This window comes from Cyprinus carpio, chromosome B7 (genome assembly GCF_018340385.1).
Source record: "Cyprinus carpio isolate SPL01 chromosome B7, ASM1834038v1, whole genome shotgun sequence".
Lineage (NCBI taxonomy): Eukaryota > Metazoa > Chordata > Actinopteri > Cypriniformes > Cyprinidae > Cyprinus > Cyprinus carpio.
In genome coordinates this window covers 35,242,241-35,359,605 of record NC_056603.1, presented here as the reverse complement: position 1 = coordinate 35,359,605, position 117,365 = coordinate 35,242,241, and the positions used below count along the sequence as shown (strand labels likewise).

Sequence of the window (117,365 nt, the reverse complement as noted above, 5' to 3'; positions counted from 1 at the left end):
AATTCATGGTCTTTTTTCAGCTTTTTGTTCAAAATGTTATTTCTTTATTTTTTTATGAAACTTACCCACATTAAAGTGTTTAAAAAAAACAATGCATGAAGCTAGAATAAAATGTTTTTGTTTACAAGCAGATACCCTGTTCTTTCTTTGGGTGTTTTGTATGTTCAGATATTCATATAACAAAATATATACAAATTAAAACCTAAAGAGGGACATAGTAGTATACTTAAAATATTATGTAAAGTTCACTTAAAGAAAACTTATGAGTATACTTGCAGTATAAAACTAGTAGTTTACTGAGACTATACTTCAAAGTGTACAAAGTATTTAATTAGTAAACTATCAGTATACCTATAAGTTCACTTTTAGTATAATTGCAGTACAAACTACAAACATAGAGGTAAACTAGTTGTGTACTCAAAGTTTGCTACTGTTATACTTAAAGTATACTTAAAAGTATACTTTTATATACTAGAAAGTGGGCCAATTTAGTCCCAAGGAGTATTGAAACAGTGCACTTACAAGTATACTACTAGAACACTCATATTTGTATAATTGCTACATAAAGTATACTTAAAAATATACTTGAACTTTATTTAAAAAAAATAATATAAACTATTTATAAAATAAACTTGAAGTATACTACTTTTTGGTAAGGGTTGCCCAGGCAAGGCCCACAGGACTTACCACAGGCTCTCTGCGAGCAGGCCACAATAGCGGACTGTCCACATTAATCCCATGATGGCCCAGTGTGAGCCAGTCCGTTGGGGCCCAGAGCAACTTTTGTATCCTTTGGGCCTATGCAGGTTTTGTGTAGGCAGCCCTGTAGTGAAACTAGAAGAATACAGACAACATTGACTGGCAATTCTTTAGCCACTCAATTGAACTGGAATGGCTCAAACCAAAATAGACCTTTTCAGAACCTGTTGTTTCATATAGGCCAGGGATCCTCAAATCTGGCTCATGAGGTCCATTTCACGAGTCTGCATTTAAATGTGACTATTGTTTTAGCACATCTGATCTCTTCTGGAAGTTGATTCTAACTGTGGGCAGCATAATAACTAAAAGTGGACTCCCCTTGTTTTGTGTGAACCCTTGGTATTTCTAACTGACCCGATCCTAATGATCTGAGTGGTCTGTTAGGTTTATATTCAGTGAACATATCTGCTATGTATTTAATTCATAGGCCATTAAGTGATTTATAAATGAGTAAAGGTACTTTAAAATCAATCCTAAATATAACTGGAGGCCAGTGTAAGGACCTGAGGACTGGTGTGATATGCTCAGATTTTCTGGTTCTAGTCAGAATCCTGGCAGCAGCGTTCTGGATGAGCTGCAGCTGTCTAATGGTCTTTTTGGGAAGGCCAATGAGAAGACCATTACAATAGTCCACTGCTGGTGATAAAGGCATGAACAAGTTTCTCCAAGTCTTGACTGGAAACAAAACATCTAATTCTTGCAATGTTTTTTAGATGATAGTATGCCGATTTAGTTACTGCTTTGACATGACTACTGAAACTGAGGTCTGTCTCCAGAATCACACCAAGATTCCTGACTTGATTTTTAGTTGCTAGACCCATAGATTCAAGGTATGCATTCAACTTGAAAACTTCATCTTTGTTTCCAAATGCAATGACTGTTAATTTCATCAGTGCATTGGCAGAGGGAGTCTATGGTGGTGTAGTCATCTGGCGATAAGGCTAGGTAAATCTGGGTATCATCAGCATAGCTGTTATAGGCAATTTGGTTCTTTCCCATTATTTGACTTAGTGGGAGCATATACAGGCTAAACAAGAGCGGTGCAAGAATTAAGCTTTGTGGGACTCCGCATGTCATGGATGTCCACTTAGACTTATGCTCTCCTATACTCACATAATAACTTCTCCCTTCTAAGTACAGTATGACCTGAACCATTTGATTACCATCCCAGAAAGCACGACCCAGTTTTCAAGTCTCTCTAGTAGTATGTTATGATCGACAGTGTCAAATGCAGCACTGAGATCTAGTAGGACCAGCACTAATAATTTGCCAGAATCAGAATTTAAGCAAATATCATTTATTATCTTAATGAGCACTGTCTCTGTGCTGTAATGTGGTCGGAAACCAGATTGATTGTCCAGGTATTCATTTGAGTTTAAAGGGATAGTTCACCCAAAAATGAAAATTATGTCATTAATGACTCACCCTCATGTCGTTCCAAACCCATGAGACCTCCGTTCATCTTCGGAACACAGTATAAGATATTTTAGATTTAGTCCGAGAGCTTTCTGTTCCTCCATTGAGAATGTATGTACGGTATACTGTCCACGTCCAGAAAGGTAATAAAAACATCTTCAAAGTAGTCCATGTGATATCAGAGGGTCCGTTATAATTTTTTGAAGCATCGAAAATACATTTTGGTCCAAAAATATCAAAAACTACGACTTTATTCAGCATTGACTTCTCTCCCGGGTCTGTTATGAGCGCGTTCACAACACTGCAGTTTAGTGATATCCGGTTCGCGAACGAATCACTCGATGTAACCGGATCTTCTTGAACCAGTTCACCAAATCGAACTGAATCGTTTGAAAACGGTTCGCGTCAACAATAAGCATTAATCCACAAATGACTTAAGCTGTTAACTTTTTTAACATGGCTGACACTCCCTCTGAGTTCAAATAAACCAATATCCCAGAGTAATTCATTTACTCAAACAGTACACTGAACTGCTGACTGAGCCAGATAACGAACGAAACATTGACTCGTTCTCGAGTCAAGAACCGGTTGCATCGGTTTTCGGATCACCGGTAGTGATGGGAAGTTCTGTTCTTTTCCGCGAACCGGTTCTTTCGGACAGTTTGATTCAATAAACCGGTTGCCGAAAATGGTTCACCAGTTCTTTTGCGCTCGACGTAATGACTTCATTGGCGATGATTGCCCTTGATTCAAGCCTTCGGTTTACCCACGCTCATAACATTAGCACAGAATCAGTTAAGAATCAATCACCAAAAGAACCAGCTCGGTTAAGACGTGCTGTGTGTCAGTCTGCTTCAAGCTGAATCACGCATGCGCAGTATCATCAGCTCCTCGGTTCTCGAACCGGACGCGTCCGACAGAAACGGTTCTTGACTCGAGAACGAGTCAATGTTTCATTCGTTATCTGGCTCGGCTCGGTGTTCATCTTCAGTTCTCTCTTCACAGCAGTTCAGTCAGTGTACTGTTTGAGTAAATGAATTACTTCGGGATATTGAAACGCGAACCGTTTCAAACGATTCAGTTCGATTTGGTGAACTGGCTCAAGAAGATCCGGTTACATCGAGTGATTCGTTCGCGAACCGGATATCACTAAACTGCAGTGTTGTGAACGCGCTCATAACAGACCTGGGAGAGAAGTCAATGCTGAATAAAGTCATAGTTTTTGCTATTTTTGGACCAAAATGTATTTTCGATGCTTCAAAAAATTCTAACGGACCCTCTGATATCACATGGACTACTTTGAAGATGTTTTTATTACCTTTCTGGACGTGGACAGTATACCGTACATACATTCTCAATGGAGGAATAGAAAGCTCTCGGACTAAATCTAAAATATCTTATACTGTGTTCCGAAGATGAACGGAGGTCTCACGGGTTTGGAACGACATGAGGGTGAGTCATTAATGACATAATTTTCATTTTTGGGTGAACTATCCCTGTAAGTATTTGTTCAGCTGATTCAATAATCTTGCCTATAAAAGGAAGATTTAATATTGGTCTAAAGTTGCTCAATATGGTGTTATCAAGATTGCTCTTTTTCAGAAGGGGTTTAACAACTGCAGTTTACAGGGAGTTTGGAAAAGTCCCCAAATAGAAGTGAGGCATTCACTACTTCTAAGAGATCTGCTTCTAAACAGTTAAGCACCCTTTTGAAAAAATATGTGGGAAGTATGTCAAGATAGCAGGTTGACGATTTTAGGTGCTGTACTATTTCTTCCAAACTTTTGCTATCAATTTCTTTAAAACCAGACATAGTATCTTCTTTCTGATATTGCAGTCAAATCTGTCTGACCTCTGCATAACTTGGGAATGTGCTAATCGCCTTCCTGATATTATTGATCTTCTCAGAAAAGAAGGAAGCAAACTCATTGCATTTGCTGTCGGAGAGCATTTCACTGGCAATCTGACTTGGGGGACTTTTTTAGTCTCTCAACAGTAGCAAAAAGAGTGCAAGTGTTGTTTAAGTTACTGTTTATAATGTTTGAGAAGAAATTCTGTCTAGCTGTGGCTAGTTTCACATTAAAAGCATGAAGGTTGTCTTTATAGATGCTATAGTGAATTTCAAGTTTCATCTTCCGCCACATCCGCTCAGCTTTTCTGTGTTGTCTTTTCATACTCTGTACTGCTGTGGATTTTCTCCAAGCTGATTTCTGTCTGCCTGTCTCCTTGCTGACTTTCACTGGATCTATGTCATCAATAACATTTTTTTACTTTTGAATTAAAGGAATCAAGAAGAAGATCAACAGAGTCTGCAGAAATGCTTGGTGTTAGAGATATAGCCTTCATAAATAGCACACTAGTGTTTTCGTTAATGCATCTCTTTCTGACAGAGACAGATCTAGATTCAGTGGTAGCAGAGATCAATATATCAAAGAAAATACAGAAGTGATCAGCTACATCCTTAATAACAATGGATGAAATGTTTAGACCTCTACTGATGATTAAATCTAGAGCATGTCCACGTTTGTGTGTGGGTCCATGCACATGCTGAATCAGGTCAAAAGTGTTTAAAACAGTTATAATTTATTTTGTAGGGTTTTTTTTTTTTGCCAATATCTATGTGAATTTTAAAATCCCCTGCAATAGCAAAACAGTCAAACTCTGAGGAAATCATTGATAGCATTTCTGTGAAATCTTCAACAAAGGCTGGAGAGTTTTTTGGAGGCCTGTAAATAGTGATAAACTGAATACGTGGAGCACCTTTCAACACAATCCCTAAATATTCAAAGGACAAGTACTGACCAAATGACACTTGCTTGCATTGATAGGCATCTTTAAATAGAGTAGCTACACCTCCACCTCTCCTAACAGTCCTGCAAAACACTCATGAAAGTAAAGGGGCTTATTCATTGAGGACCGTTGCACTGCAGCTGTCTCCTAGCCATGTTTCGTTTAGAAACATAAAATCCAGATTGTTTGTTGTTATTAAGTCACTGATTAGAAATGATTTATTTTTTAGTGGAAAATGTTTAAAAATGCTTGATGGCATTGCATTTTGTCTCAACAGCAATATTAGTTTGATGCATAACAGGTTACAGATTAGACGAGTCAGCTGTATGGCTTGAGAAGGCCTTTGACTTTCTATCACATGATAAAACAGAAAGAGAGAAAACTACAGACACACTGGGTTTCTGCTTATGTAAAAAATTGTGAATGTTGCTGCTATTATGGTGGGAACCCGACACATATCAGTGAGAGCTGCTATCAGTTGTTTTTGGTTCACCTACAGCAGATGGAGGGTTTTGGGCCTGGCGTTGTGGCAGCGGCCGGAGAGGTCTCACAGAAGGAGGAGGACGAGCTGGGCCCACAGGCTTTGGTAGTTGTGGGGCCTGCCGTTTTTTAGTTGATATCTGGGTGCTTGCAGCAAAATAGTGGGAGAATTTGATGCCAGCATAAACCAGTTCCTCCATTTTCTATCAGAAGCTTAGAAGTGGAGATGCTGGAGAGAGGGATAATGTGTCTGGTGAGCGGGACTGTGGCTCTGGTGTTTCCAGTGGCTGAAATATGTTGTCCTGGCTTCCCTGGCTGTTTTCCAGAAAGTCGTCCTTGGGTGCTGAGTCTTGGAGCTGTTCTGATACGTCACATTCTGTTTGTGATGAGCTCTGTGGGCAGGGCTCAGCCATGATGTTGTCCATGAGCAGTGCTTGTTTTGGCTGCATGGTGTTATCATTGTCCTTGTGGGATGTGTCAACCATATGATGACTCAGAAGCTGATATGAAGTCCTGTCTTCACTCATACTTTGTCCAGATGTGTATGTGCCATTCAGGTTGAGTACTAGTTTGGCACACACTACTGAAGGGTGATGGAGGGAGAAGTAGATATTGTCCTTTAGCATTCTTGCACCAAGTTTGTTTGGGTGGAGGCCATCCAGTTTAAACAGTTGTCTATGGCCCCAGAAAAGACTGAAGTTGTCAATGAAATTGACTCCTTTTAAACTGCAGATTCTTTGTAGCCATGTGTTCAGCCCAAGCAAATGTGAAAACATATTTGTTCCCCTTGCTGGGAGTGGTTCACTGATGAACGATTGAACTTTAAGTCTACGAAGTGTTTCAAAGAGTTCACTGAAGTCCTTCTTAAGGAGTTCTGACAGCTCTTTCTGAATATCATTCTTCCCCACATGGATGATGGTTCAATTTGCAGTCTTGTGCTTCATTAGATTTTTCCAAAGTTCCTTGTTCAAATCAGAAATGGTTGCTTGAGGAAGGCAATATGTTGTTGTATTTCTGCTACTGATGTTTCTTATAATAGTGTCACCAACTTTCAGAGTCCTGGGCTCGGCTGTGCTCTGAGCTGAATGCCACTGTCTGCTCGAACTCGAACGCCTGATAGTAGCGATGTTAGCTGCTGGCTGATCCGATCCATGTTTAATCACATTTGGGGATTCCTCACCCACATTCATTAATGCTTCAAATCTGTTCTGTAGATGTATAGGGGGTGGTAGATTACCAGTATTCAGAAGCCTAGTCATAGCCGAATCTGGGGTAGAGGATGCTACGGCAGCAATACGAGAAACTTGTCATGTCTCGTGTGCCTTTGGGTCTCACTCCCTGTTTATGCCATCGATTAGTGTGACAATCAGTTTCGACTTGTTCCTCTACACTTGGTATAAACTGTTGAAATTCACAGGACTCACCGGCTGTATGATGAGGAGGTCTGTGACAACGGTCTGCTGAGTGTTCTGCCTGTTTTGGAAGTCCAGCAAGTAACTTTGTTTCAAGAACCACAATCCTTTGTAGAAGTTTGCAGCAGTTCATGCAGCAAGTAGACTCAACAGGAGACATTTTCTTTCTCTTCTGTTTGAATGTAGACAGCTGTGTTTTCCCTTCTCTGTGATGTAAGCTGCTGGCAGTGGGAGGCTAAGTCTTTTTTTTCATGGTATTATTCCAGTCCCAAAGAGTTTTTAGTTTTATTGTTTGTGCCAAAAAATGTGTTGTTTGAGCATGGTGCTGATCTGCTGAAGTAAAATTCGTAGAAAAATCTGAGAAAAGTACAGAAATAGGTAGCAAAGTGCAAAGCAGTAAGCAAGAACGTCCAAACGTTCTGCACTTGTAGAGCTTGGAAGAGAATTTTCTGGGCAGTTTTCTTCTTTAACACTAGGGGTGCTAGGGTATTTTAGGATTCCTTAAGTAAAGCCTTGTGGTAGGGTGGATAGTTTAGCCAAACAGGCCATAAAATTTACAGAAGTTGATATTAATATTGCATTGAGTAAGACTGAGATAAAAAGTATAATAGCAAAGGAAATTAGGAAGAAATGGCAGAAGGAGTGGGACAGTGGAAATAAGGGTCAACATTTATACAACATTCAAGGAACAGTTGGTTTAGAAAGAAGAAACATTGGAAATAGGAGGAAAGATGTTTTAATTTCAAGAATGCGCATCGACCATTGTCTATTAAATCAAAGTATGGTCAAGATTTGGAAACACCAGACTGGGTATTGTGACAAATGTAGTTTAGAAAATATGGAAACAGTAGAACATGTATTATTAAAATGTGAGGCTTATGCAAGAGAAAGATTTAAATTATTTCAAGCATTAAGAGAAATGGAAATGGAAGTTTTTTCCATCCAAGCATTATTAGGTAATGGCCCAAAGCAATTTAAAATATACGAAGAATTATTTAATTTCTTAAAAAACACTCATTTAATTAACAGAATTTAGGTCACTACTACCATTACGTTATCCACACTCCAATCCAGTAGGTGGCGGGAATGCACCATTTAAGTTTGGTTTGCCAACCGCCATTAAACTTGAAAAGAAGAAGAAGAAACTCTGCCTATGCCACTCCATGACCTTAAAGTGCTTCTTCTTGAGCCACTCCTTTGTTGCCTTGGTGGTATATTTTCATGTATCATTGTAATGCTGGAAGACCCATCCATGACCCATCTTCAGTGTTCTGGCTGAGGGAAGGAGGTTCTTGTCCAAGATTTTACAGTAGATGGCCCCATCCATTTACCCCTCAATGCGGTAAAGTCGTCCTGTACCCTTAGCAGCATAATGTTTCCACCTCCGTGCTTGACTGTAGAGATGGTGTTCTTGGGGTCATAGTCAGCATTTCTCTCCCTCCAAACACAGTGAGTCGAGTTAATGCCAAAGAGCTGAATTTTGGTCTCATCTGACCACAGCACTTTCTCTCAAGCCTTCTCTGAATCATTTAGATGTTCTTTGGCAAATCTTAAATGGGCCTGTACGTGTGCCTTCTTGAGCAGAGGGACCTTGCGGGCGCTGCAAGATTTCAGTCCATTGCGGCGTAGTGTGTTACCAATGTTTTGCTTGGTGACTGTGGTCCCAACTGCCTTAAGATCATTAACAAGCGGCTCCCGTGTAGTTCAGGGCTGATCCATCACGTTTTTCATGATCATCCTTACCCCATGAGGTGAGATCTTGCACGGAGCTCCAGATCAAGGCTGATTGATGGTTGTTTTGTATTTCTTCCATTTCCAAATAATAGCACCAACAGTTGTCTTCTTTTCACCAAGCTTGTTGCTGATGGTCTTGTAGCCCATTCAAGCCTCGTGCAGATCTACAATGTTGTCTCTGACATCCTTTGACAGCTCTTTGATCTTGCCCATGGTGGTGGGAGAAGTTAGAATGGAAGATACAGATTCTGTGGACAGGTGTCTTATCCACCTGGAACACAGATTAGTCCTGCCACTTGAAGAAGTTACACCTAATGTCAGCTCATTATGGGCATATAACCAACCTGTGGGAGCCAGAATTCCTACTGGTTGGTATGGGATCAAATAAGTATTTTATTCACTGAAATGCAAATCAATTTCTAACCTTTATATAATGTTTTTTTTTGTTGTTGTTGTTGTTGTTTGTTTGTTTTTTTTCTGGATTTTTTGGTTGATATTCTGTCTCTATCTGTTAAAATAAGCCTACGATAAAAATCACAGACCCTTCAATTCTTTGTACTTGGGTGTTACAGATGGCACTCACGATCGGAGGCATAACAAGACCACGGCAACAGGAAACTCCAGTGGAGGTGAATTTATTGTGCGGATAGTGTAAATCCCACAGCAAAACAAAACAAAACATAACATATAAAAGAGTACACTATCTGGAAGTCTCTTTGTTGGATCAACAACAGTTAGGTACTTTTACACAAGCGTCTATTGCTTGTTCCCTCAAAACCAAACAACCTGAACCTAACCCATGGCAAGTGATGAGCCACATGAACATCTCTGGCAGCCATTTTATAGTCTAGACCACACCCCAGGATGTACCAATCTACAGGTAAGTTTACTTTCTTTACATATGCACTTCTGATCACATTATACATATAAAACAGCATCTATTCAAATATAAATTCCACCAAATCACAATATAGAAATACAACATATGAATGAACAAATATAATCCTTGTTTTACAGGTACATTGAACCCCCCCCCCCCCCCCCCCCCGAACCCCCCCAAGTGATGTCATACCCAACAGGGTTTCTCCCAATCAGACGGTGTGTCCACCATGCTTAAATACTTCAGGTTTAAAACAATTCAGGTTTGACCACTAGTATATTACACGGAGGTAAGTTATATGTATTATAATTGTGCGACCTAATCTTAAATAAAGACTTTAACGCAGACATATGTGTATTGTGGTTATTTATAATGAAAATGAATGAAAAATGTCACGGCTAATGTTACCCAACACTTTGTGCATACATCAACTATACGTAATGAACAAAATACACATCGTACCCTGACTTATCTTATACACATAATACACAATACATTCGAATACCCACAGGCATTATACAGGTCTGTGTATACATGATGTCAGTGCCGGCAAACAGACCATGTTAATGATGTATGTGTGTGTGCTAGATATTGTGTACGTGCATACAGTCCATTTATGATCACGGGGTTGCTCCGTGACAGTGGGCAAACTTACAAAATCAGCAGGGGATCAAATGAATATTTTCCCCACTGTATAAAAGCAAATGAGCTTGTGCTCCTGGCCCCCTTTTCAGAAAAGGGCGGAGCATCAAGGGCCAGCAAATGCAAAACAGGACAATCCCATGCACTGAAAATGTCAGAAACTGTCTGTAGCAGTGTTCAGTCTAATATGTTCGAACCAGAATCGATTTGAAAGTCAGTGATCTGATTGTACTGTGCATAATAAATGTGCGTTTATGAATTACACAGACAGGGAGCCTGGCACGATAAAAAAAAAATAATGACATAGCTGGTCTTTGTGATATCAAACTTTGTAAGTCCCTCTTGTGATTATGAGCAGAGACCGTCACAATTGGGTGGGACTTTTTCCCTACGATGACGTGTACATAGGGAGAAATCTGGAATTGCTTGTTCTGAGAGACTATTAATGATTTATTGGGCTTATTTATTGGGATTAAAAAACATATCAATGGGTGGATTTTTACCATTACAGGCTGGTTGTTTTTACACACTGTGGCCAACACAACTGTGCTCAAACTCCTTTTTTTAGTGATTGTGCACCTGTTGCCCCCTAATCATTGATGGATTAATACAGTACCCATGAGCATAATTGCATATTGTACTTTTTATACTCCATAGTTACATGAAATAGTTTGTAGTTATTACTTTCAGTCAGACAAAAACTGATTTCTGATTTTTCTTTTTAAATGGACAGCGTGTGAATGTCAGTGAGCGTGCACGTCTGCGTGTCACTAATATTACTGAAGAGCTTTCGTGATCTTTAAGAGCAGCACCAGTCACTCACTGTTCATCTGTCTGCTGATCATCATGCATAAATAAATGCAAAAACATGAATAATGCAGCTTTTTAAAAGAGCACCACTTCATATGACAGACCAACAATGAACAAACAAATAACACTGTCACAGAGAAACAATGAAAAATGAGTCAGAATTGGGGGGATGGGGACAGTAATAGAGTATCTGTGTGTATAGTATGCATGCTGGAAAATCCAGCTGAAACCAGCTTTTTACAGTTGTTTTCATAATAATTACATCTGGTCCAAGCTGATTGGTGATTAGCTGATTCAAGCTAGACTAGATGGTTGGACTGCTGGTGGGGCTGAGACTGATGCGTTAGAACCTCTTGGTCAAACTAGTTAGCGATGGAAGATCATTACAAGAATATTACAAAAATCCTTTGTGTATGGTAAATTCACACCATTCTCTCTAATCCACATTAAAGGTTGTGAAGTCTCTATTCTGTTAGTCACTTTAGCAGTTCTAATGTAGCCAACTGTACTAGGAGAAGGATTAGGGGGGAGTCTGCACTTTCAGAGTCAGGATGTGGTAGTTGTAACATTGCATCACTACGCATTTGTATAAAGTTGAACTTTGTCTAACTTTATTGCATCATCAACACTCTGCTGCTCATGTGACCATCTATCATACAAAAGAAAGAAGTAATGAAAGAAGTGACATTAAAAAGAATAAACTTGCAGAGTCTTTAATCAATGTAATCACTTACAAATCTATCAAGGAGGTCATCCATTTTCTTTTTCTTTGTCCTATACACCATCTTCCAAACACATACTGCAACATGCTACTCGATAACTTTTTTTATTTCTTTATTTTTCCCCATCACTCAAATGTCCACATACTTGCACATACTCCACTCACCTTCTTCTCAGCTGCAAACCTGAAGTCTATATTCCCTATCTTTAGGGGGGGAAAACAGACTGCAGTTACATCAGATATGATCATTTAAAAGTTTTGAATTTCAGTCTGAGATGATTCCAAGAATATTACAACTTTGTGTATGGTGAGTTTCCACAATGTTAGGGTGTTGTGGGTTGTTGCAGGAGCTTTGCCAGGCTGTTTTGAGTGGATTCTAGGGCATTTGCTTGTTTTGGGGTGGGAATGTAACATTTTTGGAAGAGTTTTCTCAGTGGCTGCTGGTTGACTGCTTACTGACTCAAATCCATTCAATTTCTGTATTCTGGTTAATAGATATAGCTTTGGGTCCTCCTTTAATGTAATACTGATGTTTGCCTTACATTATCACTCTAATAATAAATATTCACAAATGTTTTATAAACAGCTGAACATGGCTGTAATTTAGTGTGTTAGCTTCTGGTAAAAAATTTATGATTTTGAAATGTATGTGTATTTACATTTTTCTTTTTGTGCTGGTGTCAATAGAATGTTGTTGGCTGTAGTAATGTCAGTAAAATCGATAGTCCTGCTAATAATTACCACTGAAAAGACACATAAAAGCAGTGCAAATCCAGATGAAAAGAATGAATAACCAGCATAATAATAGGTTCTCTCTCTCTCTCTCTCTCTCTCTCTCTCTCTCTATCTCTCTCTGTGTGTGTGTGTTTGTGTGTGTGTGTATGATGCAGGGCCGTTGTAACAGGGGGAACGTCAGGATGATTCTAAGGGCCCTGATCAGAAAAGGGGCCCATCATGATAAATGAGGGGCCTGACCAAATCTGGTTCATTTCTTTTTAGTAAAAACTGAACCAAAACAGTATCTTGTATAGTTATTATATGAGTTCTGTAAAGGGCCGATGGGCCTTAAATGGCCCACATGTGGCTGTTAGGGCAAGGTATTATTTACCCATGTAGACCAATCTGGAGTAGACGTCACAGTTACATCACTTGCAGCTGCATGCACATTATGGTGTCAGAAAAACACTGGTAAAAAGTGGAGGAAAATGGGTAAAATCTATGGAATAAGGGAGGAAATTTAAAGAAAATTGATGTGCCTTTGGATTGCAGAAGTGGAATACAAATCCGAAGAACAATTTTTTCTAGAATACTGTCATCGAAGATGCTATTTGAAGTTAAACACAGGTGTTTAAAAGGCCAGACTATGGATGAAACCTGCAATGATGACTCTACTTTTAAAGCATAAATTTGATTTAAACAATAGATCTACATAACATTCACATATGCAGTTCATAGGGGACATAATTTATTAGTCCTACAGTTACAGCGTGAAATACTATTTAAACCTATAGCATTTCACATAACATTTACCTATTTTATCTCACAATTCTGACTTTTTTTTTTTTTTTTTTTTTTTTTTTACAAATTGTGAATTTATAACTTGATTTAACTCAACAATAGGGAGTTTGTTAATTCTGAGGAAAAAGCCAGAAGTGTGGAATATAAACTCATCATTCTGAGCCAAGGAAAAAAGAGAGAATGACGAGTTGTTATTCTTATCAGAATTGTGAGATATAATCTCATAATTGCAAGAAGAAATTCAGAATTTTAGAATATGAAGTCAAATTTACCTTTTTTTAATTATTTTGCTCCATGGTTTCTGTATACTGCTACTTGAAAACTGTCACTTTCTGCCACCAGATAGGCTCTGCCCAAAAAAGCATCATCACTGTTTGCAAACACCAATATTGGTCTATTTACACCACACCTATGCTGAGGTGCCAATTGCTGGTGCCAATATGCAAAACTCCATCAAGATAAGTTGCCATTTAGGGTATGCTCAAAGAATGTGTCTTTTTATCAGCAGGTACTTCAAGAACTGATTGGTGGTATTAGCAAAGTTTTTGTTCACTAAGAAAAGTTTGACTCTCTCCTTTTTTGACGGACTCCTCTTAAAGACTGAAAAACAAAGGCAATTCATTATACAGATTATCAGAGAGCAACACAATCTGTTTTCAGTTTCTGTGGCTGAAGCACATGTTGGATTGTCATCATACAGAGCCCCGCACATGGCATGCAGAAAAAAAAAATAGTAGGGTAAATCGTGTGCATGATTTACTATTTCATTCTCTCAATTTGAGAGAACGAAATAGTAAATCATGCACACGATTTAGCCTACTATTTTTTTTTTCTGCATGCCATGTTCGGGGCTCCGTAATTGAGAGAACATGGACACGATTTTTAAATCGAGAGAATGAATTAGTAAATTTAGCAAATCGAGGGAATGATTTAGTAAATCGAGGGAACGAAAAAGTAAATCGTGTGCATGATTTATTTATTTTTCCTTGCATGTCATGTGCACACTTTGCATATCATCATGATTTAGATCAGATCACAATTTTTCAAGGATTGGTCCTCATCAGCAGCATTGTAATGTAACTTTTTTTTACATAGATTTTATTTTTGCCGTTTTATGCCTTTATTTTGATAGGACAGTAAGTGGACAGAAAACGAAGTGGGGGGGGGGGGGGGGTCAGAAAGGGTCCGTGAGCTAGGACTCAAACTTGGGACACCTGAAGCCCGACGGCGCTATACATGTCAGTGAGCTGCCCATAAGGCTATCAGCACAGTTAAACATTATTTAACATTTTAAGACTAACAACACTGTTTTGTGTTCTCGATTTTAACCTAATTCGCATTTTACTAATGGTTTTGTATAATTATTAATCACATGCTGTTATGGTCATTAAAACTCCAATTTCAGCTTTGTCAAGCATACCCCAAACATAGTCGTCATAATCTCAGTGAAATTTGGTTTGTTTCAATTTCTCATTAAGGAGAGTTGACTGGGAGGGTGAGAGCAGAAGATTTAAAAAGTCCAAAAATAAGGGCCACCCTATCCTGGGCCCATTACAGTTTGTATACTGGTCTAGCAGGTTTACAAATGATGCCATCAGCCGTACCCTACACTGCCCTCTCCCACCTGGATCAGAGGAAAGGGAAGTGTGTGTGGTTTCTGTTTGTGGATTAAAGGTATCTTTACCTTTAACACCATCGTCCCTTCACATCAAAAATTTCCAAAACAAAGGGCTGAATCCCTCTATCTGCCACCCTCAGATTTACTCCCACTATGGCGACTACACGGCCAAAAACATCTGCAACAAACTGATCAAGTTTGCTGACAACACAGTGGTGGAAGGCCTTGTAAGTACTTAGAGAAACTGGACATCCTCTGTGGTGTCACATTAACAGTCACTCTCTGAATTTTACCATCTCACAGAAAATCTCTCCTAAAAAACATCTACACTCAGCCATGCAGTATCAGGCATTCAACACCCAGGACAAAAATTCTTCTGAGTGCTCCCACCCGGTAAGTTCTGCTGGATCCTAAAGACAAATACAGACTAAGAAGGAGTTCATAACCTCAGTCAATCTGGCTACTGAACAAGGACAATTGGAGAGTCTGCATACTCAGACACATCCATAAATTGCCCTAAATAAACACACACACACACACACACACACACACACACACACACACACACACACACACACACACACACACACATATATATTATATATATATATATATATATATATATATATATATATATATACATACATACATACATAATATACTTTTTTATACATTGTACAGTTTTTATATATTTTGAAAAAAAAAAAACACTTTATTCTTATTTCTATCAAATTCATTTTTCTACCTGACAAACAGACGCATGCAGAAATGCACTATATTCTATAGTTTTGTATATTTTGGGAGAAGAAAAAAAATCTCTATCTTCCATATATTTTGTTTTCTTTTTATTGTTTTCTTTTTTTTCTTTTTCTTTTACATTTATTATTTTTATTATCATCATCATTTTCATGCATGTGTATGTACTTAATTCGTTGTTTCTGTTTGTTGTTGCACTGTCAGATAAGGAATTAAGGACCACCACATAACAACACATGTATGTAATATTTATATGACCATTAAAGAACTCTTGATATCTCCCCTACTGAAACATTTGGTGCAGGATTTGCTGCTAAAAGGAGGGTATACAAGTCACTAAATTCAATGGTTCAGTTACTCCACACTGTGAATGGTTAACCTCTGGTGTGAAACGTGAAAATTATAAAATAATAATATAAAACTGTTTTATTATTAGTTAAGTCTAATTAAGTTTGTTTATTTGTGAGCTTAATTGGAACCAACAAATTTTATTGGTAATCAATGCTGAAATATTGTGGATATTTTCACAACCTTATACCTTGCTACTTCGTTCAAGAACAATCTGATTTGCAGACATAAATGTGCTTTGATGAAAAGAAATAAACCGCTGTCACACACTGCACATTGTGCATTCACCATTACCATTAGGATTTAGTTCAGCATTTACACATCAACTAACAATAAATGTAAGATGATTGTATACTATAACAGTCGAAAACACATAAAACATCACTGCGTACCTCCCTCAGTCAATTATTTTTCACGCATAATATTGTTATGTTTTGTCAGGAACTATGGTGAACGTGATTTCAACAAGTGCAACATGTTCCTGGAACAACATTCCAATCAGCCAATCAGAATTGAGGGATAAGTTTACAGGAATTGTTCATTTTAGTTTTACAACCAGAGTTAGGTGCTTCTACACCCTTGTTATTCAACCATCATTTCCTTCTGATTTTAGGAATAAATTATGGGTAGGTTTAAGTTTAGGGGTAGGGATTGGGTTAAGTCTATATTTTTGGACAGTAATGTTGATCCAAGGATCAACAAAAGATGTTGATCCAGGAACATGTCTTACTTGGCAAAATCACGGCGACCAGGAACTATATCTTCTAGTGTAAGAATTTCACTGGATAAATTAGCTTATTTTTGTGTAGTGCTTATATTGGTTTTGTAAGATGATAAAATATCCCCATATGCCGCTATACTCCCCCCCCCCCACCCCCTTATTTGAGAGCTTAATTGAAACCAACAAATTTTATTGGTAATCAATGCAGAAATATTGCGCATATTTTCACATCCTTATTCTTGCTATACTGTAGGTCCAAGAACAATCTGGCTTGCTGACATAAATGTGCTTTGATGAGAAATAAACCGCTGTCAAACACTGCACATTGTGCATCTCTCTCTCTCTCTCTCTCTCTCTCTTTTGCTCTCTCTCCTCTCTCTCTCTCTCTCTCTCTCTCTCTCTCTCTCTCTCTCTCTCTCCCCCCTAAACACTCAATCCACTCTAGGGACTAACGCACACTTGTACGTTTAGTATTGACGAAACAGACTGGAGTAACTGGCACCGTCATGAAGGTTAGTAAACCTGCTGAAATACAAAATGTTTTTATGGTATTTCCAGTGATGTGAATTGCGAAATATTGTTAATTTTTGTTTTGTTTTCATGGCACAAATTTTGAATAAATTTGTAGGAAGCATTAAACTGAGTGTAATCTGTAATTTCTTTACCCCCACAGACCCTGACAGTTCCCGTAAGATCCAGGTGGACACTGTTGCTGAGCGCGTATCTGACGCTGACTGCAAGCGCGGACTGTGGCGAAGACTGTGCGTACTGCTCTCAGCAAATGCCTCTCCAACTCATAAAAATACACTCAATAGTAAGTCTACTGTTTTAATACAAGTACATATATAAATAAAACCGCGCATATGTGAAGAAAACGGAATGAAAGAAGGCTACTTTTGAATTTAATCCCGTAAAAATACAAAATAGTCAAAGTACCCTATCGATGTCTCCTGATCTGAAGCGCCCTTTTGCTGAAGGTTTACCATTCATTTTTATTTAAGCTATTTGCATACGTTTGCCTAAGTCTTTTTATATTTAATTAAAACAAAACAAAAAAAAAACATAATTTCGTTAATTATTGCAACACTCTTGAGAAACGAATTTATCAGATAGTCATTGCAAACCATTATTAAATTAATTTATTAAGGAATTCATCTCTAGTGACATTCGAAAAAAGCTGGAAGATGATATGCATCAGCTCTTGCTTAGAAAAGTCGAATAGACAGTCGAACTTTTTCTAAGAACAGTTCATTAGGCCTATTCATATGTTTATAGGTAGCCTACTATATAGGGTCTATGATTAGCCTATTTATTTCAGCAGTGGGAACAAATATTGTGAATATAAAATTACATTTTACAGCGATTTACATGGTCAGGATAGAAATTTCACAGACATATGCATAGGCTATTAATGTGATCAAGAACTGATCTGAGAAAAAAAAGAGAGAGAGAGAGAAAGAGTCTGAAATCGTGAACCGCACCAGACTGTTTGTGAGACAGATCACCACTAGGGTGCACTAATTTGCCCTAAATCCTACCTTAAAGAACAGCGAGTTGAGTCAAAATTGCGTAGTCGGAACAGAAAGATGTTCTCCGCTGTTAATATTAATCACCTATGGCTGAAAAGAATAATGGCGTGATCAAGTAGCCTAATTGAAATTTTATAGCAGAATCTTATTCATCTTAAAAAAAGCTATAGGCCTACTTTATTTAAAGCAGCAATTCATAAGATCTTACACTCTCTGTTAATAATTTTCATCTAAATAAGTCTGGAACTCTTGATCTCCTTGAAGAAAAAAAAACCTGAAAATAAGTAGGCTAAAAAAAACCACTTCTACTTATTTAGTATTGCTGACCTTTGTCTAATTTCAGTAATGACTTAAATTGTGTGATATGTAAATGAAACTATTTGTGCCTACAGGTCATGAAGAGTAATTCAGTTTACCTGAAGATTACTGTGAATAAACTTTGTAAACTTTACCTGCACAACGAAACCATGCAACGCACTTAAGTACTCTGTTTTTCACTTTGCACACTCCTTTCTGTCCTCTCCCTTCCACCTATATCATGTGTCTTCAATACATTCCGGTTGTCTCGCAACAACGCTCTAACATCACTCGCAGACGGCAAAGCAATCTTGGTAACCTGCGTTCTATCTGTACATCTTCTACTGCACCTCTTTCTTTTTCTGTTGGACTCTGGAATTGTCAGTCAGCTGTCAACGAAGCTGACTTCATTTCTGCTTATTCTTTGCAATCGACACTCAGCATCTTGGGCTTGACTGCAGACCTGGATTCATCCAGACGACTCAGCAACCCCAGCTGCTCTGTCTAACAACTTCTCTTTCGCTCACACCCCTCCGTCAGGTTAGGAAAGGTGGGGGCACTGGTCTGCTCATTTCTGACAATTGCAAATACTCAACCCACTCTCCCCTATGCAATTATAACTCATTTGAATCTCATGCGATTACTGTAACAGCTCCTATAAAACCAGGCAACCAACTTGACTTAATTTACACACGCAATTGTACTGCAGACAACATTTTGGTAAAACCCCTACACATCTTTGACCATTTCTTCATTACATTTAACCTACATCTTCCTACCTGTGTGCCACCAACCACTCTACCTGTTACTTTTAGACGAAACCTGCAGTCCCTTTCACCCTCCTATTATTTTCTGGTTCTAGTTATTTCCCATAAACTTTAGTCATCATATTCTTGTCATGAGTCCCTTTTAGTCAGAAAACACTTCTGCAGTCCATTATATTCTTTATTCCACGTCCTATTAGTCCTATTTTTTCAATGTCATTTATCATATCCAAGCTCTGTAATTCATATTTTGAACAATTAATAAGCAGATGTTCTACAGTCTCAGGTATTTGGCACTGGTCACAAAACTCAGTTGGATGTTTTCCCATGAAGAGTGCCATTTAATTTATTATGCCGTATTCTTAATCTGGTCATAATAGTCTCTTCTTTCCTGTTTCCTCCCTTATTTTCCACAGTGCCAACTCTTTTTTTGATCAAGTATAAATGTCTTCCTTTTAGTTCTTGATCCCACCTTTGTTGCCATTCTTTAATAATTTTTCCCCACACTATACTCTTTCCTTCTGATCTTGAAAGGCTGATGACTGCTTCTATGCTCGCTTTTTGCAGTGCTTTCTTAGCTATTTTGTCTACCTTTTTATTTCCTGTAATACCCATATGTGCTGGGACCCACATAAATATAACCTCATCACCTTTATTCTTTACTCTTGAATAGATTGACATAACATCATAAAAAAGCTCCTGATGATTCTTAATTATACCGGTCTTGAGACTCTGCAGTACAGAGACAGAGTTGCTGCAAATTAAAGTTCTGTTTAACTTCAATGCCATCAAAATGGCAAACAGCTCAACATTATATACACTTAAGTGATCTGAAGTTCTCCTACTCATTTCACTCTTCTGGCTGGGATCTACAATTGCAGCACTTGTAACTCCTGTTATTGTGTCTTTTGATCCATCTGTAAAAACTGTAATACCTCCAAATCCACTATTGGAGTGTCAAACTTCCACATAGGGATACTAAGCCATACCACAGTTTTACAAAACTCCTTTTCATATACTCCCAGGTCATGTGCAGCATCATCTCCTGTCCAACCAGAACTAAATTTTTCCCCCTTTCCCTTTTCCCAATTGTCTTGTAACACTCTTTTGTTTGGGTGACTATCTATATGTCCCTTCAAACTAATCCAGTAACTTACAAGCAGCTGCTTCCATCTTAGGCTCACCTGCCTCTACCTGCAATGCTGGTGATGTTCTCATGGCTCCAAGACATAATCTCAATGCCTGTGCCTGAAGTTTGTCCAGCCTCACTAATACTGACTTTGCTGCTGATCCAAATGCCTGACTCCCATAATCCAACCTAGATCTTATTAGGGAAATATTATGAATTAAAATCTGCTCCCCACTCCACTCCAGTAAGACATAATTATTCCTATACAGTTTCAGTTTACTATCTTTATTTTTCGTTCCAGAAAAAAAATATCACTTTTGATTCTTCAGCAGAAAACTTAAAACCCCATTCCATTCCCCACTTTTCAACCTGATGTATTCCTTCCTGTATTTTCTTAACTACATATTCCAAATTTTCCCCACGTTTCCAAAGCGCCCCATCATCTGCAAACAATGATCTATTAATGACATTCTGTACATTATTAAATATATAATTTATCATAACGGAAAAAAATGTAGGACTTATAACACTCCCTTGTGGTGTTCCATTTTCTACCTTATGCTTATTTAAAATATCTGCTCCTATTTTAACTTGAATTGATCTACCTTTTAAGAAATCTAAAATCCAAAAAAAAAAAAAAAATTACCTCTTACTCCCATTTTGTGTAGTTTAATCATTACTTCTTCTTGTTTGACGGCAGATCACAGACTTATAAGTGCATTACTGCCACCTATCTCTCAAATGGACCATTGACACTCTATCTACAATCTTACTTAGGAGTGTCAATGGTCCATTTGAGAGAAAGGTGGCGGTAATGCACTAATAAGTCTGTGATCTTCCGTAAAACAAGAAGAAGACGACACTTCAGCGCTAGCTGAAGAAGAAGTCACAAATTTTGCCAAAGTAAATTAATTTAAAACTCTGACATCACCTTTAGGCTGTTTTTATTTAGTGATGCACACACACACACACACACACACACACACACAAAGATAAAAAAAAAAAAAAAGATTTTAATTTGTTTAGACAAAAAAAAAAAAAACTTGGAGTGAAAATAACATATTTTTCAGTTTTGGTTGAACATCATGGATGTGTACTTGTCAATGTGTGAAAATTTAATGTAAACTGAATTATACATTTGTTGTGCTGTTATTTGTGCTTGTTATGGACTTTTAGTGTTTAGTTGTCAACTTGATTTTGTTTCCTCTTGTTATTTCCTGATTTTGTTTTTATGTCTTGATAGTTAATTTACTGTTACTGTTAATTATTAGTTAATTTGTGTCAGATCTTGTCGTTTCAGTGGTTTGTTTTGTTTTGTTCCATTTATATTCATTTTGTCTTGCTTTACTTTGCTCTGCTCTGTTCTGTTTCTGTGATTCTTTGTTCCAGTGTTTTGTTGTACTTTTGTTATTTTTAATGTTATTTTAACATTAAATCTGAAATTGGATTCTGCACTCTTCACGTTTCTGAGTTAACCAAACTTTACAGAAGGCCTGACCAATAATGAATGCAGCAGAGGAACTCATGGGCTTTCAGCAAGGTATGAACACCATCGTGGCCTACACCAAATCATTCTTTGGTCTGGCTGGCTATGTGGACTTGGAGGGATTGTGTGCTCAAAAAAAAAAAAAAAAAAATCACGATATGTCCCAGCCCTGCCGATTCCACTGTGGTGGTCTGTTCCTCTGCTGTGGTGCTCTGATCTGCCAACAACACTGTGGTCTCTTTCTCTGCTGTGGTGATCTTTTTCTCCGCCATGGTGGTCTCTGTCTTTGCTGTGGTGGTCTGTTCCGGCGGCACCTCCATGGTCTCTTGTTCTGCAGTGGTGATCTCTGCTCCATTGTGGTGGTCTCCTGCTCCCCTGTGGTCTCCAGTTCCTTCATTGCCCCAGAGTCCAGGCGCACACTCACCTCAAAACCCTGGCCTATCGTCAAGTCATCCATCTGCTGAAATTTGGTTCTTGTTTTGTTGTCATTTGTCATGACAGGAGCTATCCCTGGTATACAAATGCCATATATAAACCCTTGTGTTCACCTTGTTACTGAGCGTGTTTACATGTACTTTCTTAAATCGGGATTTATACTTTCCGCGAGCCTCCGCTGACTGCGCGCGCACCTTCCCAAACGGATGAGGCTTTTATACTTGACGCATTCTATTTTTTGAAATGACAGGGGGCGACGAGTAATTGTCCTCTAAAACCCGTCGGGAAATCACTGGTGAGAAGAAGTCATTTGCCAGTACAAGTCTTGTGATGAACGAGTTGATGAATTAAGATTTTCTTTATGTACAAACTTAAAACAATCTTAAACTATTGGCTTTATTTGCATCAAACACAAGACAACTTTAAGCAAATAGTGTATAATTAGTATCTAATTAATTCTAATTATATTTTTATACGATAAAAGTACTTCAAATAAAAAGCCTTGAACAAACTATGCAAAAAACAAACAAATAAACAAACAAAAACAACCCAGACAGCAAGCAGTGTCAGCCCAGATCTGGCCCACATGTGGCCCGCATGGATTTCATGCGGGCCAGATGTGGGCCGGATCTGGGCCAACACTATGTTGCTGTCTGGGAAACAAACAAACAAAAAAAAAAAACTATGCATTGTTTTCTGTCAAAAAGCACCTGATGGAGTTTGAACTTCACATTAAACTGCTTCTGTTTCACACAAATGCCAGCACAGACGTGCATGTTCGGCTAGAATCACCCTGAACTCGTGCATCTTCGGATGCGGAACTGCGCGAAAAGTTATGGATGACTTACACCTGTTTCACACATACTCCGTCTGCAGTGCGTATGCAGTCTGTGTGCATTACATATGCGGCGCAGAAGCAGCATGGACTCATTGTGCTTTCACACAGGACACGTTTGCAATCCGCTACTGATCCGTGGCTGTTTAGGCCACAAACACAACATTTGTCCATTATTTTGATTTCAAACCATGTAAAACTAAAAAAGATTTTTCAGTATTGTGATACTCTTGAATCACAGTACAGTAACAATCTTTCATAGACATTAGTTCAAATTCAATAAATATAAACAACGTATTATTCATGCATTTGACTTCTAGGTTTGTATAATAAGTTGATCAAGCAAGCAGCAACACATTTAAACACAACATTTAGCCTACTTTTCTTGTTAGGCTATCACAAACATTTAAAATTAAAACTCACCGCTGACAGAAACAGTCGACTCTCACGCCTTTTGCATTTAAATCTTTATTACAAGCAATCCCACGGGTCTTAAAGAACTTTGTTTTTCTGCCTCCATAAAAGTGCATATATTATGTTGCCTTGTTTATCTAAATGTCCACTTTTTCTTTTTTTTAAACCTAGCCAAAAAGTTTTTCAGATTGAGTGCAGCTTGTTACAGAACCGAGTTCTGATTTGCCAATCACCGTTATTCGTGAATTATCTTAAGTAGATAATTGTAACATTTAATTTGCATGATAAGGTTTACATAATGCACATTATTAATCCAAAGGGGATGGTAAGTGGGGATGGTGGTTTGACTGAGGGGATGCTTTTTGTAATTTTTTTCAACCAGGGGGATGCCACCCCCCTCAATTTGAGCCCTGGTTATACACATATAAAAACATGGACATAGTGTCCGTGACGTCATCCGTAGATTTCCGAAGTGCGTTTTTGAAGCCTAAAGTAGGAGGATGCCCCCCCACCCCCCCCAAAAAAAATATTTTTTTGAACTAGGCTGTAAACATGTTTTTTTTCTGCTGTAAAGTTGGGCATTTTAACATGGGGTGTCTATGGAATTGACTTCCTTTTGCAGCCAGCCTCTAGCGGCCAGTTGACGAATTACAGTTTAAGTCACTTCCTTGTTGGCTTCACAACAAAGAGCATCTCGGTAACGTATGTAACCATGGTTCCCTAAATAGGGAACATGATGCTGCAGTGATGCCACTGTATGGGAACACCCTTTGGTGTGACGAATGTCTGAAGCATACGTAAGCATAGTATACCTGCGTGCCGTGCGCTATTTCGCTCAGATTTCATGGACTAAGGAAACGCTATCAAAGGTACAGAGCGGCCCGAACCACAGCATCTCGTTCCCTATTCAGGGAACCGTGGTTACATATTAGATTAGATTAGATTAGATTCAACTTTATTGTCATTATGCAGAGTACAAGTACAGAGCTAATGAAATGCAGTTAGCATCTAACCAGAAGTGCAAGAATATAGTGTTTTATATACATAAAAAGTGCAGAATAAGTGAAGCTATGATTTACAGAATGTACAGTGGGGTTGCTATATACAGTATTGAGCAGAGTATATACAGAATATAAATGGGAATGCAGTGGGGATTGTATGTACATTATGAACAGAGCAATGTAGGATTATATATCCACATTATGAACAGCAGCAACGTGAGAACAGTGGTAATAAATACAGTTGGATGAGTGTGCAAAAGTATTGTTAAAATTAATTCTATGCAAAAACAGTAGTGCAATTATATTTTTATAGAATAGTTTTACTGTGCTTTGTACAGTAACAACTTAGTTTACAGTGCGATAACTAGAACAGTGTGCAGTATGTGCAAAATATGAGTAGTGCAAATACTTGTATGTAAAGTACTTTGACCAGTGCAGTAATAAAGTAGGTGCCGGTTAGATTGGTGGTGTGGTGTTCAGAAGGGTCACGGCCTCGGGGAAGAAGCTCTTCCTGAGCCTGCTAGTCCGAGAGCGTAGGCTCCTGTAACGTCTGCCGGATGGAAGGAGAGTGAAAAGTCCATGGTTAGGGTGAGAGGCATCCTTGATGATATTTCTTGCCCTGCCCAGACAGCGCTTGTGATAGATGTTCTCAATGGAAGTTCACTGGGTGCCGGTGATCCGTTGAGCAGTTTTCACCACTCGCTGGAGTGCTTTGCGGTCAGATGCGGAGCAATTGCTGTACCATACTGAGATGCAGTTTGTGAGTATGCTCTCAATGGTACAGCGGCAGAATTCCACAAGGATCCTGGGATTCAGGTGAACTTTCTTAAGGCTCTGTAAGAAGTAAAGGCGCTGCTGTGCCTTTTTGACCAGGGTGGAGGTGTTATGGGACCAGGTGAGGTCATCAGAGATGTGGATGCCAAGGAACTTGAAACTCGACACACGCTCCACTACAGCTCCATTGATGTAGATGGGTGTGTGTGCATGACTCCTAGTCTGCCTGAAGTCCACAATGATCTCCTTTGTCTTCTGGGTGTTTAATTCCAGATTGTTGGTGGCACACCACACAGCTAGGTGCTGCACCTCATCCCTGTAGGCTGACTCATCGTCGTCCTTGATCAGACCTACCACCTTGGTGTCATCTGCAAATTTGATTATGGTGTTGGAGCCATAAACAGGAACGCAGTCATGGGTGAATAGGGAGTACAGGAGAGGGCTCAGTACGCAGCCTCTGTGGCACGCCGGTGTTCAGGGTGATGATGGAGGAGGAGAGGTTATCTAATTTAACAGACTGAGGTCTGTTAGTCAAAAAGTCAAGAATCCAGTTGCAGATGGATGTGCTGATTCCAAGCTGGCTGAGCTTGGTGATCAGCTTGGGAGGGATTACAGTGTTAAATGCAGAACTGAAATCAATGAACAGCATTCTCACATGTGTGTTTTGACTGTCCAGGTGGGTGAGGGCAGAGTGAAGTGCCATTGAGATGGCATCCTCTGTTGATCTATTGCAGCGATAGGCAAATTGAAATGGGTCTAGTGTAGCAGGGAGACAGGATTTTAAGTGGGATGCAATCAGCCTTTCAAAGCACTTGGCAATGATGGGGGTGAGTGCAACGGGACGGAAGTCGTTAGGGACCGAGGCAGTGGAGTGTTTCGGTACTGGTACGATGGTGGAGGTTTTGAAGATAGTGGGGACAGTTGTTTGGGCCAGGGACAGATTGAAAATGTCCGTGAAGACCTCAGCCAGTTGCTCCGCACAGGCTTTAAGCACACGACCAGGTATTCCGTCAGGGCCAGCTGCCTTCGTGCATTCACCTTACGCAGAGTGGAGTAAACAGCTGAGGTGGAGAGTGTGAGGGGCAGTTCACTGGATTGATGCTCAGCTTTGAGTGAGATCTCCTTATTATTTTTATCAAAACGAGCATAAAAGTAATTGAGCTCGTCAGGAAGGGAGGCAGAGCTGGAGGGGGGCACAGTGTTAGGTGGTTTGTAATCCGTGATAGATTGTATGCCTTGCCACATACGCCGGGGGTCTGAAGAATTGAAGTGTTCTTCAATCCTCTGTTTATGTGCGAGTTTGGCCTGGCAGATACCCTTCCTCAGGTTGGCTCTGGCTGAGCTGTAAGCCTCCCGGTCTCCAGACCTGAAGGCTGCATCTCTTGCTTTGAGCAGGAGGCGAACCTCTCTGTTCATCCAGGGCTTCTGATTGGGGAAAATTTTTATTTTTTTGTGTGTGGTCACTCTGCCCACACATCTGTTGATGTGCTCCAAGACAGAGTTGGTGTAAATGTCAATGTTAATCTGAGAGTCACCAGTTACATCTACATATGTAACTGGTGATGCCTTCCCCCTCGTCGAGCTCTTTCAATAGCTCCGCCTGGTAGGCCTGAAGCACCGCCATTGAGTGGAGCATGGCCGCTGCCTGACCTGAAGCCAGAACGACTTACCGAAAAGGTTCGACGTGACTCGACGCACCTTCTATGGAAGGAGGGGGCGAGACTTCCAGGCCGCGGCTGAATTCGGCATGAGATGTTCAGCTAAAGTCTCTTCCACCAGTGGCATCGTTGCATAACCACGGCCCGCCATGTCAGCGATGGTGGCGAAATCCGCGGGCCGAGGCGTTTGTGATACGTGCTGAATATGGCTGCCTCCTGGACCTCAGAACCTCCTGGTGGCTGAGCAGGTGCACGGCTAGTTGGAAAACGGTTGTCCAGCTTAGACTGAGATTGGGTCTGAGCCACGTCCACTTCCCAATCCAGCCCCATCTTGTCCACCGCGTGGGTGACCACATTCAACAGCACGAAAAGCTTGCAGCGTCCGCACGAATGGGAAATGCATGTGTCAATGTCACTGCGTTTCATTGTATAGGATCCTGAAGCATGTTTACAGCAGGATTTATTCCAACAGGATGCACATCGGGCCCCGCTGCTAGCAACAAAGCAGTAGTTTTGTGGGCCTTCATAAATGGGCCGTCTTTGCCAGACCCTTGGGCCGTCTCTCGAATCCTTTAAGGCTGAAATGCGCAGAGTGTCTGAGGGGGCGCTCGGAGTTGTGGCTCGCTCCAATGCCGTTTGAGGCACATTCTGTGGCAAGACAGTCAATGTTTGAGCCTGGGGAGTGCAGTGAGAAGGTTGGATGCACACTAGCAGTCCAACAGCGCTCTCTAGTTGAGGGCACAGTCCCCGATGAACAGCAGAAGGATCAGGTACCGCTGTTAGGAGCCTGAGGACGAGAGGTTTTTGCAGTTGAGCTCAGGTCCAATCTTTTCCGCTGGTGCTGGTGAGCCAGTGGATAAGCCCTAGGACCCCAATCCTTACGAGGGGGTGCCATAGGTAATGGCTATTCCCGTGGGATGCCCCGTTGGTGGTGTGAAGACGATGAACACGAGTGCGCCGCCGGCGTCTGACATCACTCCGTTTCCCTGGGCCTGCGCGAAATCACCTGGTGGAAAGCGGCTGATTGCTGCTTCGCTGCCCTGAATTTCTTCACCACCGCAGTGACTGCCTCTCCAAACAGTCCGTCCTTGGAGATCGGGGGATCCATAAGAAAAGACTTATCTTTTTCCTTTATATCGGTGAGGTTGAGCCAAAGGTAGTGCTCAGCCGTCACCAATCCTGTCTTCGAATGGCCGACTGCTCAAGCTGTGTGCTTAGTGGAACATAGCGCCAAGTCCGTTGCCCGCAGAAGTTCCTTTACAGTCTCCAGGGTGATGCCTTCCCCCTCATCGAGCAATTTCAATAGCTCCGCCTGGTAGGGCTGAAACACCGCCATCGAGTGGAGCATGGCTGCTGACTGACCTGAAGCTGAGTATGACTTCCCGACGTGGTTTGACATGACTCAACACGCCTTCAATGGAAGGAGGGGCCGAGACTTCCAGGCCGCGGCCGAATTCGGTAGGAGATGCTTGGCTAAAGTCTCTTCCACCGGCTGCATCGTTGCATAACCACGTCCCGTCATGTCAGCGATTGTGGCAAAATCCGCAGCCGTGGCATTTGTGATGTGTGCTGAATACGGCTGCTTACAGGACCTCAAAACCTCCTGGTGGCTGAGCAGGTGCACGACTAGTTAGAAAACAGTTGTCCAGCTTAGACTGAGATTGGGACTGGGCCGTGTCCACTTCCCAATCCAGCCCCAGCTTATCCACCATGTGGAGGACCACATCCAACAGCTCGCTGTAGAAAGGGGAGATGGGTCTCTCCTATCCGTCAGGAGGGAGAGATCCGCATGTGACGGCCAGTAAATCCTCAGAGTCCGAAGCCACGGTGGACGAAATGTCGTCGTTATACAGCCCGCAGCCGAAGGAAATTGCATTGCAATTGCATTACGATGACGTCACCGCAAAATTGAAGTGACCTATGAAAGGGAATGGGAGGTTGACGCTTGGTTATACTTGACGCGTCCGCAAGTTCGCTTGGGTGTATGCGGAAAATATTATGTCATCGCGGTGTTGCCGGAAGTTTGCTATGAGTGCATGTGAACTCATTTCACATAGCGGTGTGCACGGCATTTTTTGTAACTTTTCGCGCAGCTCCGCATCTGAAGATGCACGAATTCAGGGCGATTCTAGCTGAACATGCACGTCCGTTCCGGTGTTTGTATGAAACAGAAGTTTAAACTCCATCAGGTGCTTTTTGAAGGAAAACAATGCATAGTTTGTTTGTTTTTTACATAGTTTGTCCAAGGTTTTTTATTTGAAGTACGTTTTATTTTTATTGTATTTAAACCGATTATGCTTAATAAGCCAAAAACGCACTTGTGGTAACCCGTTTTCTTTTATCGGAGTAAGGTCATAAACGGCGTAAGCATAAACCGGTCACAACAGGTAGTTATTTGCCTCCTACTAAAACACGATAATCCCCTTTCTGTTGGCTTATTGAAGTGAGCATGTGATACGTGACAGGAACACATCGTTAGTGCAGATTTAAGCGCATCTACACCGAGCAAAAGTCTTGCAGTAAAGAAAGAAGGAAATCACAAAAGCAGACTTTTTCATGACTCAGAAAATAATAAAAGTGTGTTCTCATCACGTGCAGCAGAAGTAGAAGTGGTTCAGTCACAATGCTGCATTTATAACTGCATGAGAGGATAATATACAAGCTTTAATTTTCCCGAAATGTTGCAAATTGATATGTCGCAAGCTTAATTTAACATCACAACTGACAAATGTATGGAATACTCTGAGTCAGATACGCAAATTATTATATTTTGATTATTTATAACATTAAAGAATGAGTAGGCCTAACTGGTCCTGCTCTCTCCATGTTTCTGAGTTCACCAAATATTATATCATTTAAAAATTGATGTTTGTGTATTGGAGAGACTAGGGTATTGGTGTATTTTGTTCAAATTCAGTATGTCACTCTGTATTAGTGTTTCCATGGTTTCCCACAAGCTTAGCACACACTCTACACCTACTCATCCCCATATCACCCAAAACACACTCACTCATTTGCATATTGCCCAGTTATTAATTGGGAGATGAAGGCTGAGGGAGAAAAAAAGCAAGTGTTTCATATCCTCTTTTAATGTTAGTGTCTGGGCAAAAGAGACATCCATTAAGAATTTTCTGTATGTCTCATTGATTATTTTTCATGTTTTTCATAGGAATGTGTGGTGGAGTGTGAGGAGCATCTGAATGCAGGCAGTTCTTGGAGTTTGTGCAAACGTTTTATGCTGAATGCTGATAACACTCCTGAGGGTAACCGAGCATCCACAGAAATGGAACACTTGGACACCCAACAGCACCCAGTAGACAAAAAATACGGTGGCTTCATGAAGCGGTATGGGGGTTTTATGAAGCGTTATGGAGGCTTCATGAAGCGTTATGGAGGATTCATGAAGAAGACTGCAGAGCTCTATGGGCTGGAGCCAGAAGACGTTGACCATGGCAGAGCAATCCTGACTAATCATGATGTTGAAATGCTGGGCAATCAAGTTGAGTCTGATGGTGAGAGGGAGGAGGCGGCTCTGACAGACGTTCTTAATTCAAAGGGAGAAGCACAGAGTTTAAAGGTTATGGGAAAACGTTATGGGGGCTTTATGAAGAGGGGACAGCTTTATGACTTGGAGAGTGGGGTTAAGGCACAACAAAAACGATATGGGGGCTTCATGAGGCGTGTAGGTCGACCACAGTGGTGGCAGGAGTCTAAACGCTATGGAGGCTTCTTAAAACGCTCCCAAGAGGAAGATGAAAATTCATCAGAGATAGAAAAGAGGTATGGTGGATTCATGGGATATTAAGATGATATTTTCTGCTGTGTCCTAGTCCCCTTCCTCTCTAGCCCCTTAGATACCACCTGAGAAGCGAAAGAGGAAACACGCTTTAAATGCGCTCATAATGTTTTAATGAAGTGTTTATGTCTTTATTGTGGTGACATGATTTAATATGAATTAGACCTATTAAAGACCTCAAACCATGGATATATTGTCTTAACATTACATATTGAATCTGAATTCAAATTTACATTTACAAGTTGTGTATCAGATTTTATTAATCAGGATTACCTACTTCTGGAAAATGCTGTATCACAACTATTTTTCTTTTTTAACACTACAATTCTGGTTTGCATGAGACATTCATTCAGTCTAAAGAGAGGAAAACTTTTGAGAAAATAAGACATACATTTACTTCTCCATTACATTTCGATTATTTCTTCACAACAATTGTCTTTTACACAGATGTATATTTTACTGGTTACCAGTCTGAATATTGTCATTTGCTGTATAGCTTGAATAAACTGCTCGAAACTGCACTAGAATGTGAGTCTTTGATAGAAATGTCTTTTCTTTTTTTTTTCTTTTTTTTTTGTGCACAAGACATCAGCATTTTCTGTCTGAGGTTTGTGCCTCAGCAGCCTTTTGTTAGTGAGTAAAAGCAAGTTGCATTACCTCTTCTGAATTGTGCTGAGATTATGTTGTCGTCTCTGGACCAAACAGGTTTATTTGAAGTGGAAGTGTATTTGCATGTTTTATGATATGAGTTAGAAGTGAAAAGCACTTCTACTAATGACATGACTATCATGAAACTCATACAATACCTCAAGGCAAGAGGTAGTACACTTTCAGGGGGACTTGAATTTGTGAAGCAGTTGAAAAAAAATATTATCCTGCATAAAAAAATCACCATGCAAGGTCTTTATTATACAGATTACAGATAAAGCACCACTAGTGTGAGGAAGCAATAAATACAGCATGTTATCACTGTCTCTATTTGAATGTATTTTACACGTGGCATATCTAGGCCAGATGTCTCTTACCTTTGATCCTAACCATGACCATAACCATGTGATTGCTAAACAAGAGCTCTGTCATGCATTAATTAAGTCTAATGTAATTTGGGTATCATACAGGGCATATAAAATCAAAGGGTTATCAAGAAAGCTGTAGGTTCTCCGTAGTCCACTCAGTAATATCAGTAATGGGAATTCATAGAAGTGTATCTTCTACCCAAATCCCACTTCACTAAATGTCACTTTAGGGCTATGAAAGTCAATGGTATAAAGACAAAATATAGGGTAACCTTTGTTCTGTGAATGTGAAAAGTCTCATGATATTCACAAGTATCTTTCATACACTGTTTATTTGGAGTGCAACCTAATAACTAAATGCTTGTTCAAACCAAGGATGATAAATGTAACGAAATAACTAGCCTATATTAACATCCACAGAACAGACGAAAACATTCAGTTTATTTATTTATGCGCTGCAGTTCTGTTTTTAGCCTATCATTCATCAGCTGAACAAAATTCACTGTAAGTGATCTCCATTAGCCTATAGGCTACTCTGATGTTAGTGATATGGACTCTGCTATTCTGTTCTCTCTCTCTCTCTCTCTCTCTCTCTCTCTCTCTCTCTCTCTCTCTCTCTCTCTCTCTTTCTCTTTCTCTCTCTAAATTGTAGTCCTATAGTTATTGTTATAATTACGGTTATCAATGCTTGCTTGAGCAGACCATAATCGTGTATAGGCTAATATTGTTACAGAAGTTATAGGCTACACTGCTAGCTTAGAAAAGATTTGTAGCTAAATGTCACATATTAATTCCACCACCATAATAAAATGAGCTGCCTGCAGCTGTTATTCACTTTATGAATTTATTTAAGGCAACTGATAAAGGTTTAATTCAAGTCTAGATTCTCTTATGTGCGCGTTGTTAAGGAAACTGGCGGGCGTCAAATGGTTAAACTTATGCGACGCCCATCACATTCTGTCCCGTTAGTAGGCTACTCTCGCTACACAAATACTGCACTTTGTCTTTCTGTAAACACGAATCGGACAGAGCGAAGGTCGATAATCCATCCATACGGTTAAACGCTGGAGCAAACCTGTTCTTGTATTAGTCAGCTCTAATCCAAACGAGTGGGGTAAGATACCAGTTGTTGCGCATTAATAGACAACGAGTAAATACGACTACATGATAACTTTCGCCTAAATTATTAATTTGTGATGGCATCGTACATTTTCTATTGTTGACAAATTGAATAAACTTGCTAAACGTATAACCATTGTCTCTAGGATCTATTCATCATCATCATGAACTTTCTCCTGGAGACTCTTCAGGTGCTCTTGATGTCACTGGTTTACAGCTTAGAAGCATTCGTTAGGTTATTTATACCGCCTCGAAAGAAGAATGTGTCCGGGGAGATCGTGTTGCTGACCGGGGCGGGCAGTGGCATAGGTCGCCTCATGGCCCTGGAGTTCGCGCGCCTGGGCGCGCATCTTGTGCTGTGGGATATTAATGAGGACGGTAATAAAGAGACTGCTCGTATGATTAAAGAAACGCACGGAGCACGAGCTTACACATATACCTGCGACTGCAGCGACCGGGAGGAAGTGTACAGAATCGCAAACCAGGTAAAATACACGGTTGCACTTCAGTACAAAGACATATAGTAGCCTACACTACATGTAATCTTCCGTCTGCATATTAAGTAACTGCAGTGTACATAGCTGACAACTGCCTAGACATAGGCCTAGACACAGTATATTTTATTTATTTTTACATTTTACATTCATGTTTTAGGTGTATTAGGATTTACTTTAATGGGATCTGCCTTTTCATTTATTTGAGGTCAGGAAAAGTATGTCATCATGTGCCACGAGACCTACCCAAGTGCCAAATTTGTAATGACCATAAACATTATGACTATAAACATTCACTCTCTTTTGCTTAAATGTTTATTTATTTTCAGTACATTGTAAAACGTTTTATCATTATAACAGTGTCTGTTAATAATTTTAATGGTTTCAGCTTGATTGTTTTAATTAGTAAGTATAGCCTACTCAAAATGGTTGAAAAACCACAATGAACTCCTGTGACTAAGTTCTAACTATGGCACTGCTTTGATACTTTCAACTTCAGAACAACAGTGATCCCTTAAGTGTTAAATTTTAGCAAGTTTACATTTTGACAGTCTAATAAGATCTTGTGTAATTCATGACTCAGTCCCTTTGTTTTATTAAGTAAAGCGTGAGGTTGGTGATATCACAATTTTGATAAATAATGCAGGAATTGTTACTGGGAAGAAGTTCCTGGAATCTCCTGATTCACTCATAGAGAAGTCTATGGAGGTCAATAGTCTGTCACATTTCTGGGTATGTATACCATCTATCTATCTGTCTGTCTGTCTGTCTGTCTGTCTGTCTGTGTGTCTGTCTGTCTGTCTGTCTGTCTATCTGTCTGTCTGTCTGTATTTTTGCCTCTAAATGATGCTAAAACAAAGCATGATAGTCTATATCTCCTCTTAGATGTACAAGGCATTTCTGCCAGCAATGATTGCTGCTAATCATGGCCATTTGGTCAGTATTGCAAGCTCCGCTGGACTTATTGGAGTAAATGGACTGGCAGGTAGATAACAATGTAAATCTCTCACTTAGAAATAAGTAAACATTTCAAATGACAATTGTGCTTTTGAATATTTTTGTACAGATTATTGTGCAAGTAAATTTGCTGCAGTTGGCTTTGCTGAGTCTATGGCACTAGAGCTGCTGGCCATGGGCTGTGATGGAGTGAAGACCACCATAGTCTGCCCATTTTTCATTAACACTGGCATGTTTGATGGTGCCAACACAAAGTAAGAAACATACTGTTTCTAAAAAAATAAACATAACCTACTTTTCCTGCCTACTTAACCAAACATTTTCTGTATTGCTCAACACACTGTATTTTTAATTTATTTTTTATTATGATAAAACTGTGGACGTGGCTGCACAGTTTATGAATGCTGTCTGTGACAATGTAGCATGTACAATCTGCACCAGTACAATGGAGAAGCATGTACATTTGCATTTATTAATTTCTGCCATGACAACTCTCAGAGAGTTTAACATGTTAATATACAGTATATTCCAATGTTTATGTGTTTGGTCTTGGCTAAATAGATCTACTACACTGCTACAGCAGATCAAGTACTACTGCCAGTATGTCCACAGACTGCTGCTGTGAGCATGTAGAAAATAATGCTGCTGCACATATAACATATATGAAATAACCCCCATATGTTACATGCATAAAATTAACCTGTAGCAGATCTATACAGGTGGAGCTGGGGAAGGTGGATGGTTTCTGAGCGTGCTGCACATGCTACAGCAAGCACTAGCCAAATATTTGAATGTTGAGCAGTAAGCTCACTGGCTGCTTATGTGAAGAGAAACCAATCAACTGCGCCATTTGAATGATGATGTAATAACATCTATATAATTTTGTTAGAACATATCGGCCTGTGCCATCTAGAGTTTCATTACAGAACTTTATATTTAACAGCTACTTTTACAAAGCAGCTTACAGCTGAGAAATAAAAAAGTGTTTCATCCTATAGAAAGAATAAAAATCTATAAGATTACATGCTAGAACAATAAAAAATTGTGAGCACAGAGCACAGAGATTTATTTTTAATACAGTTAACATCAACAGGATTATGTCATGTTCTTATGGCAGTTTTTTAAACATTTATATTATATTATATTATATTATATTATATTATATTATATTATATTATATTATATTATATTATATTATATTATATTATATTATATTATAAGGGAATCATCTGTCTGTAGGGTTAGTAAGAGCATTCTACCAGTGAGGAACAATGTACATGAAATGCATGAATACATGGGAAAGCGATAATGTGTCTTTATGTGGTGGTACCATGAGTCATGGCTCACTTTATAACTGTAGGCTTTTGGAGGGGATGCAAATTTGTATGAGTGGCGGTAAGAGAGTGCAGAGCCAGTGGCTGTTCTGCACACAAACATCAAACATACAGTGCACTTAAACATGCATTATATTGTTATATAATATGTTGAAAAACATAGAACCAGTTTTATCCAGAGTTTCTGCAAATCTGTATGCATTATGAAATTTTAATAAACTAGATTATGATTAAATGAGAGTAACGGTGAGTTTGCTTAAGAAAGAGACACTCATGTAGGACAGACAGAATATGACAGAGGTCATGTAATTCACCAGGTGCTCTCTAAGATCTGTGAGTGTGTGTGTGTGTGTGTGTGTGTGTGTGTGTGTGTGTGTGTGTGTGTGCGTGCGTGTGTTTCTCTTATGCTCAACATGGAAGAGTGTTTGTATGTTTGGAATTTATTACTGGTCGAACTGTCTAAGTGGGTCACAACCCAAAGATGGGTTACAGGTCAACAATATGTTTAGCAAAGAGTGCTACAGTATTATTAGTAACTAAAAGTATTTTCAAATTAGTTAACATATCTCATAGATAGACAGAAGGAGCCAGAGAATGTGTAGAATGTTTTTGAATGATGTATATGCGAATATTTTGGAACTGAATGTGGGAAGTGAATTGCAACTTGTGAGTAATATTTGTTGGGACGCCTTATTATTCCTGTAGTTCCTCTTAATCTGCTTTGTAAATGTCTTCAAAGACAAAGTGCTTATACTGGTGTGTATGTGTGTTTTTTTTGCAGATGGCCCAGAATCATGCCTATTCTTGAGCCGGAGTATGCATGTAGGAAAATTGTGGATGCTGTTAGAAGGGAACAGGTTTATGTTTATATGCCTCGAAGCATCTACATTGCCATCGTTTTGAAGAAGTAAGTCATGCTGGACATCAGTTAAAGATCTATTATAATTTCATGTTTATCTTTTATAATAACAGCATTTTAAGCCGTTATAAAATAGCTGCTATGCTAAAGCTATACAACTTAAAGGGTGGGTTTTAATAAAAATTAGCTATATATACAGTAAAAAATGTGTTTTTTTCTTATTGTGCTCTGACAATAAACAGGGATAATCTCAGTGCAGGTAACACTGAGAAAGAGTATGCATTGTTTATTTACAACAATGTGAGAATACAAAGCAAACTTATCTTTTACACCTCTCTGATCTAGGGTTGTCTTTCACCTGTCTCTTTGTGCTTTAGAAATAATTGAGAAATTGAAATAGTTTCATTTGTGTGTGTGTGTGTGTGTGTGTGTGTGTGTGTGTGTGTGTGTGTGTGTGTGTGTGTGTGTGTGTGTGTGTGTGTGTGTGTGTGTCTTTCAGTTTGCATGTATAACATTTTCCATCTCTGTCTTGCTTTTACTCTGTCACAGTCTTTTACCCACTAAAATGGGTGTGCTGCTTGGTGAATATCTAGGAGCGTTCAACTTTATGGCTAAGTTCAAAGGCCATGGAAAAAAAGAGTAAATAATTTCCACCACCAGAGGAATTCAAAACCAACCAGTGGACCAGATGGACAAATCACAGAGAGATTTTTGAGGAAACACAACCGTGTTATGCCACAAAGTGCTAAGAGAGTGAATGGAATAGTTACACATAAAAGAAGCATAAAAGCACTTCTTACATTCAGCACTGTTTTAACCATTACAATTAACCAGTTTTTATTATTATTATTATTATTATTATTATTTTAATAACAGTGATAAACTCATCTTGAGCCATTTGCACTTAATTTGCACCCAATAAAACATTTTGATGAAGAAAAAAAAGTCTCTTTGGCTTTAGAGGTTACATATTGTAGAACGTTAATTCTGTAGATTAGTTTTTTGTTTTTTTGTATGTTTGAACAGAATCAAACTACTTTCTAATGACGTATTTAATGACTGACTGACTGTATTATTGAAGCAGTTGACTTGGCTTATTATTATGGCTCCTTAATAAATGTATAATAATAATAATATTGGTGTCACAAATAATCTGTTCTACGACTCTATATTTTGTGCATTCTTCATATTTTGTTTTGTTCTTATGTTCATTAATTTCCATTGTCCTTATGTTGTCAGTTCCTGTGCTTAGTTTCTGTGTCCTTGGTTGCTAGTGTTCCTTTGTTGGCTTCCATAGTTAATCATTTGCTTGAAAACATTGTTTGAAATTGTTGACATTGTTTGAAATTGCCCCCTATACCCTCATTCACTATTCCCTACATTAGTCCACTAATATAGTCCACTTGAAGGAGTGAATGAAAACAAGTGAGTGAATTCAGACACTGAGTGCACTGGAAGACCTGCCAACTTTGCATAGTTTGTGGTTCCAGTTTATAAACATAACTTATCAAACTGGCAGCTCCAGTAAAAAGAAAATAAAAAATTCTATCATGGAAACTAGCATCTGTAAACTTTAATTAAACTATTTAATAATTTAATAAAAGGGAAATTTGTACTTTTGTTATATTACGCTTTACCCACAAGCAGTTTGGAAAATTGATGGATGGATGAATCAGCCGCAAGAGTCATCTTCGGTTGAGATGCAGGAATTCATTTGGCACGACCCTCAAAGTACATTAAGGGTATGGGGCGATTTTGGACACAGCCATTCTGTTCACTTGTATCCTGTTTAATTACTTGTTATCTCTTGTATTTATAGCCCTGTGTTTGATCCCTTTTTTGGCTGATTATTGTGAAGAAAATGTAAGATTGTTTGTTTGTTTTTTTTTTTTTTATAAATCTACTGCATTTTGATCCTCACCGTTAGCCTGCACATTGGATAATCAACCACAACAACGACATGAATCTGCCAGCAGTGGTACAATTCCTCCAACATACCCTCGTATTTAGATCTGGCGTGTGTATCGCATTATCCGGAGGATTCCTTCTGGGCATTCCTTTTGGCTGGGTTGAATGCAGAGAGATTGAGAAGTATGAGTCAGCCACGGACCCAGAGCCAGTGCTGTCACCAGTCAACTTGTATAAGGAATCTTTATTTTGATATTCTTTTCTGTTTGTTTTTCTTATTTTTAAGTTAATTTCTTTCCATTTTCCCTTTCCATTGTTTTCGATACTTCTGACTTCTGTGATTACCTTTTATAAATAAATCTGTGGCATTTTGATCATTGCCTTAACCTCTCCGTCGTCTGTATGTTACATTCGCTTGCTGAGAATTGGAATTTTTTTATTAATCAATGAACTACTATGAAAACAAAAAAGCACCATGAAACACTAAAATGTTATTTATACAACAGGAGCTGTGTACATTTAGTATAACTACACTAGAGAAGTGCAGTAAATAGGCCTACATTTTGGTCTCAGTGGAATTTTGCTCTATCCTAAAATACCATAATATTGTATACATTTATTAATGTATTTACTTATATATGTTTATATCTTAATATATTTAATGTAAAATTAAATTTAAACACATATATATATATATATATATATATATATATATATATATATATATATATATATATATATATATATATATATATATATATATATATATATACATAAATTATAATTTGAAATTAAAAAGCAAGGTCAACAAGAGACAAAACATGAATGCTTAAAATATAATTGAGATCAAAATAAATTTGCATTTGCAATGATTTATTATTTAATTATTATTTATTGTTTGATTGAAATGAATAATTTTATTGAAATTTTAAAAGTGGGTATACATTACACCAGAACACGCATTGTTAGGGTCTAAGCAGAATGCTTTTAGGTGCTTTTGGCCAGTGCGGTTTCGGTATACTGCAGTGTTGTGTTGTGATTTCCTTAGATCACGTGCTTTTTTTCAGAGAACATTTGTTTAAATGTTCGAATTTATGTGAATTTCTGCTGGCCTTTTTTTTTTTTTTTTTTCTCGAATGCCTTATAATTTGACACTACTAAGGTTTTTTACATGAATGAGACATTTTGTTGTATCTTGAGTCCTGTCTTCGATGACACTGTCTCTTTGATCTTATGTAATCATGTTTCATCGTGGAGTCAACATTGTTCAAAATGCAACAGGGTCTGACTCATCTGTAAATGACTAACAAATTAGTCATTAAGGATCATGACATGAGTAGGAGTGTACAATCCCAGCATATCAGATATTCAAATGAAGGGGCACTAAAAGCTTCCTATTATCTTTACCTAGGAAGAATTATTAAATGTTAAAAACAAATAAATAAAAAATAATAATAATAATAAACCTTCTAAATGTCGAATCGGACTGTCCCTTGGCCTTGTGAAAAACAAAAAAACTAACAAAAAACAAAAAAAAACATTAAAGCTGTCTAAAGCAGCTCAGTGCAGTATCTGGTGTGGGAGCAGTGCTCCCCTATGTGGACACACATTTTTAAGGGCCATGCATAAAGAAGGACTACAAAACTCACAAGTTCACTAATGATTGATGATGATTTAATTACAACCAGGTACCAGCTTTAAGCTTTAAAAACATTTACTTACCATGAATTTATTATTGTGTCTTTTTGATTATTCAGGCACAGTGGCATACACAGACCTCCACACGGGATAGGGCAAATACTTTTTTCCAAAGTCATTCTTTTTCTTCTAACTACTAAGATAGAAATAGCCGAAAAAAACCTCCAGGCTATTGCCTTTATCTTATGTCTATGTTAATTTTCACAGACAGTGTCTCAGTTATAAATCTCTGGTCGTATGCATGTCAGAATAGATTCATAATGTAAAGACTAGATCTCAGCTCCTAAATTAGATGATTTATGGTGATTCAAAGTATTCTAACCTAGTTAGGAGTAACAAGATGGCAGTAAGGTGTCGGAGACCATGGACTTTAAAGAAAGAATGTGTTGGAAATATATGATGATGACACAGTTGCTAAAATGATTCAGATTGTGAAGATATACTTTATGTTGCTGACCTTTGTAAGAAATTCAGTAACTTCTCCAACTCTATGAAACAATGCTCTGACTGCAGAAATGAAAGTTACAATAACTCAATGACATTTTTTGGCAACTGGAAAAATGCAGCAGTGCACAAGTGATGACTTGGAGCCCAGCACAGTCAACAATAAGCAGATTATTAAATACCACCATTGCAGCCCTAACAATACCAAACATGCTGTGGTAATTCATTGACTTCCCAACTGACCTTCAAACCATACGCAAAAGCAAGCCTCTTTTATGACGATTGCTGACTTCCATAAAGTTGTTGGAGCGATCGATAGCACTCTTGTAATGTAATCCAAGATGGTGGTATGGACACTATTACTTTAGGGCCCTATGAAATCCATTTTAATTTTTCCCAAATTCTGTTTTTTCCATTAAAATTTTTCTGGATTCCATTTTTTTATTTTTATGTTTTAATTTTTTTCTGGACACCTTTTTAATGGTTACATTTTATTTATTAAAAAGTATGTCTAATTTATTAAAATCATGTAACATAATTATAATCATGAAACAATTTAACATCAGTTTATTAAAATTTAACAAAAAATGTTAAGGGCTCTATGAATTGTTATTTTTCCCCCACCTTATGTTTTATTGTTACCAAATTCTGTTTTAGTATGTCTAACCATATGAATGCATAAAAAAGTTTCATTTATTCTTACAATAGCCTTATGATTTTTTTTTCTTCAGAAATTGTGACATGTAGGCCTATTTAATTATTATTATTTTTTAAAATAATTTTTCTGTTTATCAAATGAAGACATAAAACATTAATTCAATTTTACAATTAAACAAATAAAATGTTTTGGCATATAAAGAGGATTTACTATTACAATTAAAACTGAAGAAATATTGTATGATTATTCCTTCAAAAAAAAAAAATATTTTTTTAGTAATTTTAGTGGTATAGTTGTATTATGTACAATCTACTGAACAATACCTAATGTGTTTCCGGCACAATAGGTGCGTCCCAAATCACGTACTTATGCTCTATGACATTTTGTACTACAAATAGTCTGAGTAGTGCATTCATGCTGAAAATTCCTAAAAGAAAAAAAAAGCACTTTAAATACCTGGTTGATGCATTTAAATAAGCGAAAAAATGAAGTGTGGAATGTTGGACACTTCACACACTCAACTGTCGCAGCTTTAATTACGTCGCGAAGGGGGAGGGGCTATCAGACTCTGATTATTATTGACAAAACAACCTTATAAAATTCATACACTACATATATGCAGTGTATAGTATCATTTGGGACATTGTCTTAGAGTTAAACCAAACTTATTTTGACGAGTTGCCGTGAATTTACATTTCTGTTTGATAAGATGCTAGTTTAACTCAAATGCAACAGTAAAATGCTCATGAAGTGACTCTAACAGCAGTTCTGGAGATGCTGTTCATGTATTTATGTCCTAGTAAGACTGTAGACGCTATATTCACTGTGAGCTTCACGCGTAAAGTTAGTAAAAATACCGCGCGTCTGCACTATTCATTTACACAGAGACATACAGAACATGCAGGATTCATATTTAAATAGTCTTTTTGCGGCTTAATATTTACAAATACTAGTCCATATCGTGATTCTGATTCAAGTGTAATGACCTTCTGATTAATTCAGCCAAACTTTGACAAATTCTGTGAAATTCTGTGTTAAACTGTAAATTCCGTTTTTTTTATAGCTGGATTCTGCTATTCCATCCACATTTTCTGCATTGCATAAATCATAGGAGCCTACTGTTCTGGGTCCTAAAGAATGTTTTTATGTCATTTATTCTCAGACTATCAGAAAACTACACTGGAACATGTCTACAATGTCAGCGCCTTCTGGAAATTGAGAGTGCATGTATATCATACCTCACACAATGATTACTGAGGAGCAACAACAACTTTGTTTACTGCAGAAGCCATACTCTGAGACCTCAGCCTTGGTCACTAATGCTACCTGCTCAAGCAGACATGACAAGAGGTGTCAGGGGGACATAAACGTTGAGGCATACAAGCTAGGCTAAAGGCAAACCCCACAAGACCGTACGGTTTGCTGAGGCGGTTTGTGTTGCTATATCAACAAAGAATGGATTAACAATGCTTCATAGTCTCCAAACACTGTTCGTCACTGGTAGAGGTCATGTTTGTAAAGTGTTGACACTCCTCTCTGCTGTGGGAGTTCACAGCCATTGTTACTGTCATTGTGTGTTAACGCTTCACATACTGTACAGCTCTATCAGCAAGTAACAAACCAACAACCGTGATAGCTTTTTTCTTTGTAACTAGTGACGTCAACCAAGATAAGACAGTTTTGCAGAAGTTCTACCAACATTTTAACTTTGCAAAAAGGTGAACACATTGGACCTGGTGTACACAACCGAAAAATAAAGGCAAAATACTGCATACAAACCTCTCCCCCATTCCTGCCCCCACCCCCACCTCAGGTACTCAGATCACATCTTTGTCATGCTAATTCCAGCATACAGACCTCTTCTCAAACTCGCCAAACCGGTTCAAAGCATATCACCATATGGCCGGATGATGCTGCCTCAGCACTACAGGACTGCTTCCAGGACACAAACTGGAACGTTTAAAGACACAACATAAAACCACACAAACCTGCAAGAGTACACTGAAACAGTGACTGCTTACATCAAAAAGTGCAATGATGATCTAACAGTCACCAAGACCATATGTGCCAACCAGAAGCCATGGCTGATAGCAGATGCTCACAGGCTGATAAAGATCACATCAGGATATAAAGCTGCCCTCAAAACAGCAAGAACAGCAAGAGACACATGGAGCCTGTGGCAGGCAATTTAGACCATCACCGACTATAATGATGACACATCCCTCCCATATGCACGACGAAAAGGATTCAAGATTCAACACTCCCCTGAGCATGCTAGACAAATTATTATGGCTAGTGGCTTTTACACAGTATTTGCAAAGCTTGCAACCTTCCCTCCGTGGTGATAATGGTGATCATGATAACTTCTGCTGAGAATGATGAAAATACTTCCGACCACACATTACTGAGTGTTTCTGAGAAAGCATTGATATGTGACTGCTTTGCTAGCTTACATTTTTGATATTGGCAAAACTTGTTGACAATATGTAATAAAACATTAAATTTGTTATCATCACATTTTATTTACTCAAAACATATGCACAATCATTGCGTTCAATCTCATCAGTTTTAGTATGTAATATCAATATTCATATTGGATTTCCAGAAACTTTATTTGCAATTTGATACTTTTAAGAGATATTTACCTACTAAACAACAACTGACTCCACACCTCTTTACCCAAGTTTACTACTTCAGACTGATGTGCCCTCCAGAAGCTTGTGCTCTGCAAGTGAACAGCAAATTATAGTACAATCCCAAAGAGGCACAAAATCACTTTCACAGACTTTTACTTTAATTGTTTCCTGCTGATGGAATGACCTGCCCAAAAAGATACAAGCAGCTGAGTATTTAGCCATCCTTCAGAAACGGCTAAAGACGCATCTCTTCTATCTTGGCCCTTTAACACTAGATCTCTCAATTCTGTTTCTATTCTATGTGCTTCTTTTCTTTTTATTTGTTATAAAAACTTGACCATTTAACACCAATACTCTTTATTCTATTTCTATTGTATCTACTTGTTTTTATTTCATAAAAAAACTTGACTCTCTAACACTAGCACTCTCTATTCTGTTTCTATTCTATCTACTTTGTATTCATCTTATTTATTATATATAAACCTTGCTGCATATATTATATTATATACGAACCTTGATACATACTGATTTAGACTAACCAGGACTTGTCACAACATTTACATATTGTTTCTCTCTTCTTTTTTTTTTGGCTTGATTACTTACAGTTTCCTTATTTGAATGTTACTTTGGATAAAAGCATTTGCTAAATGATTAAATGTAAATGTAATATGAATGTAGAATACTAACAGATGTGATCAAATTATTCAGTAACCATGGTGATTAACAAATGGCGAGAAAACAGAGCAACAAAAGTGACCAACTAGATAACAAGGCAGACAAAATCTGAACTGAACACAACGAACAGAACATAATTGTTCAGTGCTCTGTGCAATCCCTGTATCTTGTGAGGAAGAAGGCACATTTGGAAGACACAGGGAGACATCTAGTGATGATAAGGGAGATGCATCAGGTGGACCAGCTCGATCATCATCCACCAGACTCATCTGGGTATCTGCATTGCTCAAATGCGAGGACCATTCCTAGTATCTCCATTACAATCTTAGCAATTTCAGAAGATTACATGGAGGGAATTATTCAGACACCAAATGTAATCTTTGATATATATATTTTTTTCTTTTCTAGTGGGTGTAGGACACTAGAGTTAATTTATGTAAGTGTTCATTTATGTATGTGTTCCTATGGCTCAGCGGTAGAGCATTGTTAGCAGCGCAAAGGTTGTGGGTTCGATTCCCAGGGAACACATTAGGTAAAAAAAACTGTTTTTTCTTATGCTAATGCAATTTTTGGTGGATTGTAATTAATTACATACCTTTCTATCAAAGTTATCTGACATTATCTAGATGAATATGTTCTGACACAGTTTAACTCTGGGTTCCTGTCATATTTTATTACCATTTTCTAAACTATAGCGAATAAATGTGATAATGTGTGAAATGTTGAAGGTGTCTGAATAAATTTTGGTTTGATTATTCAACATCAAATTTTTCTTGCCACAGTTGCCCTGTGGCCTGCATAATAGGAAACTCAAGTTATGTTGTATTATGTATGATGAATCTTGTACAAGTATTATGGAATAACAATTAAACTGCTTAGATGATCATGTAGGTGATATGACCAGTTTTAAACTCAATGATATATACGCCTCATATAACTTTGGTAGTGATACAGTTTTGTTCATCATCACACCATTTAATAATTTAATGAAACCTTTCCATAGATTTCCATATCACTGCACACTAAATTAACTCCAACTTGCAAATGGAAAGACATGCAGCTTCATCGGCATACAAACAGTATACACGAATAAAGCTATATACACACACACACACACACACACACACACACACACACACACACACACACACACACACACACACACACACTATATAAGAAATCTACTGCTTAACTGTTTATATCCTCACCTTATGTAAACATCACTATCACCCCTCTCTCAACTGCTAAATGTGGACATTTAGTCATTAACATTACGAATTTCTCTAAAACTGCTTTGATACAATGTGTATTGTGAAAAGCACTATACAGATAAAACAGATATGACACAACACCCACACATATTAAAAATATGTTCTATTTTTAATAATTGAATACATTAAATTAGGCTGTAATAGCCTGCCATCGACAGTATGGTACATACAAACACAGCATTAGTTGTTACACAACTACATAATTGCTGAAATTACGCAAGTACACATTTAATCCCTTTCCTCACAAGACTGAAATACATTTTCATAAAACCAGAAGGATAGATTCATAGTGTGTCTCCTCTGCAAGAAATTTGTTTTATTGAGTCCAAACACACTTATGTTCTAACTGCTACTGTGCAGTTAGTAGGGCTTCCCTCCAAGGGCTGTGATGATCTGTTCTCGCTCCTCAGCGGTTGGCATATCAGGCTTTACTCCATCACGCCTACGCTGCAGCATCACACCATGCTGAGAATGTGAAATATGGGGGAGGAGAGTATGTTCTTTAGTACTTTTCACAAGATGGCATTTTAGAGCAGCATAACAGAAAATGTTTATATCAACAAGACACCAGTGAAGCCAAAGTGACTGTGGTGAGAGAAAAAAAAAAATGGTGATGAACCACTCTCAGCTTGGGAAGCTCATGGTAGACATCTGTTTGATTTACAGTATACTGTGGTCTTTCACTTTTGGTAAAGTGGATCAAAATATGATATCACGTCATAAATCTACAATACTGTTCAGGGAACATATAAGAGCCATTTCTAAAGACATTTTTTAGTTTAATCTAGTAGTTAAAAAGCTTAATTGGTAAAAGCCAAATGAAAATATTTAATATTAAGTTTGTTTACGTTACATGACAACTATAAGATGATTTTTATTAATGAAATGCAGATTATTCGTCAGGATTAAAAACTGGATTGATTTCAATACCATTAAATATACGTAAACTGTGCACCTAACACTAGGAAAAATACGAGTATTGGATTGGGACTAGGTCTCAGTAGGATGGAGATCAGATGGGGATCGGGCTAGGGCTGGATGGTATGGCCAAAATCATTATCATGATATATATTTTATCACTTTATATAAAAAAAATCTGCTCTTGTTGTTGACTCCGTTGCGGTGTCCAAAATTGCTCAATTGTATACCAGTTGTGTTATCCTTATATAGTGCATTAATTGTTTTGTATTGCAACCAATTAAATATGAGTTTATTATTATTATTATTATTATTTACTTTTATTATTTTTGTTGTTACTTTTGCCTTCTTTGAAAGTTATAACTACAAACGGAGCCTCATAAAAAAAAAAAAAAAAATAATAATAATAATAATAATAATAATAATAAAAAGAACAGCCAGAATGGACTATGTACTTTTTTTGAAGAACTTTAACCTCTGGTCAGGTAAGTAATAATAATAAGTTATATTTTTATAGCGACTTTCAAGAACCCAAGGACTCTTTACAAAATAATTTAAGCAATTGGCAAACAAAATGCACTAGACAGTCAAGAGCCCAAGGACGTTTCACAAAATAATACAAGCAATAGGCAAACAAAATACACCAGACAATCCGAGGGGACATTCAGACAAGCAAGTGTTGACAACAAAGAACTACTGATAAATAACAAGAATGATGAACATCAATTATGTCAAGGTGGTCATGTGTCATACAGACAGAAGTTGAGAAACTGAGAAGCAGAGGAGAACATGAGCTATTTAGAGAAAAAAAGTGAATAGATGACTTAAGTTGAGACTTAAAGGTCTGGAGAGAGGAGGCAGCACAAATATTATGGTGCAGCTTATTCCACAGCTTAGGGCCTATAATACAGAAAGCCCTACCACCCGCCATACACTCTAAAAAACAACCCAATTTGGGTAAATATGCAGACAGATGGAGAAAAGTCTTGAAAATGATATAAATTTTATGTAGGAAAAAAAACATTAATAACTATGGACGATGGTTTAACAAGTTTGTTGATCTCTGAGAAAAGAGCTTTAGGTTTGCACTTGGCTAAATTAATGACAGTAGAGAGACAGGTAGAGCGTGCTTCTTTATATTTCACTACTGAATCTGAAAAAGCAGTAGCGTGCACTATAAAGTTTATAATGTCTTATAAAGTCATTTAAGACGCCTACATTCAAGTTCAGAGGTGAACCAAGGAAAGGAGTGAGCAGAAGCGACAGTTCTAGTTTTTAGCGGAGCAAGGTCATCCAAAATATTACAAATAGTTTCATTATACGTTGAGAATATCTCATCAGGGCTCAGGAGGTTGGATGCAGATGAGGGAGGCAGCAATAGCAACAGAAAAACTGACAGTGGTTACAGATTTCAAGTTAAGGTAAGATATAGTAGTTTTTGTTTTTGGTTACACAAGGGGAAGAAGATAACAAAAGACAATAAGTTTATGATCAGAGATGCCCAATTCATGACCCTGAGCACCAACATTGTCAATACCAACAGTGCAAAGCAAATCAAGAGTATGAAAATGTGAACGCGTGAGGAAATCAATATGCTGTGATACATCAAAATAATCCATAACAGACAAAAAGTCTTTTGCAGTATTAGAATCAGAATCAAAGTGCATGTTAAAGTTACCTAGCATTATGATTCTGTTTTGCTGTGCACAGTACTTCATGGTTTAGGCTAGATTTGACTATCCTTACCCAGAAATTTACGCTGAAATCTATGGTAAACCCGGGCATTCACAAACATAATTAAACCATTTTATCCTTAGAAGAATCCTACATTTTGGAGAGTCCCATGCAAGGCTAATTTTTTATGCACTTTTTTTTCCCTTCTTTCTTCAAATTGGTACATTTCTCTACAGAATATGGTTATGAAATATCAGATTAGTAAATTAGTAAGTTTTTTTTTTCTCATGAGTCCTAGTGTCTGTATACTTACCCAGTACTTCCTGCAGTTTTTATACCTCATGAAGTATGCAGAACACATGCTCTTATCATAGTTGTATGCATCCAAACATTTTTGAGAACCATCACTCTCCTATGTCAACGCAAACACAGAGAAAATAAAAGTTTTAAAATACAAATCTCATTTTACAATAGGTCATGATATAACTGCCAATGTAGTTAACTAAACTAAAACTTATTACAGTTACAATAGCTACCTCTTCACTTATGCAACACAGTGCAAAATTTCACATCAATTTTAAATATATTTAGACAAAAAACATATATAGTTCACATGAAATTTAACATGTTATTTAGCCACAAACTCCATTGCCTGACCTCAATGCATGGGTTGATATCCACATTCCGAACTTTGCATGCACTTGATTTGCCAGCCATTCTCCAACTGCATCTGTGTTACAGCTGGAATGTCAGAGAGCTCCAGTTACATAAGAAATCAGGGACGGGCATTTCTTGTATTTCCTTTTGAGAACATGACAGATCACTAAGATGTGCAAGTTACAATGATAATGAAACCATTTTAATTAATACATACTTTTGACAATTGTGAAGAGAAAAGTAACATTAGTAGATTATTAAAAATGCATCAGTGTTTTTGAAAAATAAACATATGAAGGAATGTCACCGTTTTAAATAAATCATGATTGTTCAATCCTGCTTCAGGAGGGTCAGCATCCTGCCAAGTATAACTCTGACCAGCTCCAACACACTAGCCTGGACGTTTCTAGTCACACCCTATACCCCTATTCACTATTTCCTTCATTAGTCCACTTATATAGTCCAGTTGAAAGAGTTAATGAAAACACAAGCGAGCGAATTCAGACACCGAGTGTTCCAGAAGGGCTACTGCTTTTGCATATTTTGTGCTTGCTGTTTAATAATATTTTGAATCTTAGCAAACTGGTAGCTCCACTAGTAATGAAAAGATTTATCTTTAACTCAGCCATGAAAACTACCATGTATAAACCTTAATTAAACTATAAAATCAATTAAAAAGAATCTATACCTGTATGACATTATGCTGAACTCAAATAGGGCAAGCAGGTTGGAAAACGGATGGATAAAATGATGATTCAGCTGCAGGCGCCATCTTCTGGCGAGACGTGGGAACTCATTCAGCATGACCATCACAGTACATTAAGGGTGCTATGGTTAACATTAGTTGTATAATCATTATTGGGGTCCATTGCGAGATTGTATGAATGCACTTGATAATGTCCACTAGTTTCAGATCCCACTACACATTGCTGTCTCCTCAACTAGTGCCCTATTTAAAAGTATAGGGGGTGATTTCGGACGCAGCCTGGTAATCCTGAACACCTTGATGATCTGGTTCAGGTGTGTTTAATTTTGGAGCTAACCTCTGCAGGACAGTAGCCCTTCAGGAAAAGATCTGGACTCCCCTGAAATAAATTAATCAATAAATGCTGTGCATTACCATTTAAAACTGCACAAGTTAAAGTTAGTGATTGAACACGGAAGTGAATGTAAACTGAAGTGCTTTGCTAACAGGTTAAAAAACTCAAACCTATATGGGAACAATCAGATAGATAACAATTGAATTTTTCTACTTTTCTGGAAAAACAGACTAATATGACATTAACATAAGCTTACCATATTCATGTGCCATGGTATTAAATGGTACATTTGCACTGTCTGTGGTACAGTTCAAAAATAAAAAAACAACAAGGTGGTGGCCAAAATTATTAGAACAGTAGTACTTTCACAAGCTAACAAATTTTAAGTCAGGTTTAAAGTCAGTTATTTCTATCTTTTGTTGTAGTGTGTCAGTAGGAAATATCAGTTTACATTTCCCAACATTCATTTTGCCAATAATTGTAATAATCCACTGAGATTTTTATTTGCACAAAGAGTCTGATAACAGCCAGTGCTCCACACAGAGATCTCATCATCATGCAGTCTGTCTCGAATGAGAGGAAGAAACAGAACAAACTGAGACAGACTAAAAGAAGAAATGGCAATGTTTCCAAGATTCTTAAAGAAACCTACCTGCAAAGCTTCAGTACAGTTAAAGGTTTTAAGCATTTGTGTAAAAATGCTGTAAAATGAGGATGCTGTCAAATATGATGTCATAAATAGATTTCTTTATCAATAAATTTATATTTATTACATTAAAGTCAAAATTTGGTGTGACCATCCTTTGCGTTTAAAGCAGCTTTTGCCCCAGGTGATGATGATGATGATGATGATGATGATGATGAGATCAAATGTCAAATAGCAAAACGGCAAAATGAATGTTTGGAAATGTAAACTGATATTTCTTTCTGACACACTATAGCAAAAGAAAATGCCATTTGCTTTTGGAAGCTGTTGATCTGAACCCACATCATGCGGTCAAAGGAATTCTGAAGTGTACAAGTGCATTTCAATAAATTAGAATGTTGTGGAAAAGTTCATTTATTTCAGTAATTCAACTCAAATTGTGAAACTTGTGTATGAAATAAATTCAATGCACAGACTGAAGTAGTTTAAGTCTTTGGTTCTTTTAATTGTGATGATTTTGGCTCACATTTAACAAAAACCCACCAATTCACGATCTCAACAAATTAGAATATGGTGATATGCCAATCAGCTAATCAACTCAAAACACCTGGAAGGAAAAAGTGTGGAAGAAAAAGGATGCACAACCAACCGAGAGAGAAGCAGCCTTATGAGGATTGTCAAGCAAAATCGATTCAAGAATTTGAGTGAACTTCACAAGGAATGGACTGAGGCTGGGTCAAGGCATTAAGAACCACCACACACAGACGTGTCAAGGAATTTGGCTACAGTTGTCGTATTCCTCTTGTTAAGCCACTCATGAACCAACGACAATGTCAGAGGCGTCTTACCTGGGCTAAGGAGAAGAACTGGAATGCTGCCCAGTGGTCCAAAGTCCTCTTTTCAGATGAGAAAAAGTTTTGTATTTAATTTGGAAACCAAGGTCCTAGACTCTGGAGGAAGGGTGGAGAAGCTCATAGCCCAAGTAGCTTGAAGTCCAGTGTTAAGTTTCCACAGTCTGTGATGATTTGGGGTGCAATGTCATTTGCTGGTGTTGGTCCATTGTGTTTTTTGAAAACCAAAGTCACTGCACCCATTTACCAAGAAATTTTGGAGCACTTCTTACTTCCTTCTGCTAACCAGCTTTTTTGAAGCTGCTGATATCATTTTCCAGCAGGATTTGGCACCTGCCCACACTTCCAAAAGCACCAAATGTTGGTTAAATGACCATGGTGTTTGTGTTCTTGACTGGCCAGCAAACTCACCAGACCTGAACCCCATAGAGAATCTATGGGGTATTGTCAAGAGGAAAATGAGAAACAAGAGACCAAAAAATGCAGATGAGCTGAAGGCCACTGTGAAAGAAACCTGGGCTTCCATACCACCTCAGCAGTGCCACAAACTGATCACCTCCATGCCATGCCGAATTGAGGCAGTAATTTAAGTAAAAGGAGCCCCTACCGAGTATTGAGTACATCTACAGTAAATGAACATACTTTCCAGAAGGCCAACAATTCACTAAAAATGTTTTTTTTTCTTTTTTTTATTGGTCTTATGAAGAATTCTAATTTGTTGAGATTGTGAATTGGTGGGTTTTTGTTAAATGTGAGCCAAAATCATCACAATTAAAAGGACCAAAGACTTAAACTACTTCAGTCTGTGTGCATTGAATTTATTTCATAAACGAGTTTCATAATTTGAGTTGAATTACTGAAATAAATGAACTTTTCCACGACATTCTAATTTACTGAGATGCACCAGTATATGGATATACTGTCAGCCCAGATTCAGCAAAATGCAGCAAAGTTGATTGGACAGCACTTCATAAACAAAACAAAAGGCAGAAAGACCCACAAACAGACAATAACTGAAGTCAGTTGCAGTAAAGGCCTTGCAAGGCATCACAAAAGAGGAAACCCAATCTTTGGTGATGTCCATTAATTATTTTCATAATTAATTACTATTCTACTTCTCTTGACATGCTCTTGCATCTCACACATTGTGGCTGAAAGGATAACAGTAGTCTATATGCAACAGGACATCGTCCGAATATCCTCAAATTATATTATTTCTTTGAAAATTTATATGAATTCTCCATCTTTCTAAAGAAGTTGATGCAAACATGGGTTTACCAATGTTTTTCTGTTGTGTTATATGTGTATGCCATTGAATTTAAACGGACTGAGTTGTTTTATGCATTTTTGTGATTACAAATAAATGGAGCAGCTGCGACTGAACAAATGTGTTTTCTCATTTTATGTAAAATAATTAAAAACATTTGGACTTAGCATCACTGATGCGCACTTCTGACACAAAGTAATAAATGACTGTCACTGTAACTTTTTTTAATTATTGGTAAAATATCGATGCTGGAGACTTTAAATATAATGACGTAACTCCTCTTCTGTCATAGCTTTCATTCATTTATCCCCCCGGTGAAATGATGTTTGCGCTGTTTGCTTCAGAGAGGCATGTTAAAGGGTTAGTTCACCCAAAAATGAAACTTAGGTTGTGTTTTACTCACCCCCGAGGCATCCTAGGTGTATATGACTTTCTTTAAGGCGAATCCAGTCGGAGTTATATTAAAATTGTCCTGGCTATTCCAAGCTCTATCACTACAGTCAGCGGGTGTTGCAGTGCTTCAGTCCAAAAGAAGTGAAATAAAAAGTGCCCATCCATTAAAAAAAAGAAAAAGAAAGAGTGTCTCACACTGCTCCGGGGGGAGAACAAAGGCCTCCTGTAGCGAATCGTTGCGTTTTTGGAAGAAAAATATTGATAGTCAAAACGTTATAATCACTTTAATCTAGCTTGCGCTCACTGTTGTAAATGAAAGCAGTTATGGATGGATGACGTATGAGGTCAGCTTTGTGCGTGCATCACTTCAGGCAGTGGTGAGATCAAAACAAAACAACGGTCACTAATTAGAAGTACAAAATGAGAATTTGTAAAGAAGAATGTCAGAGGATTTCATTATAAGCCAAGAGGAGACTGGTTTTCCTTTGCTAAAGTAAGAAAACTTTGCTTTCTTTGCTCCTGTTAACAAACGTTGGTTTTCACGAGACTCACCAGCACATGCACAACACTGACATCATACGTTATCAGCCCGGAGCTGCTTCCATGTACAACTGTCGGTGCAAGCTAGATTAAAGTGATTATTACATTTTGAATATGGATATTTTTTATTACAAAAGTGCATGGATTCGCTACAGGAGGCCTTTGTTCATCCCCCAGAGCCGTGTGAGACACATTCTTTTTTTTTATAATGGATGGCCACTTTTTATTTCACTTCTTTTGGACTGAAGCACTGCAACACCCGCTGACTGCAATGATGGAGCTTGGAATATCCAGAGGGTAACTGCCTCTGGGGTGAGTAAAACACAGCCTAAGGCCTTGTCCCAAATGGAACAGTTCATAAGCACTTGCAGTCTTACAGACTTACAATGGCCGCCGCGTACGCATGTCCGTAATAAAACTTTAATGAAATTCAATTCAATTAAAATACACATGAAAACTAATTCAAAATATTTCTCTAATAGTAGATTCTTATTGATGATAAGATAACAAGAAGGTCAATTGTATGTATGTAAATAAAACTCACTAAACAAAATAGGAGAATACTTATACTCTCTTAGTTCAAAGGGCACTGATATTTCTAGTCACCCCTTACGAAAATTAGCTATGGTTACCCTACAAATTAAACCAAAAAAATTAATGGTTATTAGTTAAACCATGATAACCACAAATTAACTATGGTTTTGCTACACTAACCATAGTTTAAACATGGTATTTGTAGTAAAACTGTGGCTATACAAATGGTAATCATTACGCCAAAAAAAAAAAAAGAAAGAAAGAAAAAACACAGGGTTACTACACTTTTTCTACAATAAAACCATGGTTCATTTTCGTAAGGTCTAGTATTGACATTGTCGCATAATGCAAACGAATTTAGATCTCCACGACCTTTGTCAGACTGGTTCAGAACAGTTGCGAGTCTATCGCAAACTAAACACCTCAAATACGAATTAAAAAGACATAATGGGCACATAGTGGTACCTTAACTCACTTTAAAACAAGGCACGAGAGCATGGAAAACAACCAATCTCAGTCATTTAAATTAGTGATCAGAAGACCGGTACTGTAACCCAGCCGAATGTACTGCGACCTTCACTTCTACAAATTCTATTAGCAAACTACAATAAAAAGAACACGTTCAATAGCAAAACACAAATAAACTGTGCTTGCCACTGAACAATAAATGTATTGTTGCAAGTAGGCTACTTACAATTTACGTGTCGCTTATGAACACTCAACCTTCCCTCGTCACGTCAAAACAGAGCGTGTGTCACAACACAACTCAACCTAACCGATTTGTAGGTGATGGACAGGCATGACTGACCAATCAAACAGCAAGTTTAAAATCGTCACCAGTAGCAGTTGCATGAATTGTCACCTCTTTCAACCAATTGAATAAGGATGATAACTGTTTTACCCTCCTATTGACTGAACAGAAATTAAACGAAGTCGGACCGATTGACAGAATTACCGACGAGTCCTAAATGTTAGATTTTCTTAAAGGGAAGTCAGTGGCAGTAAAATCTGAAAATGACAGTTTATTACACAAATCATAAGAGCGAAGAAGGAGGGTTTTATGGTGGGCGTGGCCAAATCTCGGTTTGGTTGCATCGCAGCGCATACACAATGGCTGCTGGAAAGAGGGGAAAGCAAACAATTTTTAGGCCCGCCGCGTCCAGCAAAAAATATGAGAAAAAAATTGTTAAAAATCCGGGGAATAGTTGAAAGTCAAGAAAAATACCCTAGAAAGGATGTGAACGTTCCCACGGTGAGTTTTATGCATATTTAGAAAATTGTTACGACGTGCTTTAATTAAAATATCGGGGTTATTCAAATTATGAGAGAGGGGTGAGCTAGAGAAAAAAGTTTTGGGTTAATCAGCGCCTAGTTTGGGACCTGAGAGAAAAGCAACGAAAGACTGAATTACATAGGAAATGTAACACAGTTCTGTTATTTGTTTCTGTCAAGTCAGGTTGCGCTCGGGCGAATGTCAATAAACAGAGAAACGCGTGAAGTTGTAAAAGTTGAAAAAAAGTTTTTGAAAAAATTGTTTTGAGATTTTCTCCAAATATATAGTAACGATAGGCTACGGTGATAGCCGTAGCATACTCATAAGTATTTAAATATTTTTTAAAAAGCACGCTGCATACATGGTGCGAAAGTTTTGACACAGACATGCACGCGAATCGAACGCAAACACCGAGTTTGTGTTAGAAGCACCTTTCCATGTTTGTAATCACATTTAAACGCACGATGTAATAAATAAGCGGCATAATTCTGCTCAGTTTTGGCACAATTTACAAAGTTAGTTGTTTGGGAGGCACAGTCAGTGACTAGCCTATATTAGGGGTGTCAATGACTTATACAAAGTTGCACTGGGGTCATTATAGGAAGAGAAAGCTGCTTGTCAATATCGAAAACAACCAAAATGGTGGGAGAAGTGAAGGGGCACTAATTAGGAGATGCTCAGCAGAGCTCTTCAATGTTCATCTGTCTAGATTCTACTCCGAGGGAAAGTCCCACTTAGGACCAGGATGAGTGATTGACGAAGGGCCATTGGCTCTTAAATCTTAAATAGCAGAATTCTTTAATGATGCATGTAATAGTTTGATTTTACTCTCGACACCGAGAAGTCAAATAGAGTTGTTGGTTGCTAAGACAAGGGGTGTGGTGCGTTTCTGTTGAATGTCAGCGTAAATTTGTTGTAGGCTGTAGTTTGCATTCAAATATACTTTTATATGATACGTGTGCATGTGATGGCGGTGCGTGTTTATCCACAATAATATATCTCTGTGCATCAGCGGCATTGTGCGCAAAATAGCCTACATTGGTGTAGAGCTTTTAAAATCGGCGCATTGCGCGCGCCCGTGTTTGCAATAGAGATAGAAGGTTTATATAAACATATATAGCCTACACGGCATATGGCCAGATGCGGTGGAAGGTTGGAGGTTAAGATTCTCCATCTGGGCTATGAAGCACCTCCATCAATACTGCTGCTGGATGTTCTTAAAAAAAATAACATTTCAGGTGAAGCGGGTCATCGGGTTTTCCGCGCAGTTGTTGTGAAAGTGAATGTGAAGTTCGGAGTCCTTCAAAAAAAAAAAAAAAAAACCTTCCGCTGTAGCCCACTATAGACTACTAGTAGTGCGAACTGCATGGAAAAAAAAGCCCAAGATTTAGCATTCAGGAAATGTCCTTTTTTGTAGCCTATATTTAGACCTTATAATTTATTTCGGAGGCAAAAAGCTGAAATAATTGTTGGACCGCGTAATGAAGTTGTTAGATTTGGTGCATGCAGCCAGCGTTGTGAAATACCATTTTGAATTATGAATAACTCAATAATTGAAACATTTTTTGCGAAGGTCCATGCAGTTCGCACTTCTAATAGCCTATAGGAGACGTCACGGGAAGTTTCTTTTCTCTCTCTCTCTCTCTCTCTCTCTCTCTCTCTCTCTCTCTCTCTCTCTCTCTCTCTCTCTCTCTCTCTCTCTCGACTTCCTGCAGCTCAAACAACACAAAATCCCATAGGTTTGATTCCTAGGGAAAGCTAGAATCTTTACCTAGATAAAATTTGTGCCTTGGATGCAATAGGCTATAAGTCCCTTTGGATAAGTGTTTGCCAAATTAAATGTATTATATAGCCTATTTAATTAAATGTGAATGAATGAATAAAGCTTATTTAATCAGAGTAGAATATTTTATGGTTTATTTTTGTTTGTTTAGGCTACATGTTTTATTTGTTTTCATAGTCTTGACTGTATAGGCTTAAAACTGTTAAAATTCAGCCAAGTAATGAATTCTTAGATACAGATGGTGCTTTATGCTCTCTTGCATTAAAATGTCTTACTGAACATTAAAATATGTGTAATAAAGAAAATATGTTAACTAATGAGACTCTACAGACATAAGTGGTTTGTCTTGCCAAGGAGTTTACAATTACAATGTTCTTTTTTTCCTTGTAAGATTTTGTTTAATATTAAACAATATTTGTTTAATTCCCTTCTTCTTCTTCTTCTTCTTCTTCTTCTTCTTGTTATTTAAACAAACTGAACTTACTTGTAATATATTGGACATAGCCTAGCATTTCAGTTTTGTGCTGGTAAAATTTACTAAAACTGCAATGCTAGAAAAATCTTGATGACAAAAAAGTTGATGCAATTCTAAGTAACAAACCATTTTGTCCTAAATAATAGCCTAATTGTAATATACATATTTTAATAAATCATAGAAGAAGAGGCAGATAAGAATAAGTTAACTGGTTGAACTTTTTTTTTTTTTTTTGGTCATTGAATGTCATTGTTGTTGTTTTAATGTTTAAAGAGTTGTTGGATGGTAGTCTTTAATCCATCCAGTATGGAAAGGAACAATGTGAGACATTAATGTGAGAGGAAACATTAATTTTAACTTATTTAAAAAACAAACAAAAAAAACAATAGTGTCTAAAGACAGCATTTTAGCTCTAAATTTTCGCAGTTCCTCTTCTTTGTCTTTTCATTGCAAATATTCCACTGAAACAGTTTAGTTTGAGGGGATTGTATAGCACTGGAAAAAAAAAAGAAAAAATGCAGGATATATAGCTGGTCAAATTTGTGTGAGTTTGTGAAATAAATTAAGGAAAAAAATGTGAACAAGAGACAGGTAAAGAAGTGATGTTAGCAAGATGAATACTTCGGTATAGTCTTTGAAAATAGGAAGGCAAGTGGATATCAGTGCAAAACACAAAGTAAACAAGAGCAGCTGAAGTTATTAAAGAGTTTAAGTTTAGAGAGTCTGCACTTCTGTTTTAAATAGGTTTAGTGAACCTTGCCCTTTTACACAATTCTTCATACAACCTGCATATCCTGTAAGTTTTGTATGCCAATAAGTATAGTTTGCAACTTTGTATATATTGCATGTTTTTTTATATTTTTATATGTATGCAGTGTGCCACTGTTTACACAGTTTTTACTGTTTCAGCAGTATTTACACTTTACAATTAAATCAACCTACAAGTGGCTTCTATGTGACGCTGCATAATATGATGGCATGGCTGTAAATGAAAGTGTTTTATTAAAGGAAAGCAAGTAGTTTATTACTTAGTAAGGTTTCTCTAAAGTTTTTCATTAAGCATTCATCATTTTGCCTGGATACAGATTTCTGTATCCTGTTATCATTGTCTAGTCTAGTGTTCTCAAAGTGTGGTACGAACACCATCAGTGGTACACGGAATGTCCCCGGGTGATACAACTGAGAAAATGAAAAATTTTAAAAGGTAATCTTAAATCAATTACAGATTTGAAAACAGTTATTTACTATAATTTATTTTGTTTGTTTAATAATTTTTTGGGCTTCAGAAATATTTCAACAGCTGTACAATGCAGTGAAGGTACTTTTTTTTTTTTTTTTACTGACACTGTACTACATAAAAAGTAGTCTGTTCATTCATCTAGTCAATTCACTGTTTGCTGTCTTTTTCTTAGGGCATTGTGTCTCTGCTGTGTTGAAGATTTGGGCTGTCACACTCTCTCTGTGCTGGGACATATCACTCCTGTCCACCACATGGCTTGCTGTCGCTAATTTGCCATGGCAACGGTATCTCCAAACGACTGCCCCACTACGGCAGAACACTGTCGAGTGCGGAAGAGGAGAGTAGAGGGTAAAGTGAGGAAGAACTTCTCCTGTCAGTTGTGTGAGAAGGCCTTCAACAGCTTGGAGAAGCTGAAGGTACACTCGTACTCCCACACAGGGGAAAGGCCGTATCACTGCACACACACTGACTGCACCAAGGCCTTCGTCTCCAAGTATAAACTCTTACGGTAGGTCCTTATACTTTCACAAACCATTCCATGGCCATCATATGTCTCTGATGCAAACCCACTGTTTTTGTCTCAGTCAAAATTTGCAAATAGGTGAGTGATCTGAAATCATATGGTAATTGTTATTTTGCAAAATAAGGTGTTTCTTAGTTCAGTGGTCTTGGAACAACATTCTTACCTACACCTTAATCTTGACCATTAAAAGGATAGATCACTTAAAATTAAACATTCTCTCATTTACTCTCCCTCTTGTTGTTTCAAACGGTATTTCTGAAACTAAATGGGGTCGAAACCACATCACCAAACTTGTGGATAAACTGTCCTTTTAACTGCCACAAGATTCAGAGGTAAATAAGTTTATTATATTGTTGAAGCCCAAATACCAGTTTACACCTAATATCAGAAGGTAATAATTGATTGAAAGGTATGTTAAAGCCCCAAACTGAAATTCTAACTCCACCTTCTAAGCTAAAACCAAAAATGTGATTGACTGATTGATAAGAATATTGGTCCCCTAACTTGATGAAATCTTATTAAGCAAGACCAGATATACTCAGGTTTGTTTTATGACATTTGGACAGTAGTCTGGTCAGTGTACGCTAATGCGTTTGTGTCCATAGGCACATGGCCACACACTCTCCAGAAAAGACACACAAGTGCAGCTACTGCGAGAAGATGTTCCACCGTAAAGATCACCTGAAGAACCACCTCCACACACACGACCCCAACAAGGAGGCTTTCGGCTGCACAGAATGCGGCAAGAGCTACAATACTAAACTAGGCTTTCGAAGGCACCAAGCCCTTCATGCCGCACACCGTGGAGACCTCACCTGCAAGGTGTGTCTGCAATCATACCCAAGCACTCCCCTACTGCTGGAGCACCTACGTGGGCATGCAGGGAAAAGCGCTACCGCAACTAAGGAAAAGCGACATCAGTGTGAACACTGCGAAAGGCGTTTTTACACCCGTAAGGATGTGCGACGCCACTTGGTTGTGCACACAGGACGCAAGGATTTCCTTTGCCAGTACTGTGCACAACGATTCGGCCGTAAGGATCACCTTACCCGGCATGTTAAAAAAAGCCACGCTCATGAGCTGCTGAGGGTTAAGGCAGAGCCCGTAGATTTGATGGAGCCACAATCCTCACCAACATCTGGGCCTCTCTCTCTAAGATATCCAATAGGTCATGCTTCTTACTCGCCACCGCCGCCACTGAGGGCGGAGCTTGAAAGTTATCTCTTAGAGCTACAGGCTGAAGATACACCCAAGCTGAGTGCTTCTGCAACGGTGACTGGAGAGACAACATCGTCCCTGGACTTTCTGTCTCCATTGTTTAATTTTCTGCCTTACAATCAAGGGGCAGGGCCTACTTTGGGAGTGGCCTACAACCAGGAGGAGGGGCTACTGACCACCCCCATGCAAGACACCCCAGAGCCTCTTAGCCTCCTTCACACAATCACACATTCACACACACTGTCACAAACCAATGCACTCACTCCGAGTTATACACATCCACCATCTCTGAATACAACCACCACCCTGCCTCGCTTCCACCAAGCCTTCCAGTAACCCAAATACATTCACACACTTACAATTTTTGTAGCACTTATTAAAACACTCTTATGTTTATTATCAACTTAGCCCTTAATCAGATTTATACAAGCAAAGAGTCTCTGAAATCCCGCCAAGGAAACAATCTGCTTCCTCAAGCCAGTACCACATTTTTAAGGAAAGTCTTTAGGACAGTATCACATTTTCGGTCATTCAAGAAGTTGAAAATGCAATACTCATTTTATTTTCCGTCTAGAGGTGTTTTGGCAATCATTTTAACAATGGAGGATGGCAATCACCTTACAAATATAGCTGAACATTAAATACATGGTTATGTTATTTGTGAGAGCAGAGTTCAGTTTGCAGTGAGGTTTCACTCCCAAAATGCTGAAAGAGAGAGAGATTAACACTTTTAACTCATTAACACTTTAAACTTCTAGAGGCGTTGAAGTTCCATCAAAGCTAAAAGATATTTTGTCTAATGTTGTTTCCATCTTGTTGTTTAATATATAGCTCATAAACTGTTGGGTACTGAACTACCACCGTTTTAGTGACTATGTCACAACTATTTAAAGCCAAAGGCAACCAAAACCTTCATATCTAAAAAAATACATAAAAGGAAGGTTCATCTCTTGTTTTTTTTTTTTTTGTTTTTTTTGATGGCTGTTTGCCATCATGCTGCTGCTCGTTGTAAGGGCCTCAAAGGATACCAGTGCAGGAATGCTTCACAATTCACATCAACAAAGGGAAAGAAAGACGAAGACTCTCTCTCTCACCCACATACACGCTCAAATCCTTTTACTCTCTTACTTCATTCAACCTCATCCACCAGAATGCTGGCTATTGCACTGATCAAAGCTGTCAATGAAAGAAACATTCATACCAGTTTTTGTCATATCAGTTTTTGCTGTCTCGGTTTTAAGCTCACAGCTTATATAACTCCAAAAGACAAAATACAGTCTGTGACAGAGTGTGTCATTATATTGACTTCTCTACAGTTTACCTGGATATAAGCTGAGGATGTAGTTGATCTCGGTATCAAATCCATTGAAGTTTGTAATGAACGTAAAGGTTATTCACATTGACAGTGATTTGCAAAGCAGTCAAATTAGAGTTGGCAATTTGAGGCGACACAAGTGACAGAGACCTCAACTTTATGCAAATGGCCAGTGAAGCAATGTGTTGGTTACTAAAGGAAGTGTGCACAGATATGATGAGATCACTCATATGATCTATCACTGAATAAAGAATTTGAGTAGGAATACCTGCTAGTAACCCACAGTACAGCAAGTGGTTGATTTCCAGCAATGTAACTGCTGTCAGTACGAATGCATCTTCCTCTATAGACATCCTCTAGAGACTGATCTGTGTGTGTGTTTATAGGTATTTGGACAGAATGTTGGCTAAATGTCTGTTTAATGGGATTTTGATTTACTTCCTCGGAAGCTGAAGGTTGTTAAAAGCATAAATATTCAGAGAACCTCCATTTGGGGCATATATTTCATAATAGCACTTTCAGAAAAAAATAATATGCCTTTTTTTTTGTGAAAGTAAATAGTATAGATGTCATAAGTAGCTTTTAGAAGATTTTAAGCATACATACACAGTGCTATATGTGTGATATTTTTACAGGTACACTCAATACAGTGTTTTTGTTATTGTTGTTTTGCTTTATTGCACAAAATATCTAATTGTCAGTGCCTCTCGACTGAGGCTTCAGCTAAACAAAGAAAAAAGGTCAATTCCAGCAAGATTACTTTAGCAAGTACTTACGACATTTAAGGTTTCTGGTAGCTTCAGTATTGACAAAATTGTGTAGATCTAGGTGGCCTGCTACCATGAGGTCATCTGAATGAGTGATGTCATTCATTTATATTGCTGCTGAATTATGGACTTATATTGTTAATCTATAGGATTACTCGAAAAAGAAAACTTTATCATTGGGAGCCACAAACTCTCCTGTTCATGCTCATCACAACACAGAGTGTGTGAGCGACACTCCTGCAATAAATCTGATGGATAATGCTGCTAATGGACAGTGTATAGCCCCTGGTGGTGCAACCGACTTTCTCTCCTCTTTTTACCACCCAACATTTCAAACTGTGTTTTAAAGTAGGTGTGTGTGTGTGTGTGTGTGTGTGTGTGTGTGTGTGTGTGTGTGAGTGTGAGAGAGAGAGTGTGTGTCATGGGTTGGGGGTTACGTGAGCCATATTGTTAATGTTTTTGTAATATGGTGCATATGACACAAACCATTTAGAGGATGGACGACACCACAGCATGGGGAAGGCCGTGGAGGTACTGACCTATGATCCAAGATAGATGATATGGACAGATGAAAAAGACAGACAGCATTCCAGCCATAATTATGTGTGTCATTGTGTTCTTTTTGTTTTAATGCCATTCTGTTAATGGCCTGCTATTGCTAATCAAGTATATTTTACTTTAATGTATTTTACAAACTACTGTTGTACATGTATAGCCTAAGACAGACAGAATCCTATATATCTATGTGTATGAATGTGTGTTATGCATTTGTCTCCATCATGAGAGCCTGCTGCCACAGCTGACGATTAATTTGTCTCCTACTGATAACATCATCCAAAGAGAAGGTTATTTATTCACTGACTAGTGGAGTCAGGTGTGTGTTAAGGAAGGCAGGCTGTTGGCAGTTGTGCATGTTTCTGATGAAAAGTGTGTGTTTCTGTGTATGTTCAGACGACCTTTGCTGCTATGTGAGGAGAGGAGAGATTTGGTCCAGTGTTAATACTGTCCACAGTAATGAGTGATCAATAAACACAAGAGAGACTCACTCTACAAGGTGTTTGTGTAAATGCAAATGCACACACACTAGTTTCAATTTTTATTGGGACATTCCATAAACGTAATGATTTTTATACTTTACAATATGTATTTTCTACCCCTTTACCCTAACCCTATCCCTAAACCTATCCCTTAACATGAAACATTTTTATATTTTCAAAAAACAATCTTTAGGATAAATAAGCTTCCTCATGGGGACCAAATAAATGTCTCCACAAAGTCCAAATTTACTGATATTACTGTAATTGTGGGAATATTTGGTGCTGTAATGTAGGGAACCAGGACATACACTCACCTTTTTTCCCCAAACCCTTTACAGGACATACTTCTCACATTTTTACGTTGCTTAAAAAAAAAAAAAAAAAAAAAAAAAAAAAAACAGTTGTATGATAACTGTGATAACTTTGCAAATATAAGCAAATAAATAAATAAACATTGACGTAAACAAGTAATTAGTAAAGATTTTCGCATCATACCCAAAAAGTCCCAACAAAGTACCGAGTTAAGGGTCTGAATATTTTTTGTCAAAGTGTGTGTTGTTTTTCTTTTATCTTTTTCTTTTTTTGTATTAACATAAAAAATATAGTGCAAATCTCTTATTATTTAGGCATTGTTCCTATAATAAAATTGTAATTATCAATTTATAACATTATGGTAGTTTGTTTTATTGATGTATTTATTATATTTTTTTTTAATTCAGTTTAATTTTATTTGCAACATTTATAATATGTAATAAATCCATGTTAATTTTTTATTCGGCAAAAATCCAGCAAAATGCTTTTTGTTCCGGCGGAAATGTTGACGCGGTGTTGATGTCACACAGTACCCGGATGGCTCATATAAAAAAACGAGCAGGCCTTCAAGCCTTCCTTTTTGGAAGGACCAGAGCGTGGTCGTGTTGTGTTCTTCCTGACTCACCGCTGTTCGCGTTTCAACTGTTTCCACGAATAAGTCGGTCAGGAATTAGTAACCATGGTAATTTGAAGCTTTATTAATGTCATATTAACACAGAGAAGTAGTCTCTGTGTCTGTGTTTAGGTGTTAAGCAGCTCGTGTGAACACGTGCCGCGCCATGTTTCTGAACTGTCCCGGCGTTGCGCTGAACTGTTTTGCAGACTTGGAGTTTGAGCAGTTTGCGATCAGTGAAAATCATTTTATGCCAAGAGAGTGCTTATGATCTGATGCTGATAAATTATGACAGATTACTTTGATTTTATATTGTAAAATGGTGTATATGGGTGTGAGTACACATTTTATCTTACATCTTTTGAATGAGCAGTTGTGAATAGTAAAGCTAAAAAATAAAATTTTGTATTCACTAGAACCCCAATTCCTCCAATTTCTTTTTTTTTTTTTACACTGAAGTAGAACATAGACGATTCATATCAAGAGTTGCATATTTCTGTCTTGTTTATAATGTTTAATGTGAACATTTGATTCAGTATAACGATTTTGCAAAGGTAGTGATTTACCCTGTGATTTATATTAATTGATATATTTGTACACAAAATCCAATTTCAATGCATGTATATATTGTGTACTGAGTATTTGAGACTTGCGCGAGTTAAATGTGTGCCCCAGTCTGTTAAAGTAAAATAATTTGATACAGGATTTATTTTGAAATTTGTATGGGTATGTTCTGATACCCTCTGCTGATGCCCTGACCTGTTTAAATTTATTGGGTATGTCAGCCCTCTGGGTTATAACATATATAAAAGTAATTTGTGAAAAAAAGACCAAGTATTTAGTAAGTATCAGAATTGCATTGTTTGCACTGTTTGAGAAGTTTATTAACAGCATGTATGTTTTGCAGGCATTCAAAGACACTGGTAAGGCTCCTGTTGAGGCTGAGGTGGCAATTCATCGCATCCGCATCACTCTGACCAGCCGCAATGTCAAATCTCTGGAAAAAGGTGTGTTTGCGCCCCGGTGCTCTGGTGGTACTAAATTGATGGCAGTGAGGATAATAATATATGAACGACATAAACATGAGCTATATTATACGCTATTCTGAGCCTTTTCACAAAACTCTGATTTGTGTCTTGGTATAGGTCAGGCATGTTGTCATTTAAACTTTTTTTTTTTTTTTTTTTTTTTCTCTTTAGTGTGTGCTGATTTGATCCGAGGTGCCAAGGAGAAGAGTCTGAAGGTGAAGGGACCTGTGCGTATGCCCACCAAGGTGAGTAGCAATCTTGACTTTTCTTAATCGTCTCCTGTCTAAGCAAATGGAAGTTTCATAGCACTTCAATTAAATACTCATATCATTTACAGACATATGTTTGCCAAGATAATGTCCCAGTTTTTAAGATGCCTGTCATCAGGCTGTCATTCTAAATTTGGTTCTTTTTTTCTTATTCTATCTCCGTCAATGACTCTTCGTATCACTACTCGCAAGACGCCTTGTGGTGAAGGTTCCAAGACCTGGGACAGATTCCAGATGCGGATTCACAAGCGCCTCATTGATCTACATAGTCCATCTGAGATTGTCAAGCAGATCACCAGCATCAGCATTGAGCCTGGTGTTGAGGTGGAGGTCACCATTGCAGATGCATAATTGCTGTCGTCCCACTCAATCAGCTGTGTGTTTGCTATCACCTCAATAAAATTTAAATTTTTGGATCTCTGTCTGGTGTTTTTTTTTACCTCACTGACCTCAGACTGGTTAGGTCTCCCATAAAATTAGTTTTTCTAATTCATGTTGCACGAAGCCTGTATGCATGTATTTCATTGTGTGAAGCATAGCGACATTTTAAAAAGGACAGTCAGTGCATGTCAATGTTGTTTTGAGTCCAACATTCTTATGTTGTCTTTTGTGATCTGCAGAAGAAAAAAAGTATACAGGTTTGCAACTACATGAGGGTGTGTCAGAAGAATGAGTACTCTGGAACGAGAAGATATGTGTAGTTAAATTACTACAGATCTTTTGCAGTGCCGTTGCTAAAGTTAAAAAAAAAAATGCAATTAATAGACAAGTATTTTTACTGAAATGTGCACGGCTTATTCACAATAACTGGAAATGTTTATTGAAATTGGTAAGGAATAATTAAATATGGAGCCCTCAGCAACTGAAATGTGTATGTATACAGAAATTACATTTTATGTTAAGGCAATACACTATGGTCGTGATGTTGAGTGAATATCTCTCTCTATATAGTTTTGATACGGACTAATTAAAATATAAAATGGGCCAAGAACAAGATGTCATCCCAAATTGCACCAGTCATTTTTTGATTGCACCACAATGAATATACATCCTAAAAGGAATTTACAGGTGTGCTGAATGTCTTTTTAGGACCTGATCATTAAGTACTGATTGGTGAGCAGGTGTGACAAATGCATTGTGGGTAAGATCTTGTCTTGCCCATGTTATCAAAGCAATTTTTGTTGCAAGTTATATCAGTTTGCTTTTGGTGTCTTATATCTGACCCATGCTAATGTCAAGTTAAAGACTTTTTTTATTTAACGCCCATTGTTTTAAACACATAACTGTTTTATTACCATATAATCATGACAACAGTTATTGACATGACAAATGAGGACACTGTGTTAGTGGCTATGGAGTCAACTGCTTGTGAACCTCATCACGCAGCTCTACCTGAACTTTCTGGAGTTTCTTCCATAACATCACAGGTCATAAGATTGCAAGTACTAATGTTGTCATTAACTCTTTTAATAACATGTATTGTATTGTTTTATGTATGTAGTATAGTACTTTGTATGGTGTTCGATGTCTTTTGCTTTATGCAGAGTGAGACCGCTGATATCTCTGAAAAACAGCAACTTCGAGTTTACTTGAAGGTGCGCCCTTTCAGTGAAGAGGAACTCAAAAGCAGTGAAGATCAGGTATAGAACTTAGTCTGCTGTTAATCAAGTTTTGTGTTTGCTTTAGGAAATGTTGGACTATTATGAACATCCTTTTTTCTTCTAGGGTTGTGTTGTATTGGAAGACTCTGAGACCATTGCCCTTCATGCTCCTAAAGGATCTGCCACCATGAAAAGCTGCGAGAAAGGGATTGGTCAACAGGTTTATAAATTTAGCTTTACCCAGGTACAATACTATTTTAAAAACCCAGAATCTGGATGAATCTTGATTCTACAGATATTGAAATATTTTGGTCTGTGTGTAATGAAATGCAGATCTTTGGACCAACATGCACCCAGGCAGAGTTTTTTGAAGGCACAATCAGTTCACAGGTGCATGACTTCGTTCATGGGAAAAATGCATTGGTGTTCAGTTATGGTGTGACCAATGCTGGAAAAACATACACCATACAAGGTGAACTTAACAGACATTCACACGGTATATGCATCCTATGCTATATCTTCTGTTGTTGGATGTTTGTAATCGTTACATGTGAATTTGTCTGTTTAGGTTCTCCGAAAGAGCCTGGCATTTTGCCACGTGCTTTAGAGGTTGTCTTTAAACACATTGCTGGCCGCCAGTATGAGCATATGGACCTAAAGCCGTATCTGAGCTCAGATGTGCAAAAATTGGATTCTGAGCAACTAAAAGTAGAGAAGAATGCCAAGACTGCACTCTTCAGTTTGCTCAAAGAGGTAAGACTGGTCTGCACCATGTGTACTGCTTCTGAAAGTCACTGTTAAATCTTGTATATCTCTCTCTTTAGGAGCCTGAACCCACAAAATCCAGTAGAAATAGAAGCTCAACATCCTCATTCAATAGTTTGTCATTTTCCAGCGTTTCATATGACCACACAGGTAATAAGCATTATGATCACTAAAATGTGTGAAAAAGACCATGTGTAAGGACCTGGTTTCAGCTTTCTGCCCATGTCTTTCAGCCGACAGTGTTGATGGGATTGTTGAAGGGCAATGTCTGTACTCTGTTTGGGTGGCGTTTTATGAAATCTACAATGAGCATGTGTATGACCTGCTTCAGCTAGCCCAAACCAGCAAAACCAAAAGACGTCTTGCACTGCGGGTTTGTGAGGACAGCACTGGGAACTCTTACATTAGAGGTATAGTTTCTTCATTAAAAGAAGCGAATGAGGTGTTTATTTGCTTTAATGCTTTTTTTTGGTAAAGGTAGTTGGTGTCTTTTTTTTAGATTTAAGATGGGTTAATGTGCAGAATGCAGAGGAGACTAGTAAGATCCTACGTGTTGGCAATAAGAACCGCAGTGCAGCGGCAACCAAGATGAACCAGTCATCCAGCAGAAGGTCATCTATCATGTTTACCCATTTAAAAAAAAAATGCATTCAAAGTATAAAGGTGCTTAATTTCAAAGGCTTTTAAATTTAAATGTTCCCTCTTGGTGGAATGAAATGCCCAACTCAATCTGAGCAGCTGGATCCTTGGCTATCTTCAATAATCGGCTTAAAAAGTTTTTTTTTTTTTTTTTTTTTTTTTTTTTTTTTGTTCCAAAATTTTTTACTCTAGCATTCTCTGTTCTAATTATATTCTTTAAAAAAAAAAAAAAAAAAAATATATATATATATATATATAATTTGCTCCTTTTAGACTTGCACTATTCATTTACTAACTACTTGTTTTCTTTTTAAAAACAAAACACTAGCTTTTTGTATTCTATATTTGTTTTTTATTATACAATTAACAAAAGCAAAAAAGGGCCTCTAACTAGCTTGCTCTTTTTCTATTTTTTATGTAATAAAAAAAAAAAACCTTGCTATGTGTATTGTTAAGCTAACTGAGACTTGTTATAGCACTTGCGTATCGTTGCTATTGTTGTTTTGGTTGCTTCCATTGTCCTAATTTGTAAGTGACTAAATGTAATACAGTATATACATTGCAATTTAGTGCCACCTGTAAACTTAAAGCAAATGAAACTGCCCCCCAAAAAAACTTTGGTCTGTTTACAGTCATAGCATCTTCACCATCAAACTGATACGCATGGAAGGAGATGTTGTTCAGGGACTGTCAGAGTAAGTGAAATGCATATGTTTTCAAACGTATGTTATTTTGAAAGTGTAACACCTCTTCTTTTCTTGCATAAGTCTCTCACTTTGTGACTTAGCCGGCTCTGAAAGGTGTAACAAAACCAAAACCTTTGGGGAGCGTCTGAAAGAAGCTGGTAATATAAACAATTCATTGCTGATTCTAGGCAAGTGTATTGCAGCACTCCGGAATAACCAAGGTTGCAGGTACATGCAAATACTAACTAGACAGTTAAGGGTGTATGGTTTGTGCTGTTTTCAAAACTGTTCCTGTATGCTTCTCTAGGATGAAGATGAGTTACATCCCATTTCGAGAAAGCAAATTGACAAGACTCTTTCAAGGAATGTTTTGTGGTCGTGGCAGGGCGTCCATGATTGTGAATATTAATCAGTGTGCCTCAACTTACGATGAGACCCTTCATGTGATGAAGTTCTCTGCTGTTGCCAGACAGGTTTGTGAGGGTTGGTGGGGTTTTTTTTGTGTGTGTACTGTGACCTTTTGCAATATGCTAAATAATAAGGTTATAAATGAGAGATAGTCATGGTTTTGATTGTTGCATAATGCATATGATCACACCGCTCACTCAAGTGTGCCATCTTTGGTCTTTGTGTATATATTAGGTGTTACAGGTTATACCTCAAAGATCTCTTGAGTCTCTGGCACCACGTCTCGTTGGTCTGGATGGAAAGCCATTGCTGAAAAATGGAGTTATTGATGACCATGCTGTGGATGACTACTTGTCAGAGGAAGAGCTGCTGGATGGAGATGAGGCAGATATGTCAATATTGCCTCAAGAGGTGACCTTTTGCTTTTGTTGAATACTTGCATCAGCTGTGACGCTGCTTCACTACTGTAACCCATCAATAAGATGCTCAGTGCTCAAATATGTTTTTTTTTTTTTTTTGTTTGTTTTTTTTTTTTTACAGAAACCTTTGCAATGTGTTCACTGACTTGACTATTTTTGTAATTCTGTAGGAGTTGGTAAGCTTAGTGGAAAGCTTGCGTGTAAAGCTGTTGGCTGAGCGCAGAAAAAATCTGCTGCAGGAGATTCAGATACGAAAGGAGATGGGAGATGCAATGTTGCAACAGATCATGGAGGCAGAGGAACTGCACAGGTGTGTTCTGGTGAATGCAAAAGTAACAAAAGCATGTCACGGTAACGTGGACTTGTGAAAGGTTTTCACTCTTTTTAAAAAAAAGCGTCAGATGGTGGACCTAAAGGAGAGTTATGAAGAGAAGATGGACAGCACATTTGAGATGTATAAAGAGGCGTTGAAAGAGCATGCATACCAATGTGCTCTGGAGAGACTAGAAGAGGATTACATCCCTATAGAGGAATACAATGAAGAGCAAGAGCGAGTCAAGGTATATACACAATTGTTCAAATGTAATTAACCCCCAACTATATAGTGTGTAACAGCACTGGGTGTGCTACATTTGTCTATGTATACAGGTCCTTCTCAAAAAATTAGCATATTGTGAAAAAGTTAATTATTTTCCATAATGTAATGATAAAAATTAAACTTTCATATATTTTAGAATCATTGCACACCAAATGAAATATTTCAGGTCTTTTATTGTTTTAAATACTGATGATTTTGGCATTCAGCTCATGAAAACCCAAATTCCTATCTCAAAAAATTAGCATATCATGAAAAGGTTCTCTAAACGAGCTATTAACCTAATCATCTGAATCAACTAATTAAACTCTAAACACCTGCAAAAGATTCCTGAGGCTTTTAAAAACTCCCAGCCTGGTTCATTACTCAAAACCGCAATCATGGGTAAGACTGCCGACCTGACTGCTGTCCAGAAGGCCATCATTGACACCCTCAAGCGAGAGGGTAAGACACAGAAAGAAATTTCTGAACGAATAGGCTGTTCCCAGAGTGCTGTATCAAGGCATCTCAGTGGGAAGTCTGTGGGAAGGAAAAAGTGTGTGGCAAAAAAACGCTGCACAACGAGAAGAGGTGACCGGACCCTGAGGAAGATTGTGGAGAAGGACCGATTCCAGACCTTGGGGGACCTGCGGAAGCAGTGGACTGAGTCTGGAGTAGAAACATCCAGAGCCACCGTGCACAGGCGTGTGCTTTTGAACCAGAAACAGCGGCAGAAGCGCCTGACCTGGGCTACAGAGAAGCAGCACTGGACTGTTGCTCAGTGGTCCAAAGTACTTTTTTTCGGATGAAAGCAAATTTTGCATGTCATTCGGAAATCAAGGTGCCAGTGTCTGGAGGAAAGACTGGGGAGAAGGAAATGCCAAAATGCCTGAAGTCCAGTGTCAAGTACCCACAGTCAGTGATGGTCTGGGGTGCCATGTCAGCTGCTGGTGTTGGTCCACTGTGTTTTATCAAGGGCAGGGTCAATGCAGCTAGCTATCAGGAGATTTTGGAGCACTTCATGCTTCCATCTGCTGAAAAGCTTTATGGAGATGAAGATTTCGTTTTTCAGCACGACCTGGCACCTGCTTACTGACCATGGTATTACTGTGCTCAATTGGCCTGCCAACTCTCCTGACCTGAACCCCATAGAGAATCTGTGGGATATTGTGAAGAGAAAGTTGAGAGACGCAAGACCCAACACTCTGGATGAGCTTAAGGCCGCTATCGAAGCATCCTGGGCCTCCATAACACCCCAGCAGTGCCACAGGCTGATTGCCTCCATGCCACGCCGCATTGAAGCAGTCATTTCTGCAAAAGGATTCCCGACCAAGTATTGAGTGCATAACTGAACATAATTATTTGAAGGTTGACTTTTTTTTTTTGTATTAAAAACACTTTTCTTTTATTGGTCGGATGAAATATGCTAATTTTTTGAGATAGGAATTTTGGGTTTTCATGAGCTGTATACAAAAATCATCAGTATTAAAACAAAAGACCTGAAATATTTCAGTTGGTGTGCAATGAATCTAAAATATATGAAAGTTTAATTTTTATCATTACATTACATTATGGAAAATAATGAACTTTTTCACAATATGCTAATTTTTTTGAGAAGGACCTGTATATAATTAGCCATATCTAGGTGTGAGAATATAATGGGCCAGCAGTCTAGCATTGTAACTGCCCAAAATGCCAACCTAGCTGCCTTTTATATTAATAAATGGATTAACATACTATACATAACACCCGATTTTCATCAGTCTAACATTATATTAATATAGGAGCTAGAGAAGCTTGTTCGAGAGTTGGAACAGAAATGCCAGCGTTGCGGTCCTCCATCACTCATGCAGGACAACTCCATGCAAACAAATCCAGTTCCTGCCACAGAAGAGTCAGGTATTATCTATTTAGCATGTGACTGGACATGTGCCCCCCCCCCCTTTTTTTTTTTTCCCTCGAACTGGAAAATGTAAAAATGCAGCAAGGTGTGTGTGGTGGGGATTAGTTTTTGTTAGGTTTGTACAGTCGTATGTACTCATCCATCCATCCATCCATTGCAGAAAGGTTCAAAATGCTGTACAAGGAAAAGTGTGCGGTGGAGAAACTATGTGTTGAGAAGCAAGAGGTAGATGGACAACTGAAAGTTTCTGTAGCAGTTTCATGATTTGTAGTGCTGAGGTTTTTTTTTTTTTTCTTTCTTTTAGTTAATTGTGTCTTTCGAGCAGCGGATCAGTGAGTTGAATGAGACTCTGCAGGAAGCTGGGGAGAGCTACATGGAAAAACTTGCAGAGGTCCAAAATCTACAAAACAGACTCTCAAATCAAGTAAGAACAAACTCTGAAACATACTGTATGGCCATGTGCTCATTATGAAAGCTTTTAATTTGTTAACAGGAGCAAAAAATGGAGTGTTTACAAAGTGATGTTGTGGCCAAAGAGAAGGAAATAAACTGTTTGCGGCAGGAAATTGCAAAACTGGCTAATGATTCTGTAGGACAGCCTCGTCCAAGGTGTGGTCTGCTGGTCAACATTAAAGAATCAATGACACCACAATCTACAGGAAGTCTATGTCGCACCATTAAAAAGTCTGTAAGGGCAACAACATCTCTAAGGAAAAAGCCGAGCTGATTACATGCTTTGAAGTGCTACTGTAGCACTATTTGTTGAATGTTTGTTTTTATTTTTGTAATAAAAGTTTATTTTAAACTCTGGAGTCTTTTGGAGTTCTATCAAGGATTTTTTTTTTTTTTTTTTTTTTTTTTTTTTTTTAAAACATGCTGATACAATGTTTACTGCCCAGATGATTCTGAAATCTGTAAAGTGTCTGCTGCTTTCAAAAACCAGGTAATTGTCCTTTAAAGGAGTTATGGTATGAGAAATCAAGTTTGCCTTGATCTTTTGATACATTGGAGGTGTTAGTACTATTAAAATATCCTGCATGTTACATATTAAAATCTCATCATGAAATTGCTGGCATGGGCAAATACATTTGCATATGAAGATCTTATTAAATTGTCCTTTTCTGTAGATAAATATTTAGCTTGGTCCCTCATTTTTAAACCATTTTATACCTCACTCATATCTAATTTGGAATAAGTTTACTTGGGGTGTTTTTTTTTATATATATATATTTAAATGGTTCAAACTATAGTTTAGTTCTTAGTTAAGCATGGCATTCCTGTTGCTTTAAAAGAGTCAAATGTGGCTGATGCAGCGGAATTTTTTTTTTTTTTTTTCATCCTTTTTGTCTCGGTGGATCTTTGTAACAATGCTTCCCAGGTGAAAAAAGTGCAGTAAAATACACAATTTCAGTATTCAATACACTTCAATATTGTATTTAATATACTAAGAAATTGTTCTTTACTAAAAATAATCGTAAGAACATCTAAGTGTACTCAACCGTTCTGTTTTGGGACACCATGAATATGAACTAAAATGTGCTTTTAAAATACTTTCATACACTTTTAAATATACTCACCATATATAGAAAACATACTTATTAAAATATAAGATTAATACAATGAATATATACAAAATGATTTTCTGGATTTTTTTTTTTTTTATAGATTAATTCATTTAAAATGTATTGTAATTGAAAATTCTCAGAATTCGGCTGCCTTGAATTGTTTAGCTAAACGGCCTATACCGTTTCCCATTCATTCCGATTCGTTCTCAATGGTAGTGCTAAACCACTACGGATGCAATATACTTTCGGCCGCTGGCGCTCTCGTGGCGCTCTTCCGTGTTTCGGCACCGCGGGAAGTTTGAATTCGCAGAAGGAGGAGAAGAAGAAAACAGCAGCGATGGCCTCCGTTGTTAAATTTAACGCATTCTCAAGCGTCTATCAAAGGTAAGATACATTATGTGACATTAGTTTACGTTTTTTTTTTTACCGTTAATGCTGAAAGGAAATTGGTAAACTTTGTTCGTTTCTAAACGTTACCTGTCGGATTTTGTTTACTATAGTTCAGCGTAGGCTGATTTGTTTGCTCGCCAAATTATGAATGAACACAGCTGTGATTTACGTTTGTCTTCATTAACACGTCATCTGTTGATTGCAAGCTGAATTATGAATGGACGTAACCATAATTTCCACTTTTGCATTGCGATTACATGTACCACAGTTCGAAAATGTTTTCTGACACTTGGTTTTACTATAGTAACCATAATTTAGCCATGGTATTTTAGAAGAATTACAATAAATTTACTATTGTTGTTATTGTCTTGGACATTATATTACAGTAAATGGATATCAGTCTGCAAGAACAGTAGGATTACTACAGTTTTACAATAATAACATCATGATTTATATATAAGAGAATAATCATAGCCAAAAATATTGGCACCCTTGGTAAATATGATCAAAGAAGGCTGTGAAAATTCATCTGCATTGTTAATCCTTTTGATCTTTTATTTAAAAAAATTCACAAAAATGTATCCTTTCATTGGATAATAAGAATTTAAAATGGGGGGAAATATCATTATGAAATAAATGTTTTTCTCTAATACACATTGGCCACAATTAACAGCACCCTTTTATTCAATACTTTTTGAAACCTCCATTTGTCAGTTTAACAGCTCTAAATGTTCTCCTATAATGCCTGATGAGGTTAGAGAACACTTGACAATAGATCAGAGACCATTCCTTCATCCAGAATCACTTCAGACCCTTTAGATTCCCAGCTCCATGTTGGTGCTTCTCCTCTTCAGTTCACTCCTCTCATCTTCGGTAGGGTTCAGGTCAGAGGACTGGAAAGGCTATAGCAGAAACCTGGTTTTGAGCTCAGTGACCCAATTTTGTGTTGTTTTTGAGGTTTGTGTTTGGATTATTGTCCGGTTGGAAGATCCAAACATGGCCCATTATAAGATTTCTAACAGAGTCAGTCACTTATTGGGTTTTTTTATCTGTTGGTATTTGATAGAATCCATGATGCCATGTATCTAAACAAGATGTCCAGGACCTCCAGCAGAAATATAGGCCCACAACATCAAAAATACAGCAGTATATTTCATTGTACACATGGAGTGCTTTTTTTCTCTGTGTTCACCAAACCCATCTTGAGTGTTTGCTGCTAAACAGCTAATTTTTTAGTTTAATATCACCATAGAAGCCAGTCCCATTTAAAGTTCCAGTCGTGTCTGATAACTGAATATGCTGGAGTTTGTTTTTGTATAAGTTAGGAGAATTTATCTTGAAACCTTCTCAAACAACATGTGGTGATGTAGGTTCTGTTTGACAATATTTTTTGAAGGTTTTCTGAACCCGAGACTATTTTCTGCAATTCTCCAGCTGTGGTCCTTGGAGAGTCTTCAGCCACTCAAACTCTCCTTCTCACTGTGCATTAGGGCGATATAGACACACGTCCTCTTCCAGGTAGATTTGTAACATTTTATGTTGATTGAAAATTCTTAATTAATGCCCTGATGGTGAAAATGTGAATTTTCACTGCTCTAGCTCTTTTCTTATAGCCACTTCACTAATTTGTAAAGCTCAATTATCTTTTGCTGCACATCAGAAATATATTCTTTGGTTTTTCCCATTTTGATGGATGATTAAGGGAGTTTGGACTTTTTTTGTGATTATTAACAATGCAGATTAATTTTCACAGCCTTCTTTGATCATATTTACCAAGGGTGCCGATATTTTTGGGCATGACTGTGTGTATATATATATATATATGTGACCCCTAGGGGGGGCGCTCATTCACACAATTTGTATATCTAAACTAGAAAATCCAAACAGCACTCCCCTTTAAACTATTAAGACAGGTTATATCCAGTGAAGGGATGAAAATGGGACTGATGTACTCAATTTTATTAAACACTAGACAATAATACACTGATTGGCAATCGAAGCAGACAAATGTTCCCCGTAGGTAACAGTGAACAATTCTACAATAAATAAATCACAGTGAATAAAAGTCTCATAATAAGCGAGTTACAGGATATAAAATCTTATAATAATTAGTATACTGTGGTTAATGTAGTATATTTTGTTGATGTTGTTATACAATAAAAAAAAATACAACTCTGAAAGTGCAAACACTTTAAACCAAATTGGCCGTACGTACATTAACACAGCATTTCACACTTCACACTAGTAAACATTGCAAAATAGACACTGTCCCCAAAGGAAATATTGCACAATGCCCATAGGCCGAATGCTGAATTATGACGATTGCCAAACAGACAAAAAAAAAAAAAAAGACAGACGAAGGCAATCCTCCTATAATCACAAACAAATATATTATGATGCGATATTTGATCACATTGTGACATTTTAAAACATTAAGTCTCTAAGAAAGGATTAGAACAAAAAAAGGAAACTAACATTTTTTTCTTTGGACACCAGCCTAAATGAATTAAAGCTATATACCCCATAACAATAAAGTTAAACGGCATGAATTGGCATGTTACTCGTTACTGCAAACCTATGTAGAATCTCTACTCGCTATTATGCGAGCAAGTGTCTGTAGACTCGTGACTGCTGGCACCATTTACTGGTTACCATACACACAGACACCAAACCGAACTACAAACAAACAAACGAGCCGTGTTAAGCGGTTCTCAATAAGTTCAATATTAAAAATAGACATAACCTTCCAAGAAGACTCACATTCTACCGTTTACACAGCCGATACACCAAGAGACTCACTCTTCAACTCACACCGCATTAATGTTTCGCAGCTTATGTCTCATTACTCATTTTAAGGGTGGGTTCAATTTTTTTATGTTTTTGTATTGATAAGTGTTAATGAGCAGGCCTTAAATGTACACTGCCCATCTCAACCACCTACCCGCTACATATATATCAAATATGTGTGCGTATGTTTATTTGTGTCTGTAATAGAATTATTGCTATGTTGTTGTTCTTGTAGAGAGCACTGTTTCTTCACTGCCTGTGCCCTTGCTGTCATCATTTCCTGGTACCCGAACAGATCCTCAGTCAGATACAGGTGAATATTTAACACATTAACAACACCACACACAAAAGTTTCCTGCAGGTTTTAAAGTCTTAAAATGTCTTCATTTACCCTTACACAAATTAATGCCTTGAAGTTTTAAAGGAATGAATCACTTCCTCTGTGTTTTGTCTTGTTTTCCCATACAAATATTTCAATCAAGATATGTTTATTTATGATGCAAATGTAAAATGAAGTCTTGAAAAATGTAATAAAATTAAATGAGTTTACACTTAAAACAATAACATATATTTGTCAATGAGTTATTAAAACTTCCCTTTAAATTAAGGTAACTTTTTTGCCAAATGGCAGATATTACTTCTTGTTTTAATCACAAAATCACTTCAAACAAGACTTTGTATTTCATGTAATTTTGTATCTCCAGTAAATGTATCTTTAAGAATCTTTATGCATTTTTAATGGAAAACAAGACAAAAATACTGAGGAAGAACATCACTTTTTTGCAACATGATCTGAACGTACAGTAAAATATAAAATATTCTAGTGTCTGGGAGCAGAGGTTTCAGTGCGTTTTTATAAAATAAATTTAATTATGAATATCTGTTGGAAGTTGTGTTTTCAAACTCTGAAGTTAATACAACTATCCAGACATTTACATTAAGAGAACATATGACGGTGACGTGACATTCAGCCAAGTATGGTGACCAATACTCAGAATTCGTGCTCTGCATTTAACCCATCCGAAGTGCACACACACAGAGCAGTGAAAAAACACACACACACACACTGTGAACACACACCCGGAGCAGTGGGCAGCCATTTTTATGCTGCGGCGCCCGGGGAGCAGTTGGGGGTTCGATGCCTTGCTCAAGGGCACCTAAGTCATGGTACTGAAGGTAGAGAGAGAACTGTACATGCACTCCCCCCACCCACAATTCCTGCCGGCCCGAGACTCGAACTCACAACCCTTCGATTGGGAGTCCGACTCTCTAACCATTAGGCCACGACTTCCCATATGTGTTTTTCCTCATTTGTTCCTCACATTTGATTTACTTAAAAAGTCTTAACTTTACCTTGATAAAACCTGCAGAAACTCTGTTTTCTTACACGTTAAACTAAATATTCAGCTTGTTGCAGACACCACTGTTACACTGTCTGTGCCCTCGCTGTCCTCATCTAATGGGTCCCACGTGGAGCCTCAATCAGAATGTTCAGAATGCAGAAATTGATCACATTTTTTCCCTCTGTATAGGAACTACGTGTATGTCACCTCTGCCTATGCTGGCCTCGCCTGCGACCCGTACCCGACCTGTGAAGACTGCTGGCAGGGTGTTTGTACTGGACCACAAATGCCGAGCCCATTGACAACTTGCTTAATAAACACCATAGGAAGAAAAATTCCTCTACTGATCCAAACAGCACGCTCCATCCGACCACAAAACTACAGGTCACAGTATGTCAAGCACCGGGCCAAACAGCTGATCACCAGTTCATCATTAAACAACTCCAGAGAAGCATCTTTAAAGCATGTAGTAAAACACCCAGAGCGCCTGTGGTTACAGTGAAGCCTGTGGATGTAAACCCCGCAGCACCTGCTCTGACCACACTCCTAACTCACGAGACCATTGAGAGAATTGTATTATGGAAAGGCAGCCGAGAAAGAAACAAACAAAGACTTGTCTTGCTCGTGGACAGCCAAAGATGTTTCCTCTATCCACTTTTTTGTAATCAGCAAGGCCCTGTCAGGTTCTTCTACTGTTCCACAAAGGTTTTTAATGCTTACAGTGATTAAGGACTAACAAACCCCAGAATGCCATTCCAAGACTTTATGGAAATGGTGTTCTTTAAGAGTGAACTTGAGGATACAAAGAAACGGGTGGAAGAGAGAGGACAGCAAAAACTTAAAAAAAAGGCCTGAAGCTGAACATGTCGGTCACTTGTGCAGATTTTGTGAAATGGAACTGAAGCAGGGCCCAAACAGTCCTCACGTACACACAGGCTTTCCTGTGAAATATGTTCAGTGCCCTGCTAAAGTCTTTTCCATTTACCAACATCAGGGCACTGAGAAAGAGATGACCTGGAAAGAGTCTAAAGAGTCTGCATTTTACAAGAAAAAAAGGGCAGAAAAAAAAGAAATAAATGATTATTTTACCCCTTAGTAATATTTAACTGTATATACTGTACATTTTTATTTTTCAGTGTGAGATTGTAATATCTATATATATTTTCAGAATTCTATTTTTCTTTCTATTTTATTACTTTGGATTGATCTTAAAAAGTGCTTAAAGCATTTAATTGATATAAATATGAATGTTAATTATTGATTGATTAATGAATGCTGTGTTCCACTTCGTGTAAAAATATACAGTTTCTATGGTTTTGGAAACACTTAATCGATCATTTAGTGACTTAAATTATTCCATCAATCAATTTTCATTCAGTACTTGAATATTGCTCAGTTTGAGTTAAATTTAATTGTCGTTTATTTACATTTCAAAAGCCATTTAATATTTAATATAACCATTCATGTTTTTAATATAACCATGTAATGTACTGTTTATATAATAACAATATAATAACTATATATATATAATATATTAACAATATATATATATATATATATATATATATATATATATATATAATATATATATATATATATATATATATATATATATCGTAAGAAAATTGTGTGGTGTAATCTGTATTATGAATTTTATCACATCGTGAGTTTATTGAATCGTTACATTACAGCACATAATCCCATTCATTGTATTAAAATAGAATTTATATTGATTAGAAGATTTAAATGACATAAAACAAATTGTTGTTCATAGAAATTATTTGGAAAACGGATATTGTTAAAAATAAAATGCAAAGAAAACACAAATCTTATGACTGGTAGATATCACTTTTATTTAGAGTTGGAAAAACAAGGCATCAATTTAATATGTTCTTTGTGTTACATAGTTTAAGTATTTCAAAGTATTCTAAAGTATTTATAGACTCAATCACAGACAGGCAAGATGGACACTGTTCTTCACCAGATTCAACTTCAAAATAACCTACCATCCAGGCTCTCAAAACACTAGGGCGGACGCTATTTCTTGACTCTACAAATCATCCACACTGTCTCCCAGACAGGAATCCATCATTCCGTCTACCATCATTCTCGCACCCATTCAATGGGACACCATGACTGAAATTACAAACGCTTAAATCACCGAACCAGCACCAGCCGAAACCCTACCTAATCTCACATATGTACCTCAAGCCTTACGACAAAGAGTAATTCATTTAGTTCACTCAACTCCCAGCTCCGGACACCCAGGTATTGCAGCTACACTTCAGTTATTGAATAATCGCTTCTGGTGGCCCACTCTACAAGCAGACACAATCGCCTTCATCAGAGACTGTTCAACATGCAACATAACCATAACCAAATCATCTCATCAACTGCCTGCTGGTCTCCTACAACCATTGCCAATCCCACGACACCCCTGGTCTCACATAGCCATCGACTTTGTTACAGATCTGCCTGCTCACAGGGTCACACTACCATCCTCACTACCATGATCGCTTTTCCAAAGCCTGCCGCCTGATTCCTCTACCAAAACTACCCACTGCTCTTGAGACAGCCGAGGTCCTCTGCAACTACGTGTTCAGGTTGTACGGCCTTCCTGAGGACGTGGTCTCTGATCAGGGCCCTCAATTCACCTCTCGAGTATGGTCAGCTTTCTGCCAACAACTCAACATCAATGTCTGTCTTACCTAAAAGGATCACCTTAAGTCAAATGGTCAGGTGGAACACCTCAATCAAGAACTCACTCGTTTCCCCCGATCATATTGCCGTCGTAATAAGTCCGACTGGAACCGCTACCTATTATGGGCTGAGTATGCTCAGAATTCATTCTGCAAACCTGCAACAGGTATCACCCCTTTCCAACCTGTCCTGAGTTTCCAACCTCCACTATTTCCATGTTCTGGGGAACCACAAGAACTTCCTGCCATTAATTCATGGCTGCAACGAAGCAAGGAGACATGAAATGAGGCTCATGTTCATCTCCAAAGAGCAGTTCATCGAACAAGGGAACAAGCTAATCGCCATTGGCGCACCAATCCCAGCTATCAGCTGGGTCAGTGGGTCTGGTTGTCCACTCGGGATCTTTGTCTCCGGTTACCTTGCAAGAAGCTCAGTCCCAGGTACGTGGGTCCATTCAAAATTCTCAAACAAATAACTTCTGTTTCATTCCGGCTCTGCCTTCCCATTGTCGTATCTCACCCACTTTTCATGTCTCTTTGCTCAGGCCCTCTGGTGGTCTGAAAGGAGCGGAGGACCAGGAGGAGGCTGATGACCAGAGCGTTCCTCCCATTACCATAGACGGCGAGGAGGTGTACCGAGTTGTGCGTAGCCATCCAACAAATATTCTCCTTTTTTTCTTTTTTTTTTTTTTTTTAACTGGGTTGTTATTTTATGACCTTTAACGAGTCCAATAAGGTGAAATAAACCTGTTGCAATCTTTTTAACTGTAATTGTATTTCCCCAATTTCTTCTTGTAAAGATGCAACTGTATGTATATAGACTAGATGCACCACAACATGTTCTTAATTCTTAATGAGTTTGTATGTCAGCTTTTTCTTCAGTGACAATGCTGAATTGTAAGACTGCCACAGTCAATTGTAGATCTAAACAGAGCACAATATACTCTCTAAAAGTGACTGTCAGCTAGCACCCCAGTCTAGACACCTTATTATATAAATTTTGGTATCACTTTATAATAACGTTCAGTTGTAAGTCATTAATAAGTGGTTAGTTAATGATGAACTAATCATTTACAAAACATATATAGATGATTAGCAAGTGACATGCTAACATTTTATATATGTTTTGTAAATGCCGTTACAAGTCATTTACAAGTGATTAGTAAATAATGAACTAATCATTTATGAAACATGACAATAAATTGTTACTTTTTTGAATGTTTTGTAGATTCAGTTATAAATTATTTACAAGTGATTAGATAATGATAAACTAATAATTTACAAAACATGACTATACGTTTATAAATGATTATTAAGTTATAAGCCCGCAACAATTTACAAATCTGTCATAAGTTATCTTTTAAAAAAAAATAGCGTATTATAAAAGGATCAAACAGATCCTTAGTAAATGGTTATGAAGTTACTAGTTAATATATTATTAATAACTGAAATGTCAATGTACCATTATCTCAATAAACAATTGTTAATCATGAACAAATGATGATCAAAACATTAGTAAACGATAAGTATATCATATTTTGATGCATCGTTAAGGTTGTAAGTTGGTTGGTTGAAACCCACGAAAATGCAATTATGCTAAAGCTATTTTTTTTTTAAGAATAATAAATTAATAGTTGTCAAATGAATAAACATTTTAAAATGACTTAAAGTCAGGGGATTGCAATGCGTTAAGTCCTTTCACTCATCAGTGCAGACTTGTGTTCTGTGTGGGATCTAGTGATGTGAACTGGTTTTAGATTCCACTGAAGCTCACATCAGGTGCACAGTGGTTATAGACTCCATGTGTTTTAGAGAAGACAGCGGTCTATACCCTCACCAGTCAGTACTTAGTACTCACTACAAAGTGTTCAACACCTGTTATAGATGATGTGTAAATGCATGAATAAATCATTTACAACCCTTTCTGCATCCCCTAATCTAAAGTGTAAACTATTCATCACTTGTAAATGTGTTACATATCATTTGTAGACCTTTCTTACCTGTTACAAATTATTTGTATATGTACACAAGTCATTTATAACACTTTCTGCATCCCCTAATCTAAAGTGTAAACTATTCATCACTTCTAAATGTGTTACATATCATTTGTAGACCTTTCTTATCTAAAGTGTAAACTATTCATCACTTATGAATGTTACATATCATTTTGTAGACCCTTTCTTACCTGTACAAATTATTTGTATATGTATACAAGTCATTTATAATACTTTCTGCATCCCCTAATCTAAAGTGTAAACTATTCATCACTTGTAAATGTGTTACATATCATTTGTAGACCTTTCTTACCTGTTACAAATTATTTGTATATGTACACAAGTCATTTATAACACTTTCTGCATCCCCTAATCTAAAGTGTAAAACTATTCATCACTTGTAAATGTGTTACATATCATTTGTAGACCTTTCTTATCTAAAGTGTAAACTATTCATCACTTGTAAATGTGTTACATATCATTTGTAGACCTTTCTTACCTGTTCCAATTATTTGTATATGTACACAAGTCATTTATAACACTTTCTGCATCCCCTAATCTAAAGTGTACACTATTCATCACTTGTAAATGTGTTACATATCATTTGTAGACCTTTCTTACCTGTTACAAATTATTTGTATATGTATACAAGTCATTTATAACACTTTCTGCATCCCCTAATCTAAAGTGTAAACTGTCCATCACTTGTAAATGTGTTACATATCATTTGCAGATCTTTATAAATTATGTACAAACTGCAGTTTGTAAATTTACCATGTATTTGCCATATGCAAAGGTTCACAAAAATAAAAAAGCAATATAGATATATTGACAGTGACTATTATCTTAGTTAATATACTATTGTATAAAAAAGATCATTTTAAGCTCCCTACTCCACCCTATAATCTTAAACATAACCATTTTTTGACAATATACAAAGTGTAACAGGCAGATAAATGTACGTTTAGTCACAATAATTTATTTAAAACATTAAAAAAGCAGTATAAAGAACAGATAAAACGACGCGTGTGCTACATTACCAGTGATCTGACAGCAAAACAATTTTGTGTGTGTTACAGAATGAAAATAAAGTGTTTAATCGCTGCAAACATTCTCCTGATCTGCATTTCCATCCTTCAAAGCGTCGCGCCGCATCTCACTCAACACAATTTGGCATGTCGCAAACCATCTATGGTGGTCGCAAATCACAAGTGAAAGCCAATAAGGAGCGAGGTTTGACGTCAATGCCACAAACCAGTGTCGTTGTGTAGAATCGCCAATTTTGAAAGTTTTAACGGATGAGACGACAGCTATGTACTGTTATTAATGTATAATGATTATATTACGGAAAACAAATCTTTTTTCTCACACGGTTGGTATCGTACGACTTCTGAAGACTTGGAATAAAATGCACAAAAATAATGGACTACATTTATGGTGCGTTTTTCATGTTATGGTGAGCAGCTGTCCCAAGGGGAAACAAAATAAAAAAATAAACAATTAAGTGCTGATTAAATGGTGACAGAGTGTTTCATTTATTTATTTAAAAAAAAAATTAAGTTCAAGCTTGGGTAAAGTGATGGAATGAGATGGATCATGTAACAGGAAGATCTGCAAGCGATATGTAACACATTTACAAGTGATGAATAGTTTACACTTTAGATTAGGGGATGCAGAAAGTGTTATAAATGACTTGTGTACATATACAAATAATGTGTAACAGGTAAGAAAGGTCTACAGATGATATGTAAACACATTTACAAGTGATGAATAGTTTACACTTTAGATTAGGGGATGCAGAAAGCTTTGTAAATGATTTATTTATTCATGCGTTTACACACCATCTATAACATGTGTTGAACACTTTGTAGTGTGTACTAAGTACTGACTGGTGAGGGTATAGACAGCTGCTGGTCTTCTCTGACACACATGGAGTCTTTAAGTCTGTGCACCTGATGTGAGCTTCAGTGGAAGGTAAAAGCGGTTGAGAGGGTCACTTCATCACTAGATCCCACAGACTCCACACAGAACACAAGTCTGTGCTGATGAGTGAAAGGGTTTAACCACAAGCCACTGGAATCACCTGACTAAGGCATTTATAAATGTTTTATCAACTTCAAAACAAAATGAATTACTCCTCTTAAAAATAGTGCTTTAACATACCTGCATGTTTGTGCTTTTGAACACGGACCAGCTAACAAATTCGACAATAAATCATATACTGATCATTTACTAATGGTTTATTCATCATTTGTTCATGATTAACAATTGTTTATTGAGATAATTATACAAAACAATTTTGACATAAATACTTCAATTATTTATAAGTGATAAATAATGTATCAACTAATAACTTATAAAACCATCTACTAATGATCCGTTTGATTTATTTCATGATTTGAACTTTTTTTAAGATAACTTACAAACACATTTGTAAATTGTTAGCATATCACTCATTAATCATTTATGAACATATAGTCATGTTTTGTAAAATGATTTGTTCATCATTAACCAATAACTTATAAGTGACTTATAACTGAATTAATAAAGCATTACTAAAATGTTAACTTATTACTTATTAATCATTCATGAATGTATTGTCATGTTTTGTAAATGATTAGCTCATCATTAACTAATAATTTATAAATGACTTATAACAGAACGTTATTATAAAGTGTTACCTAAATTTTTATATTATTGTATTTGTCAAATATTTTTTGAATATGGATGCCAAATGTCAATTTTGAATCCATCCACAATCTTACAACATACCTGCTCCAACAACTGATTATAGATCTTTAATTTAACTTTAGGTCTTTGTCTCTTTCTTGAAAAACATACTACCTGCATTTTAAATAATTAAAATCTAAATTCTCTATAGCAGCGGTTCTAAATTCCAGTCCTCGTGCCCCCTGCTCTGCACATTTTGTATGTCTCTCTTATCGCTACAGATGTTTGTTCTATTCGATGGTAAGTGCCCTGCGAAGTGGACATCACAGGATTTTCCTCCATGATTCCAGTTCGAAGCGAACGTATATGTTCAAAGTGCATTGAAATGTGCGAGACATCAATTTAAATTGTATTTATTTACGAGGTATATGATGTCACACTTGTCTGTGTGTGAAGACATTGCGCAAATCCGTGAATGAACACAGTTCATGCACGGAGCTCACTTCTTACCATCTAATTATCTGAATCAGGTGTGTTAACAAAGAGAGACATACAAAATGTGCAGAGCAGAGGGTCGTGAGGATTGGAATTGAGAACTAGATTTTCATTTCTATGTAACTTACATATCTTTCTCTCTTCCATCTTCTATGTACATCTTGATCTTCCTGTGTCAGGTTGTAATTTATAAAAATAAATAAATAAATAAATAAATAAATTTGGACACTACACTCACTGTGTTGTCATTATCATGTGACCTAACAGCATCAGTTGCTTTGCTTTACTGTCATTCACAAAGTCTCTTATGGGGTCTCATGGGATAGTAAAGTGTCCATCACATGCACACTTTAGAATCTCTCCCAGAAGTAGTGGGTAATCCAGGTACTTTTTACCTACCCATTTATGAATATTGTGAATTGGATCATATACTACTTTTTTCACTTTCTGTTTTTGACCTACTATATAGTAGGGAAGTGTGCAATTTTAGATACAGCCAAATTCTCTGAAGAGCTGTGTCTTGTTTTACGGGATTGCATCCAGGAGGGCTGCATTTTACTGTCTTGTGCTACAGCACCACACTGGTCAAACCATGTTATTGCAGGACTTTACTTGTCACAATTTTTATTGTTGACTTTGTTGATAATGTTGATTAATCATTTTCAGCCCTAGCAGAGGTTGAAATCTACAAGTTGAAATGTCCCACTCTTGTCCTCAATGCGTCAATCACACCACAAGATGGCACCATGACTCACCAAAAAAACAATGTGTGTTCTCCAAAGTCAGATGACCGAGTTGGGCTGGATTTTTTTATGCCCTTCACTTGCTAACTTCTGTACGTCATTGATTACACTGCACTAGTGCCCATTACTGGCAGAACCCTTGCAATGGGCTAAACTGGAACCACCTAAGCCCTTGATTGCTTGGAATCTGCTATGGAGTTAATTTACTATTTACATTTTTTCCCCTTACAAATTTGTTCGATGCAGCATTCTATATACAGTATATATATATATATATATATATATATATATATATATATATATATATATATATATATATATATATATATATATATATATATATATGTATGTATCCTTGGGCTGTTTAAAGACTTTAAAAAATAATTCATATAAAGTTGTTCAGAGTGGAAGTAAATGAAATGAAATGTGCTGTAACATCACAATCGTGTTGCAATGTGGTTTTAAGAGTTGCCTGAAGTGTACATACTCACTCCCTGATGTCAATTGAGGGGTCAAGGTCTGTCCATATGAACTATCCTAGTCCACTTTACTTAGTAGAACACACTTCAGAGTGAACTTGGAGCATCTTGAATTGATGTTCCAGACATAAGTGTATAGTGGCACTTCCAAGGCTTCCCAGAAGAAGGAGACACAGTCTATCCTTCGCTGTCATACTGTGTAAATAACTTACACTATTGTGGTAAGTGCATCTCATATAACCTGACACCAGCTTGAAAGCAGCTGCAGCTCAATAATTATTCCATTTATATGCTATTTCTAACATGCTGTTTTAATATGACAGTTTGTTCTGTGTTGCATTTTTGTGTTTTGGTTTTGTTTTTTTTGGCACAGATAGGCTCCACCCAAAAACTACATCATAGCTGTTTGCAAACACAAAAATGGTCTTAGAATAACATGAGTAAAAGAACAGTGAATGTGTCGGTGCAGATAGCCTTGTGGCCAGCGTGCCAACATACAGCGCAATTTAGGCAATATAGAAATCCTGGCCAGGACATGTCCTGGAAAAATGGCATGTTTGGTCACCCTACTCTACTTAGGTAAAAATACACAGCTGTCTCCTTCAGTAGGTACAGCGCATACTCCATGCCAAAACTAAGGGTGCCTCTCAAACGGAAGGACACATCCTAGTAAGCAGGTGTACTGTTCAATTTAATTGTGTACTGTAAGACAAAAACTGATTTTGGAGATGAAATCATTGTTTTTTTTTTTTTTTTTTTTGCAGATAAATCACATAATTCTAAAATGTGCATAATGTAAACCACAACATTATAAACAATATGAAGTATTCTTCAAAAAATTATAACTAGAGATAGAGTGTGTCATTCTAGTGTTTAATGCTAAGAAGAACTGTAGTCTTGAAACTTCAGAAGGATTGTATTTTGGCTGCTGGAGAGGTCATGTTGGCCATACAATTGTGGCCAAAAGTTTTGAGAATTACATAAATATTGGAAATTGGAAAAGTTGCTGCTTAAGTTTTTATAATAGCAATTTGCATATACTCCAGAATGTAATGAAGAGTGATCAGATGAATTGCATAGTCCTTCTTTGCCATTAAAAATTAACTTAATCCCAAAAAAACCTTTCCACTGCATTTCATTGCTGTCATTAAAGGACCTGCTGAGATCATTTCAGTAATCATCTTGTTAACTCAGGTGAGAATGTTGACGAGCACAAGGCTGGAGATCATTATGTCAGGCTGATTGGGTTAGAATGGCAGACTTGACATATTAAAAGGAGGGTGATGCTTGAAATCATTGTTGTCATATGCTCTGATTCATTCTCAGCTTTGTGCAGCTTAAAGAGTGGAAAGTCAGATGCTAGACAAGATATCTTATACGATATATTACAGATTTTGTACAGAATAAATGCACTAGACAAAAATATATCATTTTTATGGATACCAGCTCATGTTGGAGTTGAGGGAAATGAGATTAAAAGACAAAGCAAAGACGGGATTAAAAAAGGATGAAGTCGACATAGAGATTCCATTAAGCAAAGCTGAAGCTAAGTGCATTGTAAGAAAAGCTGTTATAAATATCTGGCAAGACAACTGGAATAAGGAGTTAAAAGGAAGACATCTGTACAATATTCAGGATACAGTGGGGAGTGAAAGGAGAAAATATGGATCCAGAAGAGATGATACAATTATCTCGAGGATACGCATTGGGCACACCAGATTAAATTATTATTTACACATGTTAGGTAAAAGTGAGACAGATGGGTGCATCCATTGTGGGGTGGCAGAAACAGTGGAGCATGTGCTTGTTCAATGTCAAGCATATAATGAGGAACGAGCTCAACTTGTGGAAGATCAAAAGGAACTGAAAGTTCAGCTAGCAATAAAAGATCTATTTCAGAGTGCACAGATACAACCAAAAAGTGTACACTATTTTATTTAAATATTTGAGAGATACACGGTTGATAAACAGAATATAAGGTTACACAAATAAGGTTTTTTTTTTGTTGTTTTTTTTTTTGTTTTTTTTTTGTGTATTACTAGATAGTAGTTTTCCATTCCATCACCCTAGGTATTCACACTCCATCCCAGTAGGTGGCGGAAATGCACCAAAAGCTGGTTTGCCAACCGCCAATAAACAATAAAGAAGAAGAAGAAGAAGAAATCATTGTTCTTCCATTGTTAACCATGGTGACCTGCAAAGAAATGCGTGCAGCCATCATTGCATTGCATAAAAATGGCTTCACAGGCAAGGATATTGTGGCTACTAAGATTGCACCTAAATCAACAATTTATAGGTTCATCAAGAACTTCAAGGAAAGAGGTTCAATTCTTGTAAAGAAGGCTTCAGGGCGTCCAAGAGAGTCCAGCAAGCGCCAGGATCGTCTCCTAAAGAGGATTCAGCTGCGGGATCGGAGTGCCAGCCAGTGCAGAGCTTGCTCAGGAATGGCAGCAGGCAGGTGTGAGCGCATCTGCACGCACAGTGAGGCGAAGACTTTTGGAAGATGGCCTGGTGTCAAGAAGGGCAGCAAAGAAGCCACTTCTCTCCAAAAAAAAAACATCAGGGACAGATTGATCTTCTGCAGAAAGTATAGTGAATGGACTGCTGAGGACTGGGGCAAAGTCATATTCTCCGATGAAGCCCCCTTCCGATTGTTTGGGGCATCTGGAAAAAGGCTTGTCTGGAGAAGAAAAGGTGAGCGCTACCATCAGTCCTGTGTCATGCCAACAGTTAAGCATCCTGACACCATTCATGTGTGGGGTTGCTTCTCATCCAAGGGAGTGGGCTCACTCACAATTCTGCCCAAAAACACACAGCCATGAATAAAGAATGGTACCAAAACACCCTCCAACAGCAACTTCTTCCAACAACCCCAACAACAGTTTGGTGAAGAACATTGCATTTTCCAGCACAATGGAGCACCGTGCCATCATAAAGGCAAAAGTGATAACTAAGTGGCTCGGGGACCAGAATGTTGAAATTTTGGGTCCATGGCTTGGAAACTCCCCAGATCTTAATCCCATTGAGAACTTGTGGTCAATCCTCAAGAGGCGGGTGGACAAACACAAACCCACTAATTCTGACAAACTCCAAGAAGTTATTATGAAAGAATGGGTTGCTATCAGTCAGGATTTGGCCCAGAAGTTGACTGAGAGCATGCCCAGTCGAATTGCAGAGGTCCTAAAAAAGAAGGGCCAACACTGCAAATACTGACTCTTTGCATAAATGTCATGTAATTGTCGATAAAAGCCTTTCAAATGTATGAAGTGCTTGTAATTATATTTCAGTTCATCACTGAAACAAAGATCTAAAAGCAGTTTAGCAGCAAACATTTTGAAAACTAATATTTATGTAATTCTCAAAACTTTTGGCCATGACTGTAGATATTTTTAGTGGCATCAAAAATGAATAATGCTATTGTTTTGTCTTTTGAATTCAGTAGATAAAGCAAATGAGGTAGTGTTTCCCCAGTGTTTCCACTTTCTACTCTCACGAAGAGACAACAAGAGAAAAATTTGTCTAATGTTCTGCCTTAACAAATCTAAACAGTATCTTTCAGGAGATTTATTTACATGATCTTAAAAGATACCACAACTTAACCTTGTAGCAAATTAGCTCAAAAGAGAAATGTATTTAAATAATTACTAAGTACAATTATTTATATAAGCTGCCAGAATTGTGACAGAATAGCGAATGAGAATGGTGACACAGTCTCTCTCACAGAGTGTCAATCTGGGTGATAATGTAATGATGGATGTGGATCAGACCATTTTTAAAGCACCCTTAAATAGAGAAAAGAATGACAAGGTTTCCGAATTAAAACAAGCCAGAAATGAAGAAAACGACTGATGTCGATGACATTGGCAATGAGAGTGATTTCTCTGCTTCTAGTGCTTACTTGCTCCCAGAATGAATAGACATATCAAGATTATGATGCTGATGAAATCAAATTTTTAAAACTAATAAATAAATAAATAAATAAATAAATAAAAAAAATTTGGAGGCTGATTATTTTCCAGACCTTAAACATTTTGTGGAAAATATGAAGAGTGACGTTTCACAATATCAACTGGGAAAAAAAAAATCCAAAACCATCTGAATAATGATAGAAAACTGGCTTAATTTTTTTCAACTCGTTTATTGGCTGCTTTTGTATTTATGGTGCAAGTTTTTTTTTTGTTTGTTTGTTTTTTTACTTTCACATGAGCCATGCATACAAAACATACAGCCATATATATGAAATCATGAATCAGAAAGAACTTGATGTTGTACTTATATGTGATGCAACAATGCTGCTGGATGGGCTAATGAATTTGAAGGTCTGTCCTTGTTTAAGTCATAAAATCTCTCTTAGTGGGTGTGATTTTATTTGCTAATAGTTTTACTCCTTGTTTTTCAAGATAAAAGAGGTTGTGAAAGATTCTTCTAATGATTAAAGCCCAAGTTTAGAACGATACCTTTATTTTTATTTGTGCATTTGCTCCAACTACACCAACAAAAGTATGGTGTTTTTAGACAGTCTGTGTGCAACTTTGGAGAAAGGTAATAGTGAAGAGCATTTATTTCTAGGTGGATATTTTAACTGTTTGGAAAGTAGTATGGACAGAAATCATGTAGAACCTCATATGCTTTCTCGTAAACGACTAATTCAGATGATTGAATAAATGATTCATGCAACATCTGGAGTACTTTAAATGGGAATTTAAAGCAGTACACATAGGCACATGCTGGTGGCAAGATTGCCATTAGCAAGACTAGATAGATTCTATAGTTTTAAACACTACTAGCCTATCTTATTATTTTTAAGAACTGTGGTATTTATTAGACGTGTTTTGTCTGAACTACAAAGAATGAAAGCAGGTTAGATGAATGTATCATAAAAAATATTTTTTAGTCTGGGAAAAAAAAAAAAAAAAAACTTTTCTCTCTGGAACGTTTTTTTTTCTTTTCTTTTTTTCTTTTCTTTTTTTATCAGACCCTGTCTGAGTTCCTTGAGGTCCAGAGGTCCTCTGATTGCCTTGTCTGTGGTGTTGGTGTTTAATGTTTCTTTGTTTGTGTTTTGTCGTGTCTTAGCACATGGCTCTGTCTTTGCTGTTGTTTGCCATGTGATCCTTTCGTCTCGCCTTCTTGTTACCCGTTACCACGCCCCCTTGTTTAGTCCTTGTTTGTCTGAATATTGTCACCTGTTCCTCTTGTTCTCCACTCTTTTCTATTGTGCTCCCTTACCCTTTTTGTGTTGCCAGTTTGTCTGACTATAATCCAGATAACTTCTGTGGTTTTCGCTGTCTTTTTTATCTGTAGAGTTTAGTGTCTAGTAGTGACGGGTAAATTAATATGAGGCGCCGCTTAGGATTTAAATCAAACTTCGCTTATGAATACATGTATAAAACACGTGCATATACACCTATACATTACTCACATATACATGCATACTACGGGACGTTCACAAATACATATATGAAATACACATGCACACTAATATGAAATCGATACCAATACATATAATGTTAACAATGAATGCATACACACTTGTGAATAACTTGCGTATACATATAAACTTGACGCGTGCATACACCAAAAGACACTCGAATATATGTATAAGCTCGATCCATGCATATACACCTACACACACTCGCGCATACATATAAACTCGCTGCATACAAACACAACTGCATATACTCGCATATACATATAAACTTGATCCGTGCATATACACCTATTAAACACTCGCACATAAATGTAAACTCGATGCACGCATACACATCCATAAAACACTCGCGCATACATAAAAAATAACATTTACTAACGTATACAGTTCAGATAAGAAAGACACATGCTTTATTTGTGTACATATATATATGCAAGTGATTTCGTATGTAGATGTGCGTGAACTTTTCAGTTTAAACGGAACTTTACAGTTTAAACGGAAGGCATTTCAGTGTAAAAGGAAGGCATTTCAGTGTAAAAGGAAGGCATTTCAGTGTAAACGGAAGGCATTTCAGTGTAAAAGGAAGTCGTTAAAGCGTGAACGGAAGTAATCTGTCTATATACCGCATTTGCAATCATGGATAGGGATCGTTCTACAACTGAAGCAATTAGCATTTTGCGAAATGTTCTTTCTTCGCCCGCTATTATAATAACACGCAAACGATGCCAACATCATCCGCCGGTTGAGTTCACGGACCATAATATCACACTCGACAGCAGTTAATTGGCAGTCTCGATCTAGAAAAAGGTGAGAATTTAACTTCTATGCAATCTTCATGAAATGCATCCAAACGCTATGCAAATTACACACACACAGAGAGAGAGTAAAATGTCCTGCCTCTATAGTTAAAAAATATAAAATGTGTTCCCAACTAAGTCCCAGTTTCAATAGTGAGTTTACCCATTTTCAGAATTAAGGATGTCAAGAAATTTTAAATGTGATTAATTAAAGTTTGCTTTTTGTTAAGCTGTATTTTTTACAGGCCAAGGACACAATACCATCGGACTTTTAATAAGGATGTTATACTGTTGACCTCTCCTGACGATAATGTAGTAGTAAAGCAAAAGAAAAAAACAGCACTTGCATGAGATTGGACACATATTAAATGCGTTTGAATTTGACAAAACATGGGATAGAAATCATAGAAAAAGCGCCACATGATTTAAGGTAAACAATATATATTTTTAAGATGTTATAGTTATTGTAAATGTTTTACTGTGTGATGTATTATTTAAGGGTTTATTAGGGGTTTATTTATGAAGGGTATTACAGTAAACTTTTGAATGGGGTCATTTTTATAAATTCAGTTATTATTTTGTCTTGTAGAGTATATGTAAACATCTCATGTGAAATAGCTTATTCTGGACAGAACTAAATAAAAAAAAATAACATGCAATTTTCATGATCCCTCAAATTTTGTTTCAACTATTAATATTTTGCACATTCTGCAAAGGGTATGTAAACTTATGAGGGAGGTTGTGGCCCTAATGGTTAGAGAATCCAAAAGGTTGTGAGTTCAAGTCTCGGGCCGGCAGGGATGTGTAGGTAGGAGGAGTGAATGTACAGCGCTCTCTCCACCTTCAATAACACGACTGAGGTACCCTTGAGCAAGGCACCGAACCCCCAACTGCTCCCCGGGCGCCGCAGCATAAATGGCTGCCCACTGCTCTGGGTGTGTGTTCATGTTGTGTGTGTGTTCACTGCTGTGTGTGTGCACTTTGGATGGGTTAAATGCAGAGCACGAATCCCGAGTATGGGTCACCATACTTGGCTGTATGTCACGTCACTTATGAGTACAACTGTATATGGCCTAAAATAACCCTAAACCCTGTAAGGAAGCCCATATGGGAAAGAAAAAAAGTAAATCAATTAAACTTCATAACAAAAAAAAAAAAAAGAATACACAAACACACTCCAGTCTTACGAAGAGTAGTGGTCTTAAGGGATTTACGTACAAGGCCTTCAGCTTGAACACCTTTAAAATCAAGCTGCTATCCAGTTCCTGACCTTCACTTAAGGTGTAATGAGCTTGTATGGGATACATCCCATAAGTATTTCCAAACTGCACACAATTAAAACCAGTGGTACTAATAAACCCTTAAATAATACATCACGCAGTAAAACATTTACAATAACTAACATCTTTAAAAAAAAAAAAAATTTTTTTTTTACCTTAAATCATGTGGCACTTTTTCTTTGATTTTTCTTAAAACCGTTCTATCCCATGCTTTGTCAAATTCAAACGCATTTAATATGTGTCCAATCTCATGCAAGTGCTGTTTTTTTCTTTTGCTTTACTACTACATTATCGTCAGGGGAGGTCAACAGTATAACATCCTTATTAAAAGTCGGATGGTATTGTGTCCTTGGCCTGTAAAAACACAACACAGTTTAACAAAAAGCAAACTTTAACCACATTTAAATTGCTTGACATCCTTAATTCTGAAAATGGCAAAGCTCACTATTAAAAACTGGGACTTAGTTGGGAACACATTTTATATTTTTAAACTATAGAGACAGGACATTTTATTCTCTCTTTCTGTGTGTGTGTAATTTGCATAGCGTTTGCAGCTATTTCATGAAGATTGCATAGAAGTTAAATTCTCACCTTTTTCTAGATCGAGACTGCCAATTAACTTACTGCTGGCAAGTGTGATATGGTCCGTGAACTTTGCCGGCGGATAATGTTGACATCGTTTGCGTGTTATTGATGCTTTTGTATACCAGGGGTAGAAGGCCGAAACAAAGTGCGCGATTCAGATTGTGTTTCTGACTGCAGTTGAGCAGGCAACACATTCGATTCAACTGAATTGGTAATTGATCTTATAATAGTGGGCGAAGAAAGAACATTTCGCAAAATGCTAATTGCTTCAGTTGTACCACGATGCCTGTCCATGATTGCAAATGCGGTATATAGACCATATAGACAGGTTACTTCCGTTCACGCTTCAACGACTTCCTTTTACACTGAAATGCCTTCCGTTTACACTGAAACGCCTTCCTTTTACACTGAAATGCCTTCCTTTTACACTGAAATGCCTTCCGTTTACACTGAAATGCCTTCCGTTTAAACTGAAAAGTTCACGCACATCTACATATGAAATCACTTGCATATATATATGAACACAAATAAAGCATGTGTCTTTCTTATCTGAACTGTATACGTTAGTAAATGTTATTTTTTATGTATGCGCGAGTGTTTTATGGATGTGTATGCGCGCATCGAGTTTACGTTTATGTGCAAGTGTTTAATAGGTGTATATGCACGGATCAAGTTTATATGTATATGCGAGTATGTGCAGTAGTGTTTGTATGCAGCGAGTTTATATGTATGCGCGAGTGTGTGTAGGTGTATATGCATGGATCGAGCTTATACATATATGCGAGTGTCTTTTTGGTGTATGCACGCGTCAAGTTTATATGTATACGCAAGTTATTCACAAGTGTGTATGCATTCATTGTTAACATTATATGTATTGGTATCGATTTCATATTAGTGTGCATGTGTATTTCATATATATATTTGTGAACGTCCCGTAGTATGCATGTATATGTGAGTAATGTATAGGTGTAAATGCACGTGTTTTATACATGTATTCATAAGCGAAGTTTGATTTAAATCCTACGCGGCGCCTCATAAATTAAGCCTCGTGAAACACCGAGGCTTTCCTCTGACTGTTTCGGGAAAAGATTCAAAGCTTCGAGAGTGTTGAAAACAGCGCCATCTGGTGGTTAGTAAAAAATAAAGTAGCCAAAAGCCTGTGAAAGACGCTCAGTAGGACGAAGCATCCGCCACAGATCGATTTAAGTTACGTGCACAAATAAAAGCCTAACAGTGTGTTTATTTATTTATTTATTTTTTAATATTTTGTGTTTGTTGAATTTCTGCCTCTGATAAATTAATTTACCCATTAAACTGTGCGATTTAATACCGGTAAAAATATCAATATGATGTAATAGAATAATAACGTACACATATTTACAAATATTTAATCTTCCTGAAATAATTTGTATTTTTCATATTACTTGTATGACTGGGTATCTAAAATGTAATGAATAAGTCCGTAAGAATTAAAACTTAAGATCTGGGGGATCGAACATTTCGAAAAGCAGAGTGAATCGCGCAGGTGACTGGACAGAAGTGATTTAAATAGTATTTAAATATAGCTAGTATATGACTATGTTGAACTAAGCCATCGGACATTGCTGTGAAGGAACAAATAATCAAATGAGCGCAACAAAACGATGTTGCAGAGCAGAGGATGCTCTCAGATAGTTGACAAGTTCAAGCAAATCATCAGCAAGTATTTCAGTTTGTCTTGCAGCAGTGGAATCAGAACAGGCTATTTGGCTTATTTTCTTTTCTATTTTCTATTTCTATTTTCTTAATTTCATCCTTTTGAGTCCCTTCAAACAGAGCAGTCACCACTTCACTCATACACTCCTTGACTATTTCAGCATCAGAGAAGGATTTCTTGTGTTTTCCTAGGACCCATGCTACTCTTAGTGAGGCTTCTGTTGCCCGCTCCTGTTGTGTGGCTGATCTAACTATTGTACTGCTTGCACTGAGTCATAGGATGACTTTCAGCTGGTTTATTTTTGTGTTCCTTAACTCTGTGTTCTGAGGGTAATTTTGTTCAAAATGTGTGCATGCTTGGTTTCATAATGGCGTTTCACATTACCACTTTTTTGATGATTGCTACCATGTCGTTGCAGATTAAACACATTGATTTTGTGCTTCCCATGGGGAGCACGAATGCATATTTTTTCTGTCCACTCATTTTAAAAACTTTTCTTTTCTTATCAACGGGCAGCTTTGAACACCGCCATTTTCACTTTAGTCAGCAAAAAAAAAAAAAAAAAAAAAAAAAAAAAAAAGTAAGTTATCGATATTTGCACTGCTCTAAAGGTTAGGTCCAGATCTAACTGTGTCTGGGTCCGGATAAGGACTGGAGTCTGCCTATTGAGTACCCCCTGTCCTATACTGTCATTGTGAAATGTGTTGTTTTTTAGATACAAGCTTCGAAGCTTTGGGTGCTGAACGTAACATCACTAGTCTTGTCTTGTGGTATCTCTTGTCTGGTCTCTACCCTGTCTTGTAGGCTGAGCTTTCCTGGTCCTTTTCTGTTCCTGGCAAGCAGCAAGGCCTGGGTATGTTTAAGCTTGTGCTCCGTGTTCTGGTCAGGTCATTGCTGTTCTCCACCAGTCTTGCTCTGCACTGCCTTTACTGCTCACTAGCCTACATTCATCCTGTGCTGACTCAACGCTCATTTCCTCTCAGCCTGCCTGTCTTCAAATCTCATCGCATCATTTGGATTGTTTCACTCCCCTCCTCACCTTCTCTGTCCTGTCAGCTATTTTGTTAATAAACCCGGGATCACTCATTCTGTGTTTGAGTCCTCACTCATAGAATCCTTGACAGACCGTACTAAAAATCAGAAAGAAAAAAAAAAAAGTTTTGTAGTTGTGAAAACAGAAGATCAGGTTTAACTTTTGTCGTTGTTGTTTTGAAAAACTGCCAGAAATCTCTGAAGACTTTAATGCAGAAATCAAAAGAGGTTCATAGGTCTGGAACAACTGCATGAATAATGCTTGCTATAATGTTAACAGCCAGTGGGTGGCACTTGGTTCACAGAGTTGGAGCTTGGGTCAAGCCTCAACTGTTAAGGGTCCCAGAGAGGGGGATCCCATTTTGGCTCTGCAGCGACAGATGAATGGACGTAACTCTATATGCCTTTTTTTTTCTTACCTTTCTTCTGCTGTGATTGTGAAATGAGCTCTGAACTGCCCCCCAATGTCACATCATCATATTACCTTTATGACTGTTATCTAAAATGTAATGAATAAGTCCGTAAGAATTAAAACTTAAGATCTGGGGGATCGAACATTTCGAAAAGCAGAGTGAATCGCGCAGGTGACTGGACAGAAGTGATTTAAATAGTATTTAAATAGCTAGTATATGACTATGTTGAACTAAGCCATCGGACATTGCTGTGAAGGAACAAATAATCAAATGAGCGCAACAAACGATGTTGCAGAGCAGAGGATGCTCTCAGATAGTTGACAAGTTCAAGCAAATCATCAGCAAGTATTTCAGTTTGTCTTGCAGCAGTGGAATCAGAACAGGCTATTTGGCTTATTTTCTTTTCTATTTTCTATTTCTATTTTCTTAATTTCATCCTTTTGAGTCCCTTCAAACAGAGCAGTCACCACTTCACTCATACACTCCTTGACTATTTCAGCATCAAGAAGAAGGATTTCTTGTGTTTTCCTAGGACCCATGCTACTCTTAGTGAGGCTTCTGTTGCCCGCTCCTGTTGTGTGGCTGATCTAACTATTGTACTGCTTGTAGAGTCATAGGATGATTTCAGCTGGTTTATTTTTGTGTTCCTTAACTCTGTGTTCTGAGGGTAATTTTGTTCAAAATGTGCATGCTTGGTTTCATAATGGCGTTTCACATTACCACTTTTGATGATTGCTACCATGTCGTTGCAGATTAAACACATTGATTTTGTGCTTCCCATGGGGAGCACGAATGCATATTTTTCTGTCCACTCATTTTTAAACTTTTCTTTTCTTATCAACGGGCAGCTTTGAACACGCCATTTTCACTTTAGTCAGCAAAAAAAAAAAAAAAAAAAAAATTGAAAAAAAAAAAGTAAGTTATCGATATTTGCACTGCTCTAAAGGTTAGGTCCAGATCTAACTGTGTCTGGGTCCAGATACGGACTGGAGTCTGCCTATTGAGTACCCCTGTCCTATACTTCATTGTGAAATGTGTTGTTTTTTAGATACAAGCTTCGAAGCTTTGGTGCTGAACGTAACATCACTAGTCTTGTCTTGTGGTATCTCTTGTCTGGTCTCTACCCTGTCTTGTAGGCTGAGCTTTCCTGGTCCTTTTCTGTTCCTGGCAAGCAGCAAGGCCTGGGTATGTTTAAGCTTGTGCTCCGTGTTCTGGTCAGGTCATTGCTGTTCTCCACCAGTCTTGCTCTGCACTGCCTTTACTGCTCACTAGCCTACATTCATCCTGTGCTGACTCAACGCTCATTTCCTCAGCCTGCCTGTCTTCAAATCTCATCGCATCATTTGGATTGTTCACTCCCCTCCTCACCTTCTCTTGTCCTGTCAGCTATTTTGTTAATAAACCCGGGATCACTCATTCTGTGTTTGAGTCCTCACTCATAGAATCCTTGACAGACCGTACTAAAAATCAGAAAGAAAAAAAAAAAAAGTTTTGTAGTTGTGAAAACAGAAGATCAGGTTTAACTTTTGTCGTTGTTGTTTTGAAAAACTGCCAGAAATCTCTGAAGACTTTAATGCAGAAATCAAAAAGAGGTTCATAGGTCTGGAACAACTGCATGAATAATGCTTGCTATAATGTTAACAGCCAGTGGGTGGCACTTGGTTCACAGAGTTGGAGCTTGGGTCAAGCCTCAACTGTTAAGTCCAGAGAGGGGGATCCCATTTGGCTCTGCAGCGACAGATGAATGGACGTAACTCTATATGCCTTTTTTTTTCTTACCTTTCTTCTGCTGTGATTGTGAAATGAGCTCTGACATGCCCCTCAATGTAACATCATCAGCTAAACTTCTCAAAGATATATTTAGCTTAGTCATGACTCTGAACTGTTTAAGGAAATTCATATAGATATAATGGTGACCAAGCTTTACTGTCCCAAACCCAGTTTACCCATATTTAAAACATTTAAAATTTGAATAACATTTTTGCCTAATAATTCATTTTAAATCATCATTTCATGGTCAGTATTAAAATAATAATAAAAATAATAAAAAAGTATGAATACACGGTGTAACCTTTTCTTTAAATAAAACATAATAATTAAAGAATAGGCCAAAAATTGTGGAACTTAATTTTTTTTTTTTTTATTGATTAAAATAATCACATTTCAGTACCTAGTTTTTACATATGGGTGGGTAGAAATTGTGATGTGTGATGAACAAAATAAAAACCACAGGTATATAGACAAAATGTAAATAAGGGCACAATGAATAAATCATCTTGCTCTTTATGTCAAGATTTTTTTTTAATTGAAACTTCTGCTGCCACTATGTGGATTTAGTGTGCTATGGGAGTACAAATAAAGGTACTGTATGATTTTGGTCTGACCTCCACTGGTGAATACATGTTGAGAAAGAAATATTAGTTAATGAAAAGTGGAAACAAACAGTATGTTTAACTCAAATTATTAAATTTTATTTCAGAAATATTAATAACATATCAGCTGCCATTGATAAAAGTGATACATTTTGACAAAACATTTTTTTTGTGGTATGCCACCCTTTCTTTTCTTTTCTTTTCTTTTCTTTTCTTTTCTTTTCTTTTTTTTCTTTTCTTTTCTTTTCTTTTCTTTTCTTTTCTATGTTGCTAGGTCAAATAAATTATGTTTAGTTTGCTAGATTTGTTTTTCTGTTTTTATTATATATTTTATTTGGCACCACTCTTCCTTTATTTTGAATATTTTATGTATAACTGTTCTACTTCATATGTACCATCAGCTATTTGTTTACATTTATCCATCATAATTAAAACTCTGTCACACTCTAAGCTATGCACAGTTATCAAAGGGATAGTTCACCCAAAAATGAAAATTCTGTCATTAATTACTCACCCTCATGTCATTCCAAACCTGTAAGACCTTCGTTCATTTTCAGAACACAAATTATTTTTGATGAATTCTGAGAGCTCTCTGACCCTCCCATAGACAGCAAGGATCCTTACATGATCAAGGCTCAGAAACGTAGCAAGGAAATCGTTCAAATAATCCATTTGACATCAGTGGTTCAACCATAACTTTACGAAGCTACGAGAATATTTTTGTGCGCAAAGAAAACAAAAATAACTACTTTATTCAACAATTCGTCTCCTCTGCGTCACCAGGTAGCACCATTTTGGAGAGTATCACATGCGTAAACAATGGCGCTATAGGGTGACACAGAGGAGATGAATTGCAAAATATTCTCGTAGCTTCGCAAAGTTACGGTTGAACCACTGATGTCACATGGATTATTTTAACAATTTCCTCGCTACTTTTCTGAGCCTTGATTGTGTAAGGATCCTTTCTGTCTATGGGAGGGTCAAAGAGCTCTCAGAATGCATAAAAAATATCTTAATTTGTGTTCCGAAGATGAACGAAGGACTTACAGGTTTGGAACGACATGAGGGTGAGAAATTAATGACAGAATTTAATTTTTTTGGGGTGAACTATCCCTTTAAGTAAATAAATCAGACTTTTCAAAAATTATCAAAAGTTTTATAACCTGATGACTGCCTGTCCCACCTACCAGACAAAACACTACAGTGTTTCTTTTACAGTGTACAGTGAACCAACTACAGTACTACCAAGGGTACTACACTGCTATATAGCTGTTGCCTTACGTTCAGTTGCTTCTTTTAAATTGTTTTTCTATATATACATGTCCTATACAGATGTAATTGTGCCACATATCACTGCTGCTCACTGCACAGCAGGAATATTGTACTGTACATACATTTTAATAACACTGCACAGTGTTTTTATAACGGTGTGCCAAGTTGTTCAATATTTGAAAAATACATCTCGAGTCTTTTTCAAAAATAATGGCATACACATAATTATTGACATACATGATTTATCATTACTTTTCAGAATATATATTAAAATGCTAAGCAAATTTAAAGAATGGGGCAATGCTGTCCACAAAACATGTATAGAATCTCCAGTGCATCAGGTTCTACAGAGTGTCTTGCGACTTCTGCACTTTGTCCTTTGGTTGGCTGAGTAATTACAGGAGGTATAGTTTCTATCACTGGATGCACCTTATTAGCTGCTTTTGGTGTGGCGACAGTTACAATGCTGTGTTCCTCAGACCAACAATTTGGAGGCTCTGTTAAAGGAGTCACTTTGTTTTCTCTTTTCCTCTTTTGAGTGTTAGTTTTTTGGTGATCTGGCTGTATCTCAAAATCATTGGCATCTGGAAGGTGAAAGTAGGTGATTGTCCTCCCAGGGCACTCTTCTTCTTGTTCTGTGGAAGAAGGATCCTTGTCAGGCATCAGAGAAGAATGGCCAAATAAGGAATACGGAATATCCTCTTTTCCAGAATCCTGCTTTGACTCAGCCAACACATCCTTGTCTTCTATATTCTTGGATGTGTCTTCATTCTCTGAACAAGATTTCAGACTCATTTGATTTTCCCTAAGTAACCAGCGACCCTTATCAATTAAGACTTCATCCTTGGGTCCCACCCTTGCATTCAGAGTGACACAGTTCATTGGCTCATTTAAACTATCTACTGAGCTTGTGGCATTAAAGTATGACAAATATGGAATGGGATTTGTGTGAATTTCATGGAGGGAGGGAAGACTTGAGGCATTTGTACCTCTAAGGCCTTCTCTCTTCTCGACTTTGTCAGCTGAAGGAGATCTCTTCTCATCGGAATTACATCCTTTAGAGCCTTTTCCATAAAGCTGCTCAATAGTTCTTTTTACATAACCCTTTGCAATGGACAACCTGCATGTGTTTTTCTCTTCTCTTGACACCTCTGAGGATGTTAATAATTGGTATTCTTTTCTGTGAGAAGATTCAAGTTGGTAATTTGACAGTTCAGAACTTGGACTGCTTAGCCGTTCCTGTCCATGCCGCATGTCTGTATTGCTCTTGGCAAGAAACATGTCTCTGATGGATTTCACTCTGTTGGTCTGAATGTGTGCCTCTGAATCTTTTGACAAATCACTGTTTTTAGAATCATAACTGAATGCTAATGATGATGAGACTGAATCCATTGATCCACTTTCTGTGGTTTTGATAACCTTTGATGCCTCTCGATTAGTTATACTGATGTGGTTCAAGAGCCTTTTGCCAGTTGTCTGTTCTGTATCGTATGGTCCCTTAGCCACTGATTTTTCCTGGTCTTGTAGACTACTGATAGGCTTTGCAACAGTACTTGCTCTTGCCTCCTTAAAATTATTCTCATTTTCTTCACACTCAATGATCTCTTCAGGAATCTCCACACAGTTCTCCTGATAGATGGTGTAGCATTCTGGTGCATCTAGGATTACATGTTCCTTCTCAGAATAAGTCCAACTTTCCATACAGCAGTCTTGGTGTGTTATTGAATGTTGTATTTCATCCATTTCTATATTTGATTCAATATGAGTATGAGGGATACTTTGCACCTCAGGTAATACAATATCCCTGTGTAACTGATCTGGAGTTTGAATGGCCTGAAACTCATTTTGCCAATGTCCTGGTATTGTCTCCTTTGAACATATCTGTTCTGCTCCATCATTTGGATCAGGACTTTTCACATTAAAACGATTTTCTTTACTGAAATACTTATCTTTAGGAAATGTCTCATCACTATATCTTCCATTCTCATCCTGTTGGTTGACCTTTTCTTTTGCAGAGAATTTTCCTATACAAGAAACAAGTGATTCTGATAATTTAGACCCTTCCTCTACAACTGTGTCTCTGTCTTTTTCTACCTCATTTACCACTTTTCTTAGCAACTCTTCATTTTTTAATACTGTCTTAAGAGATTCAGAATTATCCCATTTAGAACTATTTTCTTTGCATGTACCTCTTCCCTCAGTAATTTCCTTTTGCCTTTCTACTCTACTCATCCCTTTTACGTTTTCCTGATGTTTCTCGAAAGTTTCTTCTTCTTGTCTCTTGTGTCCTACTTTCTCCAACTCTCTGTACATTTCAGCCTCAAAGCTAGATTCACCAGGTGGCATATCCTTGCAAATATCAGAAACAGGTATGGCATCCCCTTGAATTTTTTTCTTTGTGTTGTAAAAGTTGGCATTTCTCAGATCCTGTTGGTATCTATCTTCAATCACAAGATCCTTTTCAGGTCTTTCCAGTGAGCCTACCACGGAAACTTGTGAATTGTCATTATCTTTAAGGTGTGCAGTTATAGCTCTATCAATAACTGAATGAACATACATGTTCACATAATCTTCCAGCACACAATCTGATGTACTATCCATTTCCTCTTTAGAGTGGAGCTCTGAAAATCCATTAATTTTCATTGCTGGGAATGAATCACTAACTTTGTCAGTGTCTTCTATCTGATTGCATATAATGCTCTCATCTAAATAGTTAAGGGCTGCCAACTCCTCTCTGACTCTCTCTGGAACACCTAAATGTTCCATCAGCATTTGGATAGCATGTTCTTCCTCCTCTGAACTTGAACTTTGATTGGACTCACTCACAGTGGTCTCTGGTGTGGCACTGCTACACCTTGCTTTATTGATAAGTACTTGGAAGCCTTTCCAGCTCTGTAACAGCTGAACAGATGCTGAGTTGTGAAGGTGAGATAGACTTATCCTAAGATGCTCTGCATCTTTTATTGCTGCCAATTCTTTTAGAGATTGCAACATGTGCATAGCCTCAGAACAACTTAGATTGGCATCAGCCTGACCACATGCATTTAAATGGCTTAAGCCATCCTTTAAAGTCATAACACAAAGAAAGGCAAGAATTACCCTAGGGGAAGCGCTAAATACAGATTCCACATGTGAAGAAAAATCTGGCACACATTTAGACATTTTCGAGCATGACCATTTGTGTTGTGTGATCTCACGAAGAGACTCAATGTAATTACAAACCTGATCAAGAACTGGCTTCATATCTGGCCTTACAGCCATTTTTACTGTGTAGAATTTGTGTGCTTGCATATCTATCAGTTCTTTTGAAGGCTCTGTTTGGATACCAAGTGGTCTTCTCAAAGTATTTTCTGTGTTATATGAGTCAGTCTTACTTATAAACTCAGATGTCTGTTGATTTTCCCTTGTTTTTGTTAAGTGATCACTGTTTAGTTGTTCAGGCTTTTTTGTCTTTGGTGAATATAAACAAATCTCTTTCTCTTCAAAAGCTTCATTTGTTGATGGTTGTATTGCATTACAAGATTCATAACAGAACAGAGATGCTTTTACCATTGTGTTATTTTTGGGTATAGTTTCTAAAGAGGGTTGGATAAGCAGTGGTGGTTTTACCTTTGTACATCTCTGTAGCCAGAGTTCAACATATTCTGATGTTTGCCGTCTCAACATGCCTTTGTTGAGTGAAGCTTTTTGCATTTTTGTCTTTGGTAAAGTGTAACTACCAGCTTGGACTTGGATGTTGTTTTGATCTTTCTCAACTAAAAAAGAGCTTAGGTCATCTGTTTTCAGTTGAACACACTCTAACTGCTCTGTTTGGGGTTTTACAGGCACATTTCCATTATTATTTCTCATTTTCAGTCGTTTTTGAGCACCTTTTGTTGTGGAATTCTTGTTTATTTCTTTCAGAATGCCAGTTTTATTAGCCCTTTGCTTTCTTTTTGGAATAGCAGACTTAAACAAGTGATTCTTCTTTACTACTACTCTAACCGCCTTCCTCTTTGTGGTTGTACCAAGAGTAAGAACTCTTTTAGATACTGAGGCTTTTGAGGATGCGGTAACTGGTGTCACTGTCACCTTGGCCCTCTTTGTTGAAGTGGTGTTTGTTTTGTCAGTAGAAGTACAAGGTTTAGAAATTTGGGAGAGTATACATTGTTTCCCAATTGACTGACATTTGATGGTTGCCAAATTCTCCGATTTTATTTCTTCATTAAAGGAATGGAAGATTTCATCTGAAGATGCCGGAAAAGTGGTGTCAGAAGATGCTACATATTCATGGGGTGAACTGCCAAGGAATTGCAAATGATGTTGCGTTTTGTCTGAGAAGTTCTCTTGACAAGTCTGCTTTTCATAAATATGTAAAGGTGTCTCATACATCTTTTCCTGATTGTCCTGAAACTGGAGATTCTCTGAACATCTGTAGTCGCTCAATTGTAGCTGTGTTGTTGTGTGAATTTCAGAGGCCAAGGTACATCGAGGCTTGGGTACAGGGTGGTTACAATGCTGTACCATACAGTATTCCTGCTTCACATCTTCATTGTCCAGCTCTTCCATGTCAGAGTATGAATGGTTCTTATGAAATTCTGTATCACTTACTGTCTTGATGCTCTCAATGGATTCTTGTTTGTTATGTACCTTGTGCAACCCTGGAAAGTGGGAAAGCGGTGAGGGTAGTCGCTCTAACTCCATGCTTGCAGCACCTCCACTCATCTCAGTCTCTTCATTTACCTTACAGCCATCCTCAGGGCAGAAATGGTTGCTGTCATTAAGGTCACTCTCGCTGACCTCTATAGTAAGAGTATCACTTTGAGGGGGTAAGTTGTCAGGTAAATTAGCATCCAGGTCAGGACAGGAAATAGTGGCTGCTTTAAATTGATTGTACACACTGGAACGACTGACTGTGGTTGTCCAATGAATTGTTTCCTCTTCTTTAATAGTCAGGCGTACCTTCATTTCTACTGTCATACTTCCATCTTGATTGACTCTGAAAGCTTTCTCAATGTCATCATCAGAAGGCATGTGTGTGTCATCCTCTTTCTCACCATCCCGACTGGTAATGACTTCTGTTTCAGCAACTGACTCAAGATGCTGTTCAGGCTCTTCTGCCACAGAGCCATTTGGGTTGCTTGGAAAATCATACATACTTCCTGACATACTGTTTTGTATTTGATTCACAAAGTAGAGTTCAGAGGATGGGGAGAAGGGACGGGATTTGGTGCTGCTGGACTTATTTTTTCCTTTAGAATATTGATGGTATGTAGAAAAAAAGGATTTCACAGTGTGGTGATAGATGGAGATGTTCATTAAGACCAGAAGGTGTTTCGTCAAGTCAGGACAGCAGAAAAGCATTGCAAGTGAGAAAAATAAAGAGCATACATAAGCAGATTAGAGAGAGCATGGATATAATCCATACTGAAGGATGTAGGTCACTGCAGGTATTACAGTAGATATGAATGTCTCAGCACTTGCTTAAAGCTGGTCTCAGTAATAGATTATCCTGACATGTACATTAGTGTAATGTATAAAGCATTTTTTAATAAGAATCTATCAAGAATTTTTAACAAATATCTTACATTTGCAAATGATTATATTACTTTGTTCTCGTTATTATAGTAGTTGAGCTCAGTACTAAAATAAAAGTAAAATGAATAAACTTACTGGCTATTGGATGTCGCCGTCCCAGTCTTTTAACTGGCAGCCATGTTGGTGAAGTTGTCTTCTGAACATAATAGTTTCTTTTTTTGAAAGGTTCCCGGCCAGCAGCCACCAATACCCCAGAGCATAATATCAATGCAGGAAGCCCATCCACCTATGACAATGTGAAAACATCTTTATAGTGTATCAACAAACTATCTATTCAACAAAGCATTTATAAATTATTAGTATAGACAGTAGTCATCCTAGATTACATTACAATTAATTTCAATTAATCAGTTGTCTATGATAATGCATTTCTGTCAATGGTATGTCTAAAATGGCTGCTAAAGTTCATTTAAAAGCTTCCTATTAGTCTCATGCTAGGCTACTTTGTTTCCACATTCCAGCAGAGTATTGCTTTAATAAAGGTCAGTGGAGTCCAATATTGTTGTAGACCCAACTGACTTTCATTGTATGAAGAAAAACAGTTGAAACTTCAAAATATCTTAATTTGTGTTTCATACAAGAACAAGGTGATTTAATGGCAAACTTGCAAATTTGTACTTCTTTTCTCTTGTCTTCTCTCTTCTTCCATCTTTTCCACTCAGTGCTCACTCAGTGTTTTCAATCATTTTTTTATATTGGTCACTTATTAAAATATTTCTGTTCTCTATTTTGAATATGTATACATTGTTTTTTTGGTATTTATTTGGCATAAGGTTGTGCAAGGTGGCATCTGCAGACTTTTGACATGTAAATAGTCACTATAACAGACATTTTTTTGTGAGCGTAACAAGAGCGTAAGGTGAGCATGCAAGGTTGGCAAAAAAGTATAACACTGTGGTACACTGACAGGCATTTGCCATTAAATATGCATTTTAGATTTCTCTATTTTTGGAGTTTACACTGCTCATGGCTTCTGATTTTGCTGTGTTTTGGTGCTCTGGTAGCAAGATGCAGACATGCAGAAGTCTATTACAGTGTTAAACATGACACTTCCTATTGCCAGTAGAGGTGGCACTATGAATATAACCAAATGTGATCATGTACATGTCTTCAGGCCAGGACTCTTATCAAACTTGTGAAGTTTGAAACAGATTGGACATTGCATGCATGAGTTACTACAACTACCTATTTGATGGAATTAATAGCATGCTTTAGCACTTAGTAAGTGATGCTAGCATGTTTGAGCAATGGCATATTTTACTGTATTGATAATAGTGCATCACTGTATTAAAAATGACACTTCCTATTGACAGTAGGTAGCGCTTTGACTATAACTGAATCTTGGCATGTTGATATGGGCCAGGACTCTTATCAAACATGTTAAGTTTGGGGCAGATTAGACACTGCATACCTGAGTTATAGCAACTTACTGTTTCATTATATAGCATGCTTTAGTAAATTAGCTAAGTGTTGCTAGCATGCTTTACCATGTTTCTAGCATGTTGCTAGCCTATTTAACACTTGCTGATATTTTTAATATACAAACCCGATTCCAAAAAAGTTGGGACAGTGTACAAATTGTGAGTAAAAAAGGAATGGAATAATTTACAAATCTCATAAACTTATATTTTATTCACAATAGAATAACATATAGATAATAGATCATATAGATATAGATAACATGAATCAAATGTTGAAAGTGAGACATTTTGAAATGTCATGCCAAATATTGGCTCATTTTGGATTTCATGAGAGCTACACATTCCAAAAAAGTTGGAACAGGTAGCAATAAGAGGCCGGAAAGTTAAATGTACATATAAGGAACAGCTGGAGGACCAATTTGCAACTTATTAGGTCAATTGGCAACATGATTGGGTATAAAAAGAGCCTCTCAGAGTGGCAGTGTCTCTCAGAAGTCAAGATGGGCAGAGGATCACCAATTCCCCCAATGTTGCGGCGAAAAATAGTTGAGCAATATCAGAATCAATCTCAGAGAAAAATGGCAAAGAGTTTGAAGTTATCATCATCTACAGTGCATAATATCATCCAAAATTTCAGAGAATCTGGAACAATCTCTGTGCGTAAGGGTCAAGGCCGGAAAACCATACTGGATGCCCGTGATCTTCAGGCCCTTAGACAGCACTGCATCACATACAGGAATGCTACTGTAATGGAAATGACAACATGGGCTCAGGAATACTTCCAGAAAACATTATCGGTAAACACAATCCACCGTGCTATTCGCCGTTGCCGGCTAAAACTCTATAGGTCAAAAAGGAAGCCATATCTAAACATGATCCAGAAGCGCAGGCATTTTCTCTGGGCCAAGGCTCATTTAAAATGGACTTTGGCAAAGTGGAAAACTGTTTTGTGGTCAGACGAATCAAAATTTGAAGTTCTTTTTCGAATACTGGGACGCCATGTCATCCGGACTAAAGAAGACAAGGATAACCCAAGTTGTTATCAGCACTCAGTTCAGAAGCCTGCATCTCTGATGGTATGGGGTTGCATGAGTGCGTGTGGCATGGGCAGCTTACACATCTGGAAAGGCACCATCAATGCTGAAAGGTATATCCAAGTTCTAGAACAACATATGCTCCCATCCAGACGTCGTCTCTTTCAGGGAAGACCTTGCATTTTCCAACATGACAATGCCAGACCACATACTGCATCAATTACAACATCATGGCTGCATAGAAGAAGGATCCCGGGTACTGAAATGGCCAGCCTGCAGTCCAGATCTTTCACCCATAGAAAACATTTGGCGCATCATAAAGAGGGGGATGCAACAAAGAAGACCTAAGACTGTTGAGCAACTAGAAGCCTGTATTAGACAAGAATGGGACAACATTCCTATTCCAAAACTTGAGCAACTTGTGTCCTCAGTCCCCATACGTTTTCAGACTGTTATAAAAAGAAGAGGGGATGACACACAGTGGTAAAGATGGCCTTGTCCCAACTTTTTTGAGATGTGTTGATGCCATGAAATTTAAAATCAACTTATTTTTCCCTTAAAATGATACATTTTCTCAGTTTAAACATTTGATATGTCATCTATATTGTATTCTGAATAAAATATCGAAATTTTAAACTTCCACAACATTGCATTCTGTTTTTATTCACAATTTGTACAGTGTCCCAACTTTTTTGGAATGAGGTTTGTACTTCTAGAAGTCTATTACGGTGTTAAACATGACACCTACTGTTGTCAGCAGGTGGTGCTATGATTATAACCAAGTATGGGAATGTAGATGTCTTCAGGCCAGGACTCTTATCAAACATGTGAAGTTTGGGGCAGATTGGACATTGCATGCCTGAGTTACAGCAACTTCCTGTTTCATTATATAGCGTGCTTTAGCAAATTAGCTAAGTGTTGCTAGCATGTTTTAGAATCTTTCTAGCATGTTGCTAGCCTATTTAGCACTTGTTGACACTTTTTAATATGTTCCTAGGAGTCCATAATAGTGTTAACCATGACACTTCCTGTTGTCAGCAGGTGGTGCTATGATTATAACCAAGTATGGGAATGTAGATGTCTTCAGGCCAGAACACCTATCAAACGTGTGAAGTTTGGGGCAGATGGGACATTGCTTGCCTGAGTTACAGCAACTTCCTGTTTCATGGCGAAACATCAAAATTTATTAGGCCGCCAGGAACATGCCCTTCGACAAAAACTCAAGATCTTCGAAATTTAGCATTGCAAAGGCCTAATTATAACGCTGAGCAAATTTGAAGATGATCTGATTAAACCTGTAGGAGAAGTTTGTTAAGGTACAAGGCCTGAAAATGGCAAAAACTGCACAAAAATCGTACAGGATATTCAAAATAACGAACCTCCTGTTGTGTTTCAGATTTTGTACTAGGATACTTTTTTATAGGTATTGGTGTGTTACATGTGTCTACCGAGTTTCGTTCATGTATGTGAAACGTAGCTCGAGGTGAACTCCGCTGAAATTTTATAGGTGGCGCTAGGCATGGGCCGGTATGAGATTTTGGCGGTATGATAACCTTAAGCAAAAATATCACGGTATTGTTGTTACAGCTCTGAAATGTGTTATTTTTAAATGACTGGATAAAATATATATATATATATATATATATATATATATATATATATATATATATATATATATATATATATATTTTTTTTTTTTTTTTTTTTTTTTTTTTTTTTTTTTTTTCGCTGGACACAATATATTTTGTTTTTGGGCAACATACACAATATTAGAAACAGTAGAATTAGTTAATTTTTTCTTTGATTTGTTTCCTAAAAATAAAAAAAATAAAGACTGACATCTTTATTTAACCTAAATCTGTAATTACAGTTATTTAATTTTAGTTATATAATTCATATACATATCATTTTTATCATTTAATATGAACTATACAGAGACGAGATAAGAAAATACCATACCACAATATTTTTCTCTGTGTGTCCATCTTCAGCGTCTCTGGCCTGTGTTAACAGGCGTTAAAAGACTTCATATTTTCACATAAATTACATTTTGGAAAATGATTGCATTGCAAAGCAGTTGCAAGTGCAAGTCCAGAACAGAAATGGCCAGTTGCCGATCGCGTAAAGGCCTAAGTATACTTCGGCCGTCTGTGCACCATCGGCATTACATTATTTTCATCATTAAGAGGGCTTGCGGACAGCCACGCACCCCGTGGTACTATGCATGTGTCGAGCTTATCTGTCTGCTATACTTTTGAAAGCTGTGTGGAAGCGGCTGTGCGCAAGACAGAAAGGAACGCTGAATGTGAAGTGTACCTGGGCCTTAAGTTCCGGGGGCAGCTCCTTAAGTTCGGCCATCCCTCATACACGTGACTGACCGCTCGCTCGCACCAACAGGAGGAGGAGGGGTCAGTGTTACTCTTTACACTGCACTCAGCCTGAGGGATTCCTACTCTTTCAGTCTTTGAGCAGACATGGAAAACAGCGCATACAGCAGGAACGGTATAATGGAAAATTAATTTTCCATTATTCCATTATTGCTCAATTTTCAGGCCTGTTCAGGTTTTGGGTTTTTGACCTAAATCAAAATGGCTGACTGTTGAAAAACATTTGCTAATTGGATTCTTGAGGACTCAAGTAAAAGACAAAGGTGAGATTCATGGCCATCAGACAAAATTCACAAAAGCTGTATGAATATTTGTAAAATTTGTCATATCTTGTATTTGTGTGCTGGACCACAACTTCATAGGTCGCTGAGGGGGAGGGAGGGGAGGGGAGTCTTATGGTTGCAGAACTGGAACTGGATGTTTTACTACATAAAGTCTGTATGATTGTATATTTTACATCCTAGTCTAAATTTTAATATCAGAAACCGTAATAAACCGTAAACTTAGATGCAAGGTATTTATTAAGCTATGACTGTGGATAATTGATTTTTAAAATAGAGATCATGGTTCTCCCATGATTCTGAAAGCAAAACATAAGACAAAAACAAAATAATATGTAGACTAATTCCCTTGGGTTTCTTAATTTTTTTTTTTATTTAATGTTATAAATGAGTCTAAAATGTTATAAATGAGCCTATTAAAAATAAAAATATGTAAAAAATTAAATCAAATGCATTTTAACAGTCACTGGTCACTACCTACTGGCATAATGTAACATTTACAATCCATATTTGACATGTAACATGAGTTCCAAAGGTTAGTTTCTCATTTTGAACTCCGCAACATCAGAGTCTATATCTGGACTATAAACTTTTATCCCAATTCTTTCGTTATTATTTAATGCTTGCAACACAGAAATGTAGCCTGCTGTGTAGACTGTTTGAGAAGCTGTTTTAGACATAAAGCCTACGTATTGATCAGCTCTCTCTCTGGATCAGCAGATTTAAATATTCAGAATACCAGAAAAGGCAGGTTTAAATATTCCGATGTGATTGTGATTTCAAAGGTTTAATAGACGTAGTGTCATAGTACGTAATAGACGCGTAATCCATATGAACATATAGAAAGTTACCCAGGCCCAGGCCCCCCGCTTCCGTGATCCATGGCCAATGGTCTAGGAAGAGTTCAAATAATTGGTATTATTGTTCTTAGTCTGACTCATGGAATCTAACAAGACCAGATATTTCATTATAATTTGTGCCTCAAAACATTTTGAGTACCTTTAAGGGATTGTTTTGAAGACATGTACCAAAATGATAAGCAAATGTGTTTGTAAAATGAATCATTTTACAACAAAATTTAAAATGTCTCTTGCCTAAAATGCCCAACACAGGAAAACTGTTCACCCTGGAAAGCTGCACTGAATATAAAGAGACAAGTCTTGTGAGTTTTGGACAAAATGTTCTGAAGTTAAAATTGCATATTATCTGACCACTGAAAAGGAAGGTTTTCCAAGAATGGTGCAATCAAATCACCTTCTTGAGCCAAGGAATCAGAGGGGATCAGACAAGGAATCAAAGTTACTAACATAAACATAACTGTAAACTTGGACTGTTGATGTTGGAAGAAAGATTGATTTAGAGACTCTAACTGTGATTAATGTTCTGACTATTCTCTATCTGTGTGCCAAATTTCAACATTTTGGTAAATCAGGAATGGCGATTACTGGGGTCCAATCACCAAAGGCACATGTACACAAAATGTGTGAAAAAATGGCCATATATCTTTCCATATCTTTCCCCCAAGAGATACAGCCACAGAATCTTTTTGGCATCATGCCAGCAAATTGGTTGATGATGATACTCTAATATAATTGTTTATAAGAATAAATGAATGAAAATGGTTTTGTCTATCAACATGAAATTTATGCCTTTTTGCTGGCATGATCTGAAGATTATCTGAAATTTGTTGAAAATCAGACTAAAGGTCGAGTAGGTTTTCAAAGTAGGCTTTCAAAGAAAATCTAAATTGAGGATTCCATAATTCATAAATCATATTGATGTCCTCAGCATTATCCAAGCAATCAATCAAGACCATTTTCATTACAATAGACAAAATTAATCAAAAGCTATTAAATTTTTTTGTTGTTGTAAATTTCATTATAATTTTTGACCACAATTTGGCACTGTCCCAGAAAGTTGAGTGCCTTCAGTGAATGATACCTAAGACACATAATGAGTCTTGTAATGATAACACAATGTTTTTTTAAAAATACAGATATAGACATATATAGGCAAATACAGAGACTTGAATTTTAATTCAACTTGATAATTTAACTAACCTTTGGTGCTTGGCCCCTAATTTTGTTTAACGGAACACTTAATGTTAACATTATAAATACAGCCTTTATGATGGTCTAAACGACATGTCTCTGATTCCCATCTCTATGTCCTATCCCAGATTGCACTGCAGTATAATAGGATGAAATGGTAAAGAGGCTTAGTGCCACTGGGCAGTATGTCTTCCTCAATCTGTAAATGCTATTCATGCTCACTCAAAAACTGGGTTAGCTTGCTTACACCAGAGACACAACTGACACGGTCACAACTGTAAATTGTGTTAAAGTGAATATGTATAAAGTTGTATGAATTGAACTTCATAATTGATTAACTTTGCACAGTTAACAATTAACTGACTTTAACTGAAAAAAACAGTTTACTGTTTACTATTGTCCTTATTTTTTAGCTGCTTTAAAGCAGAATTTAATTATGTTTGTATCATTAAAACATTATTTCATTTAAACATTGTAAAACTGTTTTGACACAATCCATGCCCCATATAAATAAAGCTGGCTTGAATTGACTAAAGTATATATTTAATATATATATATATATATATATATATATATATATATATATATATATATATATATATATATATATATATAATATAAATAATATATATAATATATCTATAATATATAAATATAATATATATATATATATATAGTATATATATATATATATATATATATATACAATATATATATATATATATATATATATATATATATATATATATATTGTAACTGAAAATGAATGTGATTTGGGGACAAAATTCTTACCCTTCTTCCATCAGGTGAATGTAACCTGAGCACTGGGAAGTGCATAACCTCTGACATGCGATCTAACAGTGCTTCAAATGAGTATGTTGTTCTTCTCTGCAGCACCAGGGTGTGCTTCACTTCTGGCTCTCCATTACGAAACAGTACAAGCCGCTTTGGTGTGTGCAACAAGATGGCATGCTCATTCAGTCTTGTGCTGCAGGTTCCATGTTGAGCAGAGCTATGTGTATACCAAGCCAAGCACCGGGCACTAACAGGACGAGCATGATACCATGGAGGCAGTTTCCGGCGTGCTCGTTCCAAGTCAATGGGTTTGACAGTTCGACGATCAGAGCAAATGTAGGATTGACCATGATGTAACTGATCAAGAGACTGAACCGCTGTATGACCACGAGGAGTTGTAATAGTGCGCACACCAAATGGCAGTGGTACACGCTTAGATAGGCTATCCAGGAGAGCCTCAAAAGTTTTAAAGGTGCGGCTATTGATAACCACAGGCAGACCGCTGAACTGAGAATCACCACTTTTATAAAAGCACACACGTTTGGAGGCAGTTGGCTCAGTGATGTGTAGTGACCGTGATGTCATCTGAGTGTGACCACTTGCGGTAGACTGAGCCTGT

General features: G+C 37.4%; 5 protein-coding genes and 1 non-coding gene across 12 annotated transcripts; 5 read left to right on the top strand and 1 right to left on the bottom strand.

The window, feature by feature from the left end:
• Positions 1-16,975: 16,975 nt before the first annotated feature.
• penkb (proenkephalin b) lies at positions 16,976-31,244 on the top strand. The gene is made up of 3 exons (XM_042728427.1): positions 16,976-17,117; positions 17,279-17,419; positions 30,097-31,244. The coding sequence occupies exons 1-3, from the start codon at positions 17,112-17,114 to the stop codon at positions 30,730-30,732; spliced, it is 783 nt and encodes a 260-aa protein (XP_042584361.1). The 5' UTR covers positions 16,976-17,111; the 3' UTR covers positions 30,733-31,244.
• Positions 31,245-32,690: 1,446 nt separating this feature from the next.
• Positions 32,691-43,413, top strand: sdr16c5b (short chain dehydrogenase/reductase family 16C, member 5b). Of its 4 annotated transcripts, none has more exons than XM_042728421.1 (7): positions 32,691-32,853; positions 33,005-33,348; positions 33,958-34,084; positions 34,238-34,337; positions 34,419-34,563; positions 36,425-36,550; positions 42,373-43,413. In XM_042728421.1, exons 2-7 carry the CDS (start codon positions 33,023-33,025, stop codon positions 42,458-42,460), a joined length of 912 nt encoding a protein of 303 aa, XP_042584355.1. In that variant the 5' UTR covers positions 32,691-32,853; positions 33,005-33,022; the 3' UTR covers positions 42,461-43,413. The 4 variants fall into 4 exon arrangements, with proteins under 4 accessions (XP_042584355.1, XP_042584356.1, XP_042584357.1 ...); XM_042728422.1 differs by lacking the exon at positions 42,373-43,413 and adding an exon at positions 38,430-38,800; XM_042728423.1 differs by lacking the exon at positions 42,373-43,413 and adding an exon at positions 38,401-38,800.
• A 2,467-nt stretch (positions 43,414-45,880) lies between these two features.
• chchd7 (coiled-coil-helix-coiled-coil-helix domain containing 7) lies at positions 45,881-55,137 on the bottom strand. Of its 2 annotated transcripts, none has more exons than XM_019082700.2 (4): positions 55,007-55,137; positions 49,042-49,125; positions 48,698-48,796; positions 45,881-46,257 (listed from the first exon to the last, which is right to left on the bottom strand). In XM_019082700.2, exons 2-4 carry the CDS (start codon positions 49,099-49,101, stop codon positions 46,153-46,155), a joined length of 264 nt encoding a protein of 87 aa, XP_018938245.1. In that variant the 5' UTR covers positions 49,102-49,125; positions 55,007-55,137; the 3' UTR covers positions 45,881-46,152. The 2 variants fall into 2 exon arrangements, with proteins under 2 accessions (XP_018938245.1, XP_042584358.1); XM_042728424.1 differs by lacking the exon at positions 55,007-55,137 and adding an exon at positions 49,730-50,782.
• Positions 55,138-55,246: 109 nt separating this feature from the next.
• Positions 55,247-66,581, top strand: rps20 (ribosomal protein S20). Of its 3 annotated transcripts, none has more exons than XR_006155252.1 (4): positions 55,247-55,564; positions 59,256-59,591; positions 60,212-64,937; positions 65,776-65,868. XR_006155252.1 is itself a non-coding variant. In XM_042728419.1 (4 exons), exons 1-4 carry the CDS (start codon positions 64,935-64,937, stop codon positions 66,514-66,516), a joined length of 360 nt encoding a protein of 119 aa, XP_042584353.1. In that variant the 5' UTR covers positions 64,783-64,934; the 3' UTR covers positions 66,517-66,581. The 3 variants fall into 3 exon arrangements, 1 of the variants encoding a protein (XP_042584353.1); XR_006155253.1 differs by lacking the exon at positions 55,247-55,564 and adding an exon at positions 59,931-59,938 and having other exon boundaries at positions 59,464-59,591; XM_042728419.1 differs by lacking the exons at positions 55,247-55,564; positions 59,256-59,591 and adding exons at positions 66,068-66,141; positions 66,334-66,581 and having other exon boundaries at positions 64,783-64,937; positions 65,776-65,875.
• LOC122138111 lies at positions 65,915-65,983 on the top strand. The gene has a single exon (XR_006155323.1). It is a non-coding gene; the product is annotated as a small nucleolar RNA U54 (small nucleolar RNA).
• A 724-nt stretch (positions 66,582-67,305) lies between the features above and the next one.
• zgc:56231 (uncharacterized protein LOC406257 homolog) lies at positions 67,306-73,965 on the top strand. Its single transcript, XM_042728425.1, has 18 exons — positions 67,306-67,592; positions 67,710-67,805; positions 67,891-68,010; positions 68,100-68,238; positions 68,335-68,519; positions 68,591-68,681; positions 68,765-68,941; positions 69,031-69,142; positions 69,803-69,865; positions 69,938-70,084; positions 70,164-70,329; positions 70,499-70,675; positions 70,854-70,997; positions 71,079-71,243; positions 73,042-73,156; positions 73,321-73,385; positions 73,465-73,584; positions 73,654-73,965. Exons 1-18 carry the CDS (start codon positions 67,470-67,472, stop codon positions 73,885-73,887), a joined length of 2,439 nt encoding a protein of 812 aa, XP_042584359.1. The 5' UTR covers positions 67,306-67,469; the 3' UTR covers positions 73,888-73,965.
• The last annotated feature ends 43,400 nt before the right edge of the window (positions 73,966-117,365 follow it).

Coding starts and splice junctions, on each gene's coding strand:
- rps20 (XM_042728419.1), top strand. Junction 65,876..66,067: donor TGTCAAATCTCTGGAAAAAG/GTGTGTTTGCGC, acceptor TTTTCTCTTTAG/TGTGTGCTGATTTGATCCGA. Junction 66,142..66,333: donor CTGTGCGTATGCCCACCAAG/GTGAGTAGCAAT, acceptor TCTCCGTCAATG/ACTCTTCGTATCACTACTCG.
- zgc:56231 (XM_042728425.1), top strand. CDS start 67,470: ATGACAACAGTTATTGACATGACAAATGAGGACACTGTGTTAGTGGCT. Junction 69,866..69,937: donor GTTGTTCAGGGACTGTCAGA/GTAAGTGAAATG, acceptor TTCTTGCATAAG/TCTCTCACTTTGTGACTTAG. Junction 70,085..70,163: donor CGGAATAACCAAGGTTGCAG/GTACATGCAAAT, acceptor ATGCTTCTCTAG/GATGAAGATGAGTTACATCC.
- chchd7 (XM_019082700.2), bottom strand. CDS start 49,101: ATGGCTGGCAAATCAAGTGCATGCAAAGTTCGGAATGTGGATATCAAC. Junction 48,797..49,041: donor ATATCAACCCATGCATTGAG/GTCAGGCAATGG, acceptor GCGTTGACATAG/GAGAGTGATGGTTCTCAAAA. Junction 46,258..48,697: donor AAAACTGCAGGAAGTACTGG/GTAAGTATACAG, acceptor TCACATTCTCAG/CATGGTGTGATGCTGCAGCG.
- sdr16c5b (XM_042728420.1), top strand. CDS start 33,023: ATGAACTTTCTCCTGGAGACTCTTCAGGTGCTCTTGATGTCACTGGTT. Junction 33,349..33,957: donor AGAATCGCAAACCAGGTAAA/ATACACGGTTGC, acceptor TTATTAAGTAAA/GCGTGAGGTTGGTGATATCA. Junction 36,551..37,051: donor ATTGCCATCGTTTTGAAGAA/GTAAGTCATGCT, acceptor ACTCTGTCACAG/TCTTTTACCCACTAAAATGG.
- penkb (XM_042728427.1), top strand. Junction 17,420..30,096: donor TCATAAAAATACACTCAATA/GTAAGTCTACTG, acceptor TGTTTTTCATAG/GAATGTGTGGTGGAGTGTGA.